The sequence below is a fragment of the Sus scrofa genome, chromosome 3, assembly GCF_000003025.6.
Source record: "Sus scrofa isolate TJ Tabasco breed Duroc chromosome 3, Sscrofa11.1, whole genome shotgun sequence".
NCBI lineage: Eukaryota > Metazoa > Chordata > Mammalia > Artiodactyla > Suidae > Sus > Sus scrofa.
The window spans coordinates 7,458,319-7,601,440 of record NC_010445.4 but is presented as its reverse complement, the minus strand read 5'-3'; the positions used below and the strand labels follow the sequence as shown (position 1 = coordinate 7,601,440).

At 45.3% G+C, this 143,122-nt stretch overlaps 4 protein-coding genes and 1 pseudogene across 6 annotated transcripts in view; 4 read left to right on the top strand and 1 right to left on the bottom strand.

Annotated features, from left to right (window-relative positions):
• LOC110259862 (transmembrane protein 238-like) overlaps positions 1 to 17,417 on the top strand; it is a 39,230-nt gene extending 21,813 nt beyond the window's left edge. The window contains exons 2-3 of one of the 2 annotated variants that reach the window (XM_021086181.1): positions 9,965 to 11,929; positions 16,854 to 17,417. In XM_021086181.1, coding sequence (XP_020941840.1) covers positions 10,414 to 11,901 — 1,488 coding nt within the window. In that variant the 5' untranslated portion in view covers positions 9,965 to 10,413 and the 3' untranslated portion in view covers positions 11,902 to 11,929; positions 16,854 to 17,417. The remainder of the gene's footprint in view (positions 1 to 9,964; positions 11,930 to 16,853) is intronic. The other variant, XM_021086182.1, reaches the window with a different exon arrangement.
• On the top strand, positions 6,632 to 7,200 carry LOC110259863 (annotated as a pseudogene).
• Positions 29,451 to 64,310, top strand: RRN3 (RRN3 homolog, RNA polymerase I transcription factor). Of its 2 annotated transcripts, none has more exons than XM_021086179.1 (18): positions 29,451 to 29,605; positions 31,327 to 31,432; positions 32,325 to 32,381; positions 38,729 to 38,818; positions 38,933 to 39,062; positions 39,751 to 39,810; positions 40,404 to 40,467; positions 41,213 to 41,282; positions 46,042 to 46,140; positions 47,486 to 47,578; positions 48,166 to 48,304; positions 51,317 to 51,447; positions 53,537 to 53,667; positions 54,619 to 54,803; positions 56,658 to 56,766; positions 59,400 to 59,552; positions 60,667 to 60,754; positions 62,450 to 64,310. In XM_021086179.1, exons 1-18 carry the CDS (start codon positions 29,517 to 29,519, stop codon positions 62,609 to 62,611), a joined length of 1,956 nt encoding a protein of 651 aa, XP_020941838.1. In that variant the 5' UTR covers positions 29,451 to 29,516; the 3' UTR covers positions 62,612 to 64,310. The 2 variants fall into 2 exon arrangements, with proteins under 2 accessions (XP_020941838.1, XP_020941839.1); XM_021086180.1 differs by having other exon boundaries at positions 29,452 to 29,605; positions 31,378 to 31,432.
• Positions 66,018 to 80,670, top strand: NTAN1 (N-terminal asparagine amidase; the record flags this gene model as incomplete). The annotated part of the gene is given in 10 exon segments (NM_214042.1): positions 66,018 to 66,102; positions 71,801 to 71,903; positions 71,980 to 72,045; positions 72,317 to 72,425; positions 74,037 to 74,110; positions 76,546 to 76,599; positions 77,122 to 77,175; positions 78,120 to 78,217; positions 79,861 to 79,974; positions 80,331 to 80,670. Coding segments are annotated over 10 exon segments (936 nt in total). The 3' UTR covers positions 80,514 to 80,670.
• Positions 80,760 to 136,167, bottom strand: PDXDC1 (pyridoxal dependent decarboxylase domain containing 1). The gene is made up of 23 exons (XM_021086178.1): positions 135,960 to 136,167; positions 120,498 to 120,571; positions 119,702 to 119,767; positions 117,594 to 117,674; positions 115,006 to 115,152; positions 113,646 to 113,835; positions 109,919 to 109,987; positions 107,594 to 107,672; positions 106,427 to 106,511; positions 105,492 to 105,540; positions 105,238 to 105,339; positions 104,242 to 104,367; positions 99,834 to 99,884; positions 92,814 to 92,877; positions 89,627 to 89,715; positions 88,673 to 88,778; positions 86,503 to 86,674; positions 85,833 to 85,951; positions 85,476 to 85,597; positions 84,214 to 84,306; positions 84,040 to 84,136; positions 83,198 to 83,302; positions 80,760 to 82,607 (listed from the first exon to the last, which is right to left on the bottom strand). Exons 1-23 carry the CDS (start codon positions 135,978 to 135,980, stop codon positions 82,357 to 82,359), a joined length of 2,358 nt encoding a protein of 785 aa, XP_020941837.1. The 5' UTR covers positions 135,981 to 136,167; the 3' UTR covers positions 80,760 to 82,356.

The following is a 143,122-nucleotide window of genomic DNA, read 5'->3' as shown; positions in this document are numbered from 1 at the left end:
AGCCACAGCTTCGACCTATGCCACAGCTGCAGCAACACTGAATCTTAATGTACGGTGCTGGGTCAGGAATCAAACCCACCCCATCACAGGGACAACACCAGATCCTTGACCCACTGCACCACAACAGGAATTCCTGCACCAGGGTAATATTAGCCTTAAAAAGGAATGAAATTGTGGCCTGAGCCACAGCATAAATAAACCTTGAACAACAGGGCTGCTAACTGAAAAAAGCCAGACACTAAAGGACAAATACTGTATGATTCCTCTAATGTGAAAGGTACCTAGAATAGTCAAATTCCTGGAGACAGAAAGTAGAGTAGTGATTACCAGCTGCTGAGGGGAGGGGATGATGAAGAATGACTAATTAATGCGGATTTTCGGGAGTTCCCTTCATGGCTCAGTGGTCAATGAACCTGACTAGGAACCATGAGGACGAGGGTTCAATCCCTGGCATCGCTCAGTGGGTTAAGGATCCAGTGTTGCCATGAGTTGTGATGTAGGTCGCAGACACAGCTCGGATCTGATGTGGCTGTGCTGTGGTGTAGGCCGGCAGCTGTAGCTCCGATTCGACCCCTAGCCTGGGAACCTCCATATGCCATGGGAGCGGCCCTAAAAAGCAAAAAAGAAAAAAGAAAAGAAAAAAACAAAAGGACAAATACTGTATGACTCCTCTAATATGAAAGGTACCTAGAATAGTCAAATTCATAGTGACAGAAAGTAGAATAGTGATTATACCGGGTGCCGAGGGGCAGGGATGATGAAGAGTGACTATTTAATAGATACAGATTTTTCAGGTTGGGAAGATAAAAGTTCTAGAGATGGACAGTGGTGGTGGTTGCACAGTGGCATGAGCATACTCAATGCCACTGAATTATACACATGGAACAGTTAAATAAACATAAATAAATAATAAAGTATAATATTTAGTTAAATATTTAAATAAAACAATAGTTTAAAAATAGTAAATGAAATTGTACACATGAAACAGTTAAATTGTACACATGAAATAGGTGAGGTCAGCATTATAAAGGCATAGACATCCCTTGTTTTTGTCCCTTCCCCTCCAAACAACAAAAATTCAGCATCCATCTATGAACAGAGGTGCTATTGAGGGCGCTATGGGACCCAGCACCATAGGCCAAGGAATGGAGAAGTCTTGCCCCTCTGTCCTCAAGCAATAGCAGACAGACCTGGGTCCCAGTTATAGACCCTGCAGTGGTCCATGACCTGCCACCAGCCTCTCTCTGCTGTGATCTGGGAGCCCCTGGAAAACACTGCCTTAAGACAGTCAAGCATGGAGGAGAGAGCCTTTATGGAAGTCCAGCTTTCTGGAGGAAAATTTCTAGGACATGAGTGAAAAAAAAAAAAATAGCGCTGTGAGCTCTCTCTAAAACGGTCAATCTGAGCAGTTCCTGTTGTGGCTCAGCAGTTATGAACCCAACTAGTATCTGTGAAGATGCAGATTCAATCCCTGGCTTGCTCAGTGGGTGAACGATCCGGCATTCCTGTGAGCTGTGGTGTAGGTCACAGATGCAGCTCAGATTTGGTGTTGCAACTGCTGTGGGGTAGGCCTGCAGCTGCAGCTCTGATTTGACCCCTAGCCTGGGAATTCTGACATGCTGCAGGTGTAGCCTTCAAAAAAAAAAAAAAAAACAAACCATTAAGGAAAGAAAGAAAGAGAGGGACAGAGAGAGAGAGAAAGAGAAAGAGAGAGGAAGAAAGGAAGGAAGAAAGAAAGAAGAAAAGGAAGGAAGGGAGGGAGGAAGGAAGGAAGGAAGGAAGGAAGGAAGAAAGAAAGAAAGAAAGAAAGAGAAAGAAAGAAAGGAAAGAAAGAAAGAAAGAAAGAAAGAAAGAAAGAAAGAAAGAAAGAAAGAAAGAAAGAAAGAAAGAAAGAAAGAAAGAAAACTGTCAGTCTGGTCTTATCATTCCCCAGCCTAGGGCCTTTCTGTGCTTCTCCCCTACACTCAAAAGTCTAGATGCTACATCATGTCATCATCCCTTGAGGCTCGAACCCCATGTAGCCTCATCTCTGCACCTGTCACCCCACTTTGCTAATACTCTCCTCAAATCCCCAAACACTCACATTGGCTATCCAAACCCCCTGGCAGTTTCCTTGATAAGTATTTTCATACTCTCTCCTCACACGACTGCCTTACGTAGCTGAGAGGCCAGTTCCCCAGGCCAGCCTCCTCTCCCTCAGTAGTTATGCTGAGAACTCAACAGCTCCATGCTCTGTGTCTGTGTTATTTGCTTACCACCTATTTGCTCGATTGTCCCTTGTATGTTCCTCTATTCCAGCACCTATTCGATGCCACATGTCTCTCTCCACTAGGCTGGGTGTTATTGCCAAGCCCTTGGCTCCAACACATCTAGAGCCCCAGTTTTCAGCTCGAAGTCCTGAACCCCTATCTCCTGAATCCCGGCTTCTGTTTTATGTACTGATTTGCCACCTAGTGGCTGTATGATCCTGAAAGAGCTGGTCTCTGGTTCTCAATTTCTTCAACCATAAAACATAGTAATAGAACTTATTTCCCGGGACTGTTGTGAGAATGAAATGGCAATGCAAATATAGAGGTTAGGGAGCACAGCGTCTGACACACAGAGAGCACTCCAGCGAGGCTGTTGGTGCTGTCATAAACCTTTTAGGTGCTGTCGTAAATCTTTTGGTAATGTAAGGAAACATATCTTAGTAAAGAGCGTATGCAAACTTCTAAGAACTATGAAGAAATGGACAGACAAATTTAGTGTAAAGGGGGAGCTGTGGTTCCTGGTGGCTCAATGGATCAAAGATCAGGCATTATCACTGCAGTAGCACAGGTTTGATCCCTGGCTCAGGGACTTCTGCATGCTGCAGCATGGCCAAAAATGGGAGAGGGGGTACAAACTTGGTACAGAGCCTTGTACTGGGAATGCCTCTCCTTTTATCATAATACAGATGGAAAACATGACTGTCCCGGGAGTTTGCGATGTGGCACAATGGGATCCACAGCATCTTGGGAGCACTGGGATGCAGGTTCAATCCCCAGCCTGGCACAATGGGTTAAGGATTCGGTGTTGCCACAGCTGTGGCTTAGATTGCAACTATAGCTTGGATCTGATCCCTAGCCTGGGAATTCCAAATGCAGTGGAGGGGCCAGAAAAAAAAAAAAAGAAAATATGACTGTCCAAACCTGAACTGAAAATGGACAAACAGAACAAGAAACACTCAGGAGTGTTTTTCTGCTGGACAACTAACTCTTTCTCGAAGAAGCTGAAATAAGTAAAAGAGAATGTGGTTATTCTATCCCATAAAGGATCGCCAGTGGAGAGTCTTTCATTCAGAGTTCTTCTGAGTTCAGAAGGTTGAGGAATTATAATTTTCTGGGTCTATACTAGAACCCCAGTGATTTTTAGACTCTAAAATTACAAAGGTTTGCTGCCGCTGTTAACTAGTGCTGTGGTGGTTTTATGTAAATAATAATGTTTTTGTCACAGAAAGGCAAATAATGCAAACTAATATACACTTTCTTTAAAATGTTTATTTTTTGCATTTTGGTGTTAAAAAACATATAGATATATAATTATCTATTCTATATTATAAGGTTTTTGATCTGTATGTCTGTGTCTTACAACGGCTCTTTAAAAGATTGGCCACCCTTGGAGTTCCCTGGTGACTCAGTGGGCTGAGCATTTGGTGTTGTCACTTCTGTGGCTCAGGTCACTGATGTGACACAGGTTTGATCCATGGCCCAGTAATTTCCACATACTGAGAGTGTGGAAGAAAGAAAGAGGGAGAGAGGGAGGGAAGGAAGAAGGAAGGAAGGGGAGTTCTTGCTGTGGCGCCACAGGATTGGCGGCATCTCTGGAGCGCTGGGACACAGACTTGATCTCACTGGGTTGAAGGATCTGCACTGGATTCTTTAAAGTGTTGCTACAGCTGTGGCATAGGTTGCAACTATGGCTCAGATCTAATCCCTGGCCTAGGAACTCCATATACCCTGGGGCAGGTAAGAGACAAAGTGAGAGAGAGAGAAAGAGAGTTTACAAAAATAAAATAAAAGATTAGTTTCATGCAAAAAAAAAAAAAAAACTTCTTAGAGGATCACAAGAAAGCATTGGAAGCTGAAACCCCCAAATCTTTCTCAATTTAGATGAATTTATAGCTTATAAGAATAGTCATGTAGGTAATGACGGAAAGGGATCTGTGCTTTATCTGTGTAACAGAATTTAAAAGGAACTGATAGGAGTTCCCATCGTGGTTCAGTGGTTAATGAATCCGACTAGGAACTATTAGTTGCAGGTTCCATCCCTGGCCTTGCTCAGTGGGTTAAGGATCCGGTATTGCCGTGAGCTGTGATGTAGGTCACACCCTCGGCTTGGATCCCTCCTTTCTGTGGCTCTAGCATAGGCCAGTGGCTACAGCTCCAATTCGACCCCTAGCCTGGGAACCTTCATATGCCTCGGGAGCAGCCCTAGAAAAGGCAAAAAGACAAAAAGACAAAAAAAAAAAAAAAAAAGGAACTGATAATGCTAGTAGGAAATTTCATGAAGCCTGAAATACCATTGAGAACATAAGAAGGAAAACACTCTTCCTTACTTTCCCATTTTAAAACGTATGCAGGAGTTCCCGTGGTGGCACAGTGGTTAACGAATTTGACTGGGAACCATGAGGTTGCAGGTTCGATCCCTGGCCTTGCTCAGTGGGTTAACGATCCGGCCTTGCCATGAGCTGTGGTGTAGGTCGCAGACACGGCTCGGATCTGGCGTTGCTGTGGCTGTGGTGTAAGCCAGTGGCTATAGCTGCGATTCGACCCCTAACCTGGGAACCTCCATATGCCGCAGGAGTGGCCCAAGAAATGGCAAAAATACAAAAAAAAAGCCAAAAAAAACCCCCAAAAACAAAACAAAAAAAACGTATGCAACCTAGTATTAACAAATGTGTCAGATTATAAATTATGTTCACATTGAGTACTGAACTGTCATGACAACAGAAAATGTATCAACTTTATTGAAAGAAAAATTTAATATGGCCAAACTTGGGAAATTATTATCTGGAAAAAGATATTGCAGATAAATGACAATGGAACAGCCACAGTAGGTGTATAAAGGAGTAGAAGCCATTATTTCCTCTCCCTAAATGATTATCCCACATTTGTCTTGTTTTGCTCAAATTTTATATGCAAAACTTCTGCTTCTATAAAATCAAATGTAATTCTTTTGAATATTTTATTAAAGACAAAAATTTGTTTTCCAAATTTGACGAGCATATGGGTTATATACATTATAGACATATAAAGGATATACAATGGATATCAGGATCAGATGCAATCAGCATTTCCCACGTGAATTAACATTCTAACATGTATAATATCAAATGAGGAAATACACTATTCTGAAATCAAAAGCATTTTGGTGCAAATAGATCATACATTTTAATGCAATTTATCAGTGTTGGATGATACTTTGAAACAAGTAAAAAAATATAAGAAAATCCTCCAATGAGAAACCCTGCCAATATATACAGCTTCATGCTTAAAGGCTTACCCCCTTGCTTACAACAAAAGAAAGTAACTTTGCAAGTATGCTTGAGGGATATAAAATGTCAGCAAGACACCTGACTATGTGACCTATAGAAAATAAATAGACAATAAAAAAACATAAACAAACTGGAACTGTATATCAATCACTGGGTTAAATTATCAGTTATTGGGAGTTCCCAGCGTGGCTCAGTGGAAATGAATCTGACTAGGATCCATGAGGACGCAGGTACCATCCCTGGCCTTGCTCAGTGGGTTAAGGACCCAGCATTGCCAGGAGCTGTGGTGTAGCTCGTATACACAGCCTGGGAACCTCCATATGTCACTGAGGCTGCTAAAATAAATAAATAAATAAAAGATCAATTACTGGAGTTCCCTTCGTGGCTCAGCGGTTAAGGAATCTGACTAGCATCCATGAGGACACAGGTTCCATCCCTGGCCTCATTCAGTGGGTTAAGTATCCAAGGGTGAAGATGTGGCTGTGGCATAGCAGGGCAGCTGTAGCTCCCATTTGATCCCCAGCCTGGGAACCTCCATATGCCGGCAGGTGTGGCGCTATAAAAACAAAATTAAATTAAATTAAAATAAAATAAAATATTAGGGTATTACAGAAATTATCATTTCATCTTTTAAATGAAGACATAAAAAATTAAATTGTCGGGAGTTCCCGTGGTGGCGCAGTGGTTAACGAATCCGACTAGGAACCATGAGGTTACGGGTTCGGTCCCTACCCTTGCTCAGTGGGTTAACGATCCGGCGTTGGTTGCCGTGAGCTGTGGTGTAGGTTGCAGACGCGGCTCGGATCCCGCGTTGCTGTGGCTCTGGCGTAGGCCGGTGGCTACAGCTCCGATTCAACTCCTAGCCTGGGAACCTCCATATGCCGCGGGAGCGGCCCAAGAAATAGCAACAACAACAAAAGACAAAAAGACCAAAAAAAAAAAAAATTAAATTGTCGCTCCAAGCTCCGCCCCGCAACTCGGGGTCCCCCATGCGCACAGGAAAGGAGCGGGGTCCCCCATGCGCACAGGAAAGGACGGGTGGGGAAGGATCACCCGCGAGATCCCGAGGCGAGCCTCACCCGCACCCCCTGCTCAGCGGGTGGACCTGGCTCAGCCATGATCAAGGCGATCCTCCTCTTAATAACCACACGAAACCGCGGCTCTCCAAGTTCTAGCAGCCCTACAGGGGAGATACACAACAACAAATCATCAGGGAGACATTCCATTCGGTATCTAAGAGAGATGAAAATGTAATTTCCTAAAAGGAGGATTATTAATTGGAGGATCTGAAAACTGATTTATAGACATTACACAATTACATTTTGTCTTCTGTGTGATTCTTTAGAAAGTGAACTTGGCATTTTAGATCTAATTCAAGTATTTGTGGAAACGTTAGACAAATGTTTTGAAAACGTCTGTGAGGTGGATTTAATTTTCCATGTAGATAAGGTTCACAGTATTCTTGCAGAAATGGTCATGGGAGGAATGGTATTAGAGACCAACATGAATGAGATTGCTACACAAACTGATGCACAAATAAACTGGGCAAATCTGAGGCTGGCTTAGCAGGAGCTCCAGCTCCGGCTGTAACAGCTGTAAAGAATATAAACCTCCCTGAGATCCCAAGAAATATTAACATGGGTGACATCAGTATAAAAGTGCCAAACCTGCCCTCTTTTAAATAAAAACTTCAAAAGGCCACTCCCAGGTAAAATCCAAGGGGAAAAGTCATCTAAGTTTGCCAAGCAGTTGTTTACCAAAAATAGAGGAGGAGAGTCTTAACTTTTGTTCTTAGATTTAAGTCAAGGTACTGTATAGAAGCTATGTAAAATCTATATGGAAGTTCACTGTTGCTTTTCTTGCTCAATGATTTTGAAGAAATTGAGTAGCTCCAAGTGTGATTTTTTTTTTCTTTCTTTCTTCCTTTCTTTTTTGCTATTTCTTGGGCTGCTCCCACGGCATATGGAGGTTCCCAGGCTAGGGGTCGATTCAGCCTGGGAATGAAGGCCTACGCCAGAGCCACAGCAACGCGGGATCCGAGCCCCATCTGCAACCTACACCACAGGTCACGGCAAGGCCGGATCCTTAACCCACTGAGCAAGGGCAGGGACCGAACCCGCAACCTCTTGGTTCCTAGTCGGATTCATTAACCACTGCGCCACGACCGGAACTCCTTTTTTCTTTCTTTTCTAAACTGAGTTCCTATGGCTACCTAAGGCATGCCACTATATATTGGCTACTACAGTATTTCGAAAACTGTTTGAGACATTTCTTTTCTTTCTTTTTTTTTTTTTGTCTTTTGAGGGCTGCCCCTGTGGCATATGGAGGTTCCCAGGGTAGAGGTCTAATCAGAGCTGTAGCTGCCAGCCTACCCCACAGCCACAGCAACACCAGATCCGAGCCGTGTCTGAGACTTACACCACAGCAACGCCGGATCCTTAACCCACTGAGTGAGGCCAGGGATAGAACCCACAACCTCATGGTTCCTAGTCAGATTCATTTCCACTGCACCACGACGGGAAGTCCAAGACATTTTTTTAAATTATGTACAACCCTAAATGTTGGATCACAAGTGCAGCATTCCTTAATTCTTTCTTGTATTTGTCACAATTGTTATTTAAAGACCCAAGTATGTATTGCATGAAAACATTATGACCATTTTCTCTTAGTTTAAATAAACTCCAAGGTAACTGGAAAAAAATTGTCTTCAGATTTTTATTTTTTATATGGTTTTAATTTTGTTCATTATACCTGATTTACAGTGTTCTGTCAATTTTCTACTGTATAGCATGGTGACCCAGTTACACACACATGTATACATTCTTTTTTCGAACATTATCATGCTCCATCATAAGTGACTAGACAGTTCCCAGTGCTACACAGCAGGATCCCATTGCTTATCCCTTCCAAAGGCAATAGTTTCCATCCATTAACCCCAGGTTCCCAGTCATCCCACTCCCTTCCCCTCCCTCTTGGCAACCACAAGTCTATTCTCCAAGTCCATGTGTTGCTTTTCTGTGGAAAGGTTCATTTGTGCCATATATTAGATCCCAGATATAAGTGATACCTTGTGGTATTTGTCATTCTCTTTCTGACTTACTTCACTCATTATGAGAGTCTCTAGTTCCATCCATGTTGCTGCAAATGGCATTATTTTGTTTTTTTAATGGCTGAATAGTATTCCATCATATATATATACCACATCTTCCTAATCCAATCATCTGTTGATGGACATTTAGGTAGTTTCCATGTCTTGGCTATTGTGAAGAGTGCTGCAATGAACGTGTCTTTTTCAAGGAAAGTTTTGTCCGGATATATGCCCGAGTGGGATTGCTAGATCATATGGTAGGTCTATGTACAGATTTCTGAGGAAACTCCATACTGTTTTCCATAGAGGTTGTACCAATTTACATTCTCACCAACAGTGCAGGAGAGTTCCCTTTTCTCCACACCTCTCCAGTATTTGTTATTTGTGGACTTATTAATGATGGCCATTTTGACTGGTGTGAGGTGGTACTTCATATATGGTAGCTTTGATTTGCATTTGTCTAATAATCAGGGATGTTGAGCATTTTTTCATGTGCTTGTTGGCCATCTGTATATCTTCTTTGGAGAAATGTCTATTCAGGTGTTTTGCCCATTTTTCAATTGGGTTGTTGGCTTTTTTGTTGTTGAGTGTCTTCAGATATTAATTGGGGAAAAATTATTTTCAATGAATATATATGATTTGTAACAAGCAGCCACTAACTTGACTCTCAAATATTGACAATTTAGTTCCTGCCAAAATTTCGTTTTCAATGATTTTAAGTAGCATGCACTATCAACCACTCATATGCTAAAAATCACCATTATGGTTTTGTCTTCTAAAATTGATTTATAAATTTTGCTTGGTGTAATCTTATCTAAATTTCAAAACTGAATTTATGTACCTTTTTTAAAAAGGTATTTATTTTTGTCTTTTTTCAGGGCTTCACCCGGAGCATATGGAGGTTCCCAGGTTAGGGGTCTAATCGGAGCTGTAGCTGCTGGCCTACACTACAGCCACAGCAACGCCAGATCCAAGCCACGTCTGCGACCTACATCACAGCTCAAGGTAACGCCGGATCCTTAACCCACTGAGTGAGGCCAGGGATCAAACTTGCAACCTAGTCGGATTCGTTAACCACTGAGCAACGACGGGAACTCCCCCCTTTTTTTTGAACATTACTAGTCACAATGACGGGGTCCTGTGAAAGATGCTTTGGTAAGTGTGAAGTAATTTAAAATTAAAGACAGTTACTGGCTCATGAAAAATTGTGAAACATGGCAATTCTCTCCATTGAAAATTACATACAGTAAGAAGTATTATTTTAAATTTTATTAGAATAGTTAATTTACAATGTTGTATTAGTTTCAGGTGTACAGCAACATGAATCACTCACACATACATATATATCCATTCTTTTTCAGATTCTTACTCCACGGTGAGAGGGGCAATTTACTAGACTAGGGCCCTTGACCTTTGCCCTCCTTCAGGATTTCGCCACCTTGCGGGAAGGCGGGGGAAGGAATATATTAACGTCCTTCCCTGACAACCGGGACACAGACCACCGCCTCGGAAGTAAACACTCCGCTCTCGGGGGTCTTCGGCTACACGAACGCCAGAAGGTAGCGCCCGGAGGAGACACTGCGCATGCGGAGAAGGCGACCGCGCGGTCGACGGTGCGCACTGCGCGTGCGCCCGGCTCTGGGGGCGGTGTCCTTTTTTCCCTCTAGGCTGGTGAGCGGCGGCTGCACTTTCCCGCCCTCTCGTCCCGCCTCCTGCTGGCCTCGCCCCCAAGGCGTTGCTATGGGGACCCAGCGGCCACTGCCCGCCTGTGGCGGCGCCTCCTGCCTGGCAGCTTCTTGGGACCAGGTTCATGGAGCTTCCGATTAACGACGTCGATCAGACCAAGAACCGGCGGGGCCTGGGCCGTTGCAGGCATTTCTTTTGGCTGGGCGTCGCCTTCGACACGGTGGGCGCCACCGTGCTCCTTACCGGGGTCTTCGCCAACCTGCTCTTCTACGACCTGTTGCTCTACTTGGGTTCCATCATCATCTTCCTCAGCCTCCTTTGGTGGGTTTTCTGGTACAGCGCTAACATCGAACTGCCTTCTGAAGAGCCCACACCCAGACCCTACCACCTGCCCTCCGCCACCACGCTGGAAATCCTGAGCCAGACCATCAGCAACCGCTTCTCTTTCTCCATCGGCAATGTTTCCAGCACCTTTATGCGGATGCGGCATCGGCGTCAGTGCCGCAGGAGGATCCTGCCAGAGAGTGCTTCAATGAAGATGACCGTCACAGGTCAGCTGGGCCAGCTAGACCAGGAGGACCAGGTCAAAGACCACATGGAAAGTGCCAAGGAGAGCGATGCGGCTCGCGATATCGAGGATCTCCCCCAACCTGAAGCTGTCAAAAGCGCAGAGGAAGTTTGCTCACTGGGCCCCAGTCCTGGTGCCCTAGGCCCTAAGACTAGTTTGCCATCGACCCATCAGGTACAGCCGCAGTTAACTCCGTCTTCTCTGGACCAGCCTCTAACTCCAGCCATCCTGGCTTCGAAGAGCCTACCCGTAGTCCCCTTGGCCTCTATGAGCCAGCCTGTACTTATTCTGACTTCTAAAAGCCAGCTGCCTGCAGCCACTCTTGCCTCTAGGAACCAGCCCGATGTCCCCTTGCCCTCTGCAAGCCAGTCTGTACCTGTTGTGACTTCAAAGAAGCAGCCTGTAGTTTTGTTGGCTGCTGCTAGCCAGGCCCCTGCAGTCACACTTGCCTCTAGGAGCCAGCCTGCTGTCCCCTTGTCTTCTACGAACCAACCTCTGACCATCCTTACCTCCCAGAGCCAGCCTCTGGTACCTGTGGCCTCTCAGAGGCATTCCGTAATGACTGTTACTTCACAGAGCCACCTCCTGGTGCCTGTGGCTGCCCAGACCCAGCTCCAAAATCTTTCTCAAGCCTGTCAAACTCAGCCACCGCCTGTTCAGGCTTCCCAAGCCCAGAATCTGGCCACCCCAGTCTCTCTGCTCCAACTTCTGCCCACACAGTCTTTTCAGACCCAAATGGTGGACCCTCAGGTGGCTCAGACCATCCAGGACTTTCAGGCCATGGATCACACCCAACAGGCCACCCAGAGCAGCTCTTCAGTACAAAGGGTTGAACCAGGCCAGTCCCTGTCTGCCCAGGAATTTCACGGAAAGTCATTGGCTTTCAAGACCCCGCCACCAGTGGGCCAGAAGCTAAGTCCAAACCCCCCTGATGTGGCATCAGTGCTCCCTGAGTCCCCAACTCCAGCTGCTCATGCCCAGGAGTCAGTGTCCCCCAGGAGGTGGCCCACCCCTGACCTGGCAAAGAAGAGTTGCTCACTCTAGCACAGAGCCAGACCCCAGCCTCTGAAAAGTAAGTGCCTCTGGAGGAATACCCGCAGCATTTAATTGTTGCTGGGTATGTACTCTGGTGGTTTCCTCAACCCCCTCTGTTCAGAAACATTAAGTTCCTGGAGGTAAAGTGGGCTTTCCCTCAGGAATTAGGTCATTTGAACTTTGGTAGGTTTGGGAAACTTAGTGCTCATAGTTGCTGTTAAGGTTTTATGGTTTTACCGATAGTTTCTAACTCTTAAGTGTGGTCTCCATGGGTATTCCTCCTGGAAAACACTTTCAGGAGTTTATTTACTTGTACGTAACTTGTTTTTTTCTATAAAGATTGTTACTGGACCCTTTCTAGATTCTTGGACAGCGATACCATAGAAGTGAATTTCACTTCCACGGGACTCAGGCAAGCAAAGCTTTTTGTTAAAAGAGAGAGCTTGTGGAGTTCCCTGGTGGCTCAGCAGGTTAAGGATCCTGGATCTTCACTTCTGTGGCTTGGGTCACTGCTGTAGTTCAGGTTCCATCACTGGCTTGGAACTTCCTCATGAGCTTGTGAGGGGGTCCGTGGGGGAGTGCCAGCTCCCAGAGCAGAAGAGGCAAGTTGCTTTTATAACAAAAGGCAGTGGTGTTGTCTTATGATCACGAATAATTTCCAGAAATCATCAAACCTCTTTGATCAGCAGCAGGTGGCTGTCAGGACTAGGGAGTGCTTCGGTGAGAAGGAAAGACAGGCATGAGAATTTTCTGCAAGAAAGCACAGGAAGACGGAGTTCCCGTCATGGCGCAGTGGAAGCGAATCTGACTAGGAACCATAATGTTGCTGGTTCTATCCCTGGCCTCTCTCAGTGGATTAAGGATCTGGCATTGCCGTGAGCTGTGGTGTAGGTCGCAGACATGGCTTGGATCCCGCTTTGCTGTGGCTGTAGTGTAGGCTGGCAACTGCAGTTCCAGCTCGACCCCTAGCCTGGGAATCTCTATATGCCACGGGTGTGGCCCTACAAAGACAAAAGACAAAAGACAAAAAAAAAAAAAAAGAAAGAAAGAAAGAAAGCACAGGAAGAGACAATTTTAAAATTTATGGTTGATGGAGTTCCTGTCGTGGCGCAGTGGTTAACGAATCCGACTAGGAACCATGAGGTTGCGGGTTCGGTCCCTGCCCTTGCTCAGTGGGTTAACGATCCGGCGTTGCCGTGAGCTGTGGTGTAAGTTGCAGACGCGGCTCGGATCCCGCGTTGCTGTGGCTCTGGCGTAGACCGGTGGCTACAGCTCCGATTCAACCCCTAGCCTGGGAACCTCCATATGCCGCGGGAGCGGCCCAAGAAATAGCAACAACAACAACAACAAAAAAAAAGACAAAAAAATTTATGGTTGCGCTTCTTGTCTTGGGACAACTAGGTATACTTAGTGAAACAGAGATAAAGTTAATGTTTTATTCCTATGGGCTTGGTTGGTTTTTTTTGTTTTATCTCTGGAACTCAGGCCCCCAGGGCCTTTGTTCTTTAGCTTGCAAGGCCTGTTTTGCTCGAGGCCATTCCCTGTCCTTTCCCAAAATGGCTGTACTCTTGTCTTCATGTCTCAAGAGGACATCAGGTAGAATGACACCTTTATGATACATTTCTTTCTCTCTCTCTTTTTTTTGGGGGGGGGGTCTTTTTGCCTTTTCTAGGGCCACTCCCACAGCATATGGAGGTTCCCAGGCCAGGGGTCTAATCAGAGCTATAGCCACCGGCCTACACCACAGCCATAGCAACGTGGGATCCGAGCCACGTCTGTGACCTACACCACAGCTCACGGCAATGCCAGATCCTTAACCCACCGAGGGAGGCCAAGGATGAAACCTGCAACCTCATGGATACTATGGATTTGTTAACCACTGAGCCACAACGGGAACTCCTACATTTCTCTTTATTGATGGCAAGATAAGTACTTATTGAAAATGGAGGTTGACAAATGTTTTCTGTAAAGGCCCAGATAGTAAATATTTTAGACTCTGTGGGCTAAAAGGCAAAAATCCAGCATAGAGTGGCTTTCCTATTAGCTCAAGAGGCAAGCATAAATAAAATCAATTAAAGTGGCTGTTAAAGTCCGAAATGCTCAAAGAATTGCCGCTTAAAAAAATAACTCCAGGACTTCCCGTCGTGGCGCAGTGGTTAACGAATCCAACTAGGAACCATGAGGTTGCAGGTTTGATCCCTGGCCTCGCTCAGTGGGTTAAGGATCCGGTGTGGCCGTGAGCTGTGGTGTAGGTTGCAGATGCGGCTCGGATCCTGAGTTGCTGTGGCTCTGGCATAGGCCGGCGGCTACAGCTCTGATTTGACCCCTAGCCTGGGAACCTCCATATGCTGCGAGAGCGGCCCAAGAAAATGGCAAAAAGCCAAAAAACAAACAAAAAACCTCCAATGGAAGACACAGTCTAAGGGGGAAAATTCTAATTACTTTGTTGTCATTTGCAGACTTCACCCCCACTTAAGGCAGATGCCGTGTTTTCATTAGGTGTACGGGAAGTAATATGCATTCATACAATTTTACCTGTGTGCCAGTTCTGTGGATTTTATAGACTGTAAAATAAAATATTGATAGTCTAATAATAAACCCTTGGCACTTGTTTTTAGGGAGCTTCCTCAGTATATCCAGCCACTAAATACTAGAATCTAAATGGAAGTCATTTATCCAAGTGTTCAACTGTGTCACAGGTCAATTATAACAAAACTTGTACCAATCTTTAATCTTCAAAGTCCATTTATCTTAAGTTTCTGAAGGGCGAACAGCTTCCCCAATATCATAGTATTTTCAACTGTATTTCTAGTGACTGTATGAAAAACCTAAACTTTCCATTTGTAAATCAAGGATCGTGTCACGCCTCCAACAAATTATTGTTACATTTGGAATAAAAATCCAAAATCCTTTAAAAACAAACACAAAAAAGGCAACATCCAAGATATTAAGTGGCTGCTTATATGAGAGTAACACTGCCCACCCATGCCCCCCCCCCCACCGCTGCTGACCCTGCTCCCATTTCCTGGGGGGGTAGACTGTGCAGTCGCCTTGACTCGGTTGCATCAGCTGGAGTCATCCACCTTAGGAGAGCACCTGGCCCAAGGGAGAGGGAGGCGGGCCTGGCTGGGGCCTGGTTTGCAACCAGAGTGGTGTTTTTCTCTCTGCTCTAGTGACTCGCAGGCCCTAGGGCATCTTTCTCTCTTCTCGGAGAATCCAGCCATCTTTTCTTTGTCTGCCAACGTGGCGAGGCGATTAGCCTGGTCTCTGACTCCCAGAGTGAGAGCCCACCATTTGGTGCCTACTATTTGCCAACAGCAGAGTCGAGAATGTGTAGGTGGTAACATTCAGGCCCTGAGCAGACCGCTGGCCACACAGGCAGGCACCGGGCTCTGTGGAGAGCAGGAGGGGAAAGTGATGACGGGTTTGATCTTTGAGGATCACAGTCACAGCCCACAGCAGAGAGGGATGCGGGTGCTGCAAGCCTCCAGGGGGTAGAGGCCAGACAGTGCCCAGGCCAGCCCCCTGCAACACTGAGTGTGAGGGTGAGAAACCCTGAACTAGAGTAAATCAAAAATCGCACTGTAGGAGTTCCCGTCGTGGCTCAGCCAAAACATATCTGACTAGTATCCATAAGGACACAGGTTTGATCCCTGGCCTTGCTCAGTGGGTCAAGGATCCTGTGTTGCCATGAACTGTGGGGTAGGTTGCAGACATGGCTCAGAGCCAGAGTTGCTGTGGCTGTGATATAGGCTGGCAGCTGTAGCTGTCATTCGTCCCCTAGCCTGGGAGTCTCCATATACTGCAGGTGAGGCCCTAAAAAAACCAAAACAAAAAAAGGCACTCTAGGAGTTCCCAATGTGGCACAGAGGGATTGGCCTTGTCTTGGGAGCTCTGGGTCTTGGGAGAACTGTGACGCAGGTTCGAACCATCACAGTTACAGTGGGTGGTTAAGGAACCTGTGTTGCCACACCTGTGCCTTAGGTCATGACTGCGGCTTGGATCTGATCCCTGGCCAGGGAACTCCATAGGCCTCGGGGCAGCCAAAAAAAAAAAAAAAAAAAAGGCTCTGTAGTTCATGAAGTACTTTAAAAAAAAAGCCTTTTTTTTCCTCAGATGACTCATTACCTCTTAAGTAGTAATGGTATCTTCTCTGCCAGACCACGAGAATCTCATTCACCTTTGTTTTATTCATCTGTGTATTCCCATTCCATGTAGTTTTGAATCAATCCGTATGCCCCAACATGTGGAGCATTTGTTAATAATAGTAACTAACATTTATTGAGTGTTTATAGTGCACTTTGCTAAGTAATTTACAGGTTTCATCTCATTGGTCACAATAATCAGGTAGGCACCATTATTAGCTCCGCTTGAAGGAAGGTAGATTTGATATTGGGAGGTTATGTAATTTTTTCAGTGTTACACCAGTGGAGGAGGTGGAATTGATTCGTAATTGATGTATGATTATAAGGTGTATGTTAGACATTAGACACTTCCCTTCCAAGTGAAAGTTATTAATGAATCTTTTTCTTAAGCCCGTTAGTTGTAATCTGAGCTGTAATACTCCCAGATCAATCTACGGATGGCTTCAATATTTAAAGCTTTACTTCCAGGAGTTCCCATGGTGACTCAGCAGTAATGGACCAACTAGTATCCAGGAGGGTGCCAGTTCGATCCTTTGCCTTGCTCGATGGGTTAAGGATCATGAGCTGCGGTGTAGGTTGCAGATGCGGCTCAAATGTGGTGTGGCTGTGTGGGCTGGCAGCTACAGCTCCAATTCCACCCCTAGCTGGGGAATTTCCATATGTCGCAGGTTCAGCCCAAAAAAAAAAAAAAAAAAAAAAAAAAAAAAGCAAAAACTTTACTTCCAGAAGGAGAATGAAAATCAACAACAACTCTGTAATTTTTTTGGTTCCACTGTGTTTATAAAATCTCAAGTAAAATTGCTTTTGTCTTTCCAGAACTCACCAATCGTCCTCCAGATTTAAGTGCCAAGTTTCTAAAAGCACAAATACTTGCCTTCACCTTGTTTTGGAAATCTCCGTCTAGAGTCCTGACCTGCCTGAGACCAGCACAATAACCAGCCTGCCTCTGCCAAGTATACATGTTTCAGTGTTGAGGAGAATTTTCTAGCTTGCAGGCAATAAAGTTATTTATTGCCAGAATTTTAAGCCATAATAAACTATGCTATTCCAAATGAACATTGTTTTAAAATAAGTTGGATTTTAAAACAGACCTTGCTTGTGAAAGCATTCCAGCCTTCTGAGTGGAAAATAATATCTCACATACTCTGGGTGAAGATAGAGGTGCAATTTCCACAGAAATGGACATTGAAAAATGCAGCTCCTTGTAGTTAAGGATACTTTGTGACCTCTCAGGTATCAGAAACATAAATACAATCAGTGTAACATGCTATAATTTATATGTTCATTTTCTTTAGGTAACTTGAGTTTCCCTTTTTCCCAAGGATTTAAAATCTGATTTGATTGCATATTTTAATGATAATCAAATAAAATTCATTTGGAACTGCTCTCCTCATGGTTTTTTGTTTTGTTTTGTTTTTGTCTGTTTGTCTTTTCTAGGGCTGCTCCTGCAGCATATGGAGGTTCCCAGGCTAGGGGTCGAATTGGAGCTGTAGCCACTGGCCAACACCAGAGCCACAGCAACCGGAATCCGAGCCACGTCTGCGACCTACACCACAGCTCACGGCAACGCAGGATCCTTAACCTGCTGAGCAAGGTCAGGGATCAAACCCGCAACCTCATGGTTCCTAGTTGGATTTGTTAACCACTGAGCCACAACAGGAACTCCTCTTCATGTTTTTTTGTGTGTCAATTCTTATGCAAGAATGCTCTAATTTAGAGATAGTTTCCTCTTAAAATTTCCAGTTATAGGTAAAAGTACATTTTTAGGTAATGCAGTACTTTGGTGCTGCATCCTGCGCGGCAGGGCAACAGGAACCTGAAAGAGGAGTGGTGCCATATAACAAAGACACATAAGATTCTTTACATTTAGAAAGTGGGGGGCCAAGAGGCACTCTGTTCTGCAGAACAAAGGCACCTAGGCTTTAGCCCACATGACTTTTATTAAATGACGTAAGTAGTGCAGTCAAGCAGGAACAGAAAACAGGCAGTGCTGAGGTCAGACCTCACAAGATCTGAAGAAACAATCAGCAATAAAACCGAGGTGCATGCTTTCAGGACAAAGTACAGTTGCTTACAAAATGCTAGGGTTAATGCATAACTTTCTATCTTATTTTCCCAAGGGGACCCTATACTTTAGAATCCTGTGTCGGCATACATGCCTGTCTGGCTTTGCCATGGATAATCATTCCTTGGCTTGTTGTGTTTTGCACATAACGCCAAGTATGCCTTCTGCAGAGTTCAGAAGTTTAAGGGTCTCCAACATCTCTCCCCTTTTTATGTAATTGTTGTACAAGAATGGTCATGGTAATTTTTGATTGCAGTGCTTTCATTTGGCTTCTATTGATCAATCAGATTCTGCAGACTGCACAAAAAAGTACAAATGTATCTATGATTAGAAGAGTAGGGGGAGTTCCCATCGTGGTGCAGTGGTTAACGAATCCGACTAGGAACCATGAGGTTGCGGGTTCGGTCCTTGCCCTTGCTCAGTGGGTTAACGATCCGGCGTTGCTGTGAGCTGTGGTGTAAGTTGCAGACACGGCTCGGATCCCGCGTTTCTGTGGCTCTGGCGTAAGCCGGTACTACAGCTCCGATTCGACCCCTAGCCTGGGAACCTCCATATGCCGTGAGAGTGGCCCAAGAAATAGCAAAAAAAAAAAAAAAGCAAGAGTAGGAGTTCCCGCTGTGGTGCTGACTCATGTACTGACTCATGTAGCTGTGTTTTGATGTTTGACTGCCGTGTAATGTTCTCATAATTTAAAAAAAATCGAAGAAGTTCTTTTCTTGGCACAGCAGAAATGAATCCGACTAGGAACCGTGAGGTTGCAGGTTCGATCCCTGGCCTCACTCAGTGGGTTAAGGATCCAGCGTTGCCGTGAGCTGTGGTGTAGGTCACAGATGTGGCTCAGATCTGGCATTGCTGTGGCTGTGGTGTAGGCCAGCGGCTACAGCTCCGATTCGACCGCTAGCCTGGGAACCTCCATATGCTACAGCTGTGGCGCTAAAAAACAAAAGCCAAAAAAAAAAAAATAGTAATGAAAGTAATATTAGGATTTTTAAACCTGGTATGAGGATTAAAAGCCTGAAATCCGGCAAAGATGCTGTCAATAAGTTGATCCCTATAAGTGTCTAGGTGCATAGAGCTACATTGTTGAATATCCTTTTGAAGGGCTATAATATCTAGTATAGCATCGTGGCATCCCCAGGCTCCCAAAACATGAGCCTTAGTTTTTTTTCCCAATTATACAGACTGCTATTATATTTAAAAGGAATTATAAGTAATAACATTATAATGACAAGGTAGCCTTAATTGTGTGTGAATACTACCTAATTCCTTGCCCATCCAAAAAAATTCATCTTTTAGCCTATTCAATTCATCTTGAAAGGCTAAATCCTTTTTTTTTTTTTTTTTTTTTTTTTTTTGTCTTTTTGCCTTTTATTGAGCCATATGGAGGATCCCAGGCTAGGGGTCTAATCGGAGCTGTAGCCACTGGCCTACACCAGAGTCACAGCAACACGGGATCTGAGCCAGGTCTGTGACCCACACCACAGCTCACGGCAACGGAAGATCCTTAACCCACTGAGCAAGGCCAGGGATCGAACCTGCAACCTCATGGTTCTTGTCGGATTCGTTAACCACTGCACCATGACGGGAACTCCAAGGCTAAATCATTTGAAATTTGATCATGCCACAATTGTGAGGAGTTTCAGACCAGATTGTTCACAGAGGTATGAGTTTGAATTTCCTGAGACAGGGCTACAGCAGATATAGCTACCGATGTAATAATACCAATGGTAGTAAATATGGCCCCATAATTAATCCAATCATACATTTTCCCCAAAAAAGAATCTTTTGAAATATATTATGTAATATAAGCAAGGTGGGGTATTGTTCCCAAGGTTCAGTAAGATACATAGGTATCCAGGTCATGGGGGGTTGATACATGGTCATAATGAATTGATTTTTATTAGTCCTATCAATGCAGTGATGTAAATAGCAATTCGTGCATAGGATATGATAGACCTGAGAACTACAGTTGAAGAAAACATGTAAATTATTCCCTACCATAAGTACATAAGGAGCAAAAACAGAAGTCTGAATCCAACTAGATTGATTAAAAGCGATGGAGGTCCCATCGTGGCTCAGCGATTAACGAATCTGACTAGGAACCATGAGGTTGTGGGTTCGATCCCTGGCCTCGCTCAGTGGGTTAAGGATCTTTCGTTGTTGTGAGCTGTGGTGTAGGTCGCAAACATAGCTCGGATCCCAGGTTGCTGTGGCTCTGGCATTGGCTGGCGGCTATAGCTCTGATTAGACCCCTAGCCTGGGAACATCCATATGCCATGGGTATGGCCCTAGAAAAGACAATAGAGATTAAAAAAAAAAAAGTACTAATCACTGTAAAAGTTTTTGCTTAGTTACTATATGTATAATTAAAATTCCATAAGGATACTCTTTGTAGGGCCGCTACTATTTTCCACTGAGTATCCTGCAAAGGCCTTTTTCCCATTCTTAGCTGGGGGCCATCTAATCTCCCAGGATGCCAATATATTGTGAAGAGGACATCACTTGGAATCCACCCTTATCTTGTTTGTGTACTTTGAGAGTTAGGTTATTATCAGATCTTAGTTCTTCATTTGGTCCCCAATTCATAATGGCATAATTTTTTATGATGATTTTTATTTTTTTCCATTATAGCTGATTTACAGAGTTCTGTCAATTTTCTACTGCACAGCGAGGTGACCCAGTCACACATACATGTATACATTGTTTTTTCTCACATTATTGTGCTGCATCACAAGTGATCAGACATAGTTCCCAGTGCTACACAACAGGATCTCATTGCCTGTCCATTCCAAAGGCAATAGTTTGCATCTATTAATCCCAAATTCCCAGTCCTGCCCAGTCCCTCCCCCTCCCCCTTGGCAACCACAAGTCTGTTGTCTCTCTCTCTCTTTCTCTCTTTTTTTTTTTTTTTTTGTCTTTTGTCTTTTTAGGGTCACACCCACGGCATATGGAAGTTCCCAGGCTAGGGGACTAATTGGAGCTGTAGCCACCAGCCTACACCAGAACCACAGCAACACCAGATCCAGATCCGAGCCGTGTCTGCAACCTACACCACAGCTCATGGCAATGCTGGATCCTTAACTTACTGAGCGAGGCCAGGGATCCAACCCAAAATCTCATGGTTCCCGGTCAGATTCGTTTCCACTGCGCCACAACGGGAACTCCACAAGTCTGTTCTCCATGATTTTCTTTTCTGTGGAAAGGTCCATTTGTGCCATAGATCCCAGATATGAGTGAAATCATATGGTATTTGTCTTTCTCTTTCTGACTGACTTCACTTAGTATGAGAGTCTTTAGTTCCATCGATGTTGCTGCAAATGGCATTATTTTCTTCTTTTTTATGGCTGAGTAGTATTCCATTGTGTATATACCACATCTTCTTAATCCATTCATCTGTTGATGGACATTTAGGTTGTTTCCATGTCTTGGCTATTGTGAAGAGTGCTGCAATGACCATGCGGGTGCATGTCTCTTTTTCAAGGAAAGTTTTGTCCAGATATATGCCTGAGTGGGATTGCTGGGTCATGTGGTAGTTCTATGTATAGTTTTCTAAGGTACCTGCATACAGTTTTCCATAGTGGTTGTACCAGTTTACATTCCCACCAACAGTGCAGGAGGGTTCCCTTTTCTTCACACCCTCTCCAGCATTTGTTATTTGTGGACTTGTTAATGATGGCCATTCTCGTGATAGCTTTGATTTGCATTTCTCTAATAATCAGTGATGTTGAGCATTTTTTCATGTGCTTGTTGGCCATCTGTATATCTTCTTTGGAGAAATGTCTGTTCAGGTCTTTAGTCCATTTTTCCATTAGGTTGTTGGCTTTTTTGCTGTTGAGTTGTATAAGTTGTTTGTATATTTTAGAGATTAAGCCCTTGTCATTTACATTGTTTGAAACTATTTTCTCCCTCTCCCATTCTATAGTTTGTCATTTTGGGGTTTTTTTAAATATATAGTTTCCTTTGCTGTGCAAAAGCTCATCAGTTTGATTAGGTCCCATTGGTTTATTTTTGCTTTTATTTCTATTGCTTTGGGAGACTGACCTGAGAAAACATTTGTAAGGTTGATATAAGAGAATGTTTTGCCTATGTTCTCTTCTAAGAGTTTGATGGTATCTTGTCTTACATTTAAGTCTTTGAGCCATTTCGAGTTTATTTTTGTGCATGGTGTGAGGGTGTGTTCCAGTTTCATTGATTTACATGTGGCTGTCCAGTTTTCCCAGCACCACTTGCTGAAGAGACTTTTTTTTTTTTTTTTTTTTTTGTCTTTTTGTCATTTTCTTGGGCCGCTTTCACAGCATATGGAGGTTCCCAGGCTAGGGGTCTAATCGGAGTTGTAACCACCAGCCTATGCCAGAGCCACAGCAACTCGGGATCCGTGCCGCGCCTGCAACCTACACCACAGCTCACGGCAACACCGGATCGTAACCCACTGAGCAAGGCCAGGGATCGAACCTGCAACCCCATGGTTCCTAGTCGGATTCGTTAACCACTGTGTCACGACGGGAACTCCTTTTTTTTTTTTTTTTTTGAAGAGACTGTCTTTTTCCCATTTGATATTCTTGCCTCCTTTGTTGAAGATTAATTGACCATAGGTGTCTGGGGTTGTTTTTGGGTTCTCTATTCTGTTCCATTGGTCTGTACGTTTGTTTTGGTACCAGTAGGACACTGTCTTGATGACTGTGGCTTTGTAATATTGCCTGAAGTCTGGAGAGTTATGCCTCCTGCTTGGTTTTTGTTCCTCAGCATTGCTTTGGCAATTCTACTGCTACTTTGCTGAATTTGTTGATCAGGTCAAGTAGTTTTGGGGTTGAGTCCTTAGGGTTTTCCATATATAGTATCATGTCACCTGCATACAGTGACAGTTTTACCTCTTCTCTACCTTTTATTTCTTTTGTTTGTCAGTGGTGAGAGTGGGCATCCTTGTCTTGTTCCAGATTTTAATGGGAAGGCTTTCAGCTTTTCTCCATTGAGTATTATATTTGCTCTGGGTTTGTCATAAATGCCTTTTGTTATGTTAAGGTATGTTCCCTCCATATCCACTTTGGTAGAGTTTTGATCATGAATGGATGTTGGACTTTGTCAAATGCTTTTTCTGCATCTATTGAGATGATCATGTGGTTTCTGATTTTTATTTTGTTAATGTGGTTTATGACATTGATCGATTTACATCAGTTGAACCATCTTTGAGAACCTGGGATGAATCCCACTTTGTTGTGATGTAAGCTCTTTTTATATGTTGTTGGATTCGGTTGGTTAAAATTTTGTTGAGAATTTTTGCATCTCTATTCCTCAGAGATATTGGCCTATAGTTTTCTTTTTTTTTTTTTGTGGTATCTTTGATTTTGGTATTAGGGTGATAGTGACATCATAGAATGTCTTTGGGAATGTTCCTTTTTCTTCAACCTTTTGGAAAAGTTTAAGGAGGATGGGTGTAATTTCCCCTCTGTATGTTTGGTAGAATTTTCCTGTGAAGTCATCTGGTCCTGGACTTTTATTTGTAGGGAGTGTTTTTTATGACATATTCAATTTCATTTCTAGTGATCAGTCTTTTCAGTTGATCTACTTCTTTTTGATTCAGTTTTGGCAGTCTATAAGTTTCTAGAAAGTTGTCCATTTCTTCCAGGTTGTCATATTTGTTGGCATGCAATTGTTCATAGTATTCTCTTATGGTTGGACCACGTAACTCTAGCCATATAGTGCCAGATGGCACATTCTCAAGCAGCTGATATTTTAATTAGACGATTGGCATGTGAAAATGCATATAAAGATTGTAGGAGGGCAATGGCCCCTGTAAAAAATTCAGGGAAGATCTCTGGCTTTATTAAGGCATGTCAAGTTACAGAGAGTACAGATCATACTCAAGCAATGCTTGCTACAGCATTAAAAGAAATGTAATTTAAATCCTGACTTCCTTGTAACTCACATGTTTTACACAGAAGTACCTTATCCATGGTGAAAACTTTGAAATGGGAAATATGAGGTCTCTGTGGTATAGGCCAGCAGCTGTAGCTCCAATTCAATCCCTAGACTGGGAACCTCCAGATGTTGCAGGTTCCACCCTAAAAAGCAGAAACAAACAAAGAAACAAAAAAAAACAACTAAACAAACAAAATAAAATAGTAAACTAGTCAGAGACTTTTGGTGCTTTAATACTGAATTACTACTAGAAGTAAAGGTTTCCTTTTTTGTTCTCTAGTTGTCTTGAATGTTTTGTGTCTTCAGTTGGAATAAAAGTTTACTATGGCCATGCTTTATACCAGTGGTTCTTAATTTTGGCAATATCATCCCCCAGGGCATCTGGCAATGTCTGGACACTTTTGCTTGTCACAATGGGGATAGTAAGGGAATGCTACTATCACCTAGTGGCTGGAGGCCAGAGATGCTGCTAAACATCCTGCAGCGCATGGGACAGCCTCCTCCCCTCCCTCTGAACCAAAATATCAACAGTGTCAAGGTTGAGAAGCTCTACTTTATACTATTCTGGGACAAGGAGGCTCTAAATTAATAGTCTTGGAATATATTTATATTATTGGTTAATAATATATTAAATGAATCAGTTATATTATATATATATTACATTACATATATATGTATTTTATTATTCATAATTATATATATTATATATATTGGTTAATAATACATTAAATGAATCAATATTATATATGTTACATTACATATATATGTATTTTATTATTCATAATTACATGCATTGTGTGTAAATATAACATACAACAGATTAATTAGTAAATATATACATTATTATAATATACATTAATGATAGATATTAAAGATATACAGTTGAGGATCTCCCTGATGGCTCAGCAGATTAAGGATCCAGCATTGTCACTTCTGTGGCCTGGGTTGCTGCTGTGGTGCAGGTTTGATCCCTGGGCCAGGAATTCACACATGCCACAGGCATGGCCAAAAAAAAAAAAAATACACACACACACACACACACACACACACACACACATACACATACATATACATATATATACACACACACAGTTAAGATCTTGCATTAATGAATGGATTTTTTATAACAATAATTGATTTACAAAGTAAATGTTGACTCTTTTTGGAAAGGGGAAAGGAGCAAATGGTGTATCTATTATTGGCTTTGCTTTTGGGAAATTTGTCATTTGGATCTTCCCTGCCATTCAGCCATTTGAAAAACATTTATGGAGCATTAATAGTTACTCTTTCAAATATAGTAAAGATTCATTGGAATCCATTTGGTAAAATATGTCCTCACCTCTATAGATTAGGTTAGAGGATGATGCCTGACTCAAATTTGGCCAGTGGGACATTCTTCTCTGGCGCTTTAAGATATCTTGTCTCCTTAGAACAAATTCTCCTTTTCTGCTTAAACTAGCTTGAGATAGTTTCTGTTACTTTCAAGCCAAGAGGATTTAACCAACTGAACTACTCTAGGGATGATTTTTAAATTATCTCCAGGGAAATATTGCTCTTTTGAAAAACAGTTTAATGGGTCTGCTGGGTATATGAAAGCAAAATTTCATTCTGGAATGAAGTTTACAATTATTATGAACTGTAATGCACAGTGATATAAAAGAATGACCACGTTGGGGGCAAGCCTGCCTTTTTGCAGGTGGCATGTTGATTTTTTTTCCTTTTTGGAGGAGGGGGATCTTTATTCATTCTTATTAGAGTTGGAGACTGAAAGATACCAGCGTCTGTGGAAGGCAAGACTGGATAAAGGAGGCTTTTATCCTGGCAAACCGAGTTGGTCCACAGAACAGAGTGACTGAGTAGAGGATCCCCAAAGAATATGAATGAACATGACCAAAGAACTCCAACAGCAGATTATGCTATTTCTTTTTTGGCTTGCATTGTTTGGTTTTGCTTTGCTTTTTAAGGTGGCACCCACAGCATGGGTGCCAGGCTAGGGATCAAATCTGAGCTGCAGGTGACAGTCTACACCACAGCCACAGCAACCTGGGATCCCAGTCATATCCCTGACCTACACCACATGGCAACGCCAGATCCTTACCCCACTGAGAGATGCCAGGGATTGAACCCACATCCTCATGGATACTAGTCGGGTTTGTAACCTCCTGAGCCACAACAGGAACTCCCAGTTTTAAGATTTGTCTTGTCTTGTGCCCAGGTGTCACTGAAAAAAATTGTAACATGGAAGCCTTGATTAACTGTGCTTTGTGAAAGTAAGGAAGGAGCTGTGCTCGAGCTTAAGAAGAAGGTGTTGCTGGGAGGGTATACTGGCACAACCACTTTGGAAAGCTCTTTGTATCTTGTATATCTTTCAAGCTGACAACTCCGCCCTAGAAAAATTCTTGCACTTATGAATAAGGAAACTATATAAGAATATTTATAGCAATGTACATAACCATGGGAGGGAGAGGAAAAGTAAACAATTTAAATGTTGGAGATAGGAAAACAGATTTATAAATCATAGGACACTGAAGTTTCCTGGTGGCTCAGCAGGTTAAAGATCTGGTGTTGTCACTGGCGTGGCTCGCGTTGCTGCTGTGGTGTGGGTTCTATTCTCGGCCCCAGAACTTCTGGAGGACGTGGTCAAGGCCCCTGACCCCAAATCATAGTATATTCACATAATGAAATGCTATATGGCAGGGAAAACACAGTGACATACAACAGGCTTGGATTCTAGAAGCATAATCCTGATTGAAAAGAAGTAGCAGGAGTTCCCATTTCGGCTCAGTGGTTAAGAATGCAACTAGTGTCCATGAGGATGTGGGTTTGATCCCTGGCCTTGCTTAGTGTGTTAATGATCCGGTGTTGCCACGTGCTGTGGTATAGGTCTCAGATGCGGCTCAGATCTGGCATTGCTGTGGCTGTGGTATAAGCTGGCAGCTGCAGCTCCAAGTCTATCCCTAGCCTGGGAACTTCCATATGCTGCAGGTGTGGCCATAAAAAGAAAAAATAAAACAAAGGGGAAAGTATTTCAAAAAAAAAAAAAAGGAAAGAAAAGAAGCAGCACTATAATACAGCATGGAAATATTGTTATCATTGAAAGAAAAGTAAAAGTAAATAGCATATTGGTTTTTGGGTTTTTTTGTCTTTTTCTTTTTAGAGCCGCACCCGCAGCATATAGAGGTTCCCAGGCTAGGGGTCAAATCAGAGCTACAGCTGCTGGTCTACACCACAGCCACAGCGATGCCGGATCCAAGCCCAACACTGGGTTATTAACCCACTGAGTAAGGCCAGGGATTGAACCTGTGTAATCATGGATACTAGTCTCCTTCATTAACCACTGAGCCATGACGGGAACTCCATAAATAGCATATTGTTTGGGGATATATATGGCTAACTGCATAAAGAAAAGTTGAAATGGGAGTGCCTGTTGTGGCGCAGTGGTTAAAGAATCTGAGTAGGAACCATGCAGTTGAGGGTTCAATCCCTGGCCTTGCTCAGTGGGTTAAGGATCTGGAATTGCCATGAGCTATGGTGTAGGTCGGCAACTACAGCTCTGATTGGACCCCTAGCCTGGGCACCTCCATATGCCGCGAGTTCAGCCCTAAAAAGACAAAAAAAAAAAAAGAAAGAAAGAAAAGAAAAGAAAAAAAAAGTTGAAATTATTAAGATCAGGTTAGTGATTACCTGGAGAAGAAGCAGGGACAAAATGGGATCTGTGAGGACCACACAAGAAGTGTCAGTAATACTGGTTGTCTCATAAATTGGGTGTACACTCGCAGGTGTTCACTTTACTCTGTTTTTGTTTTTGTTTTTCAGCCACATCTGCAGCATATGTAAGTTCCCTAGCCAAGGATGCAATCTAAGCCACAACTGTGACCTACACCACAGCTGCAGTAACTCTGCATCCTTAACCTACTGCACAACAGGGGGAACTCTCTACTGTGGTGGTTTTTTGTTTTTTGTTTTTGTTTGTTTGTTTTTTGTCTTTTTGCCTTTCCTAGGGTCGCTCCTGCTGCATATGGAGTTTCATGGGCTAGGGGGTCTCATCGGAGCTGTAGCCACCGGCTTACGTCAGAACCACAACAACTCGGGATCCGAGCCGCACCTGTGACCTACACCACAACTCATGGCAATGCCAGATCCTTAACCCACTGAGCAAGGGCAGGGATTGAACTTGCAACCTCATGGTTTCTAGTCGGATTAACATACATTCTTTTGTACATCTAAGACTTTTTTAAAAATAAAAGATTAAAGTAATTGTCAAATTGCTGGAGAGTACAGTTAAACTACTGACTGAGAGTGCAAAGAACTGTGAGGTTTTTCGTTTGTTTGTTTTCCCCTCTGCTTTGGGGGCGGAGGAGAGCGAGTCCCACTTAAACAGCTCTCTTGAACATCTCTGTGAGCAGGGTGCAATTTCCTCTGCTCTTGGGACGTTGATGACTTCTGCCCAGTGTTTCGCAGGAATTCTATAAAGTAGTGAGGGAAGAAATGGTTGGGGACAGCCAAAAGACAGTTACTGATTTTAGTTTATTCAATAATGTTTATTTTTTTCCACCATAGATATTTAGTCACTGATTTTACACCTTTGCAAAAACAGAACAGCGCTTTACATTTAACAAATTGCTGTAGCTGGTTTAATGTCCTTTTGATATAATTCTATACAGTTTCCAAAGGTTGCAACATTTTTCCTTCTTAGAAACTGAGAGGGGAGGACTAAGGGGAGGGGCAGTCCATCTTTCCTTCTGCCTCCTTCTCACCCACCCTTCTTTGGCACCTGCTGTTCCCTATGCCTGTAAGACCCTTTCCTGCTTTTATGGTCTGGCCAACTCCGTGCCTCCTTTAAAAATTTAAGTTCAAGGGCTAATGTCTTTTGGAAACTGTCTCCTCTCACTCTTTGATTTCTCATCCCAGCATCACGATAAGCTCTGAGGTATAGGGGTAAGCCGCTTCGTCAAGCCTGTCTCCGCGAGGATAAGATTAGTTTGGGCGTCTGTGAGGGTAGCCAGCAGGTAACGGGAAGCAGCTTCCTGTGGATCGAGCCGACTCGTTCCAACCCTGGACGGCACCATCTCTTTGCGGGTTTGAGTTAATCACGGGTCCTTGGGTTCTTCAGTTTGACTGACGGATGTTTTGACTCCAAAAGCTTAATACCTAGCCACGGCTTAGCACTTGCCGGTGTCCCCGCCCCTTCTCTGGGACCCTGGAGGCTGGATTGTGCCGCCCTACGAATCCCTCCCCTACTTGTACAGGAGGCGCCCTCAGCGCAACACCTCGCTAGGCAGAGAAAGTCCTCCAGGCAGAAGGAGGGGCCCGATGCAGGGCTTGGAGGAGACCGCATTGGTGGCGCTCTAGCTCGCCGAGCTCACTCAGCGCTCCCCAGTTGCGGTTCCTGATTGGCTGACGGCCGCAGCTCTCACGCGAGTCTTCCTGGACGGAGGCGGTCTTAGAAGAAACAAGACTTCCGGCGCAGGTTGCAATCGTCGCGCTTGTCCGGCCCGATGGCGGCCCCGCTGCTTCACACGCGGTTTCCCGGAGATGCTGCCACCTCGGCCTCCGCAGTCAAGACCTTGGGCGCGTCTAGAACAGGGTGAGAATCCGGGGCGCTTGCTCTTACGCGTCTGGGACCAAAGCCTAGGACCGGGATTAGGGGAGCAATCCGAAGGGTCCGAAAAGGAGTGGGGGGTGGGAACAGAGGGAACAGGGTCAGTTCAGTTTCTCAATAGGGAGCCCATGTCCCTTAGGTGGGTAATAAAGGTGGGAGAGGGGCTGGAAATATGAACTTATTTTCTGTTCCAGAGTTCCTTTTGCTCCTCCCTGGACTCCCTCTTACTGGGCTCGCTCAATAGCGTCCCAGGCCTGGGTACGGCATTCTACCCTTTTACTCGTTCCACCTGCTTCTTGGACTAGATTTTTTTTTTTTTTTTTTTTTTTTTGGTCCGCACTTGCGACTTGTAGAAGTTCCCAGGCCAGGGATCGAACCCGTGCCATACTGTGACCTGAGCCACAGCAGTGACAGCGCCGGATCCTTAACCCGCTGAGCCAAGAGGGAACTTCCTTGGTTAGATTTAGATTTAGTCCCTGGGTTATATGGATTATCAGCTGAATGCCATCACTAATGGCATACTGCCTTTTATTTTTTTTTTAGTTTTTTTGAAATTTTTAATTTAATTTTATTTTTTGTCTTTTTTAGGGCCGCACCCACAGCATATGGAGGTTCCCAGTCTAGAGGTCGAATTAGAGCTGCAGCCTCTGGCCTATGCCACAGCCACAGCCATGTCAGATCTGAGCCGCATCTGCGGTCTAGAACTCTCTGCAATGCTGGATCCTTAACCCACTGAGTTAAGGAGGCCAGGGATCAGCCTGCGTCATCATGCATACTAGTCAGATTCGTTTTGGTTGAGCAGCAATGGGAACCCCTGAAATTTGTTTTGACACACTTTTGTTTAACAGTGTTTATCCTAGTCAACTTTTAAAGTCCCTGATCCTGGTGAAACACTGTGGGGTTTAACTTTGAGAGTCACTAGCAAGATACTATGTTTTTCACTAATCTACTGTGTTTAAAAGAAACAAACTTACATTCGGCATAGCATCATTCATGATATTTCTTAAGTGCCTGCTTTCTGTATTAGACATGGGGGATCGTAGTCAATCAAAAGAGACAGTGTCCCTGCTCTCAGCAGAGCTTACAGTGTGAGGAAGGGAAGACAAAAAATAAATGAACAGGATGATTTCAGATACTGGAAACTTCTGTGAAGAAATAAAACAGGATGATGGTAGGGGAGAAAGAAAGGATGAGTACTTTAGAATTCTGATGGGGAAGCCCTCTCTGACATTTGAGCTTCAACTTGAGTGAAGACAGGGGTCCCACCAGGTTCATATCTGGAAAATGAGTGTCTCTGATAGAAGTAATGATAAGTAAAATGGTAATCTGCTTGGTGAGTTTGAAGAACAGAAAAGACTCTGGCTGCAGTAAGTGTTTGGAGATGAAGTTAGAGAGGTAGGCAGGGGCCAGATTAATGTTGGACCTCAAAGCCCCCAGTAAAGAGTGTAGACTTTTTATTCTGAGTGAAGTAGGAAACCTTTGGAGAATTTAAGCAGGAGAGTTGGATAGCTTGATCTGTCTTTTTGAAAGATCTTTAGATCACTGAATGAGGAATTGTTGGGGGACTCAAGGAGAGGCAGGGAGGCCAGTTAGGGGACTTCAGCAGTAGTCCCCCCGGATGATGATGGTCCAGTAAATGTTGGTTATTATATATTTTATTGTTCCCTGTCAAGCACTTTAATGGCTTGATAATCTTCATTCTATAGGCTTTCAGATATGCTTGCACTAGAGAATGATTTCTTCATTTCTCCCCCAAGAAAAACCGTTCGGTTTGGTGGAACTGTGACAGAAGTGTTGCTGAAATACAAAAAGGTAAGAGGGGATAATGTGAGGTTTGGTGAGTTTTTTCCTCACCTTTATTGAATTAAAATTGACATATTGAGGTTTTATTTTTGCTAGTCAGATTACAGCTATAGCTATAATCTGATAGACAGGACAGATAAGATGAATTTGATATCAATATTGAAATCAGATATTTCACAGCAGCTTGGTGCTGTCAGCTCAGAGAGTAGTAACCCCTTTGCTGTTACAGATCTTTAAATGCTTTCTTTGTATAGTATCTTTTTAAAACTTTGGCAAGAGGTAGAATTAAAAAATCATTAGATCAGGGCATTTTATTTCTTAAGGAGTTACCTAAGCATTGCTTTGGGCCACAAACCAGCTTTGTTGATGAGGGTTTTGGTTTTGGTTTGTTTTTGCATCAGTTTAGAAGTGATTCTACTGTATGTCAGCAATGGAGGGAAAATAATCAGGACTATGTATTTTTATATGCAACTTGCATATATATCTCTATGTAGCATATTCACTTTCATATTTAAATGTCAGTACACAAGTACACCTAAAGATAAATTGCATTTGAGTTGTCATTTTCTTTTTTTCTAGCCCACTAGCTTCACTAACATAAGTTTTAAAATTTTCGTAGTCAGGATTTGTAATTCCAGTTGATGTATGAATGTTACAATGTTCTTTTTATATGTGTGTTTATCTTGTTAGAATCTAGGATCTTTTTTTTCCCCAATACATTTTATTGGAGAATAGTTGACTTAGAAAGTTGTGTTAGTTTCAGGTGTATGGTAAAGTAAATCACTTATACAGATACATATATCACGATGCATTTTTTTGTAATAGTTGAAAGTTCTGCTGTTGGTCTTTAACTGGAAACCCAAGCAAGCAAAAATTCATTTTTCCCCCCCATTTTATTAAGGGCGAAACAAATGACTTTGAATTGTTGAAGAACCAGCTGTTAGATCCAGAGATAAAGGTAATTAAATTTGTGTTTGATCATTAGCAAAGTCGTTGCCACTTTGTAGAGACAGTAATTGGCACTGTGTTCCTCTTTCATCCTCTGGAATTTACTCTCTGATCCTTCTTTGGTTTTTGTTTATTTATTTATTGCTTTTTAGGGCTACAGTTGCGGAATATGGAAGTTCGCAGGCTAGGGGTCGAGTTGGAGTTAGAGCTGCTCGCCTACACCACAGCCACAGCCACTTGGAATCTGAGCCATGTCTGTAGTCTCCACCACAGCTCACAGCATCTCTGGATCTTTAACCCACTGAGTGAGGCAAGGGATTGAACCCGCATCCTCATGGATCCTAGTCACATTTACTACCATTGAACCACATGGGTTTGCTACCGCTGAGCCACAACAGGAAGTCTTCTGTGATCCTTCTTTAATGGTTCTCAACCAGGGGCGGTTTTTGGTTGTCACAGCTGGGGGAAGGGAAGGGTGCTACTGGCATCTAGTGAGTGGATGACAGGAACGCTGCAGAACATCCTACAGACAATACACGTGGTGGCCCTCGATGGCAAAGAATGATCTGTCACCAGATGCCACTAACCCTGACGTTGAGAAACTCTGCTTTAATTTTTCCTTTCTAGAACCTTTCTTCAGTGCCGTATGCAATTCTCATGGTTCCCCAGTAGTAAAACAAAACAGAACAAAATAAAAACCAAAAGGTGACTTGTCTTTCAAGCTACTACTCTTTCAGCATTTTTGGAAATTGGCTCAAGTTATGTACCTGTGGTATAGTAATAACTCAATCAATCTTATTTCCCTTTTCTTCCTTTACTGCCCTGTCTTGGAAAGAGTGGTCTGTTATTGTGAGCAGTGGCAATCAGATGACCTGAGATGAAATCCCAGCTCATTGTTTCCCAGCGTTCCATCTTAGGGCAAGTTGTTTAACATTTCTGCCTCTGTTTTCCTCCTTGTAAAACCAGAGACATAGAGGAATTCTTTAAACATATAGTAAGTTTTAAGAGGATGTAATGAGGTGATAGAGAAGAAGCACTTAGGACAGCCTCTGACCCGAGGGACTTTGTTGATTGTTACTCCTGCTGACAGTGTGCACTTTCTCATTCGTGTTTAAATCCACTGCTGTAATTACTGTGACAGAGATTATCAGTGATTTTTTTTTTTTTTTTTTTTTTGCCTCACCCACGTCATGTGAAATTCCTGGGCCAGGAATGGAACCTGGAACTCGAGCCACTGGAACAGCAATGCTGGATCCATAACCCACTGAGCCACCAGGGAACTCCTCTCTGATTTCTTACATGCTAATTTCAGTGGAGTTTTTTTTGTGTGTGTGTTTTTTTGTGTGTGTGTGTGTGTGTCTTTTTGCTATTTCTTGGGCCGCTCCCGCGGCATATGGAAATTCCCAGGCTAGGGTCTAATCGGAGCTATAGCCACCGGCCTATGCCAGAGCCACAGCAACGCGGGATCCGAGCTGCGTCTGCAACCTACACCACAGCTCACGGCAACGCTGGATCATTAACCCACTGAGCAAGGGCAGGGACCGAACCCGCAACCTCATGGTTCCTAGTCGGATTCGTTAACCACTGCGCCACAACGGGAACTCCTTTTTTTGTTTTTTTTTTTAATGCCCCATACTGATTCCTTTTAGTAGTTTATGCTGTTGGTTGCCAATTTCTTAATACCTTTCCTTTGGTTTCTATGATCTTCCTGTCTTCTACACCACAGCCACGGCGACATAGGATCTGAGCTGCATCTGTGGCCCACGCTGCAGCTTGCAGCAATGCCAGATCCTTAGTGAGGCCGGGGCTCAAACCCTTATCCTCATAGACAGTGTCGGGCTCTTAACCCACTGAGCCACAGTGGGAACTCCCTCTTCCTGTCTTCTTAAGCTTATCTCTAATCATTTTTTGTGACAGGTTCTTATATTTTATGCTTATTGGACTTCCAAACTTGACCCTCACTCTACAGATCCTTCCTGTGTGATCTTCTTATGCCCTTGTGGCTTTGAAATTGACCTGCGTCCTGATAAACTCCCAGATTTGTATCTGTATCTCAGATTGCTCTTGTGGGCTCCAGACTTGTTTATTAACTGCCAGCCCACAAGTGTAACAGGTGCCGCAAACTTAGCATTCTCTCTCTTCCAAACCCACTTCGCTAGCCTTCTTCATGTGTTCAAATGATTTATTGCTTACCTAGTTCTTAAGTTGGGAACCTTGGAATCCTTTTAGACTTTCTCACCCCTTGTATCCATTGATCCCTTTGGGAAAAAAAATCAAGTTTCTTGTTTTGTTGGCCTTCTCTTTTCTGGACTCTTCTAATAACCTCTTTAGTGGTGTCTAGATTCCAGTTCTTCTCTGTCTCACATATACCCTCCCCCAGATTTATCCTCAGCAGTGCAAACTGAGTCATCTAAAGTCATTGCTAAAAACTTCATCCCTACTGAGGAGTTCCCATCATGACTCAGCGGTAATGAACCCAATTAGTATCCATGAGGATGTGGGTTTGATCCCTGGTCTCACTCAGTGGGTCCAGTTTTGCCATGAACTGTGGTATAGGTCGAAGGCATGTCTCACATTCTTTCTTGCTGTGGCTGTGATGTAGGCTTTTGGCTACAGCTCCATTTTGATCCCATCCTGGGAACTTCCATATGCTGTGGGTACGGCCCTGAAAAGACAAAAAAAACAGAAAACTTCATGCTACTGAAGAGGAAATGACCAGCTTTTTAGCCTGGCCTGCAACAATTTTCAGTGTTCAGACTCACTGGTTATTTCATTCCCTGAACTTGCCACTTTTTTTTTGTCTTTATACCTTTGCCTTTTCTTTCTGTCCTCTATCCCTTTTATTTGTTGCCTGTTTGAACATGGGCCCTGGTTACATGGCCTCCCTCCCTAACAAGTTTTGAAACCAATGGCAAATTACTAAACCTTAAAGCCTCAGTGTCCCGCGCTGTAAAACAGGAACCAGTGTTAGTACCTGTCTCATGGAGTGGTTGTAATGATTAAAGGAGTTAATGTATGTTAATGTGTTAGAATAGTGCCTGGCACGTGGTTTTATATTAGTGTTTATTGTTATTACTGTAATTACAAAACTTCTCTTTGAGATCCAGCCAAAGTGTCATGTTCGCTAGTGAACTGTCCCAGGTTCTGTCTTAGTACAGGGTTTGTTCATTCAGTCCCTGCCCCACGCTGCCGGCAGATCTTTCTGATGATCAGTCTGGCTTACAGGGACTTCAGCGAGTTGTCCGGCTCCTCTTTGCTCCTTAGACTTCTCTCTCGGCTGGCTGGCTTGCTTACCGTATACACCAGCCTAACTGAGCTGCTTTTGGTTTTCTGAAGACTTGCTTTTACCTTCGTAAGGGATAGCACCCCAGAGAATGAAGACTCTTTTTAAAGACAGTGCAAGTGTTACTTCCTCTTTTTTTTTTTTGCTTTTTAGGGCCACACCCATGGCATGTGGAAGTTCCCAGGCTAGGGGTCGAATCAGAGGTACAGCTGCCATCCTGTAGCCACAGCCACCAGCCATGCAGGATCCGAGCCATGTCTGCAACCTACACCACAGTTCATGGCAATGCCGGATCCTTAACCCACTGAGTGAGGTCAGGGATCAAACCTCATAGATACTAGTTGGGTTTATTACTGCTGAGCCATGAAGGGAACTCCTGTCATTTCCTCTTTAGAACCTTCTCTGACCTGTGCCTTCTTCCACAGGAACAAGGACCGCATTCTTTGTGTTCTACTGTATTTTATGTCAGCATGTCTCCTCCTTGGGGTTTTAACAGACCAAGAATCATATCAGTTGTGTGTATGTTAGTTCAGAAGAGTGTTGCAAGTAATTTATTTCCAATAATAATTCAGTACTTAAGCACCAAAGTCTCTGACTGGTTTGCTTGAAACAGTGGAGCAGTTCTGGGAGTTCCCTTTGTGGCTCAGTGGTTAACGAAGCTGACTAGGATCCTTGAGGATGCAGGTATGATCCCTGGCCTCGCTCAGTGGGTTAAGGATCCAGCATTGCCATGAGCTGTGGGGTAGGTCACAGATGAGGCTTGGACCCTACGTTGCTATGGCTGTGGCGTAGGCTGGCAGCTGTAGCTCTGATTTGACTCCTGGCCTGGGAACTTCCATATGCCGAGGGTTCGGTCCTAAAAAGGGGGCCAGGAGTTCCATTGTGGCTCAGCGTGTTCCAAACCTGACTAGCATCCATTAGGATGAGGATTTGATCCTTGACCTCATTCACTGGTTAAGGATCTGGCATTGCTGTGAGCTGTGGCGTAGGCTGGCAGCTGAAGCTCCCACTTGACCCCTAGCCTGGGAACTTTCATATGCTGTAGGTGTGGCCCTAAAAAAGCAAAAGCAAAAAAAAAAAGGTGCAGTTTAAATGTTGTCCTTATAATTTACCTAAGCTTGTTTTAGTGGAAAAGAGATCGGATAGAGCTAACTTATTTTTATTTGCACATAACTTAGCTTGTCTTTTCTGCTTCAGGCCTTGTTTTCTTTAATGATTGTGGACATTGTGACATTACTGCAGTGCAAATGAGTCGTGACTCTTTTACTGCCAGGTTAGTTAGGATTTCATCAGCAGGCCATCCATGTCATTGAGGTTTGTCACAGAGTGCATAGGAAGCTCTCACTGGTTGAGTGAAGGTGGGGAGCGCCTTCCCCCGGGGCAGGGCATTGTGGGAGAGTGGCTGGAGCACTAGTCTAGGCAAATGGGTTTGAAGCTAGTTCTTTTTTTTTTTTTTTTGTCCTTTTGCCATTTCTTGGGCTGCTCCCTGGGCATATGGAGGTTCCCAGGCTAGGGGTCTAATTGGAGCTGTAGCTGCCAGCCTATGCCAGAACCACAGCAATGCGGGATCCGAGCCGCGTCTGCAACCTACACCACAGCTCACGGCAATGCCGGATCGTTAACCCACTGAGCAAGGGCAGGGATCAAACCTGCAACCTCATGGTTCTTAGTCGGATTCGTTAACCACTGCGCCACGACGGGAACTCCTTTTTTTTTTTTTAGTCTGAAGCTAGTTCTATACTGGCTTGGTTGGGCAAATTGCTTGTTAATCTTTCTTAGCCTGTTTCCTCATTCCTGTAAAATGGGAATGACAGTAATCCCTGTGCAGCATTGTCGGGATTAGGAAGAGGTCCATATGTGCAGTGTTGATGGCTGGCACTCGGCGTCTTCTCCCTGAATGATGCTCCTTATGAGTAGCCTGTCGCTGTAGGTGCAGCGCTGTTAAGAGCCTATAACTGCAGGATCAAGACTGTTCATGGTCTCTTGTTGAAGGTACAGCACGGTATTGCTTTTGTTTTTTTATGTCTCTTTCTCCTACTTTAACCTGCATTAACCATCTTCTTTCAAAAATTAGGGGTTTTAATTTTTTTCTTGTGAATTATATATGCATGAATACAAAACTATTTTTATTAGATATATATTTTTTTTATTTAGCAGGTTTTCCCCCGCACTTAATGTATTATGGATGGCAGTTTTATTGTCTGAAAAATATGTGAAGGTGTAGTGGAGCTGTCATTTATATAGAACACATCTTAATACATTTAAACTCATTTGCAGGTTGGGTTAAGAAAAAGTTGTATTTATTGATCAACTTAGACTGAGTGTGATCAGCATGTTTGCAAGGCAGCATGAGTATAGAGGAAGTAGAGGTACCTTGTGATCTTAGAATATTTGAATCTGTTATAATTCTTCAATTTAAAAAAAGTCCCAGGTGTCAACATTTGAGGTGTTTCCTAGGGCAAACAGAAGAGACCAAAATGATGTTTTTTGGGGGGCCAAACCCTTGGCATATGGAAGTTCCCAGGCTTAGGGGTTGAATTGGAGCCACAGCTGCTGGCCTACACCACAGCAACTTGGGATCCAAGCCGAGTGTCTGTGCCCTACACCACAGCTTAAGGCACTGATGGAGGCCAGGGATCAAACCCTTGTCCTCATGGATACTAGTGGGATTTCTTTTTGTCTTTTTAGGGCCACACTCTCTTTGGCATATATGGACATTTCCAGGTTAGGGGTCAACTCAGAGCTGTAGCTGCCGGTCTGCTCCACAGCCACAGCCACTCCAGATCTGAGTCTCGTCTGCAACCTATACTGCAGCTCATGGCAACACCAGGTCCTTAACCCACTGAGCGAGGCCAAGGATTGAACCCGCGTCCTCATGGATATTAGCTGGGTTTGTTACCGCTGAACCAGGACAGGAAGTCCACAGTAAGAAATTTTTATCCCAGTTTTCACTTCAGTCCAAATTTGTGACTTTTCCCCCCTAATTTAAATATTATTCCCCAGATAGGTACCATCTTCTGTGTTGTTTTAGAGGATCTGTGATTTTGAAAGTACTTTTTTTTGTTTAACTTAAGGATGACCAGATCATTAACTGGCTGCTAGAGTTCCGTTCCTCCATCATGTACTTGACAAAAGACTTTGAGCAGCTTATTAATATTCTGTTGGTAAGTTCACTGTTAATTTCATTGACTCTTATTTTTGTAACTCAGTACTTTAAAAATAGTATATATTGTATCAGTAAAATGTTTCCGTTCTTTTTTCCTCTCTCCCACCTCTAGAGATTGAAGTGGCTGAACAGAAGTCAGACAGTGGTAGAAGAGTATTTAGCTTTCCTTGGGAATCTTGTATCTGCACAGACTGTCTTCCTGAGACCATGTCTCAGCATGATCGCCTCTCATTTTGTACCTCGTGAGTGGTTGCTCTTGGCTTGCTTTGACATTTCTTTTCTTTCTTTCTTTCTTTTTTTTTTTTTTTTTTTTTTTGTCTTTTGTGTTTTTAGGGCCACACCCATGGCATATGGAGTTTCCCAGGCTAGGGGTCTAATCTGAACTGTAGCTGCCGGCCTACGCCACAGCCACAGCAGTGCCAGATCCGAGACGCCTCTTTGACCTACACCACAGCTCACGGCAATGCTGGATCCTTAACCCACTGATCGAGGTCAGGGATCGAACCCACAACCTCATGGTTCCTAGTTTGATTCATTTCCGCTGCACCATGGCAGGAACTCTGAGTTTTCATTTTTTAAATATCTCTGTTACAGTGCCACTTCCCCATACATTTTGGAGATTGTACCACCACAGAAGACTCCAGGTTACATATCAGCAGCAGTTCTGATACATGTCTGTTCCCTGTAATGACCTCTGTGGAGGCATCTAGATTCATTCGTTGCTGTTATTTTTGTGGGTTGTAATTTGCTATGGTGAGCTTCTGATGCAGTCTTAGAACTCAGGGATTTTTAGTTACTTAAAATCCCTCCCTCCCAACTGTAAATTTTATTCTTGTATTAAGTTTGGATGATGGAAAGATCGCTTTATTATGTGGCTGTTGTTTGTTTAGATCATCATTAGAAGAATAACATATTTTCTTTTTTCAAAAGCCCGAGTGATCGTTAAGGATGGCGACGTAGATGTTTCGGATTCTGACGATGAAGACGATAGTAAGTACAAAGAGGATTAAAGCAAAGGCTTGGCGAATGCATGCTGAGTGATAAAGTATCTTTGCCTCTCTAGGATTTGTTCTGATAGGTAGACTGTAGCAAAAGCAACCTTTGTCTTTTTCTTTTTTGGGGAGTGGTCACACCCATGGCATATGGAGGTTCCCAGGCTAGGGGTCTAATCGGAGCTGTAGCTGCCGGCCTACACCATGGCCACAGCAATGTGGGGTCCAAGCTGCATCTTCGACCTACACCACAGCTCACAGCAGTGTCGGATCCTTAACCCACTGAGTGAGGCCAGGGTCAAACCCCCAACCTCATGGTTCCTAGTCAGATTGTTTCCACTGTGCCATGATGGGAACACCAAGGCAACCTTTGATAGAATCTTTTTTGTTAATATTTAATGTTAATAGGCAGTCGATTGCCCTTAATGGCATTATTTCTAGTCTGCATTGATAGTTGGTCATGGAGAAAAATCTTGAAATTATTATTTTGGTGATGAATGATTCAGTTTTGGTTAGCAGTTGTTTTTAGCATCAAACAGATCAGTTTTCAGTCTTATCTTGATGCTCATACTCTCCTTTTTCACCTTGTAGATCTTCCTGCAAATTTTGACACATGTCACAGAGCCTTACAAATAATAGCAAGATATGTCCCATCGTGAGTATACTTTTGAATCATGGTGTTTAAGTCTCAAGAAAATTATGATCAGTTGGGAGGAAATTACAGGATGTTCATAGCATCCAAACTCCAGCTGTATGCTGCGTGTTTTTTGTATCCTGTTGATACAACATCATGTTCTACAAAAAAATGTCATTTCAGTTCCTATTCATTGTCTTTAATTATTTTTCAACACTTATATGCAAATTCTCCCCTCCAACTTTTTATGGTTGGAATTTTGCTTTTGTCTTCAACTGACAAGATAGCCAAAATTTTTTAGTGAGAAACCCCTCTGTGTTGGGGTCATGCCATAGGAATAAAAATAACAGTTCTAAGAAAAGGCTTTTAGGATGTGTAGGTTTCTTTTGGAGGGGTGACCTGCAAATTCTCCCAGTAGGTATAGCAACCTAACTTTAAAAAAGTCCAAGTTGATAATTTTTTCTCTTTTTAAAATAATATATGTGTGTAGTGGGAAATGTTTTGATTTTAAACTAAAGCTCTTTGCTAAACTTTTGTAGAAAAAAGGAACCCCCTTTAATTTACTATTGCTGTCAAAGTTAACAGAAGCTCATTTGCCCTAAATTTGTTAGAGATTTTTCTCTGAAGCTGTGCATTTATTCCAATTGCTTGAGATAGGAATTAGCATTTTTCTCCTGTATCCATATTTGCTCTTAGAATGGAAATGGTACCTTCTGAGAAAGTCTGGTTAACATGAATTGATTGAATTTTTTTCTTTTCGAAATAGGACGCCATGGTTTCTTATGCCAATACTGGTAGAAAAATTTCCATTCGTTCGAAAATCAGAGAGAACATTGGTAAGAAATCTTTTAATGGGGGAAAACAATGAAAACGATGTTTTGTGTGATTTAGTTTTTGGCGATTTCAGATTTCTCTCTTAATTTTTTTTTTTTTTTTTTTTTTTGGCTTTTTAGGGCCGAACTCGAGGTATATGGACATTCCCAGGCTAGGGGTTGAATTGGAGCAGCAGCTGCTGGCCTGTGCCACAGCCACAGTAACTCCAGATCGGAGCCGTGTCTGCAACCTAACCACAGCTCATGGCAATGCCAGATCTTTAACCCACTGAATGAGGCCATGGATTGAACCTGCGTCCTCATGGATACTAGTTGAGTTCATTACCTCTGAGCCATGATGGGAACGTCCAGGTCTTTTTCTTAAAAGTTGTTTTGTCTGCTGTGTTTTAAACTCAAGACTAAAAATTTGATTGAGATTCCTTTCCTGGCAAGTGACCGAGGGTTCTCTGTGTCTTTTTTCTTTTTTCTTTTTTTTTTTTTTTTTTTTTTGTCTTTTTGCTATTTCTTTGGGCCGCTCCCGCGGCATATGGAGGTTCCCAGGCTAGGGGTCTAATCGGAGCTGTAGCCACTGGCCTACCCCAGAGCCACAGCAACGCAGTATCCGAGCCGCGTCTGCAACCTACACCACAGCTCACGGCAACGCCGGATCGTTAACCCACTGAGCAAGGGCAGGGACCGAACCCGCAACCTCATGGTTCCTAGTTGGATTCGTTAACCACTGCGCCACGACGGGAACTCCATGTGTCTTTTTTCTTATTCCTCTGTGCACATCAAAGGCATAGTCCATTTCACAAATACTTGTATAGGCTAAATGCTTACATAGATAGGAATTACTGTAAGATAATAGTTCATTTATTTATTACCAGTAGTAAACATGCCTCATTTGGACATGAAGGCAGCGCCTTCTGTAAGTGATGTCTTAAGTTTTTTGTGTAATATTTAGATCATCTGTGTAGCTTTTAATAATTACTAGTGGTTCCCTTCTAAGCATAGATTATTTTTTCCTAAAGTATGATCAGTTTTAAACAAGGGGTTAATAATAACTTCTGCTGATATTTGTGATAGTCTTCTTCAGGTGGACTATTATAAATTCTGTATCTCTTTTGAACATAGATGCAAAAATTCTCAACAAAATACTCAAAAAACTGAATCTAGAAACATATAAAAAAAATTAGGCACCATGATCAAATGAAATTTATCCTTAGAATGCAAGGTTGATTTAATATCCCCGAATTAATTAGTATAATATACCTGTATCAGTATAATATACCTGTAGAATAAATGATAAATACCACATGGTCATGTCAATAGATGCAGGAAAAGTGACAAACACCAAAACCCCTTTATGACAAAAACAGAAGGAAACTTTCTTAGCCTGATAAAGGGCAGCTATAAAAAATTCATAGCTAGGAGTTCCCATTGTGGCGCAGCGGAAGCAAATCCGACTAGGAACCATGAGGTTTGATCCCTGGCCTCCCTCAGTGGGTTAAGGATCCAGCCTTACTGTGAGCTGTGGTGTAGGTCACAGACATGGCTCGAATCTGACATGGCTGTGGCTATTGTTTTTTTTTGTTTTTTTTTTTTTTTTGTCTTTTTGCTATTTCTTGGGCCGCTCCCGCAGCATGTGGAGGTTCCCAGGCTAGGGGTCGAATCGGAGCTGTAGCCACCGGCCTACACCAGAGCCACAGCAACTCGGGATCCGAGCCGCGTCTGCAACCTACACCACAGCTCACGGCAACGCCGGATCGTTAACCCACTGAGCAAGGGCAGGGACTGAACCCGCAACCTCATGGTTCCTAGTCGGATTCATTAACCACTGCCCCATGACGGGAACTCCGGCTGTGGCTATTGTGTAGGCTGGCGCTACAGCTCCGATTCAACCCCTGGCCTGGGAACCTCCATGTGTCATGGGTGTGGCCCTAAAAAGAAAAAAAAAATTCACAGCTATTCAGTCTCAGTAGTGAAGACTGAAGGCTCTCCCCTAAGATAAGGAACAAAACAAAGACGTCACTTTTGCCACTTCTGGTCAGTGTTACACTGGAGGTCCTAGCTAGGTCATTTAGGGAAGAAAACGAGAAAGGCACTCTGATTGGAAAGGAAGAAGTACACCTACATTTGTAGATGAGTAGATCTTAACATATAGAAAAATCCGAAGGAATTCTCACAAAGACTAGCAGTAGTTAATGAGTTGATTGTGGTTGTAGGATATATGATCAGTGTATTCACACCAGTTGTATCAGACAGTGGGGAAAAGAGCAAAATAAATAAATAAATAAATAAAAGGATCTGAGTTGGTGTTTCTCCAAAAGAGACATACAAATGGCTAATGAGCGCATGAGAAACTCGACATCATTAGCCATTAGAGAAACACAAGTCAGAACCAAAATGAGATACTGGTGTTTGTTTGTTTGTTTTTGTCTTTTTGCCATTTCTTGGGCTGCACCCGAGGCAGATGGAGGTTCCCAGGCTATGGGTTGAATCGGAGCTGTAGCCACTGGCCTACGCCAGAGCCACAGTAACTCAGGGTCCGAGCTACATCTGCAACCTATACCACAGCTCACGGCAACGCCGGATCCTTAACCCACTGAGCAAGGCCAGGGATCGAACCTGCAAGCTCATGGTTCCTAGTCGGATTCGTTAACCACTGAGCCACGATGGAAACTCCAAGATGGGTACTGTTATTACTCGCTAGGATGGCGGTACTCAAAAGACAGATAATAACACATGTAGTTGAGGCTGTGACGAGCCAGAACACTCCCTACTCTGCTGGGGGGAATGTAAAATGGTAGATGTTGCAGCTACTTTGGAAAATAGTCTGATATCTCTTCAAAAAGATTCAATGTAGGGGTTCTCTTGTGGTGCAGTGGGATCTGGCATTGTCACTTTAGTGGCTTGGGTTTGATCCCTGGCCTGGAAACTTCGACATGCTGCAGGTGAGGCCAGGAAAAAAAACAAAAAAGTAAATGTAGAATTGCTGTATGACCCAGCATTTCCATTATAGGTATATACCTAAGAGAAGTGAAAATATTTGTCTGCTTAAATAAAACTTTTGCATAAATGTTCCAAGCAGCATTATTCCTAACAGCCAAAATATGGAAACCAAATGTGTAGCAGCTTATAAATAAACAATGTGAAGTTCCCCTTCTGGTTCATTGGGTTAAGAACCCAACTAGTATCCATGAGGATGAGGGTTTGATCCCTGGCCTCACTCAGTGAGTTAAAAGATCTGTCATTGCCATGAGCTGTGGTATAGGTTGCATTGCAGCTTGGATCTGATGTTCCCATGTCTGAGGTGTAGGCTGGCAGCTGCAGCTCTGATTCGACCCCTAGCCTGGGAACCTCCTATATGCTGTGAGTGTGGCCCTAAAAAAAAGAAGAAAAAATAAACAGAATGTGATGTGTCTGTACAGTGGAATATCATTCAGGAGTAAAAAGGAATGGTTTACTTGCTACAATATGAATAAACTGTGAAAACATTGTGCTAAAACACTGCATATTATAATGTCTGTACTAGGCAAATTGGTAGAGAAAGAAAGTAGGCCAGTGTTTACCTAGGGCTGGTAGGAGGTACATTACTAGAAGATACAGGGTTTCTTTTTAGGGTGGTAAAAATGCTCTAAAATTGATTACAGTGGTGGTTATATGTCCTGTTGAACATAAAAAACATTGAATTGTACATTTTAAATGGTTGAATTGTGTGTGAATTATATCTCAACAAAACCTGTTTTTTTGTTTTTTGTTTGTTTGTTTGTTTTTGTCTTTTCCAGGGCCTCACCTGCAGCCTATGGAGATTCCCAGGCTAGGGGTCTAATTGGAGCTGCAGCTGCTGGCCTACACCACAGCCACAGCAACGCCAGATCCTTAACCCACAGACTGAGGCCAGGGATCGAACCCACAACCTCGTGGTTCTTAGTGGGATTCATTTCCGAGGCACCACAATGGGAACTCCAAAACCTGTTTTAAAAACACTGTAGGAGTTCCCGTCGTGGCACAGTGATTAATGAATCCGACTAGGAACCATGAGGTTGCGGGTTCGGTCCCTGCCCTTGCTCAGTGGGTTAATGATCCGGCATTGCCGTGAGCTGTGGTGTAGGTTGCAGATGGGGCTCAGATCCTGCGTTGCTGTGGCTCTGGCATAGGCTGGCAGCTACAGCTCCGATTCGACCCCTAGCCTGGGAACCTCCATATGCTGCGGGAGTGGCCCAAAGAAATAGCAAAAAAAAAGGAGTTCCCGTCGTGGCGCAGTGGTTAACGAATCTGACTAGGAACCATGAGGTTGCAGGTTCGGTCCCTGCCCTTGATCAGTGGGTTAACGATCCGGCGTTGCCGTGAGCTGTGGTGTAGGTTGCAGACGCGGCTCGGATCCGTTGCTGTGGCTCTGGCGTAGGCTGGTGGCTACAGCTCCGATTCAACCCCTAGCCTGGGAACCTCCATATGCCGCGGGAGCGGCCCAAGAAATAGCAACAACAACAACAACAAAAGACAAAGAAATAAAAATTAAAAAAAAATAGAAATAGCAAAAAAAGACAAAAAAATAAAATAAAATAAAATAAAATAAAAACACTGTAAAAGTGTGCAGATAACAAACTTTTCTTTAATGGAGGTGATTAGATTATACTGAGCATTGTGTACAGAAGCAGTGTAGTTTCTGTGTTGCTGGGTAGTGTCTTCTATTTAAATTATTGAAACTAAAGACTGTTGGTATTTTGCTTGCATAATTATAAAACATTCTCTGTTGCAATATCATCTTTTTATATTTTAGGAATGTTATGTTCATAACTTATTAAGGATTAGTGTGTATTTTCCGACCTTGAGGCATGAAATTCTGGAGCTTGTTATTGAGAAGCTACTCAAGTTGGATGTAAGTGCTGGGTCATTTGTTTTTCGCTTTGATTTTCACTTATTAATTCTGTCATAGTATTTGTTATAGCCTTAGTATTTGAAACAATTGTAGCAAGAGTGAAAAAGAATCTACAGTTTGACACATTTCTTGAACCCCATCGGTGACTATGGTTTGTAGAAGGTCCCACTTCTCATGGTGGGGAGCAGGGATTCATCAGCTAGACCCATACGTGGAAATTACGGGTATGGTTAATGCGAGGTGCACACGGGCATTGGGAGCTAGCAAACCCACTGTAGTCAGAAAGAGTCAGGACGTCATGCCTGAGGAAGTGAGTTAGGGATTCTTTTTACCTGTTTTTTTTGGCTTTTGGCTTTTTAGGGCCACACCTGCAGCATGTGGAGGTTCCCAGGCTAGGGGTCTAATTGGAACTGTTGCTGCCGGCCTGCACCACAGCTCACAGCAACGCCAGATCCTTAACCTACTGAGCGAGGCCAAGGATCGAACCCTCTACCTCATGGTTCCTAGTCGGATTCATTTCCGCTGTACCACGACGTGAACTCCTCTTTTGCCTTTTTTTAAGAGGCCTGCAGTAAGGTACAGTGGGAAAAGTGGATTCTGAAGGGCGAGGGGGAAAAAAAAGTGGGTTCTGAGGGAAAGTGGATTCTGGTGACACGTGGAAGGCCGGCACACTGGCCCTTGAGACTGCATTGGAACTGGAGACATGGGGGGTGAGGCCGCATTTGACTTTCATTTAATCATCTTCTGCTCAGTTGATTGATGATATGCTTCTTAGACAATGTGCATGTGTCTCGTGCTTACTAAGAGTTGCAATAGACATGGTTTGTTGAAGCTATGTGACTTAGGCCACCAAGCACAGTAGATAGTGATTTTATGTAAGTATGTAATACAAGAGGCTTCATTGTTAATCGTTAATGTATTGTTAATTCCTTCATGACCCAGACTGATGTAAAGGTTTGCACACCATCACTGTGTACTGAGTGACAGTGCTGACGAGGGTGCTAACCTGGCCACACCCGAGGCATGTGGAGGTTCCCAGGCTAGGGGTCCAAATCGGAGCTGAAGCCGCCAGCCTACACCACAGCCACAGCAATGCAGAAACCAAGCCGTGTCTTCGACCTACACCACAGCTCACGGCAATGCCAGATCCTTAACCCATGGAGCAAGACCAGGGATTGAACCTGCAACCTCATGGCTCATAGTTGGATTGGTTTCTGCCGTGCCACGACGGGACCTCCCTGGACAGTTTTAAAGCATGTATATCAGATGAGTGTCCCATGTGGGAATAATGTAGTTGTAGTTTAAATGTTTTTATTCTTTTTCTTTCTCCTCTGTTACACTGTAGGTGAATGCATCTCGGCAGGATATTGAAGATGCCGAGGAAACAGCACCTCAGTCTGGTAGTGGAACAGACGCCGCAGAAGGGCTGTTTCACATGGTTAGTGTTTATTAACAAAGTCAGACACACTTCACAGTCCCCGAGGGCTGGGGAGACAGCTGATGGCTTCTCAGTCTTTTCCGAGGCATAGCATTAAAACAGTACTGGAGCAAACTTGAAGATGATTTCTAGAATGAGGCGTTTTCTGCTCGGTCGCTTACTGACTGGTAGGCTTGGCTGGTTGCCAAGGCTTTGAATTTGGGTTTCACTTTTATTCTTAAGTTTGTCTTTTCTGATTGTTGTTGTAAACCACATATTGTTTGTGAGAGAGTGATGCCTAGAGAAGCATAGCAGCTTCGTTTCCGTGTGTTACCAGTCGTACGTAGTGCTTCTCTCTGGGGTGATGTTTTACGTGGGCTTTATCGGGAACAGCGGATTTGGGTGCCCTCGGGACAAAGGGTGTGAGCAACAGGAAGGGGCCAGGGAAGGAGCTAAGCCGGAGTTGCGTCTCAGTTGGAAAGCCACTGCTGGTCGGCTTCTTAACCTCCTGAGCCAGCACAGGAGTTTTTAAAGGAAACTGTTACCTCAGACTTTTCTCACTACTTTTACTGATTTTTTAAATTTCAACTTTTACTTTACCTTCAAAGGATGAAGATGAAGAAACTGAACACGAAACAAAGGCTGATCCCGAAAGGCCCACTCAGATGGTCCATCCCGTAGCTGAACGCCTGGACATCCTGCTGTCTTTGCTCTTGTCCTATGTCAAGGATGTCTGCTATGTAGATGGTAAGCCTCTGATAGTCACCATAGCTGCTGCTTTGTTGAAACCTCCAGTGCCCCAGGCCATGTACTGGGTAGTTTTCATACATTAGCACTGATAGAAGTCTTAGAACCGAAGCCACTATTTTGTGGTGCAGTGGAAATGAACCTGACAGTATCCATGTGAACGAGGGTTCGATCCTTTACCTTGCTCAGTGGGTTAAAGGGTCTGGCGTTGCTGTGAGCTGTGGTGTAGGTCTCAGACGAGGCTCAGATCCCATGTTGCTGTGGCTGTGGCATAGGCTGGCAGCTGTAGCTCCGATTCGACCCCTGGCCTGGGAACTTCCCGTATGCTGTGAGTGCAGCCCTAAAAAACAAACAAAAAAAGGACTTCTTGTCATGGCTCAGCGGTTAACGACCCCGACTAAGATCCATGAGGATGCAGGTTTGATCCCTGGCCTCACTCAGCTCACAGGATTGCCATGAGCTGTGGTGTAGGTTGCAGATGCGGCTTGAATCTGGCATTGTGGTGGCTGTGGTGTCAGCCGGCAGCTGCAGCTCTGATTCGACCCCTAGCCTGGAAACCTCCATATGCCATGGGTGCGGCCCTAAAAAGCAAAAAATAAAAAGCCAAGAAAAAAAAGATCACTATTTTGCATATGAGGAAAAGAAAGTTTAGAAACATTGTAACTTGCCAATGTGACACAGCTTGAAAATGGTGGGACTGGGATTCGGGCTCAGTTATACTTCTCTTCAAAGCCCTTGATCATCTTTCCACTGACTTCTGTATTGAAAGATTATGTATGAAGTTTGGTCGGTTTTAGGTGGAATTCAAATCATACTCAAGTTCAAGACATGTGAGAATGGTGTAATAGATTGGGCACATGGTGCATGGTGTTACATTTGATTTTAGAGAATCTTGGTAGCTGGTTGTGCCAGGGTGTTGGTACTGTAGTGAACAAATTGATATGCTTCTTGCCCTTGAGGGATTTTTCAGTCTAGAGGTTTTGCCATGAAAAAACAGAAATTTTCTGTTCACGTTGCTAACTAGGGTTCAAGAATGAAACTCAGCCATTCCGAGTACTAGGACTTGAATCTGAGTTAACTGTGTCACCATTTAAACTTTTTTACTGTTATAAAAATGATACATGTTGATTAGAGAAAATTTGGAGAATACAGGAAAGGATTTCAAAAGACACTTGAGTTCCTGTTGTGGCTCAATGGGTTAAGAATACAACAAGTATCCATGAGGATGCAGGTTTGGTCCCTGGCTTTGCTCAGTGGGTTAAAGGATGTGGCATTGCTGTGAGCCGTGGTGTAGGTTGCAGAAGCATCTATGGTGTAAGCTGGCAGCTGCAGTGCCCAATTTGACCCCTAGCCTAGGAACCTCCCTGTGGTGCAGGTACAGCCCTATAAAGGAAAAGAAAGGGGAAAAAAAAAAAAGACTATGACCACATTCCTACTATTCAGAGAACTATTATTAGCATTTTTTTTTTTTTTTTTTTTTTTTTTTTGGTCTTTTTGCCATTTCTTGGGCCGCTCCCGCGGCATATGGAGGTTCCCAGGCTAGGGGTCGAATCGGAGCTGTAGCCACCGGCCTATGCCAGAGCCACAGCAACGCGGGATCCGAGCCGCGTCTGTGACCTACACCATAGCTCACGGCAACGCCGGATCATTAACCCACTGAGCAAGGGCAGGGACCGAACCCGCAACCTCATGGTTCCTAGTCGGATTCGTTAACCACTGCGCCACAACGGGAACTCCCTATTATTAGCATTTTTATGTTTTACTTTCCTGTTTGCATGGCTATATGAGTGTTTTTCTCAGTGATCCGGCAGAATCACACTGTAAGTGGTTTATTATCTGCCCTTTTCACCTATTGTGAACATTTTTCTCATCCCATTCATTGTTATTCTAAAATAGTTATTGCTAATCATATAGATTTAACTGGTCTCTCCTTTTTTTTCCTCCCCCTGCTATTTATGTATTTATTTATTTTTGCTTTTTAGGGCTGCACCAGTGGCATATGGAGGTTCCCAGGCCAGGGGTTGAACTGGAGCTACAGCTGCTGGCCTACACCACAGCCACAGCAATGTGGGATCTGAGCCGCCTCTGCAACCTACACCACGGCTTATGGCAACACCGGATCCCTAACCCACTGAACGAGGCCAGGGATGGAACCTGCATCCTCATGGATCCTAGTCAGGTTCATTAACCACTAATCCACAAAGGGAATGCCCAATGATGTTTTAAAACCACCCCCATGCTTTTTTTTTTGGCCATTATAAATAACAGTGTAACGAACGTTCTTATGCATATATCTTCGATTATTTCTGTGTGGTGAATTCCCAGCAGTTGAGTCGCTGGATCAAAGGGCTTCTTCTAAGTTGCGCTTTGACAGTTTATGGCATCACAGGAGTGTGTGTGTGAGATGAGTGCCTCTTTCTTGCCACTGCTGGGTTGTTATACGTGAAAAGGAAAACCTGTGCAAGATGAAGATGGCTTTTTTTTCCCCTATAGGTCAATGGATGATGTGTTGTTGTTTTTTTTAAATAAAATTTTATTGGAGTATAGTTGACTTAGAAAGTTGTGTTAGTTTCAGGTATACAGCAGTGTAAATCAGTTATACAGGTATCCGTTGAGGATGTGTTTCTTTTTCTATTTTTTTGGTCTTTTTTTTTGTTTGTTTTTTTTTTAAGGGCCACACTTGCAGCATGTGGAGGTTCCCAGTCTAGGGGTCAGATCGCAGCTGTAGCTGTCAGCCTATCCCACGGCTACAGCAATGCTAGATCAGAGCCCATTTGTTTGCAACTTATATCACAGGTCTCAGTGAGGCCGGATCCTTAACCCACTGAGCAAGGTCAGGGACTGAACCTGTGTCCTCATGGATACTAGTCTAGTTCATTAACCACTGAGCCATGACAGACCTCCATGACGTGTTTCTTAGTAGTTTTATTTTCTTTTTAAAAATTGATAAGTGAAACTGGTAGCTTGAAAATTATATCTTTATAGAACTGAAATGCCAAATTTTCTTTGTAGGTAAGATTGATAACAACAAGACAAAGGATTTATATCGAGATCTCATAACCATCTTTGACAAACTCCTGTTGCCCACACATGCCTCCTGCCACGTGCAGTTTTTTATGTTTTACCTCTGTAGCTTTAAATTGGTGAGTATGTCGTTAACATAATTGTAGCTTATTTTAGTCTCACCCACAATTTTCCATTTAAAAATGAGGGATGAGGGGATGGTATGGAAAGGGAGACCGAGGTGAGTATTTCGTTGTCTTCAGCTCATTTTACTTAGTGCCTCTAATAATAGCCAGCCCTTTTGGGGAGTTCCCATTGCGGCTCAGTAGAACCCGGCTAGTATCCATGAGGATGTGGGTTTGATCCCTGGCCGCACTCAGTGGGTTAAGGATCTGCATTGCTGTGAGCTGTGGTGTAGGCCAGCAGCCATTGTAAGCCCCAATTCAACTCCTAGCCCCAGAACTTCCATATGCCATACTTCTGGCCATTAAAAAAAAAAAATAAATAAATAAATAAAAAATAGGAAGCCCTTTTCAATATAAGGAAGAAGCAGAGGGCTTCATCTGAGTGCAGTTCATCTGAGTGCTCGGAAAGTGTCATCCCGTGTTTGGTCCGCTAGGCGGTGCTCTTCCTTTCAATTCAAGCCTTAATTAAAATCTCATATTGGATATTTAACTGTTTTATTTTCTTTCAGTTGCTCTTAAGTAGCCCAAACTAAATTTTTTTTAATCTAGAATTTTAAAACTTTAGGCATTGGTTTTCTATTTTGAGAACAAAGCAAAACCAAAAAAATAGAGGCCTCTTTTTGCAACTCTTTCGTAGCTTCCTCGAATAGTCTGGAAGGGTGTTGGTCCTGGGCAGGAAGGTTCACCTCACTCTGCCTCAAAGCGTGTGTTAGCAGCTTCTGAAAAGAGCTATTTGGGAAAAGATGGAGGTTGCATCCTTTGTTTTAAAAAAAAACTTAATTGGTCTGTTTTTTCCCCTATGATTTGCATAATGAGTCAAAAACCAACTGTAATTTAATCCCTATTTCTGTTTCTGGTTAAGTTGAACGTGTGCAGTCTGAGAGGCACTGCAGAAGGGTTCCCATGGGTGCAGATTATCGCTGGTTTCGAGTGCCGGCTAAATCTCAGAATCACTTGTAGAGCTTTAGAAATAGCCCGGTCACAAATCCAAGGGTTCCAAAGCCCTGAATCTATAGGGTTAGTTTTCATGTTCAGCTAGTTTTTAGATCCATTGAATTATTTAATGCTGGGGAACACCTTTTGTTGTTAATGTATATTATCTCAAGACATTTTAAAAATAACCACAATAACCGTATTCATGGAGTTCCCATCGTGGCTCAGTGGTTAACGAATCCAACTAGGAACCATGAGGTTGCGGGTTTGATCCCTGGCCTTGCTCAGTGGGTTAAGGATCCAGAGTTGCTGTGAGCTGTGGTGTAGGCCTGTGGCTACAGCTCCGATTGGACCCCTGGCCTGGGAACCTCCATATGCCGAGGGTGCAGCCCTAGAAAAGGCAAAAAGACTGAAAAAAAAAAGTATTCATTATCTGTTTAGTAGTATAACTGAGATACCAGAACTTTCTCGTATAAGTGAGTTAAAAATCTTAGGATTCTGATAGCCAGAATATCTTAAGAATTTAAAAAAAGATGAGGAGTCCCCATCATGGCACAGCAGAAATGAATCTGACTAGGAACCGTGAGGTTGCGGGTTCGATCCCTGGCCTCGATCAGTTGGTTGGGGATCCCGAGTTGCCGTGAGCTGTGGTGTAGGTCACAGACTCGGCTTGGATCTGGCATTGCTGTGGCTGTGGCGTAAGCCTTCGGCTACAGCTCTGATTAGACCCCTAGCCTGGGAACCTCCTTATGCCGAGGGTGCAGCCCTAAAAAGACCAAAAAATAAACAAATAAAAAAATTAAAAAAGAAGATGAGACCTGGGAGTTCCCATTGTGGCTCAGCAGTTAACAAACCTGACTAGCATCCATGAGAACTCCAGTTTGACCCCTGACCTCTGCTCAGCGGGTTAAGGATATGGCGTTGCCATGAGCTGTGGTGTAGGTCACAGATGTGGCTTGGATCTGGTGTTGTGTGGCTGTGGCATGGGCTGGCAGCTGTAGCTCTGATTAGACCCCTAGCCTGGGAACCTCCATATGCCATGAGTATGGCCCTAAAAAGACAAAGACAAAAAAAAAAAAAAGGATGAGACCAACAGCTTTTCTTTTTATAGGGATTCGCAGAAGCATTTTTGGAACATCTCTGGAAAAAATTACAGGATCCAAATAATCCTGCTATCATCAGGCAAGCTGCTGCAAATTATATTGGAAGCTTTTTGGCAAGAGCTAAATTTATTCCTCTTATGTAAGTAACCTAAATTTCCAAGTGCTTTTTCATTATCACGCTTTCAAAAGATTATAGTATTGTCTCGAGTCAGAGAAATATATGCCTTATTTTTTTGGTCTGTCTTTAAAGTGAAAAAAATCTGTTCTCCCACTCTATGCAAGATGTTTATGTTTCCAAGAGGCAGTTTCAGAATAAAATATCTCCTTTTTAAAATGTAAAACCTCATATGCAAAGCTCTTGTCATCTGTTCTGCATGGTTGCACTTGAACATGAAGATCCGTTTCTCTCGTGGATGGCGTAGTGTTGTATACTGTTTTGATTCTTTTTATAGGTTTGTCATTTTTCATTTGCATTCCGAATCAGTTGTATCTGTTAAAGCTGAAGAAAAAAATCCTTTTAAAGGTAATAGTAAGATCTGTCCAGGAGGCCCACTCTAGGCCTGTTTCTCCCAGTGATCCATGAAGATCTCGTCTGGCCAGGATGCTGTTACAAAACCTTCCCCGAAAACTAAAAGCTCCCTGGCCGTTCTCTCTTACCTCGCTGACCAGATTTCGTCATCAGAATCCTGGAGGGAGTGATGAGGTCAACCAGACCATCTTTCTCTTACAAGATATGGGTCAGCGTGCCCTGTTCTTTGGCCACATCCCCGAAGAGGGCTGGGAGGCCATCGGAAAAGTCCTTCCGGGCTGAGGAGGAGAAAATGTTTTCCATTCCTGGGGACTTCAGGCATGCTTAGGGGGCTGCCTGTTGTTCTTGGAAGGTCCAGATGCCTGACCTTGTAACTGGAAGACCTTTTCACCTGCCCGTGATTTTCTTTCCTTTGGTGGTTTCTCCTCCGTGGCCTTGAGGAAGAGATAAGCCAACGGATAGACTTTCCTTAGTTTGTAGCGAGAGGCAATTGTGTGTTCGTATGTCGCTCTGGTTTTTTAAGAAGCCGGCGAAATTGACTTGGATTTCTCTTTTCTCTAGTACTGTAAAATCATGCCTAGATCTTTTGGTTAACTGGCTGCACGTATACCTTAATAACCAGGATTCGGGAGCCAAGGCATTCTGCGATGTCGCTCTCCACGGGCCGTTCTATTCAGCCTGCCAAGCTGTGTTCTACACTTTTGTTTTTAGACACAGGCAGCTTTTAAGTGGAAACCTGAAGGAAGGTCAGTGACCTGGGGCTGGTGGATGTGAACTAGACTTTGCTGTGTCCGGTTACCCTTCAGAATGACGAAAACTATGGAGTCAGAAAACCGCACGTGCATGCAAACTTTTACAGATAATTTCAAGCAGCGATAAGCCTATAAGGCTCCTAAAAATCCCTTAGGCCTTCTCTTTAAGAGTTGGTGGGGGGAGTTCCTGTCATGGCTCAGTGGAAATGAAACTGACTAGCATCCACGAGGACGCAGGATCGATCCCTGGCTTGCTCAGTGGGTTAAGGATCCGGTGTCGTTGTGAGCTGCTCGGATCCTGTGTTGCTGTAGCTGTGGTGTAGGCCGGCAGCTGTAACTGCGATTTGACCCCTAGCCTGGGAACCTCCATATGCCATGGGTGCAGCCCTCAAAGGACAAAAAAAGGTGGGGGCGGGGTTGGTGGATTTGATACTGGGGACCTCTGCTTTGGAGGGTGGCATCTAGGGTCACTGTAAAATGTGAAGTGAGGCTGAGCTCTTGTACCCCACTGGTGCCAGGCCTCATGTCCTGAATGCTTATAAAGAGATCCAGGGCTTAAAAATCATCATATGAACTCTAGTAGGACAAGGTTTTATTACAGAGTAAGTAAATCTTTGCTTTTCTTTGTGTAAATGAATGGTAAGAGTCTTAAAGAGGATCTGACCTACTCCATATGAGCCATTACATTATCACGTTTTTAGTCATTTTTATCAAAATACACATCAGAGAGTCTTCTAAAGGAGTTCTCTTGTGGTGCAGGGGTTAAGGATCCAGTGTTGTCACTGTGGCTAATTGGATCACTGCTGTGGCCCGGGTTCTGTCCCTGGCCCAGGAACTGCCACATGCCATAGGCATGGCCGAAAAATTTAAAAAAAAAAAAGCAAAATAAGGAGCCTCCTAAGAAAATACACTTAGGCATAGGTTGGTTTGCTTCTCTTAGAATAAGTGTGATGTCTTTCTTTTTAACACAGGAGAGAATTATATTTGCTAGTTCCAAGGCATTCTCTGTCTCATTTTTCCTTCTACCTCCACAGTTCTGTTAAAAAACAAAATGAAACAAAAAACCTGAAATACGGACAACGAATGCACATTTGAAAAGCATGCTCAACTTCACTAGTAACTTAAAACATGCAAGTCTTGGTGTTTGTTTTGTTGTCAGATGAGTGCGTGTATAAATATATATAGTCACCTTTTTTTTTTTTTTTTTTTGGCCGTGCCTGCAGCATGTGGAAGTTCCTGGGCCAGGGATTGAACCTGCACCACTGCAGTAACAGCCACAGCAGTGACGATGCTGGATCCTTAACCCACTGAGCCACAAGGGAACTCTTCCCTTAACTTCTTAAAAACTTCCCTGCTGGTTGATTTCAATCAGAGCGGTCTTTTTTTTTTTTTCTTTGTACACTCAGCATCTGCTGAGCTTGTAATATATGTCTGAATTCCAAATTGTCACATAAGCTTGTAGCACATTAGGAATGTGTGTTTACTTCCTGGATCTTTAAAAGAATAAACTGTTTTCTTTACAAAAGTTGGCTTGGTCATAAATTCACATGGTTAAGCGTAGTGATATTCTTTGGGGTCTGCATTGTGTGACTTTCTACATGGACCTTTAAAGCATTTGTTTTCTTTTTCTTTTTTTGGCCACACCTGTGGTGCGTGGAAGTTCCGGTGCCAGAAGTTCGACCCAAGCCAGTGCGGTGAAGATGCCTGATCCTTAATCTGCTGTGCCACAGGAAAACTCCTAGAGCATTTGTTTTAAAATTGTTTTTTTAATATATGAAATAATCTGTGCTGCTTGTCTGTTATGTTTGTACTTTAAAAAAAGAAAAACTTTTTGTTTTTTACTCCTAGGTTTGAGGTACCTTCAAAGTCTAAATTTTGAACGGATAGTGATGAGTCAGCTAAATCCTCTGAAGATTTGCCTGCCCTCAGTCGTTAACTTTTTTGCTGCAATCACAAGGTATTTATGTTTTATTGGTGGAGGTTATTTAAAAGTAAATTTATGTTGATAACAATGAAACATTTAAAACCCATTGCAACTGTTGTTTTTATACTTTGGTTTCATTGAAAACTGCCACTACTTTTCTTCTGAAGAGGGATAATTCAGCAGAAGCTTAGGCACTTTGAAATAAGTAAGGCAGCTAGCAAGCTGAGCGGTACAAACTAGAGGTGTTTATTAGAGTGACTCCCCTAAGAGTAATAAAAATAGATTGGACCTGAGATAACCATCCAGTAATAGGAAGTTGGTTTAGTGAGGCCTGTGGCTACAGCTAACACATGCCTTTGACTCTGTTCCTGGCCCAGTTCTGATAAGCACTTGACATAGAACCCACTCAATCCTCACACAGTCCAATGACTGCATTATTAACCCCTGTTTATAAAAGGCGAGATGGGGCCAAGAGAAATTAAACGACCTGTGTGAGGTCGTGGCTGAACTGTGGCAGAGCTAGGGTCTGTGTGCCGGCAGTCCAGCTCCTTCGTAAGGAGTCACTGAATTATTCTGCTTCACGTACAAAGCGAATTGGAGACGGTGGGCATCTAATCAGGATATCGAGGGCAGGATCATGGCTTAATTTTTTTTTTTTTTTTTTTTTTTTTTTGGTCTTTTTGCCTTTTTTAGGGCTGCTCCCGGGGCATATAGGGGTTCCCAAGCTAGGGGTCACATCGGAGCTGTAGCTGCCGGCCTATGCCAGAGCCACAGCAACGCGGGATCTGAGCCGAGTCTGCAGCCTATACCACGGCTCACAGCAACGCCGGATCCTTAACCCACTGAGCAAGGGCAGGGATTGAACCGGCAACCTCATGGTTCTTAGTCGAGGTCATTAACCACTGAGCCATGATGGGAACTCCTGGATCATAGCTTAAAATCTTCAACAGATTGTGTTGTTAGAAGACAAGAATAATTTCTTCGTCCCTCAGTCCTCTTTGGACATCTTGATGCTACCATTTAGTGGCCTTATTTTTCTTCACTGGCCATCTAGTTCAAGGTTGTCTCTCTCCTGAGATCTCAAAAATGATCGTAAAGAATTAGGAAACCACAAGCAGTGAGTGGAAGCTTCCAGCACATTGTGGGAAGATGGGAAGCAGCTGGAAGGGTGGGTGGAGCGGCGAAGAGGCAGCTGCCCAGTAGGACGACCTTGGGGTGGGAGGAGGGGCTGCAGCTGAGGAGCAGACTCAACAGAGAGCCTCTGGATGGGGGTTGGTGCTGGTGACAGACGGGGAGTGAGATGCGATGCTGAGAGCAGGAGGCCAAGAGACAGGCGTGTTGCTCTGTGGCTACTGCTTTCCTTACTTCAAGGTCGTGAGAGCCCTACTGACTCATGTAGCTGTGTTTTGATGTTTGACTGCTGTGTAATGTCGTAATTAAAAAAAAAAAAATCGAGGAAGTTCCCGTCATGGCGCAGTGGAAACAAATCTGACTAGGAACCGCGGGGTTGTGGGTTTGATCCCTGGCCTCACTCAGTGGGTTAAGGATCTGGCGTTGCGGATGTGTGGTGTAGGTTACAGATGTGGCTTGGACCCCGTGTTGCCGTGGCTCTGGTGTAGGCCAGTGGCTATAGCTCCGATGAGACCCCTAGCCTGGGAACCTCCATATGCCGGGGGTGCGGCCCTAAAAAAGACAAAAAGGCAAAATAAATAAATAAATAAAAGAATTAAAAAAATCGATTGTTTGCTGGGATTTCAGTGGTGTTGGAAACGTGGTATGTGTGTCCTGGTGGGCAGGCACACACTCCCTGTCACCAGAAGTGCGGTGGCTAGGGTGTAGGAGGCGCCTCTCTTTGGTGTTACCAGATGCTGCCGGTTTACCCTCCACCAAGAGTCAAATGTGCCCCTTGCTAATAGAACAGGAATCAGTGTTGCCTAAAATTGTGGCAGTGACCTGGGAACCTGTAAGTCCCATGGGTGGAGGGGAGGGGACAGTTGGCAGAAGTGAGCTAACTCCTCATCTCAGAGAAGAGGCCCAGTGAGTGATTTTGAAATTGCTGAGTCATGTGGAGGTTCCCACCTGAGGGGTTGACAGCCTATGGTCTTGCTGGTTTTTGTTGCACGTTCTTCTCTTTAACTCTTTTCACTCACTGTGCCTTTTCCTTTCTTGCCCTCTTTCTTGAGCTCCTGACTCAGGAAGGCCCATGTCCCCCGTCCCAGTACTCACCTAAATTCCTTCAACAGCCAAGTCTCATCAGCCGCCCATATCTTCTCCGTGAATCCTGAATCCCCTTTTACCAGCCCGCTCATTCTTTTACGGAGTCCAGATAAAGAAGTAGAGATAGCTCCTTAATTTTGTAAACTAAAAGTATTGCCTTGATTGCAATTAGTGAGTTGTGCCTATTAATAATTTGAGCGCCTCTCACATTCTTAAAGTGATAGCTTTTCTTTCTCCTTAGCCAGCTCTTAAATCCTAGGCCCAGAGAACTGCACCCCTAAAAGCATTACTTTTTTTCTACTTTGTTATTTTTTCTTGCACTCGTTCCGTTCACACACGAAGATCTGTAGAGTCCGTGTAGCTGGCACACTCTGGCGGGCGAGCCCGTGTCCATGCAGAGGAATCCCAGCACCTCAGTGCCTCTGTCTCTGTTGGCTTTTGTTCCACAGCAAATACCAGCTCGTCTTCTGCTACACCCTCATTGAGAGGAACAACCGCCAGATGCTGCCTGTTATCAGAAACACTGCTGGGGGGGACTCGGTGCAAACCTGCACAAACCCCCTGGACACCTTCTTCCCCTTCGATCCTTGTGTGCTGAAGAGGTAGGTGCGTGTAGACAGTTGGCCTTGTCGGTGGTGAATTTAAATGTGATGTGTATGTGCTTGTCCCAGGGTTGGGATTTTGGATGTCTTTGTCACGCGTGGCCCTTCCTGACCATTGATTAGGGCCTTGTGGTCCCCTTGCGTGTATTCCAGGCCCAGCGTGGAGAAGCCTCTTAGAGGCTGCGGAGGGTCGTAGCACCCTAGGCCTTGCAGGTCTCTACCCTAGTAGGAGCCCAGATTGACACCGGGGTGGGGGGGTTGTTTTTTCTTTAAACCTGTTGGCTTAAAAATACAAGGGGTGGAGGGTACAGGTGCCTGGGGGAGGGTGCTGCCTTTTCCAGGCTCATGTATTTCTGCCACATGACTCATTCCGTCCTCTAGAGATCACATCCCACCCTGTTACACGGGATGAGCAAAAGCCAAGTGATTTATCTGGATGAGTAATTCTGGAAAACCCCTCAAGCCAGTCTTAGCTGGGCATGTATATAAGGAAGCAGGATTTGTGCTTATTGCTCTTTGTAACTAGCGACACAGTGATTTGGGATTGTCTGGTCCCCTAAGTCTTGGTTGACTGAAACCAGATTGGTCTTTTTTCCCCAAACTTATTTTTAGTAAATGATCATAGGAATCTAAAAATAGAAAATTCCAGAATCATCATTTCGCCTTCATTTGGATGTATTATCACTTACTGTTGATCTTTGCCAAATTGAGCAAGTGGTGCGGGCTCCCCTCCCATCTCACACCTGCCGCCAGTCCCCCTCCCCCGTCGCAGGCATCTGTGATCGAGACGGGCGCTCCTCCCATTGTGCTCTTGGGTTCCAGGGCTCAGGGCGTTTCGGCTTCGAATTGAACCAGAGCAAGTATGTGCTTCTCCTGTCACTTGAAAATGAAAAGAGGAGAAGCAGTAGGTGTAACACTCCATCTGTGAGTCGATGAACTCTTATAAAGCAGGAGCCAGTGGCAGGACCTCATGGGGTATTTTGGGGTACTCATTATCTGAGCGATAGTTTTTTCTTCGTCATTTTGAGGAGTGTGACTTTTGAGATACGACCTAAGTATGTTGTGATCTTCGATATAGTATTTAATTTGCTTTTGGAATGTGATCTTTTGACAGGTCAAAGAAGTTCATCGATCCTGTTTATCAGGTGTGGGAAGACCTGAGTGCAGAAGAGCTTCAGGAGTTGAAGAAACCCATTAAAAAGGTAACTTTGTGATTCAGCACCCTTTTGGGCGTCTCCCCTGTGGTTACAGATGGTAGTCACACAGTAAATAACAAGTTACCCTTGAGAAAGACTACATTTTTTATTCTGCCATTACAGAATTCCAAGCTTAGGTCGTGGTCTTAGAAGAGGTTGGTTGGTTTGTTTTTGGCCAGTGCGTGCCGGAGTTCCGGGGCCTGGGATTGCACCCCAGCCACAGCAGTGACAATGCCAGATCCTTAACTGCTAGGCCACCGGGGAATGCCAGTTATTTTTTAACGAATCATTTAAACCAGACACTTCACATGCTGACTTTGGAAAAGAATAATGAAAAATCAGCTGAGCAAATTTGTCTTTTTTTTTTTTTTTTTTTTTGTCTTTTTGCTATTTCTTGGGCCGCTCCCACGGCATATGGAGGTTCCCAGGCTAGGGGTTGAATCGGAGCTGTAGCCACCGGCCTACGCCAGAGCCACAGCAATGCGGGATCCGAGCCGCGTCTGCAACCTACACCACAGCTCACGGCAATGCCGGATCGTCAACCCACTGAGCAAGGGCAGGGACCGAACCCGCCACCTCATGGTTCCTAGTCGGATTCGTTAACCACTGCGCCACGACGGGAACTCTGCAAATTTCAGTCTTTACCACTTGATCATTAGCACCAATTTAACACTCGTATTTACTTAGGGTTGACATTTTCCCAGAAGTTAGCGTTGATTTCGTAGGTCTTCGTGAAGAGGTGGTGAAGATGCGGGTCTGTAGCACACCCTGCGGTGCACGCAACACGGAGCTGAGGCAGCCATTGCCAATGAAGAAAATTAATAAAACCTGTCACCATCCATTTCCTCCAAGCACATTCATTTCCACCTAAAGAGTCAGCTTTTGTGTGCCTGTCTTCTTTTTCAAATAATCACTGGAACGCTCTCTTTATTTATTTATTTTTTCCTTTATGTTTTGCATTTGACGGGCTGCAATCATTCATTTATTTACATTATGTCAGATTGAGCAAGAATGACATGTTACCTGCCCTCCGTGAACTTAAAAGCTGTTAAGAAAATCAGACTTTAAGCAGATACTTACAACATGTGATGAGCAGTTGTGTGGGTGATTCGCAATAGAGAAGTGCGCTCCAGAAATGAACCCGACTAGCATCCATGAGGACGCGGGTTTGATCCCTGGCCTAGCTTAGTGGGGGTGAGGATATGGCGCTGCCGTGAGCTGAGCTGTAGCTCGCAGATGCTGCTTGGATCTGCATGGCTGTGGTTGTGGCGTAGGCTGGCAGCTGCAGCTCCAGTTCACCTCCTAGCCTGGGAACCTCCCTGTGCCATGGGTGTGGCCCTAAAAAGACACACACAAAAAGAAGTGTGTATCAGAGGAAGCTTTTGAAATTCAGATTCTTGGAGTTCCCACTGTGGCACAGTGGGTTAATGATCTGGATTATTCCTGAGGTGTTGCCAGTTCAATCCACAGCCCAGCGCGGTGGGTTAAGGATGTAGCTTGGATTTGATCCCTGGCTGGGGAATTGCCGTATGCCACGCGTGCGGCCAAAAAATGAGGAGAAAAAAAAGCGTCTTGAAATTAAGATGCTTTTTTTCCCTGTACCTTTGTCTTTCCAGACAGTGCATTCCTGAGGAATGGAATTGTTGAAAACTTTTCAAATTGCCATTGGTGATGTGTTGATAACCTCTGTTTTTGGTGCAGGAGGAGGCGGAAGACGAAGAAGATGACTTTCTGAAAGGTGAAGCTGGGGTGACGCCGAGCTCCTTTGACGCGCATTTCCGAAGTCCTTCGAGTAGCGTGGGCTCCCCACCTGTCTTGTACCTGCCTGACCAGTCGCCCCTGATGGCAAAGATGTGTGATTGACACACACTGCTCCCATCATGCTCGGCGGCACCAGGCTTCGTATTTTTCACCATCGCTTTGAACTAGAGCAAGTGTGTGCCTCAGGCATCTTCCTTTCAAGTCCGACTAACTCCAGTGTCTGAACAGGTTTTTTTGTTTTTCTTTTCTGTTTTGCACCTCGATAGACAAAAGGAAGAGGCAGACCATCATGTGCACCGTTTTACAGTGGAGTTGGTGATAAATGTGGAAAGCGTGGCTTGTTTGTTGAAAGTATACATTTTTTGGTTACAGCTTTTTGACATCATTATCATGAAATTTCCAAAGTCGGCAACTGCCCATTTTTAACAGATTGCCTTTTTAACAAGGTTTTTGTCACAACCATAGTCCCAAGGCTTGGTTGATAAGATATCTTTTCATAGAAAAAAATCCTCTGGGACACTATTTCAAGCCTTCAGAATGAGTATAACTGGTTGGGTTACATTGCCCACCCTCTGCTGTAACTGTACTTGTGTGTTGGGGTCCAGCGGACACAGAGAAGAGAAGAGGAGAAGGTGGGGAGGTGGCCAGAGCTGGTCCTGATGCTGCAGGTTGCAGCTGGCACTGAAGGAGAGCTCCAGGGGCTGAGAAACCAATAAAGGCCTGGAGGGAAGAGAGAGAGAACTTAGGGAACCAGAACCAGAGAAAGCAGTGGTTTCAGAATGGATTTAAAAGAAGAAAGGAGTTCTGGGTAAATGTGATGCCCACCGACCAAAAGTGGAGCTGGACTTTTAGGAACACAGCTCCTAGAATTTTACCCCGAGGCTCCCAAGAGTCCTCTTAGAACTGGAACTACTTGTTTGGGGTGGAGCATTGTATTGGTCATTTGGAGAATCTATCCAAGTGGGGGGGAGAGAGAGAGAGAGAGAGAGAGAAAAATCTTAGGTCCTTTGGTGGAAGGGTTTTGCTAGCGACCACAGGGCAACATGACAGCTTCAGGCCCTGTCTACTGGCTGTTGGTACCCTGGATGCCAGCTCAGTGAAATCCTGTGGTGAGGCTCTGTTTGTATTTTTATAACTAAACATTGAGAGAGGAGTCTGAACAACCCTGCTTTGCAACAAATTTGTGCAAGCGCTGCTATAGTCATTTTGAAGCTCATGCATATTTTAGCTCCATCCCTTATTTGTATACTTTTTTGTTATTTGTGAAAATGGACATTTTTGAACATATTTATTTTTCTGCCACTTTTTCCTATTCTTTATTTAAAGACAAGCGATACTTTCTTGATCATAAATATTTTGTAATGAAATACTTTCTTTTTCCTAGCGCTTTGTAGGCTCTTGTATAGTTATATCGATGGCAATGTAGTTTGAATTTCAGTCTGTAAATAAGTTTTTGGCAAACAAATTTTTATTGTTTTAAAGAGTTTTGGATATTGGTAATTTTTGGGGGGTGACTTGGTGGAGAGCCTTAAGGTTCTCTGTTTTTTTTAACTGCTGACAAAAAGTGGGATTTTTGTATAGTGGATAAAATGAATTATTGAAAACGTGCCCATAGAAATTAATGGTAAGTGGGGTCTTTGTAGATTCAGAAGTAGTTTTAACGTAGAAGGATGTAAATACAAATAATTCTAATTTCAAAGGCATTTGAGGAAAAAAAATCCATTGTGACAATAAAACAATGATATGGTTAATCTAGAACTTTATAAAGGGAGTACCCCAATAAAGAGGCTTCTCACCCAAATAGTCTTTGGATTTCTGATTTTTTTTCTTTTTGGTTTTTCTTTTTTTTTTTCTGAGCTATATTAAATCACCATTTTGCAACAGAAAACTGCAACTGAGATTCTACTGCCCTGAGACTTTAAGAGGCAAAAATATTGCCAGTGCAAAAATAATTACATGTCAGTGATGAGAATGGTGTCCAGGTGCATCTGAAGCACCAATTACTTTCCTTGATCACACCAAACTGGTCCAAGAAAAACAAACATTTCCAAAAAGTTAAGTATTTTTTGGGGGGTGGGGGCGGGGTGTCTTGGTGTGCAGCAGCTTCATGTGGAAATGAGTGTTGGTTGCCAGACCAGGGATTGAACCTGGGCTGCAGCGGTGAAAGCACTGAGTCCTAACTACAAGACCACCAGGGAACTCCACCCCCCCCAAAGTTACATTCTTTTAAGGAACATCTATACAAAAGTTGGGAATTACATGAAAACAAGGGATTTTTCTATCCCATTTACTCAGAAGCAGGCTTTCAAGTAGGGTAGGAGTTCCAGGGTCTGTCATCCTGTCTGCCTGCTATGGGTGGCTCTTTAGTGAGAACTGGCCAATTTATACAAATGTGAAATGACAGATTGGTGTCAGATCGGCTTACTCTTTCTAGCTAGCTGTGTGATCTTGAGCCAGTTACCTAGCCTCTCTCTGACCTCTTTTATTGAAAATAAAATTGCAAACAACTATTAGCTGTTTAGGGTAGTGAGGATTTGATGGAAATGCATATGAAGTGAGTTGTTGGGCTAACTTGTGAGAAAGTCTAATGAAGCAGGAAGCACTTTCATGGAAAGGTTTTTTGAAGGCAAACTTAACTTCCATTTCACCCATGTTACCTCCTTGGTGCCAGCTTAAGCAATCTCACCTGGAGGGGAAGGGCCGGCGTATTCCCCTTGCCAGGCCGTGCTTATTAAGGTGATTCTTAACTCTTGCTGTGCCCTGTAGATGTTCCAATAGTTTTTGCTCTGTGTGAAGTGGGCCATCTTTTTAATCTCACCACGTACGGCCTTTTGTAAAATTAATTTTGTTAATGTAGGTGGAGTTGGATCCATTTGAATACTATTTCCAAGTTTTAGAGTAGCTCCAAAGTGAGAAGCCAGGGTGTTTGTCGGTAGGGTTTGTGGGCATCTTGATGATCTTTACTCCCACCGTTCCTTGCCCATCTATGAGTGCCTACTGAATGTCAAGCACCAGGTGTCACTAATGGTTTCTAAATGTTGGGACCAGCAAAGTTGAGGCTCCATTTTCCGTTTAAGATGATTTATGTTTTATGTTAAATCCAATCCTATGGAGCAGGTAAAAACGTGGGAAAACTTGATCAAGGTCACTCTGAGAAGTGGTGGAGCCGTGATCTGAACCTAAATTGGAGCCCGCACTCAGCCCAGATAGGCTGAACGTGAACCTGGCACTGCCTTTACTGCACTTCCCACGCTTTCAAAACTACGTTTCCCAGCGCCCCTTGCGGAGGAGGGTCACGCCTTCGCTTTTGCACTACATTTCCCATGGGGCCTGGCGCCCTCCCGCCCCTGGTCGGTTTCCTCAGCCTCTTGGGGCTGCTCCGCCTCCGGACTCCACTTCCCGGTGGCACCCGCGGCGGGGCGGGGCGGACCGGCCCGAGGGCGGGGGCGGCGGGCGACTCCGGGCCGGGGAGGCCGCCGCCTCCCTGGGCCTGCGGGGCTGCCGCCTCCGCGATGCCGCTGCTCGTGGAGGGGCGGCGAGTGCGGCTGCCGCAGTCCGCCGGGGACCTCGTCCGAGCCCACCCGCCTCTGGAGGTGAGCAGGGCCTGGGCGGGGGGTTTCGAGGTGGGCCCCGAGCTCTTCACTCCGCCGCCACCACCCGCTCTCCCCGGAATCAGACTCCAAACTTGGCGCAGCCGAGGTGCTGTCGGCACATCCGGAGCCCGGGCCCCGGCAGCCGACTTTCTGCTGTCGCTTGAGGCATCTGGAGCTTATACCTTCTTTGGACCTTAGAGGGCATCTGCTGAGGCCCGCTTTTCTAGAGGGAACAAGGGGCCCAGAGAGGTTAGGTGACTCGCCCAAGGTCGCCCAGCACCGCGGCTTGAGGACACCCCAGGACTCCCTCGTCCCAGACGGGGCGGCCCCAACCCCCATTCCGGACTTGGCCCTTTTAGGCACATCTGGGCAGCGCCCTTGCTCACTTCCTCGCCGGGGATCCCCACCCTTGTTGAGCGCGGCATCGTCCTTGGGTTCTCAGGACGCAGGAAGTTGTTCCGGGCGGGAGCAGGGGCATCCTGGTGGGTCCCCTAGTCTTCTAGCTGCCGGGGGCCGGGGGCTCTTTATTTTTAGGCGAAAGGACTCTGTTTTTCCCCAGCCGGGCGGTGTTGAGAACCACGCCCTATGTAAGGGTTTTGTTTTGTTTCCTGCTTTTGTCCTTAGATAGACCTCTGAACCCTTAGTCTGTGCTTATGCAAAGACTGTTTGGAAAAGGGTTCTTACTGTGAAAAAAAAAAAAAAATCGGGACCCAGTCTCTCACTTGCCGCAAACCCAGTTAAGGATTGGGTACCGTGTTTGCCTCTAGCCCTACAGTTGGGACTTTCACAGGCTTGGGATGGTTTTTAATCACAGAGTGGCACAAACACCATAACTGATAATTAAGTGTCGTAAAGGGGAAAAAAAAGCCTCTTTTCACTCTGCAGAGTGAAGCAGGGGAACCCAATCAACTCTTAGGCTTAGAGAAGCTATTCTTGAGGTTTCTTCTGTAACAGTTGGCAGTGTGTAACGATTTTTTTCTGCATATTTGTTTTATTTTTCCTTGATCTCCCCCCCAGACTGTAAACTTCCTGAAGGCAGGCAGAGTTGTGTGCTTTCACTTTGTAACCTCAGCGCCTAGGGCTGGCCTTGGTAGTGAATCTGTGCTCTGTAAATATTTGTTAATGATTGAGCAGACTGGCCCCTGAAACTGACCCAAAAGAGGAGGAGGAGTTACTGCCAGGGAAAAGGGGACAATTGTGTGTGATTCTCAACTTGCATTTCAAGAAAACAATAGTAATATTGGCCAAGACATACTGGCTGCCTAGCAGACACTGGGCATTGTTAATTAGGCACTTCTTGAAGTGGTGACGTTGGGAGTAGGACTCACCAAGGGGAAGAAAGTTGCAACTGCCTGAAGAATTTAGGTGATGCTTGACTTTTATGTCTGTTTGAAAATTTCTTTGCTATCAAGTTAGAAAGATCAGTGTCCAAGACCCCACCCTGAGTGTGGAGAGAGGGGGAATGAGGCCAGCCTTCTAGAAGGGAGGTTTGGCCTCTTTCGAGAGACATGGCCTGGGAGGGCTGTGTAGCGGGGACCAGTTTGCATTATAGGAACGTGGAGTAGGGGGTCACATCCATCTATAGAAATCTCTTGGAAGAGGGGGAGGGCGTTCTAGCTGGGCAAGCTGGACTCTGCTCCACGGCCCCTGGGCAGAAGGGGAAGGGCTCTGAGTGCTGGTGGCCTGGCTGATTTCCCTGGCAGAGGGGGTGGGGACGGGGAGAGTGGAGAATAAGCTGGGAGAGGTAGGTCATACCTAAGTTGTAGGTTTTTTTTTTTTTTTTTTTTGCTTTTTAGGGTAACATCTGTGGCATATGGAAGTTCCCAGGCTAGGGTCCAACTGGAGCTTCAGCCAATGGCCTACACCCCAGCCATAGCCATGTGGGGTCTGAGCAGCATCTGCAACCTACACCACAGCTCACGGCAGTGCTGGATCCCAGACCCACTGAGTAAGGCCGGGGATTGAACCTGCATCCTCATGGATGCTAATCGGGTTCGTTACCACTGAGCCAGGACTCCAGTTGCAGGGATTTAGGTGGATCTTTCAGCCAGTGTACAGTGTGGAGACATGAAAGTGTTTTTTTGTTTGTTTGTTTTAAACAAGTAGTGTGTCCCCTTGGTAAGGAAATAGAAAATATAGATCTCAAAAAGAAGAAAAAAGAATCTGACCACAACCATGCTTCACATTTTGGTAAATATACAAAGAAAAATCTCTGTAAGGATATGATACACCTTTTAAATGATAACACACTGTATATTCTTTTCCATGATGTAAGCATGCACTACCTGCAGTTATAAGCCTGTCCATAGCTGTGCTTAGTCTAGGATAATTACAACAGTAACAGCAGTGCAGCAGAACTTGCCGAGCATCCCAGCCCTAGGAAGCAAGTACTACTGCTGTTCCCATTTTACAGGTGGGGACTATGAGGCACAGAGGGGGAGTGAGTCGCCCATGGTCCCATATCCCATGAGCAGTGAAGCCTGCCTTGCAACCTGGCAACCCTATACTGCTCCCCATAGGGTAGCTGTTGGCCTAGGATAGCTGTTGGGGCCCTGTGGCGATTTACATTTAAATTAAAATTGAATAAAGGGAGTTCCTTGATCACTCAGCTGGTTAAGGACCTGGCATTGTCACTGCTGTGGCACAGGTTCCATCCCTGGTCTGGGAACTTTTGCATGCTGCGGGCACAGCGAAAACCAACAAACAATAAAATAAAATTGAATAAAATTTAAAAATCAGCTCCTTGGTCACACTAGCCACATTTCAGGTGCTCAGGTCGTGGCCATCAGTGCAGAAAGCACCTGTGGGCAGTGCCGTCTAGAGCCTCCACTCTTCACCGCACGCTCGGAACCAGTCCTGTGATCCGTGGAATTCCATGAACCTTGGTTGTACTCCTTCGCCCTGTGAACAGGCCCAGAGCTAAATCTTGATGAACGCCAGGCCTCATTCCTCAGCAAACAGTTGTTTGAGCAGAAAAGTGATGTAACAAGATCAGAGTTTCCAAGCAGTGATGCCGCAGCCCTCAGGGAGGAGGGCGTGGGCAAGGGAGACCCTGGGGTCGGGACGGGGAAGCAGAGGTGGGGGGTGGTGCCGGCTCCCCCCCCCCACCTCCCCGACCGCCCGCCGCTCAGTTCGTCGTCACACGTCTCCCAGAGCAGGAGACGAAGCACAGCGGCACAGGGTCACCCGATCCCGGGCTGGAGCAGGGATCTAGATGTCAGAGAACAGCGGGCAGAGACGCGCCGGGCCCTCCCCGGGCCGGGGGGGCAGGGGGGCAGTTCGGCGCCGCGTGGTCCTTCACGCCCACGCCGCACCACGCTCTCATGCTGACTCCCCCGTCGGAAGGTGGAAGGGACAGTGGCAGCAGGAGGGAGGGACACACGGCTGTCCTCCGTACGGCTCAGTGACTGCTTACCAGCAGGGTTAACTCGTGGCAGCCACGGGCCAGAGCCTGTCCGTGGGTGGCCTACCAGCCACAAATGGGTTTTCATTTGTAAACGGTAGGGAGGGGGAAATGAAAGAATGCCACTTTGTGACACGTGAAATTCAAATTTCACTGTCACCCATAAATACAGTTTTCTGGGGACATAGCCACAGCCACTTGTCACATGTTCTCTGCTGCTGTCACACTCCAGCTGGGATGCTGAGACCCCCCAGTCTGCAAAGCCCACAATACTCATTATTTGTGAATTGTGAACTGTTTCTCTCCCCCCCCCCCAAGAGAACAGTGCCATTGAGTTCCCTCATGGCTCAGTGGGTTAAGGCTCCTGCGTTGTCACTGCTGTGGCTCTGGTTCAATCCCTGGCCCAGGAACTTCTTCCATAGGCTGTGAGTGCAGCCAAAAAAAAAAAAAAAGGAGTGCCATTGAATGGAGATTGGGAGGGGGTGGATGGTGGTGGCGAGAGCCTGGGGGAAAAGACATTTTTTTGGTGAATCTTTGCATCCAGAGGAAGGAAAGGGTTGAGAAGACAGGGGCTGCTTTTATGTCAGGAAGGCTGCGCGGTTGTGGAGTAGGACTGTTTTCCGGGGAGAACTCTGGCTAAGCTTTCTTCACCGAGTGACACCCCAGGGCGGAGGCCGCTTTGCTGTGGGGCTGTCCTCCCCCCTGAAGATGCGCGCTCTCTGGGTCTGGGGAGCAGTGGGAACTAAGTCCATGGTGGACGTGACTTTGGGTCTCGGGTACCCTGATCATGCATTTCTCAGAAATAGCTTTGCTTGGGGGCGGAGACCCGCTTGTGAAAATGAACAGTAACTATTTGCCTTGACTGCTTACCCCCCTCCCCAAAGAGCAGCACGGAGAGGTGAGTATTAAGGCGGTAATGCGGGGGCGTCCCGCACTCTCCTTCCTCTTGCTTTGAATTAAGGTGAGAAGTGGTAGGAAGATGAAAAGCGCTCGCTCACGGCTGGGGAGGTGGTGTGCGGTTTTGGACAAATGGCCGCATCTCTTTTTTTCTTGACTCCATCTCACTCCGCACCTCCCTTGGCGCCTTTCTTAAAGGGAGGGGCTGCTCTGATTCCAGCTGCTGCTTCCAGCTGATGGAGGTTCATTGGAGATCATCAAGCGGACCAGTATGTGCGTTTACATGTCTTGGAAAGGGGTAAAGGGCTTGCTAAGCCCTAAAACCTAGCTTAGCACCAGCCGTGAGGAAAGGCCAGCAGCCAGTGTAAGACTGTAAAAATGTTCCTTGGTCTAGACGGCACATACAGGCTCCGCATTTACACACTTGGATAGGAGATTGTGTATTGAGGAGTTTTATTTGTTGTCAGTGAGGAGGAAATTTCAGCGATGTATCAATTTGACATTTTTAGAAAAAAAATTAGTTCTTGTTAAAGAATTAACTCCCCCCCCCAGGGCTTACAGCATAAGAATATATACAAATATTTAATTAGTCAAAATGTTAACCCCTACTGTTAACCTATCCTTTTTATACTTTGCTCATTTATGAGGGATCCTTTTTGTTTTTTTCTGTAATAACATCATTGCAGCACAGAGCACTTAGGAGAGAAAGCAGTGACAGCATGTCTCAATCAGAGTTATGCTGGTGAATTTCCTTCCAGGATTTTTTCCTGCATGTAGCAGCATTTTTGGCACTGTGGTATTAACAGCATATTTACCAGAAAAATTAGCATCTTTACGGCTTCAAAAGTCTTTTTTATACTCTTCTATCTTGCTCTTCAGTTTGCATTTCAGAGAAGCTCTTTCCCCCTTGTCTTCACCTTTCCTGGCTGTGCCGTTAGCGGCTGCGAGCTGGTTCTGGAGAACTTACCTTTTCTGCATCTCTTGGGTCGTTTCCCTAGTGCCACTTTCCAGAAGTGGGATCGCTAGCTTAGGGGATCGGAAAAGCCTGAAGCCGTCTTTCTCTTTGAAGAAAGTGAAGCAGGGCGGTGACATCAAAGCCACCGGATCCACGGTCCCCGGGTCTGATTCTTTACACTTGTAGAGCTGCTCACACTCTTTCGTAAAGAAGTGTGGGAAAGCGTCTTCGCACCTTATTTCCTAGGTACCAGGGTCTTGTCTCATGGCACGTCCTTCGCCCTGGTGCACCCCACAGTTCCTGGCGCCTTTTGGTTGAGCCTTTGTCGGACACACGCCCTCCTCAGCTCAAGCTTCCGAGGGGCCTTGGCGCTCTGCACCCCTCCAGCAGCTCGAGCCTCACTAATGTCCGTCACTATTTTATTTTTTTTTTTAATTGAACAGGAAAGAGCCAGACTTCTCAGAGGTCAGTCTGTTCAACAAGTGGGACCCCAGGGCCTTCTGTATGTTCAGCAAAGAGAGCTTGCAGTGACCTCCCCAAAGGATGGTAGGTTAGGAAGCAGTGAATTGGGCGTTCTCCCCAAAGGCTGTTGGATACTTTATTTTATTTCTTTTTTAAACAGGCTCCGTCTGCATTCTGGGTTCTGATGATGCCACCACTTGTCACATTGTGGTCCTGAGGCACACAGGTACGGTGAGGGAGACGAAGGAGGCCGTTGCTTGGACCGACCCAAGCCGTGGGGCCGCCGGGGTCTCCACCTGCGTCTCGTGGCTGCGCCTGGCGCTCTGGGCTGCAGGGTCCCCAGGCCCCGGTCCGATGGGGTGGCGGGCGGTGCGCGGCTCGCTTTTCCTTCCCGCAGGCTCTTGAGAGGCGAGGCGTCTGAGTGCCCAGGAGGAGGCCTGGCTGCTCCCTGCCTTCTCCCCTGGCGTAACCCGCGTCGTTTCACCCTTGTTCTTCAGGTAATGGGGCGACCTGCTTGACCCACTGCGACGGAACTGACACCAAAGCTGAGGTCTCCCTGATCATGAGCTCCATTAAATCCTTTTCCGACCACACTCAACGTGGAAGGTGAGCTCCACGCTACTCTGTCTCGTGATGCCGGGGACCTGGCAGTGTCTCGTAGAGGAAAGAGCCGTGGCGGCTGTGCCAGCAACGAGTGTCACCAGCACGGTGGCTGTCCAGTTCCCCTAGAGCAGAACGTGGCCCAGCGTCGGCCCCTGGTCTGAGGCGGCCGAGTGAACGATTGGGGGCGGGGGCGGGGCTGGCTGCGGCTGGAAGCTTTGACTTTGAACCTGTAGCTGCCTTCCCGGCACGTCCCCTTAGGTGTCCGTGTGGTGGACGTCACTTGTGACACCCCCGCGGTGGCACCTGTCCTTCCTTCTGCGGCTGTGTCGAATGATTTCTGTGATCTGGAACTTGTCACAGGTGCCAGGGAACAGAGTAGACAAAAGCCTGTCCCCACGGCGCTCGCGTCCCCAGGCAAGGGGACAGTGAGCAGGCGCAGCAGGACGTAGACGCATTGGGGTGGGTGGTGCTGTGGAGGAGAGCAAGCCCGGGGGACAGGCGGGCACTGGGCGGCAAGGATTCTGTGCCAGGGCTGACGTCTGGCCACAAGCGCGGCCCTCCCAAGGGGACAGAAAGCGTGACCACTGGTGTCCCCCACGCTCTGAGATTCAGCTCTTGTCTGGCGGCCAACGCTGTGCTCCCGCCTGTCCCCTTCGCTCTGGGTGGCCAGGCAGGCACTGCGCTCATCACCCTCAAGCCCGAGGCAGCCGTGCACGACCTGGTCCTGGGTCCGCAGGTTCCTGGACTCCCAGGGATGCAAAATCCAGCTTGTGCCAGGATTCAGGCTCTAACCCGGAGCGGTTTTAAACCGAACTCTACTCCCACGGGGCCTCAGTCAGGCTGGCTTAGCCGCAGGCCTTGGACCTGTGCAGTCGCTGGGCTGTGAGGCTGCCCTGGCCACAGAACCGACTCCCAGAGTCTCAGAACGCGGTTGGGAGATGCGTGATATGAGGCCCCTGGTGCCCTGCCCTGTGCCGCTCGTGCAGAAGATTCTGGTTCCTTCCTCCGGAGGATTTTGTCTGTCAGTAGGAGGCTGTGTGAAATCCGGCCACACTGGCCCGAACTTGGGTCCCCAGGTTGTCACAGGCCGGGCCGGGGGTTTGGAGGTGCACGCGCGCGCGGGGGCAACTTGGGGTAAGCGCGGGCCACGTGGGGGCCTCTTGGCGCGCTGCCCAGGCCGACCTCACCCCGGGAACACTGTTTTCTGTCTCATGCGGCCTGTGTTCCAGGGCACACACTCTGGGAAAAGCTGGGGTCGCAGGTAATAAGCGTGTGCCTCAGAGCCGGTTTCCTTCCCCTAAAGCGGAGCTGAGGATGCTGGATGGCAGAAGGCGCTCTTTCTGGCCCGCCGCCCGGCCCCTGGGACCGAGACCTGCCCCGGGCACTGCCAGCCTCCGCGTGGGGCGGGTGGACAGCATGACACGCCCTGTTTCTCTAGAGCAGCGTCCCTCACCCTGGCATCCAGGCAGCGTCATGTTTGTGCTGACAGTGCTCCCCTGGGCCCCGGGGCGCCCTGGGCAGGGTCCCAGAAGCTTGCCAGCCCCAGCCCCTGAGGAGTGAGGGGCCACGGGAGCCGAGGGCTAAAGCCTCTGACCACCTCTTTCTCTTTGACAGGCTGGAAGTGCATCTCGTGGGAGGCTTCAGTGACGACAGGCAGTTGTCACAAAAACTCACTCATCAGCTTCTTAGTAAGTACACTCTGCTTCCTCAAATTTGATAAAAACGTGGACTTGTTTTTGCTTGGATAAAAAACCCAATTAGGACAAAACCACCGAGGGGGTGCCCCTGCTTAGAGCCACATGGACACTTGGACTGAACGGCAAGAGCTGAGTGTTTCGAGCTGGGACGGGGATGGAGTTTTCTGCCGGAGCAGCTGTTTTTTTTTTTTTTGTCTTTTTGCTATTTCTTTGGGCTGCTCCCCACGGCATATGGAGGTTCCCAGGCTAGGGGTTGAATCGGAGCTGTAGCCATCAGCCTACGCCAGAGCCACAGCAACGCGGGATCCGAGCCGCGTCTGCAACCTACACCGCAGCTCACGGCAACGCCGGATCGTTAACCCACTGAGCAAGGGCAGGGACCGAACCCGCAACCTCATGGTTCCCAGTCGGATTCGTTAACCACTGCGCCACGCTGGGAACTCCCGGAGCAGCTGTTGATGCATTCCCAGCGCGTCAACCCTGAACTCTGTGAAAACCACCACCCTCCAGACAGAAATGTCCATTTTAATCTGCAGAAAATCAAAACACTGGTAAACCATTTCCCCTCTGTTAAATTAGCAAGTATTTTTTTAAAAAAGATGGTTGTATGATTAACCAGGAGGCAGCAAGGGAGGTGTATCCTGCGGCCGTGGCACATGCTCTGCTCAGCCTGATGGGAAGGCCATTTGGCGTCATGGTCCCTGCTTATCCTTTAACCCAGTAATTCCTGGGCTGGGAATCTGTTCTAGGAAAATAATCTGAAATGTGCCCAGAGATTTCCGCCCAAAGGTGGGCGGTAGAAGATTATTTACAATAGGGAATAACCTAATGTCCATGAGGGGAGCAACAGTGATATAGTCATTAAAAAGCAAAACTTACGAAGAAGAATTACAAGGGGAAGCACATATGCACACAAAATCTGGATAGAAAATTCTCTACATGGATTCTGAACTCAGCTGTGCACAGAAAAATATGGCAGGAAATACACCGAATGTTAACTTTAGGATTATGGGCATTAAAGCCCATACACTTATACCATGAAAAACCTACGTATTCCTTACATGTGTCTATGTTTTCCAAATTTTTCTTTAGTCATTTTTTTTAATTTGGTATTTTTCTTTTGTTTAATCTTTTTAGGCTGCACTGCGACATAACGGAGGTTCCCGGGCTAGGGGTTGAATTAAAGCTGCAGCTGCCAACCTATGCCATAGCCATAGCCACAGCCACATAAGATCCGCAACTTGTGAAGACGCTGGATCCTTTTTTTTTTTTTAATTACTCAAATGAATTTATCACATCTGTAGCTGTATAATGATCATAACAATTCAATTTCACAGGATTTCCATCCCACAACCCAAGCACATCCCCCCACCCCCCAAACTGTCTCCTCCGGAGACCGTAAGTTTTTCAGTGTCTCTGAATCAGCATCTGTTCTGCAAAGAGACGCTGGATCCTTAACCCACTGAGGGAGGTCAGTCATCGAACCCGAGGCCTCATGCATACTATCGGGTTCGTTACCCACTAAGCACACGAATTTTAAAAAGTTTTATTGAAGTATAGTTGATTTATACAGTGTTGTGTTAATTTCTGCTCTGCAGCAAATGACAATCAATTTTTTGTTGTTGTTGTCTTTTTAGGGCTGCACCCTCGGCATGTGGAGGTTCCCAGGCTAGGGGTCTAATCGGAGCTATAGCTGCCGGCCTACACCACAGCCACAACGCAGGATCCAAGCCGTGTCTGAGACCTACACCACAGCTCACGGTAACCCCGGATCCTTAACCCACTGAGCAAGGCCGGGGATCGAAGCTGCATCCTCGTCAGATTCTTTAATCACTGAGTCACGACGGGAACTCCGACAATCAAATTTTTTATAATTTATAATTGGGGAAAAATTATTTAGGAAAGGAGTAAAAATCTCCTGAATGAGAATGAGAAGAATGGCAAGCCTTGATGGAGTTTCCTTTGGGCTCAAGGCTAGGAGTGCGTCTGTCTCTTGGCAGACGGGGTTCTGTGGCATCAGTGCACACAGACCTGGCCTCGGATAGACCGGCCATGCTGTGGCTTAAAGGGAAGTGATCTGACCTTCTGCGCCTTCTTGACCTGTTCAGCACATGCTCTGCTAATTAAAGGAAGGTTTTTGTTTTTGCTTTTTAGGGCCATACCCAAGGCATATGGAGGTTCCCAGGCCAGGGGTCCAATTGGAACTACAGCTACTGGCCTACACCACAGCCACAGCAATGCAGGATCTGAGCCACGTCTGCGACTTACACCACAGCTCATGGCAACACGGGTTCTTTAACCCACTGAGCGAGGCCAGGGATGGAACCTGAGTCCTCACAGATCCTAGTCGGGTTCATTACTGCTGATCCAGAATGGGAACTCGTAAAGGAAGGTCTTGGACATCAGTCTTTAAATTCTCATTGTAGGTGAATTTGACAGACAAGAAGACGACATTCACTTGGTGACATTATGTGTGACAGGTGAGTTCTGCCATCTTTCCCAGAGCAAGGCTATAGATTTCAGGGACATTTTGCTCTCACCCTGAAAGCCGGACCCGGCCCCTGTGCCTCCATCATCACTCTGCTGCTTTGTCCCGGCTTTTCCCATCTGGCACGGCCTTCCCCACCCTCCCCGCATCCAAATCCTGCTCATCCTGGTTGAGAGCCTGGCCCCCCTCGAGTCCTTCCGTGAGATTCTGAGCAGCCTCTGTAAGAAGGGGCCAGGGCCCCGAGAGGAGCTGCTGCCTTGCATGTTGGTGGCGGGGAGGGGCACCCTGATGAGGCAGTTTCGTTCACTGCACCCAGCTGCTTTGGGACCCGGCAGGGAAAGAGGAACATAGTCCTGTGCATTTTCTGCTCTCCTCCGCCTTACTGCCACTGCCCCTCCCCCCCTGCCCGCCTGCCCGCTTCTGCCGTGGGGGCTCCTCCTTGGCCTCTATTTACAGAAAAGTAAAGAGTTGTTTAATGTTTCTTAAAGTTAGCTCTTAAATTTTTGTTTGTTAGAATTAAATGACCGGGAAGAAAATGAAAACCACTTTCCAATCATTTACGGCATAGGTAAGTAGGGGTCTCTCGACCAGGCAGGCTCTCCTCCAAGGCCGAGCCGGCCAGCTAGGGAGCCTGCTGCTGTCAGTGTGTTCCAGGCTCAGGGTCAAATCCTGACCCTGCTGTGTGTGTGCCGGGTCACCGTGGGCAGGTGGCTTGTCACCTCCTCCAGCCTTGAGCTACAAGATAGAATGTCCACATCCTTAGACTGTGAAGGGGCAACAGGGAGGGTAGCAAGCAGACGGCGTAGGTGCCACCTCCTGCTCGGGGCAGTTGCACGTCAGGGCTCTCTGCTCCCACGGGAGGCCCGCCTGCTGCTCTCCAGCCAGTGCTCTGGGGGCGGGAGTGGGGCGTGGGAATCTTCTTACAGGCAGGGAAGCAAGTAAGGTTTTGATGGACAACAAAGGTCCTGCCAAGGAGAGTGTGAAACCCTCAGGCTCAAGAAAACCTAGAACTCGGCCCTGTCCTGTGACAGCCCTAGGACTCCCGGGGCTGTCTTCACAGAGGCTCCCGCCACAACCCGGAACAGCTGCTTTTTTCAGCTGGTGGCAGGTGCACACATGGTCACTGCTTTATCCTCTGTACTCTGTGTGTCTGGAACAGTAGCGACGAACCCCAACCACCAGACGCTGGCCCCGATCCCAGGCCATGGTCGCAGCTGCGTCTGGTCACAGGACTGACCAGGGAGGCTTTGCCACGCGCTGCCCATGTGGGGGCCCTTGGTTTGGAACCAGGTCCTACCTGGTCCAGCGCAGGCCTCAGCTCTTTCCAGTGAGACGCGTGGCTAAAGGGCTGCGCTCCCTTTCCGGGGCCGCAAGTGCAGACACACAGCAGCTCTGTGCAGCTCCCGCTCTTCGCGAGGGCAATGCCCCTGCCCCTCCGTGTGGTGGTGTGAGTGTGCGACTATGCCAGCCCCGGGCCTTGTCAATTCCGTGTCGCCCCGTTGTCCCTCACAGCTGTCAACGTGAAGACTGCGGAGATCTACAGAGCCTCCTTCCCAGACCGAGGCCCGGAGGAGGAGCTGCGTGCCGCGCGAGTCTTAACCGGAGGACCAGTGAGTCTGACGTCCTCTGTGCTGCCCAGGGCTAAGGCCGAGGGGGGGCTTCGGCCAGCACGAGCGTCTCGTCTTACAGACCTTAGAAGAGGCTGTCAGCTGCCTCAAAGCTGCACGTGGTCAGGACCCCCCGAGCGCACGCTCACACACTCCCATGTGCAGTAAGAGTGATGAACTGTTGGGTGATAAGCCCCAGACCCAGTTCTCCACCTTGAAGGTGTTAGGGGAGGTGTGGTGAGCCCCCCACATCCAGATCTGAAGAGAACGAACCCCTTGGCCTTTGTAGGAACTCTGCCAGGGAGGTGGCTGCCAAGCAAGGGGGTGGGGAGAGTAGTTCCTGTCGTGGCTCAGCGGGTTAAGAACCCGACTAGCATCCATGAGGATGCAGAATCGATGATCCCTGGCCTCGCTCAGTGGGTTCAGGATCTGGCATTGCCGCAAACTGTAGCATGGGTCCCAGGTGCCGCTCAGATGTGGCGTGGCTGTGGCCAGCAGCTGCGGCTCTGATTTGACCAGACCCCAGAATTTCCATATGCCATGGGTGGCCGAAAAAGAAAAAAAAAATTAGAAAAATAAAAACCTAAAACTTGCATGCTGTTCGAAAAATGGGTGAAAGAATCCTTTAAAAATGCTTTGAGAAAAAAAAATATACAGAAGCATTCAGAGTGCCCAGAAGAAATCTCCTCACTTATGAAATGCTGACATTTTCATTGGAAATGTTTGGACTTGGAATGATCTGTTTTGCCAACCCTTTGGCATTTTTGGGATTCCTTCTGCAGCCTCTCAAGTAGCATAATAGCTTTGATTTACCTCAGATTCAGAGCATATTTCGGTCTCAGTAACCAAAATTGAACATTGCTGGTTAAGCTAAAAACTACCACTGGCAAATGTGAAAATTCAGGGAATTGATCATTTGGCCTATTAAACATTTTTACTAATTGGTTTTTCCTTTCTTGTGATTGTGCAACAGACGTGTACTTTTATTTTTATTTTAGGGCCGCACCCACAGCATATGCAAGTTCCCAGGCCAGGGGTTGAATTGGAGCTGTAGCCACCAGGCTATGCCACCTCCACAGCAACGCAGGATCTGAACCACGTCTGCAACCTATGCCACAGCTCACAGCAACACCAGAGCCTTAACCCACTGAGCGAGGCCAGGGATCAAACCTACATCCTCATGGAGACAAGGTCTGGTCCTTAACCTGCTGAGCCACAACGGGAACTCTATACATGTGGACTTTTTAAGGTCAAGGTTACTTGGGGTGTGAGTAGCAGGCCGTGTTTTCTGTGGCCTCGAGGAACACAGACTTCAGTCAGACACACCTGGGTCTGTGGCCGGGCTCGGACTCTTCCTGGAAATGTGACTCTGAGCCTCGGGTTTCTAATCAAAATGGGAAAAATGCCATCTCCCTGCAGTCACTGTCAAAACTAAACAAAATGATGTATGTTTCCACAAAGCGCACTGGCAAAACATAGACGTATTCAATAAGCAGCAGCTTGTGTTCTCATTGAGACAAAATTCAGAAGACGCTCATCATCCAGATAAACACCTCAACGCCAAGGCTACACTGGAGTCTGCGGGAAAGGGAGCGTTTACACTGATATCATTCCTTAAATTCTCTTCCTGAAACGTTCTTTTTTAGATGATTAGTATTTACGATGCCAAGACAGAACAGCTTCGTATAGGACCGTATTCCTGGATGCCGTTTCCCCATGTGGATTTCTGGTTACAGCAGGATGATAAGCAAATATTAGAGGTGAGAATTTACAGGTTGGGTAAATCTTACATCTCTGGACCCTGCTTTCCTCTCTGTAAGGAAAAGAAAGGGTTTAGACTAGCTACGAGCGGCTTTGCCTTCGGCAGCGGCACCTACTTCCAGGATGCCACTGGCCGGTCCTGTCGGCGAGGGCGGGGGACTCTCGGAGGGGCAGCTCGCTCGGTGTGCGTCCCCGTCAACGCCACGCACGCCTCGCTTCTCCTGATGGTTTGACAGCTGACGTCTGTATCTAGATCTTGATCTAAGAAGAGCCTGACGGGGGCTGCAGGAGCACAGCCTCATCAAGCGAGGGAACAGCGCAGACTTCGCTCATGCCCCGTATCTTGTTTTTCCAGAACCTTTCCACATCACCGCTGGCCGAGCCCCCCCACTTTGTGGAACATATTAGATCCACCTTGATGTTTTTAAAAAAATACCCTTCGCCAACGAACACGCTGTTTCCTGGAAATAAAGCTCTGCTGTACAAGAAGAATGAAGATGGCTTATGGAAGGAGATCTCTTCCGGAGGCGAAACCTAGGAATTACCAAAGCAAGCAACTTCTGGCCTGGCAAAGACTGCCAGCGGGGGCAGGAGAGACCATGCGTTTGGACTCTACATCCATGAGTTTTAGGTTCTTTTCCTTCCTCAGTGTCTTTCAGATGACTTTAAAATAAAATCTTATTTTGGCAAAGGCATTTGTTTAGGCTGACTTTCTGGTTAGTGATACGAGGCAGAGGAGAAGCGGCTTTCTCACTGTTGGCAATTCATGACGTGAACTCGCTGGTAACAATTTCAAGAACCTTTATTGAAACCAACATTCAAATAGTGTCTCAAGGGTGAAATTCTTTTTCAGCAAAACCAATTTAACTATTCCAAGTATATAAAAACATTTAAAAATTAATCTTGTTAAAGGTGATAATTTCCCCTCCCCCATTTTATCTGCTAAACTTCATTGCACCAATAAACAGGGAAGACCTTGTTCAATCATCTGCACCAAAAAAAAAAAAAAAAAGAAAAATTGCATTTTGACAAGTGCCGTATGTCAGCAATCACATGGAATCAGAGTGTAATTATAGGCTTAATGAGGCACAACTAAGGCTTTCAGTCTGACGTCCACAAACCCCTGGTGAATCCCCACCATCCCAAGATCCCCCGTGGCTTGACTTCGCTGGACTAAAAGGCACAGGGGCCGTTTACCTGTGATCAACGAAATGACGCGGTACTTTTGGAAAAGTAGAAACGGGCAGTAAAATTAAGGGTTTACTCCCAATCATTTCAGTAGTAGTCTGGCTTGATCAGCCTGAGAAAGAAAGATTACATTTCTGGTTCTTGTTTCCGAGTTGGGCCCCAAGGGCTCCTCAGTGGAACAGAAGCTATGGAAGCCCCTATGAGAACAGGTCAAAGGTGAGCTTATTGTAGAATTTCCACAGGGTGCTACACAGCATAGTTCACAGGAGGAGCTGAAGAGTAGTGTTTATCGAGTTTTCAGATAGTAAACGTAGAAATGAGTATAGTCTGTACTTGTGTGCCAATTTAAAAGCTTTACCAGTTATTTAAAAATATACATAAATATATATATATAAATATATATATATATATATATATATAATATGGTCAGGGAGACTTTTTACAGTTCCTCTTAATAGATGAGTCCTTCAATTTGTTTACAAATCATATATAAAGGGAGCAATGGATGTGTGGCAGAGGTAAGTCAGACACAAGCACTGCCTGGTCCAACCTGCCCTCTGACCCTGCCACAGCTGGAGTGGACCCAGTCCTGACTGCGTCTCCGGGGAGGCAGCAGTTGGGATGGCAGGAGGGGGCTTCCGACGCTCCTATTTACAGCCCTTCTGAAACCCGTTCTCCTTCAAGCCAAACACAATCCAGTTGTGTATCAAGACCGGATCAAACTAAACACCAAGGAAACAGATGGCCAGGAACGCTGTCTGTCTCTCCTCTGCAGCAGGACAACAGAGAACCCAGAAAGTTCTAGAGAAAGCTGTCTTACCAAAAGAGTCGTTATGTGCAAGCTAGTAACTTCATACACGTATGTTGAGAACGATAAGGGCAAGTGTTTCAAGCGGCAGGCACTCGAACTTGAGAGTGTGCCTCGTGATAACAAGTGTTGACGGCGGCTGGGGGGAAACGGCAGTACTACGGCCGGGTCAACACAAACAGTAGCTGGGGGTTGTCCTATACCCATCAAGTCAGACAAGTCAACTGCCCTCCCAGGAGCCTGGCTTTCAGGCACACACTTGTGCAAAAATCCCAGTTAAGCACAAATAACATTTCTCTCATGAGCATGTGGCACAGTTCACATTTGCAGAGTAACGTCATCTTCCCTGACACAATATTCATAGTCTCCAAACAAACACTGACTTTTATCTTAAGTTCTCGGGGTCCTCTACCTGTGGGCGGCCATCGTCCGGGCGCTGGGCCCCGTCCTGGAGGGCCCTGGGCTGCTCGGCCTCTGCAGCGGGGGGCCCGGGGTGCTGCTCTGGGCTGTCAGCCTCCGGGGCGTCCTGCCCGCCTGACAGGTGCTCCATCTTCTCCAAGTCGTCAACGTGACTGACCGAGCTGGTCTCACTCACAGCATCCGAACCTCTCAGGGACCTTTTAAAAGGCTTTTGGCCTATAGGAAGATCAATGAACAGCAATGAGTGCTCGGAAAGGGGCACTTCTGCAATAACCCATCACTTATCATTATTACTTTTTCTTGGCCGAAGCACTGAAAGCACCCAATCCTAACCACTAGGCCACCAGGGAACTCCCAAGCCATCACTTAATTACACCTGCTTCAGCAGAAATCACTGGGATTACCGGCTCTGAAGCATTTAAGTGATGAGGCAAGAACTGAAGCTGATATGACACTAACGTGTCCCCAGCACGGGGGACGTCTGAGGGAACATCTGAGGGAATCGTAGTCAGGAAAAGCTCGGGAATAAAGGCCTGGTTAAAGACGGCGCCAGCTCTCCTGCCCCTGCTGGCCCCGCGGAGCGCTGAGCCCGGGGTTTCTAGGGGCTCTGAAATGGCTAAAGGGCCATTGACAGCAGTTCTTAAATGAAGAGAAATAGGACTAGGGTTGAAGAACCAAGAAAACAAAACAACGCCAGTAATAGCAAACGGGAAAACCATTACAGGATGCAAAGGTCCTACTTTCCCAAAAGAAAAACAACCAACTGCCTGCAGTGTGAGCCAACTCAACACGGAGACTGGACATACCTGGGAGTCTCTGTCTGGTGCGTGCGGCTGACGGGGTCTGAGGCGGTGTCACTCCAGAGCCTTGTACTTTGTAGACGTAAGTGTGTTCCGTGGACTCCAGGGAGCCTGTGGGCAGGGGGCGTGCAGGGCGCTGGGCAGGCGGCCCTAGAGGCCCCACTCGGCCTGCTCCCTGGTGAGCTTCCCACGGGACACAGGCAGGAGCTGAGGGGGCCAGCTGGTGGCTGTGCCCCCCAGTCCTGGCGCTGCTGGGGTGTTTCAGCCTCGCCCCCCACCCCATGTATCCCATGAGCGTGTGACAACAAGCAGCCTGCAGCGTGGCTCCCGCATGCCTGGGGAGCCAGACTCCAGTGGGAACTGCCCTTCAGCGACAAGGGCCGGGGCCTCTGTGCCAAAGGCTGAGGCTCGGTGGGCTAGAAGTCTGGCTACCCGTCGCTGCCATGTGACAACGCAGTCATCGTTTCCTGGGAGGGGCCTGGGGGGTGCTGGGAGTTATCCCACCGCCTGCCCGCTGGGACAGGAATCCATGTGACAGCCTCTTCCCCAGACCCCAGTGATTGCCAACACTTGCGGGTTGCCTGGTGGGACTAAAATGGCTCCACGCTGCCGGCGACCACCTCCCACTGCCCCTGCGGGAGCAGCCCCCGGCCAGGGCCAGGGCTGGCAGGACAGCAAGGAGCCAGACCCCCGGACACACCGCCTGAGGGATCTGCCGGACCCGGGGAGGGAGCTACGGGGGCGGCGGGCCTGCTTCCGTGCCCACTTGGCTGTCGGGCACGAGGGGAGGGCACCGGAGCCCGGGGCAGACTCTCCAGGTGAAGGAGCCAGGGAGGGGGCGGTCCTACCTGCCGTCAGGTTAAAGGTCCTTCCCTTTTGTGAAGCTTGTACCGGAGAAAACCAGTTCAGCACGGACCCGACCACAGGGATCTGCCGCAACACCCCCTGCAAGGCACGACCACTGCTCCAGCCCAGCCTACGGGCCGCCTGGCCGGGCCACCGGGAGCCCCCTGGGGCCTCACCTCTTCCAGAAGCCGCTCCTCATTTGCCTTCTGCAGTTGAACCTGAGCTTCCTGAATTCCCTTCCGAACCACTTCAGTCATGTTTTCCAGAAGCTGTGTTAAGACCAAGAAAGGCATCGCTTGTTTAAGCTTCTTGCTGGGGGCCTAGGACTAGGAGTTGGGGGCATTTTTCAAGAGTGTGCTCGTAAGCAGCCCTTCGAAGTCCCGCCGGAAAACCGGACAGTCAGATAGAAGAGGTCAAAATGCTAAAGGAAGCCTGAGACATACTTGGGTGAGCAGCTCATTTACCCTGGAACAAAAATAACTGTCCCTACGACCTGAACGTTGTATCAACAGGAAATAGACACACCACACAACATTCGTGGAAATGGAGTCAGAAGTGACACAGGCAGGTCTGGAAGAAGCTTCAAGAAGTCCATCCTGGAACGGCTATAGCTGTTCAAAGTCCCTTTTCTTTGGCCACCAAAAGTGAACTGCGTGACATAGGCTTCTGTGTCCCTCCTTCTGAGTGAGCTCTAGTGACTGGAATACCTGGCATGGGGAGCATCTTTCTTTTTTTTTTTTTTTTTAAGAGGATTTTTTTCTGTCTTTTTCTAGGGCCAAACCGGCAGCACATGGAGGTTCCCAGGCTAGGGGTTGAAACGGAGCTGCAGCTGCCAGCCTACACCACAGCCAGAGCAATGCCAAATCCAAGCCACGTCTGTGCCCTACACCACAGCTCAGGGCAACACTGGATCCTTAACCCACTGAGCAAGGCCAGGGATCGAACACACAACCTCATGGTTCCTAGTCAGATTCGTTTCTAATGTGCCACCACAGGAACTCGGGAATGTCTTTTAAGCCTGGGAGCCTGGTCCTCCCAGCCCATGGGCCACGAGAAGCAGATCTAACTACTGGTGGGAAGTTCTATCATCAGAAGCACTGTCACATTCAGCCTCAGGACCAGCTCCTGTCAGGAACTCTGCCCGGCCCCGGGGGCAGAGGCGATGGCCTTGCCCTGAATGCTCAGCCCCTGCCTTCTGGCCACGTCACCCACTGCCTCGCTGGCTTCCGTACGTGGGTTCCCCAGGGGGCAGGGACTGCGTCCAATCCGCCAGCATGCCTGCCTCTGGCACGCAGCCCAGCTCACTGGAAGCCCGGATGTACGCGCAGGCAAGGAAGGAATGAACAGACGTGGCCGGGGGTAGCATCGTCCTCCGAGACCCCAGCCGGCGGCCCAGGGGAAACCCAGAGATGAAGGAGACACCCATCAGTCTACGGACCCTCGAGTTTTCCTCGATTTCTCGGGCTGTGGCGGCGATGGTCTCCACTAGCTCAGAAACGTCCACGTCGTCGCTGGCCATGCCGATGTAAATGCAGCTCTTCATGCTCTTATACTCGGGGCCTGTGGGAAGACAAGGCCCCCTCGCTTCCGAGTCCTGCGTCAGGAGGCAGGCCGGGCAGCGGGGCCCCACGCCGGGGGTTCTGATGAGGAGCCGGGAAGCGGGGGCGCCTGCAGAGGGGCAGGGGCCACCTCCCCCTGGGAGGGGCAAAACCACGCAAGGGAGCCCAGGTCCTGCTAAGCCGGTGTGAAAACAGCCTTCCGAGGCTCCCAACTGACTCGCAGAAGCAGTACTCACCCATTTTAAATGTAAGGTCAGATTCCAGTTCATTGAGCTTTTTCAGGAGTCCAGCATGGATTTTCTCCCCTTCTGGATCTAATTTCAAACTGTTCTTATCATCATTCGCGTGTTCATACCTATAAACGACAGCAAACAACAGGACTTCCAGAATCCCGAAGAGCTGCTGTCTCCTCAGACCCCAGGTTACAGGTGGAGCAGAAGCTACTGGACGTTGCCCCAAGTGTGGGATGGGAGAAAGGGGCCTAGGAGCCGCTCGGAGGGTCTGGAGGGGAGACACCCTCCAGCCCGCAGCCGACAGCCAGGGCCCCGGGGCAGGAGTGCGGGAGAGGCCGGGGCGGGGGGTCCCGCCGGCAAGCACCGGGCAGTGGCCCTCGTCCTGGTGGGCGTGGGGCCGGAGGGCGGGCGCTGCCCAGCCCCGGGACCTGGGTTCCGGGGGGGACGCAGTGCGCTGGGCCCTGAGCGGGGCACCGCCCCTGCAGACCCTTCCCCAGGAAGGACACGCAGCGACGCCTTCGTCAGCGAGCTCCCGCTGGGCGCCGTGCCCGCTGCCCTGAGCGCACGCGCAGGAATGCCCCCAACCCCAGACAGAGGGCCTGAGACCACGGTCTTCATCGCGGACTTCTAAGCTGGGTCATCAAATGACCGGCCTGCGCTCCTCGGCGCGTACCTGACTACCCCTATTCCCGGCCAGTTGGGGTCATCAACGTATAAGAGGCCCGCCGTGCCCGCCACCTCCTGCTTGAACTCCTCTCGCAGCTGCAGCGTACAGGTCAGGAGCGGCAGCTTGCCGTGGATGCAGGCCACCAGCTGGTCCATGTCCTCTGCCCGGGTGCCTAAAGCTGGGGGTGAGCAGAGAACGTGAGGGACAGGCTTAGGGAACGGCTGAAGATGACCGGGACGTGCCACTTCCACTGTCACAACATCAGCGGCTCCAGGTACATCTGATCAGCTGGAGCTGAGGGACTGAAGGGAAAAAAAAAAAAAAAAGCCAACAAACCCAGAGACCAAAGAATGTGGTGGTAAAAATTCAGAGCTGGCTGGTCCAGGTGTAGACACAATTTTTTCTTACACAAAAGACAGCATTAGTTCCGCCAATGTAATAAGTAATGCAACCCTAGTGGAGAAATCACCCTTCTCAGAACGGCTGTGCTTCCGTCAGGCTATCGACGTCCCATCGCAGCTTAGAAACAGGCGACCACACAGTCTCGCTCCTTATTAACATCATGGAGTGAGAGAGAGAGGTTTTTTGGAGGGAGTGGCAGGAAAGGGTGGGTGACGATGACAACAGTACCAGCCACTTCGGAAGGTCAGAGCCTAAGAGGCCTCAGGGTTCAGGGATCCAAGAGACCTGGCAACATCGCTGTGCCCACTTCCACCGGTTCAAACTCTGTACGTGATCTAAGCCTCTATATGCGCGGCCCGGGGTGTCCATAGTCGGCTTCCTCGGTTTGAGAGGCTCAGCCTCTGGGGCTGGGTCCCCTGCAGAGCAGGAGCAGAGACTCCTACGGGGGCCGGAAGCCACCGGCCATCCTCACGATGGCCTGTCCTTACAGGACAGTTTGCACTTCCCTATTTCAACATCCTTGAGAAAATATCTTTCAGGAAATGTTGAGAACACCTCATGAAAAGCCATTAAATATTTTCTAAAAAGGTTCAAATCATCTCATAAAAAAAGCCAAAAAAAAAAATTTTTTTTTTTTTTGTCTTTTCTGGGCTGCACCTACAGCCTATGGAGGTTGCCAGGCTAGGGGGTCAAACTGGTGCCATAGCCGCTGTCCTACACCACAGCCACAGCCACGTGGGATCCAAGCCACAGCAACAGAAGATCTGAGCTGCATGTGCGATCTACACCACAGCTCAGGGCACTGCCAGATCCTTAACCCACGGAGCGAGGCCAGGGATCCAACGTGCATCCTCACGGATACTAGTCAGATTCTTAACCCACTGAACCACAGCGGGAACTCCCACAGATCTTTAATGTCTCTCTTCTCAGCTCACTCTGAAGCACCTACTATTTGCCAAGCACTACCCAAGCCGTTTCACACACCTGATCTCATGGTTTAATCTTCACGTCACCATGAGGCGCTGGGGAGCAGCCAGAGAGAGGAAACTTGCTCTAGGCCACATGGGCAGGAAACGGCCGGGGGACTTTCTGTCATCAAGGTCCCGTGCTTTCAGCTGTACTGCTTTCTAAACTGTCTACAGCAGTGCTTCTCAACCTTCACCAGCCTGTGCCGCCCAGGCTCCCTTCCAAAAAAACCCAGTAACCAGTATCCTCGCAGCTGGGCCGGGCACTGGGAGTTTTCAGAGCTCCACAGTGATTCTGATGTGCGCTCTAGACTGAGACCCACTGAACAGTACAGAGAGGATCACAGCACATCGAAATGTGGGCATTCAAGTGACTTCAAAAGTCCCTTTTCTGGAGTTCCCGCCATGGCTCAGCAGTAACAAGCCCGACTAGTATCCGTGAGGTTGCGTGTTTGATCCCTGGCCTCGCTCAGTGAGTTAAGGACCCGGCGTTGCCGTGAGCTGTGGTGTAGGTCACAGACATGGTTCAGATCTGGGGTTGCTGTGGCTGACAGCTGCAGCTCCAATTTGACCCCAAGCCTGGGAACCTCCATATGCCATGGGTACGGCCCTTAAAAAAAAAAAAAAAAAAAAAAAGAAAAGTCTCTCTTTCTGAGAAGTCACCCTGGAAGGCTCATTTACCTAAACTCAGCCCAAAGGGAAAGGAGATGCCTCTCCAGCCAGAAAAGGGAATATCACAAGGGAAGGCCAGCCAGCCCCACAGCCTGGACCCAGAACCAAATCGCAGGCCACCCACGGAGACCGGTTACCTGCCGCTGTCATCAGAGGGCTGAACCGCACGCATGTGCCCTCGACCTCCAGGTCCATGACTGTGAGGCCGCTCGCAGGCACCAGCTGCTTCAACTGCTCTCCCAGCTGCAGAGAAAGGGGCAGAATGAACAACTCCTGCAAGGGGGGGACACGCTTCTCTGGACCCACCCTCAAGCATTCAGCCCAGACCCAAGAGGCTCCTGGAGGCCAGTTTCTTTTAATTTTCAATTTTCTTTGAATATTATTGCAACTCCTTTAAAAAAACAGTAAATCTTTTCATTTTCCTTACTAAAAAATACAAGTCCATTGTAGGAAAAAATCTAGGCAAGACAGGTGAACAAAAAAATTACCCACAATGCACCTGTGAGAAACACCCACTGCTGACATGTGGTCCCTGCCCCCACCCCTTCCCTGGCCCGGCCCTGGGTCTTCTGTGTATTTTCTCTTGTCATGAAACCGATATTCTACATGCCGTGCAGCAGTAACCTGCATTTTTTCACAGAATTGATGGTGACTGTCCCCCCTCCGCCACCACCACGTGACTACACGGTTAACTGCGTGGTGTACCGAAACAGTTCACCAAACCCCCCGGGTTGGGCGTGTCCACTGTTTCGCTAGGATTGGTCCTGCCGGTGAGTTTTTACGTTGTTTAGAATGTTCTTTATACTCATGTCCTGGTGCCAGGCTGCCAGAGGTATGCAGGCTCCGGCTTATGTGCCTTCTGGGGTCACCACACAGGTGCTCCCCCAGGGGCTGCACTGCCTGCCTGCTTGTGAGGCCTCAGCCAGCAGCGAGGAAACATCCCCGAAGGGAGAGTGGGGAGGCGCCGCCACAGGCCTTGTAGCGTTTGAGGCAGCGGGGCTTCTTAGGACGCACAGGCCGAAGCCGTGCGCCTTCTCAGGAGGCTCCCCTGTGGGTCTCTGCTTCCCCGGACCCGTGCCAGCCACCCTTACCCAGCGGTTCAGAGCGTCACAGGAGTGCCTCTCCCGGCCGACTGCCGAAGGGGCCACGCTGGGCGCAGGGACGACGTTAGGACCTGGATCTGACACAAGCACAGAAAGGGGACTCAACTCCCAGAATCGGAGCTAACGAGCCATCCCCAACCCGCCTCACTTAGCTCCCAAAAGATACCTGAGAAAAGTCTCAGGTATCATGGGAATGAAAGGTGCATCTTACAGTGAGAGCACAAAACATGGGGCATGCACATGACAGAGCACACAGCCACCAGTGAGGAAAGCTGTCACACTGGCAACACGGACACACCCTGAAGACACCATGCTGAAATAAGCCAGTCACCAAAAGACAAATACCGTCTAATTCCACTAACATGAAGTAGTCAGTCTAATTCACAGAGACAGGAAGCAGAACGGTGGCTGCAGGGGCGGGGGTGGGGCTATGAGAGTTAGTGTTTAATGAAGTTTCAGTTTTGCAAGAAGCAAAAGTTCTGGAGAGCTGCTGTACACGATGTGAATATATTTAACAGCACTGCCCTTTACAATTAAAATGGTTAAGATGGTAAATTTATGGTTTGTTTGTTTTTCTCTTTATGGCCACACCTGCGGCATATGGAAATTTCCAGGCCAGGAGTCGAATCAGAACTGCAGCTGCCAGCCTACACCACAGGCACAGCAATAACAGATCCAAGCTACATCTGCAACCTATGCGGCAGCTTGAAGCAACATCAGATCCTTAACCCACTGAGCGAGGCCAGGGATCAAACGTGCATCCTCATGGATACTAACTGGGTTCTTAACCTACTGAGCCACAGGGGGAACGCCTAAATTTTTTATTTTTATTTATTTGTCTTTTTGCCTTTTTTAGAGCCACTCCCATGGAATATGGAGGTTCCCAGGTGAGGGGTCTAATCAGAGCTGTAGCCGCCAGTCTACGCCAGAGCCACAGCAACTCGGGATCTGAGCCGCATCTTCGACCTACACCACAGCTCACGGCAATGCCAGATCCTTAACCCACTGAGCAAGGCCAGGGATTGAACCCGCAACCTCATGGTTCCTAGTGGGATTTGACAACCACTGAGCCACAACGGGAACGCCTAAAAAAATTTTTTTAATGTGTTTCTTACAAAGGGTTTAAAGCTTTCACATTTTTTTATTATGAAAAATACAACACTTGAATATATTCAAATAGGACTCTTAATTTCATTTAAAAAGTTTTCCTTGCAGGAGTTCCTATCATGGCTCCGCTGTAATGAACCCAGCTAGCATCCATGAGGACGTGGGTTCGATCCCTGGTCTCACTCAGTGGGTTAAGGATCCGGTGTTGCCATGAGCTTTGCGCAGGTCGAAGACTGTGCAGGTCACAGACGTGGCCCAGATCCCGCATTGCTGTGGCTGTGGCATAGTCCAGCGGCTACAGCTCCGATGCAACACCTAGCCTGGGAAACTCCATATGCCATGGGTGTGGCCCTAAAAAAAAAGCTTTCCTTTCAAGGAGTTTTGAGGGGAAATCAAAGCGTCGTTATGTTAGCAGCTGGTCTACAAGCACTGAGCCCCGAGCAGGGAGTTGGAGCCCCGCAGCCTGCTGGGCCTCACTGCACAACTGCGCTCCTTCCCTCACACAGCCTAGGGGCCTGCTCGTGCAGGGCGCTGTGCCAGCACAGGGCTGAGCTATGAGGCAGACAAGGTTTTTCTCAGGTTACTGTTGACATTCTTTTGAAGAAACAGCACAAAGAAACAAAATGAAATCACCTTATATTGCTGTTAGGGCTGTGAAAAAAGGAAAGGGCTCTGACACAATGCCCGGGAGTCACCTGGGACAGGCCAGACAAGGAAAGCCTCCAGGAGGAGGCGGACCCTGCCGAGACCTGGATGGTGAGAGGAGCCAGGAGAGCAGGGGAGCAGCAGTCAGAGGTCTTGCTGCAGGAGAATGCTATGTTCTAGAGACTCAGAGAAGACCCGTCTGACGGAAGAAGAGTGAGAAAGAAGGAAAGCGGCCTGAGAGGAAGTCAGAGAGGAAGGCAAAGGCTGGGACCCAGACACCCCATCCATCTGGAACGGGAAGATACCACAGGCTTCAGGGCAGGGGAGTGACGGGATGGCGAGATGGGGTGTGTGGAACGTAAGAAAGTGAGAGGTCACTGGACAGGTGAAAAACGACAGTGCCTGGAGTTAATTTCAGTTTCTAGGGAAACTACATAGGGGGCACTTGGGACAGTCTTTAAAAATTGAGATTCCGGAGTTCCCGTCGTGGCTCAGTGGTTAACGAATCTGACTAGGAACCATGAGGTTGCAGGTGTGAGCCCCGGCCTCGCTCAGTGAGTTGGGGATCCGGCGTAGCCATGAGCTGTGGTGTAGGTTGCAGACGCAGCTCAGATCCCGCATTGCTGTGGCTCTGGCTTAGGCGGGCGGCTACAGCTCTGAAATTGAGATTCCTGGACCCAATTTACTGAATCAAAAAACTTAGGAAGTAGGAGTGTTCCTGTTGTGGCTCAGCGGTAGTGAACCTGACCAGTATCCACAAGGATGCAGGCTGGATCCCTGGCCTCGCTTGGTGCGTTAAGGATCCGGCATCACCATGAGCTGTGGTGTAGGTCGAAGAAGCGGCTCAGACCTGGCATTGCTGTGGCTATGGTGTAAGCCAGAAGCTGCAGCTCCAATCTGACCACTAGCCTGGGAACCTCCATATGCTGCAAGTGAGGCCTTAAAAAACAAAACAAAAAAACACACACATACACAAAAAAAAAAAACAACTTAGGCAGTAGGGCTCCCAACTGTATTTTCAAGGAACTCTTTCATTCATTCAGGCACTAGTCCAGAGACTGGCATTTGGCAACCACAGGTTTAAATCACAGGAAACTGTCAGTAAAATGCTAAGGTAAACAGGTCTGGAGTTCTTGTGAACATTATTAAATTTCTTTTGGAAATGATGACAAGATTTTAGCAATCAAAACATTCTGGATTACAGTACTTTTCTTGTGGTTCAGTGGGTTAAGGATCCAGTGTTGCCATTTCTGTGGCTCAGGTCACTGCTTGTGGCATGGGTTCGATCCCTGGCCCAGGAATTTCCACATGCCACAGGTGTGACCAAAAAAAAATCTGGACTATCTATTTGACTTACAATGGTTTCAAATTTGAAACCCTTAAACACAGACAGAAAGATAACCCTCTTTTTAAAATCACCTACCTGAGCCTGGTAATTCCTGGAAAAATCTGAATACCACCACTGGAGAACTAAGCTCATCTTCCACCTGAAAAATGGACTCTGATTATTACCAAGAAACAGTAAATTCGCAACACCTACATAATCAAACAGTGAGCTTGAAAAACAGGCTACAGATGTTGTACTTAATAAACACATAAAAAAGTTCAAAGGTTAATTTCAGTTTCTAGAGAAACAAAAATCAAGGGTTTAGTAAAATTCTTAGAAACAATTATAAGCCAGTCCCAAGCTGAATTATAATATCTGACACTGGGGTGTATGTGTGGGGGGGGTCCTTGGTAGCCTAGCAGCTAAGGATCTGGAGTGTCACTGCTATGGCTCAGGTCAGAGCTATGGCGTGGGTTTGACCCCTGATCCAGGAACTTCCATGAGTGTAGCCAAAAAAAAAAAAAAAAAAGAAAAGAAAAGAAAAAAAGAAAAACAGAATGGATACTGGTACAATGAAAATGAAAGGAGGAAATTTTAGTAATGATGACAAACATGAGTCTCATGAAAGATCAAAAAGACAAGGAAAAAGTGAAACTAGAATCCATGTTGAGAGTCAAAGCTTTCAGGAATCCAGAAACGATGCCACCTCACGAAGGACTGACTGGAACTTTCCCACTCATACAAAAAGGTACAAGTACTTTCCCCTCACCATGTAAAACTCTCCAGGCAGGATGCAAGTGGAGACCTGGATCTAGCTATTTCCTAGATCACTGAAGCGGTGGTTATACTTGGGGCAGGCATCCCACAGTTCAACTAACGGATCTCACAGCGGATGAAGACCGCTGCTGCATTAGAAATGCAGAGCCCAGGCTCATGCTCTCCCCTGACTGAATGTGCAGTCAGGCATCGGCGGGGCAGCGGGGCAGGACACTAAGGGAGCAGTGGTGCCCTTGACAGACTGTGGGATGTGAGGTACAGGGAGCGGGGGAGAAGAGAAGGTCTCTAAGCATTTAGCAATTCCAGCACTACAATTCTAGTCTCAAAACCTATCTCCCAAGGCTCTGCCTGGGACGACACACTTGTCGGACCTTCGTGGGATATGCCAACCGGAAAGCCAGGAGGCGGATGACCCAAGCTCTTGTCTACTTTTCAAAGGAACAGTGGATTTGATTCAGAGCAAGCAAGACGTACATTCAAATCTGCCTTTTGGGAGTTCTCGTCATGGCTCAGTGGTTAACGAATCCGACTAGAACCATGAGGTTGCAGGTTCGATCCCTGGCCTTGCTCAGTGGGTTGAGGATCTGTCGTTGCCGTGAGCTGTGGTGTAGGTGGCAGACGTGGCTCGGACCCTGCGTTGCTGTGGCTCTGGTGGAGGCTGGAGGCTACAGCTCTGATTGGACCCCTAGCCTGGGAACCTCCATATGCCGTGGGATCAGCCCTAGAAAAGACAAAAAAAAAAAAAAAAATCTGCCTTTTACTGAGCCAACTCCTGTGCTTTCCTATCTACTATCTCCTTTAACTCCCAAATAAATAAATAAATCTATCAATACCTTTAAAGATAGAGGGGTTTAACATGAATATAGAATGGAATAAGCCCCCTGAGAAAAGAGGAACAAAGTGACAAAATTCTACACCCACTCCCCGATTCTCAGTTAGGATAAGGCAGAATGACTTGAGTGCCAAGATTTCTATAAGTCTTTTTTTCTTATTTCTTTGAGCTCAGTGGTCTCGAATGTCAGGGTGCCTAAGAAATACAGGACAGGGTTATATACAAGGAATTCTGGTTCTGACAACATGGTAGATCAAGCTAATGCTGAAGCCATCAATTCCAAATACCTGAAATGCTTGATTAAATGTAACCAACATTCTACAATATTTTCTTAGCCTCTTTCCTGAAAACTCCATCTTGTCCTTCTTTATTTTATCCCATCTTCCTGCTTGAAAAACAGTCACAGTTCTGGTGAATGACTTAAGCTTAAGAACAAAGACTGTTATGTGCCTAAAGATTGGAGTAAAAGCTTAACCTTTTACCAGCTAAGTGGCTTTTAAAATAGTAAAAGAACTTATAAAATAGTAAAGGAACCCTATATCCTCCACCCATAGCCCCTCCTCACTTGATCTCATCTAAAGAGCACAATAAAAGCAGTGTGGTTTCTTGAGGCAGTGCTCTTGGTCCCTGAGACCTTGAGTCCCCCCACCCCGGTTCCCACATTTACTGTCAAAAAAAAAAAAAAAAAGTAACCAACAATCAAAAGAAGTTCTAATCATGGTTAGGCTCACTAAAAAGGTGAATCCAGAAAGAATACTCTAAGCGGAGCTGCAGGGGCTGGGGGGAGGGGAACATGGATGGTGCCCGCAACTTGGCTTTAACCCTCTAGAGTGGGATTTTTAAGCCCACGTGAGGGGTAGTGCTGAGCGTACATAAAACCAGGACCCTTGAGGAAACCCTCTTTTTGAAAAGAAAGACAGAGAAAAACTCCACCCGCTGATCAGTGAGAAAGCTTAACTCTGCCTGAGGCTCTGAGGTTCTGTGTAGAGAGAAAAAGTTCTCTCAGAAGCAATGAAGGTGTGCGTGGCAACTGGGCGTGAGGTCCTCTGTGGTGCAGGACACCTGGAGCTGTGGGGCGAATACAGACAAATGGACCAAGGCCAATCACCCAAGGGGGCAAAAAACAAAAAACAAAAAAAAAAAAAAAAACAAAAAAACCAAAAAAAAAAAAAAAAACACCTAGCTTATAAGAGAAATTACAACACACACAGGGAGCAAGAGTCAGCAAACACAACTGAAGGGACGATTTGTGGCCCTGAGAACCAAGACACTAAAACCACCATCAGAAATAAACAATGATCACTGTGTTTAAACAGAGAAATGAAGGACCAGGAAGTTTTTAAAAAGATGATTAAAGGAGTTCCCATCATGGCTCAGCAAAAAAGAATCTGACTGGCATCCATGAGGATGCAGGTTCGATCCCTGGCCTCACTCAGTGGGTTAAGGTCTGGCATTGCCATGAGCTGTGGTGTAGGTCACAGATGTGGCTTGGATCCTGCATTGCTGTGGCTGTGGTGTAGGCCTGCGGTTACAGCTCCAATTTGATCCCAACCTGGGAACCTCCATATGCGTGGGTTCGGCCCTAAAAAAATAAATAAATAAATAAATAAATATAAAAAATGATTTAAAAATAGAATAACTTAAAACAGAACTAAAGAGAATATCCTGAAATTAAAAAGCAGTCACTGAGAGTAAACGCAGTGAATGATCAAACAGCAGATTAGATGCAGCTCAGGAGCAAAACTCCAAGAAGGATCGGAAGGGGCACAAGACAGCAGCAAAGGAGAAATGGAAGCACCAGGAGGAGCAGCAGGCAGCTCACTGCAGGCCCAGAAGGTACAGCCAGAGGGGGCGGTCAGACTTGAAAAATGAATTCCACAGCATTAAAAAAGAATGCTCAGGTTAAATAGGCACACGTCCCAAGCAGGACTTTTATTTTTTTTAGGTTTTTTTTTTTTTGGTCTTTTGTCTTTATGGGGTTGTACCCGCAGCATATGGAGGTTCCCAGGCTAGGGATCTAACTAGAGCTTCAGCTGCTGGCCTACACCACAGCCATAGCAACAGAGGATCCGAGCTCCGTCTGCAACCTACACCATAGCTCATGGCAACACCTTAACCAAGATCCTTAATCCACTGAGTGAGGCCGGGGATGGCACCTCAAGGTTCCTAGTCGGATTCGTTTCCGCTGTGCCAGGACCGGATCTCCTTTTTTTTTCAGTTTTTTTTTTTAGGGCCTCACCTGCAGCATATGGAAGTTCCCAGGTTAGGAGTTGAATCCCAGCTGCAGCTGCCAGCCTACACCACAGCCACAGCAACCTGGGATCCAAGCCACCTCTGTGACCTACACCACAGCTCATGGCAATGCCAGATCCTTAACCCACTGAGCAAGATCAGGGATTGAACCCTCGTCCTCAGGTATACCAGTCAGAGTCACTACTGCTGAGCCATGACAGGAACAGGAGGATTTTTTAAAAGTTCTCAATTAGTTACCTTTGTGGCTCAGTGGAAACAAACCTAACTTGTATCTAGGAGGATGAGGGTTTGATCCCTGGCCTCGCTCAGTGGGTTAAGGATCCGGCATTGCCGTGAGCTGTGGTGTAGGTCACAGACACAGCTCGGATCTGGCACTGCTGTGGCTGCAGTGTAAGCCAGCAGCTGCATGTTCGTTTCGACCCCCAGCCTGGGAACCTCCATATGCCGCACATGGCAGACCTAAAAATAGCAAAGAAAAAAAAAGTCCTCATTTAGACACATTATGGTGAAAGTAACAGAATACTGAGGACCAAAAAAACCTTAAAAGCCAGCAGAGGAATTCCTGTCTTGCCACAGTGGAAACAAATCCAACTAGGAACCATGACGTTGTGGATTCCATCCCTGGCCTCGCTCAGTGGGTTAAGGATCCAGCAATGCTGTGAGCTGTGGTGTAGGCCAGCGGCTACAGCTCTGATTAGACCCCTAGCCTGGGAACCTCCATATGCCGTAGGTGCAGCCCTAAAAAGGACCCCCCCAAAAAAGCAAGCCAGCAGAGAGACAAACACAAAACCATGGTAACTGCCCCCTGGAGGTATTTGCAAGGTGTGAGGGTGACAATATTAGAGTTTCTCTTACATGTTAACTCAGAACCTACTCTATGTGCTGGATGAGAGCATTATTAGAATGCAGATTGGGAATTCCTGTTGTGGCTCAGTGGTAATGAACCCAACTAGAATCCATGGGGACACGAGTTTGATCCCTGGCCTCACTCAGTGGGTTAAGGATCCGGCATTGCCATGAGCTATGATGTAGGTCACAGACGCAGCTCAGATCCCAAGTTACTGTGGCTGTGGTGTAGACCAGCAGCTGCAGTTCTGATTGGACCCCCAGCCTGGGAACTTCCATATGCCACAGGTGCAGCCCTAAAAAGACAAAAAGACCAAAAAAAAAAAAAAAAAAAAAACCCAAAAAACCCCCGCAGATGGAGAAATCTGACTGGTGCACTGAGAAAGTGGGTCATGCACCACCCAGGCCCTGGAAGAGGCCTCAGTGGTGCTGGTGGAAATGGTGAGTGGGGGCAGTGGGCCTGTGCTTCTGGGATGGGAGCGGCTCCTGAAGGCCAGTCCGATGAGCAGGAAGAAGGCCATGGGCACTGGGAGAAGGGAGTAACTGTTCGGCAGAGACGCTAACCCGGGATGACCCGGGTCACGTCCTTGCTTTGCCACATGCTAGTTACAGGACTCTGGACCCACTCAACTAATCTGAGCCAAGAAATGGAGGTGACAACACTCTAACCCAGAGATTTCCTGTGAGGACTCATGAGTCAGCATCTATGAAAGCACTAGATGAACACTGTGGCGAGGAGCAAAAAGACATTTGAGAGCTACTGGTATTTTATGCTGCCTGACGACCTTCACGTTGCTTTGCTGCGTGTCATAAGATACGCCCTTCACAGCAAGACGCAGAGGCAGGATGGACCCAGTCTCTTGTATCTGACCTGAGACTGACGGTCCACTGGGTAAGGACACCGGCGCTGAGTGCACCCCAGTCCCACCGCTGCCTCGCTGTGCAGCCCGGGCCCTCACCTGACCTCTCTGTGCCTCAGTCTCCTCATTCGAAAATAGGGAGTAATCACCGCATCCAACTCCCAGACTCTATGCATTTATCCACACTTGAACACTTATGCTGCACTTGGCACAGGACATAAAACCATGAAAAAACAAAGTCCCTGCTTTTACAGCCTTCTACAGGGAAAAACAAACTGAACACATAGAGACCATGACTTCAGGTGGTACTACGTGTGGCCACTGGAAGGAAGCATGGAGGGTTACGCCCGGGCCTTCTGTGGCCTTACCAACCGGTGACTGGTTAGTGCCATCGGGTCCTCCAGGCCTGGAGGAGAACGAGGAAGGAGAGGATGGAAGAGGAGCCCAAAGGGGCCCAGCAAGGGAGGGGAGGAAGTACACGAGCCAGGCACTGCCTTGACCCTACAGCGTGTCATTCTAGCCCACACTTTAGGGGTCTTTGTCTGCAATCAAAGGAAACCAACCCACATCCCTTCACCGACAGCTCGCCCCCCAGGCTTAGGAGGTTAGGGGGAGAATGAGTCAGTGTCCCAGGGTCCCTGTGGTACTGCTGAAACTGGAACCCAAGTCTCCTGACTTGCTTCTCCAGCAGGGCCACTCTCCTCTTCTCAGCTAGGACTTGAGTAGCTCTAAGCTCCTGCTCGGAACGCAATGCAGAGCAGCCCCATTCGGGCACTTAAGCCAAACTATGTACTACAATGGAAGTAACATGCACTCACTTGAACCCCACACATTAGTTTTAAAACGAACTGTATTACACAGAATTGTCAAAGAACCTCCAGTGACCCTGTTTAAATTAGAATCTGACCTACAAAAAAACAGAAAGAATCTGACCTATACAGTTTCTGAAATTCTAAAATACAATGAAGCAAAACATGAAAACATTCAAACCTGAACTGATACTGGTTATCAGCCCCCCTAAACCCTCGTCTCCTTTTCTAGTTACTGGCCTTTGGGCACAAACTCTGACAAGTGCTGCTATCTTTCAGGAAGACACCAGCACAAGAGGAGCAGAGAGCCATCTGCTTTTTTCTGCCTTATTCCCCTGCATGCAAATGCCAATTCTGGGGTCAGAGGGTTTCAGAAAGAGTAGCCCAAAGCACTCTGAGAGACAAAATAATTTTTTATTTCAGGAAGACGGGTGTACTAAAAATTCTTGGGCAGGTGAAGTCAACGGTGCTATTACATCTTTGTGCAATTCTAAATTTTAACAGACTAAAAACTGCAAATGGATTATATGAAAAACACTGCAGAGTTCAAACAGTATATGGGGCAAATTTCTAGGCTTTCTGCTAACTGTAGAAGTAGGTCATCAATACATGCATGACTCGCTCCCAAAGAACATGGTTTTCCTAGAGCCGCCACAATTCCAGGGACACCCATCATATTCTAAGCTGTTGAGGTTAAAAATCATTTATTTCAAAAAACAGATCAAACTGTATACCATACCAAAATTTTGATGTGATCCACTTTCTTCAAACTTTCTTGCAATCGTTGACTCTGCAAATGGCAAAAAACAAAAACAAAAACACCCAGCTTATGTAATTTCATATTAAGACAATCCTATTCTTTGTAGGTCTGCAACAAGGATCACGGGCTGATAAAGCCATCTGTGATTTGCTGATTTCTAAGTTCCAGCTGCCAAGTTTTACATTTCAACATCTGCAAATATTCCCCATCTTTCAGTTATAAGTTACATTTAGTGCTTCCAGAAAATTTTTTTTTTTCTTCTTTTTTAGGGCTGTACCCAAGGCATATGGAGGTTCCCAAGCTAGGGGTTGAATTAGAACTACAGCTGCAGGCCTACGCCACAGCCAGAGCAACACAGGATCCAAGCCATGTCTGCAACCTACACCGCAGTTCACGGCAATGCCAGATACTTAACCCAATGAGTGAGGGCAGGGATCGAACCCACAACCTCATGGTTCCTAGTTGGATTCAATTCCGCTGCACCACAATGGGAACTCCCAGAAAATGTTTTCTCTAATGAGACTTATGTGCATTTTCCTATTAGCAATACAGGCCATTCATTCATTCATTCAAAAACTGAGTGCAAGACAACAAAAGCAAAATTAAACAGACTACATCAGACTAAAAAGCTTCTGTAGATGTTTTCTTGTGGTGCAATAGGTTAAGGATCCCGCACTGTCACTGCAGCGTCTTGGCTCACTACTGTGACACAGGTTTGATCTTGGCCTGGGAACTTCAACATACTGTGAGGGCAGCCAAAAAATAAAAAGCTTCTGCGCAGCAAAGGAAATCATCAATAAAATGAAAAAGCAACCTATGGAATGAGGGAAAATATTTACAAATCATTTATTTGATAAGGAGTTAATATCAAAATATATAAAGAACTCACTAGCAAAAATCCCAAACAATCCAATTTAAAATGGCAGAAGATCTGAAGAGACATTTTTCCAAAGACATTCAGAGGGACAATAGGCACATGTAAAGATGCTCAACATCACTAATCATTGGGGAAATGCGAACCAAACCACAGTATCACCTCGCACCTGTTAGAACGGCTGCCCTCGAAAGGACGAGAAATGACATGTGTTCACAAGATTGTGGAGAAAAGGAACCCTTGTGCACTGTTGGTGGGGATGTAAACTGGTGCAGCTACTGTGGAAAACACACAGAGCTTCCTCACAAAATTAAAAATAGAACAACCATATGATCCAGAAATGTCACATGGGTTATAAGAACTGAAGAATATGAAAATACTAATTTGAAAAGCTATGTTCATTGCAGCATATGTACAAGAGCCAAGATATGGAAAGTACCATAAGTATCATTGGTAGATGAACGGATAAAGAAGACATGATTACACACACACACATATATACATACACACAATGGAAAATAATTCGCCACAGAAAGAATGAAGTCTTGTCATTTGTAACACGGGGTATTTTGCTAAGTGAAATAATTCAAACAGAGAAAGACAAATACCATATGATGATGTCACTTATATGTGAAATCTAAAACAAAACAAAACAGGGGTTCCTGTTGTGCCTTAGCGGGTTAAGAACCTGACTAATATCCATGAGGATGTGGGTTTGATCCCTAGTCTTGCTCAGTGGGTTAAGGGTCCAGCGTTGCCACAAGCTAGTGTTGCTGTGGCTCGGGCGTTGCTGTGGCTGTGGCTATGGCTGGCAGCTACAGCTCCAATTCAACCCCTAGCCTGGGAACTTCCATATGCTGCGGGTGTGGCCCTAAAAAACAAAAATAAAAATAAATAACATTAATAAATAAATAAATATAACAAAACAAAGCTCATAGCTACAGAGAAGACTGGTGGTTGGGGTTGGGGGTGGGTGGATGAAAGGGGATCAAAAAATACCAACTTACAGTTATAAAAATAAGCCATAGGGAATATAGTCAATACACAGCATTAGGAATACAGTCAATAGTACTGTCGTAACTTTTAACACACTGCATACTGAAAGTTGCTAAAAAAAATCTTAAGGGTCTTCACCATAAGAAATTTTTTGTAACTATATATGGTGAGAGGTGTTAACTGGACTTATTTTGGTGATCATTTCACAATGTATACACATACCGAATCATTATGATGTACACCTGAAATGAGTATGTTATATAACAATAATACCTCAAAAAAAAAAAAAAAAGACCAAAAACCACTGAGTGCAATGTTTACAAGGCACAGGACCTGACAGTGGAAGGAAGATCGAGGGTAAATGAGAGTGCACAGCACTGTTCAGAGCTGGTCAGGAGCAGAGGGTCTCCAGTAACCACATCAGGGTTGATGACCCCACTCTGCCACTTGCCACCCGTGGGTAAGGTACTTAATCAGCCATGAACTAGCTATGACGCAGGACAAGCTTTCCACCCTCCTCGGGCTTCCATTCCCTCAACTCTAAAGTGGGGGTCTTAGTATCTGATGCTATCTTGCCCGAGCTGATAGATGCTAGAACACGGCGGTGTCAGGGAGGGATGACCAGCGTCCTCCTCAATCCCACGTGTCTCAACATGAAGGTGGCGATGAAATGACATACACTTCATTAACTCAACAGGTATTTACTGAGGGCTGGACACCGGAAGACACCTGCTTAACATGTTATCACTGGACTTCACATTCTGGACCAGTGGCAGAGGTCCAGTGAGACTCCACAGCGCTTGCACTGAGTAAACACTCAAGAACTGCTTCCCATGAAGACGAAGATGAGGAGGAGGAAGAAGATGTGAGGGAGGAAGTTCCCGTCTTGGCACAGCGGAAACGAATCCAACTAGGAACCATGAGGTTGCGGGTTCGATCCCTGGCCTTGCTCAGTAGGTTAAGGATCCGGTGTTGCCATGAGCTGTGGGGTAGGTCACAGACGCGGCTTGGATCTGGCGTTGCTGTGGCTGTGGTGTAGGCCAGCAGCTGTAGCTCCGATTCGACCCCTCGCCTGGGAACCTCCATATGCCGTGGCTGCGGCCCTAAAAAGACAAAAAAAAAAAAAAAAAGTAAATAAATAAATTAGTAAAAAAAAAAAAAAGAAAAAAGAAATTTTTTGCAAAAGTGAGGGAGGACGCTGATCTCCGCTCTCGGGGAACAGAGGGCCTGCTGTGGATGACGAGGCAGGAATGTATGCAGGCGCCCACGGCTGCTCAACCCCCACACGGTTCCAGTGGGGTCCCCAGGGGTGTTTGAGATCCGCTACAGTATTTGCTGGCAGGGAGATGCCAGAGCAGCGGGGACCTCAAGGGCTTGGTGGTTAATGTCATCATTATTTTCCTGCACTCCACAGCCAAAGGGAATTGAAAAACCCTCCCTGGAGGGCCCAAACCTTCCCCAAATTGACTAAGTTACCACGGCAATGAAGGCTTCTCTCTCTCTGAAGAACCAAACCTCAAAATGGGAGCCAATGTTTTTAAAAATGCGGTGCTTCCATAAACATAATGAACATAAATCTTAATATTGTGTGATGCAGAAATGAAACAAGTTCATTTAGAATGTTTCTATTTCATTAGAAACGAACGTTAGAATGGAGTTCCCTGGTGACCTAGCAGCGAAGGATTCGATGTTGTCACTGCTGTGGCTTGGGTTCAGTCCCTGGCCCAGGGACTTCTGCATGCCATGGGCACAGCCAGAAAAGAAAAAGAAACCAATATTGGAATGAACTATCCTAACATTATGAATGAACCAAAGATTCCTGCTGCAGTAAAACAAAAATACTAATTTTTCTTAAATATTTAGATGACACAAGAAAGTACTAACTCCAAGAAAATACTTAAAGAGTTATTCTTAAACCTCTCTGCATACCTTCCTGTGTAACTGGGCGCTATGATGAGCTTTCCAGGTACTGACTGATTCAGTCCTCACAACAATCTTCCATTACGTCATCACCCTTAATAGGTGAGAAATCAGAGGTACGGAGAGGTGACATCACGCTTTAGACTTAAGTGGAACGCAGCTCTCAAACTGCACAAACACATTTTTTTGCTTTCTAAACTACAGCATAGTTATATTATTTTTTACAAATTTGGAGTACAAATTAGAACACCTTAAATATAGAATTAGAACTGTCTCTACAGCCTTTACCCTCAAGTCAGTGAGTCAAATGGAATGTCTACCCCCTCTTGCGCATCCTTTTCCACTCCCCGGCTGCCACCCTGTGACGTCTGATCTCATGCTGACACTGGCATTCTTTTTTAATCTGATTTCATCTCATCTAAAATGCTGGGACAGTCCCAGAAACCTACACATGCACAGCAGGAGGTCTGCTTGCTTACAAGACGGGAAATCCAGACAACAGTATTGGGTGGAGGGCAAATCAGGGAAGTATTTTTCTGTCTCTTATTTCCTCCTTGGAGTGTTTGTGACTCATTTAAACTTTGGGTTTCTACTTACCAGCTGACAGGCATGCTTAATTCTCTCCACAATCCCATCAAGTCCCAAGTACTGTAAAGACAACCAGAGTGGCAGGGCCCGGAGTTTGTCTGCTGGTTTATTTGATGTAAGACCGGCAACTAAAGTCTGAAAAAGCCAATATAGGTTTATTAATCAAAGCCAATGAAATCACACAGCAGAACTAATTAGTTACCTGTACTATGCATTTAGTCTGTGTCAGATGCTATGCCAGGCCCTTGGCTTGCAATATTCATTTGATCATCCAATAGCTCCAAGAGGTAAGTATTCCAGGCAACTTAGCTCAGAGCCCCTGCTTTGTCACGGCTAAGATGTGGTAAAGGCCAGGATGATGATCCAGATGGGTGCATCCCAGAGCTGGGGCTCTTAGCCACTTGTGAGGCAGCCCTTCCAAGGCTGTTCTGGGCATCCTCAAGTACCTGGCCATTATCACCTGAGCAAGGCATTAACTGTTGAAGCAGAGTCACTGGAAGCTTATTTTGCATGTGACTGTCGCTCACTGATCCTCTATCAAAACCACCACTATGCTTTTAAAACTGGCATCACGTTACAACCTTTTAGACAACGTGGATCCAGAGACTGAGAATACTCTGAATCATTCATTCCACTTCTGGGAACCCAGTCTAAGGAAATAATGTCAAACAATGAATGAGGCTTATTATTTGAGTAACAAAAATGTGAAAAGAGCTGGAAAGTTCAGACATGGAGATGACTAAATTGTGGTACTGAAGTGATGGAATATTATACAGTGATAAAAAGTTCTTCATTCACATGGGCAAGTTTGGGGAGAATAAATAGAAAAAACCATATATGGCATAGTTTCACTTCTGTTAAAAAGAACATTACTTTCGGGGGAAAAAAATAAAAGTCATAGAAATAGCACGAAGAAGATTTTTGCCTTTTCCTTTCTCTGTACTTTGCTCCCAGACCCGATGATGACTAGCCATGCTCCCTGCCTCCCAGTGAGGGCAAGCTTACCAGGGCAGGATCGTCATGCTTATAAAGGGTAACGGCAGGAACAGCTGGCAAACCCAGCCACGGGCCTGGGGTCAATGTCATGCTATCGCATTTGGTTGCAGCCTACCAAAGAGAGAACAACTCCCCATCAGACCATCAGGATACACGAAACCCAATATCCGTTCCCATTCGTAAAAATCATGAAAAGCCATCAGGGATGAAGTGATTTAAAATTCCTTCTTAAAAACATAACATTAAATAAAGCAACAGCATACCAGCACTGACGAGGAGACATAACCTAGAGCCAACGTTGCCAGATTCACACTGGAAGGGAAAACACAGACCTAAGAACGAATTATTTACTGCTGCATATTTACTAAGTATGTACTTTCAAAAAAAAAAAAAAAAAAAAAGGCTGTGCTGTTCCAAGCTGACATTTACATGTCTTTCAGCTGTGCTGATACTTTTTACAAGAGCAACGCAAAGTATGGGATATACAAATTTCTGGAAAACTTGAAAATACATTTTAATCAAAATATGTTTCAGGGGATATCTTCTACTTATTTAGCATAATGGGTGTCTCCTTTTAAATCTCTGATAGGTATTATTTCCCAGTCACCATTCTTTCCCAGGGGAATAAAATTAAGTCATTCACCATGTATGATGGGCTAGCAGTGGGAAATTGTAACCCACCCAGGCTTCCCTGCATCCTCTCCCCTCTTCTCTTAGCAACACGCCCACGGCCTGCTGGGCAGCCACCCCAATTTCCTCTATAAGACTAGAGCTTTGTTCTGGAGGTGGGCGAATGACCTAAACCAGCGGAGTGACCAGTCACAAGGCCTTGGTGACCCTCTGGACACAAACCTGGAGCGGCTGGAGTTGCTGCAGCTACTTTGCACCAGAACAGGCTTTCTACAGATGGAGCCAGCAGGGAGGAAGTTCAGCCAAGTGACAGGGGAAGGAGGGAGAGGAGCACCGAGTCCCAGTCCTGGCTGACACAGTGCCTAAGGCCAATCCTAACACCGGTCTTAAGTCATGTGAGCCAATCATAATCTCTTCTTGCTTAAGCCAATTGGGGCAATTTTGTTATCTCTCTGCAACCCAAAGAGCCCTGAGTGATAAACATGACCACAAAGGGAGTGCCCGGATGGCCGCTCTGTGTGGGCACTCAGTGCAGGCCCACCATCGGGCTAAACTCCCCTCCACTCACCCCTCCACGTGGAGCCATATGCCGTACTGCTCACAGAGCTCTTTCAAACGCCCGATCTTATCTGTGTGCCCGACTGCTGCAGTTCCTGGATAAACACACGCAAAAGATACCAACAGCAACAAGTACGTTCTGAGTCTTACAGCATGATAATGTTACCTTCTATAGCTTCCATACACATTATTTCCCTATGAGAGAAATAACATTCTGCTTCATTGAGCTGTTCTTTGTGGACTGGCTCAAAATCAACTTCTATGGCATTCCCTGATGGCCTAGCAGGTTAAGGATTTGGCGTTGTCACTGCTGTGGCAAAGGTTGCTGCTGTGATCCCATAGGTTTGATCCCTGGCCCGGGAACTTCCACAGGTCTTACAATAAGCAAAAAAAAAAAAAAAAAAAAAAAATTCAGTGTAGAGATCCTGCATTATTTTGTTAAATTTATCCTTAAAGTGTTTCGTTTTTTTTTTTGTTTGTTTGATGCTACTGTGAATGGTATTTAATTTTTTTTTTTTTTTTTTTTTTTTTTTTGTCTTTTTAGGGCTGTACCTGCAACACATGGAAGTTCCCAAACTAGGGGTCAAATCAGAGCTGTAGCTGCCAGCCTACACCACAGCCACAGCAACTCAGGATCCAAGCTGTGTCTGCAACCTACACCACAGCTCACAGCAATGCCGGATCCTTAACCCACTGAGAAACGCCAGGAACTGAACCTGCATCCTCATGGATACTAATCAGGTTCGTTACCGCTGAGCCACAATGGGAACTCCTAAAATTCATTTTCAATTGTTCATTGAAACCGTGAAAGATTTGCTTATTAGTTCCAACGGCTATTCTTTGTGGTTTCCTTAGGATTTTCTATCTACACAGTCATGCCATCTGTAAATAAAGGTAGGTTCTTCTTCCTTTCCATGTGTAGGTCATATTATTTTTCTTGTTTTACTGCAGTGTCTAGAACTTCAAATACAATGCTGGTATTGGTAAGCGGAGAAGAAAATGGTAGTTGACCTGCTGTCTCAAAGGTGGACATTACTATAATATCTCACCACAGAGCTAACACAGACTGTCTTCAACATGCAGCACACGAACGTTACTTAAGACTTGGCATTTTTTAGGCTAAGTATTTAGCGTCTCTCTATGTCTAAAATGGAAGATTCATGTTCATGATACCTACCAGCATTTGCAACAAGCAACAGGGGTAGTCTTCCTCGTTCTATATCATCTTTAATCAGTTTCTCCAGGAAGGCAACATCCTGGGATTAAAAGACAAACCGTAAAAACATGAGACAACCAGCATAAAAGCTATAAAATAAAAAAAATTATAACTTCCTGGGAGTTCCTGTTGTGGCTCAGCAGTAACCAACCCGACTAGTATCCAGGACGATGGGGATTTGATCCCTGGGCTTGCTCAGTGGGTCAAGGATCCGGCGTTGCTGTGAGCTGTGGTTGTAGGTCGAAGACATGGCTCCAATCCTGTGTTGCTATGCTGTGGTGTAGGCCCGCAGCTGAAACTCCGATTAGACTGCTGGCCTGGGAACTTCCATATGCTGAGGGTGCAGCCCTAAAAAGACAAAAAAAAAAAAAAAAAAAAAAAAATTACCTAACTTCCAAGAGAAGCAGATGACTCAAATTTTATCAGATCAGTTCTTTTCCTGACAATTTTCCTTTTTTCCCTAATCATGGATGTGAAAATCAAACTGTTTTCCCTGAAGACTAACTAGAAAAAATCAGTTAAATGAAGTTAAAATTAAAAACTACAACATATAGAACCAACATTTCTCTAGTTTTAAACATTAATGTTTAAAAAAAGTATTCTCTCTTAGAGTTCCTTGGCGGCCCAGCAGTTAAGGATTTGGCGTTGTCACTGCTGTAGCTTCGGTTCAATCCTTGGCACAGGAATCTCTGCATGCTGTGGGTGCAGCCAAAATAAGTAAATAAATAAAAATGTTCTCTCAACCCCCCAAAAAAACAGCCAAAAATTTATCTCTAATACTACTACTCACTGATGTATCTGAACCTGAAAATCTAACTACCCTGAAAAGGAAATGCAGAACCCAGGAGTACCCGTTGTGGTGCAGAAGAAATGAATCCGACCAGTAACCATGAGCTTGCGGATTTGATCCCTGGCCTTGCTCAGCAGGTTAAGGATCTGGCATTGCCATGAACTGTGGTGTAGGTTGCAGATGCGCACGATCCTGGGTTGCTGTGGCTGTGGTGCGGGCCAGCAGCTGTAGCTCCAGTTAGACCTGTAGTCTGGGAACCTCCATATGCCGTGGATGTGGCCCTAAAAAAATCAAACAAACAAACAAAAAAAGGAAATACAGAACCCTAAAACCTATCCCATTTGCTCTGGTTCAATTTGGAAAGATTTATCACATGTGTATCTAAAAAGAAGTTGACGGAGTTCCCGTGGTGGCGCAGTGGTTAACGAATCCAACTAGGAACCATGAGGTTGCCGGTTCGATCCCTGCCCTTGCTCAGTGGTTAAGGATCTGGCATTGCCGTGAGCTGTGGTGTAGGTTGCAGACACGGCTCAGATCCCGCGCTGTTGTGGCTCTGGCGTAGGCCGGTGGCTACAGCTCCGATTGACCCCTTGCCTGGGAACCTCCATATGCCGCGGGAGCAGCCCAAGAAATGGCAAAAAGAAAAAAAATAAAAATAAAAATAAATAAATAAAAAGAAGTTGAATCCAATCCCAAGAATTACAATAAAGACCTCATTGTCATTCCGTGCCATGGTTAAGAATCCGACTAGGAACATAGTGGGTCGGCTGCCTTGAGTGGAACGACGGTGCGTGAGCTGTGTGGTGCAGACCTCGATACTGCTTGCTCTGGTAGCATGCTACAGTATCAACAGCTGGAACTCCATATGCGCTGACAAAAAAAAAAAAAAAAAAAAAAAAAAAAAAAAAGACCTCATTGTCAAAATCTGCCCATTCATAAATCCAGGCAACAGTGATAACCATTTGAAAGGATGAACTTGAGTAAGAATTTCTGGTGCTTAACTGAACTCCTTGATTCTACTTAAAACAGGTGATACAGTGATTACAAGACTCCCTAAAGGAGTTCCGTCGTGACTCAGCAGAAATGAATCTGACTAGCAACCATGAGGATGCAAGTTCAATCCCTGGCCTTGCTCAGTGGGTTAAGGATCCAGCGTTGCCGTGAGCTGTGGTGTAGGTCACAGATGCGGCTCGGATCCCGAGTTGCTGTGGCTGTGGTGTAGGCCAGCAGCTGCAGCTCTGATTCGACCCCTGGCCTGGGAACCTCCGTGTGCTACGTGTTCGGCCCTAACTCCTTAAGAGCCAGACACTCCTGATCTCTATGCCAACCAACCTTCATGGAGACTCAAACCTAGACGCGTGTGTCACACGATGTAAAGATATAAGCAATATGTGAATAAGCTAATAACTATCTGGAGTCCAGTAAATAGAACTTCATTTGAAAGAAAGACATGGTTTCAAAACACGATTATTTTATAAACCAAAAGGAGAACTCACCATCTGATGCTGGGATCCAAACATAGTGTTACAGGGCACTCGACACAAGCAGGGGAAAGGCAAGCCAAGCTGCAAGAAGAAACAGAATTTTACAAGGAAGATCTCTGCCACCATTCTCTTATGTCCCTAAAATACTGTGGCTCTAAGTCACAATTATTCTTTTTATTTACTTATTTATTTTTTGGCTACGGCAAGCAGCAGCTTGATGTGAGATCTCAGTTCCCAGACCAGGGATTGAACTCACAGTGGTAAAAGCACCAAGTCCTTAACCACTAGACCACCAGGGAACTCTCAACAAATATCCTTTTTAAACAATCTCTCCTTAAGAACACTTTTTTTTTTTTGGTCTTTTTAGGGCCGCACCCACAGCATATGGAGATTCCCAGGCTAGAGGTCAAATTGGAGCTATAGCTTCTGGCCTACACCACAGCCACAGCAACACCAGATCTGAGTTGCGTCTGTGACCTCCACCATAGCTCACGGCAATGCTGGATCCTTAACCCACTGAGCAAGGCCAGGGATTGAACCCCAAACTTCATGGTTGCTAGTTGGATTCGTTAACCACTGAGCCACAATGGGAACTCCCAAGAACTCTTAATATTATAAACAGATGTTAAAGTGTATCTAGAAAAAAATAAAATAAAGTATATCTAAAAAGTCAAGCCAAAAAAAATTAGGTGATTTTCCAGGAGTTGTCTTTTCAGAGGATACAGACAATGCAAAATTTTCTAAATAAGTCAACTAAATGAGTAACTATCAACTCAATTTTCTAAATGATTAATGTTTTTATTGTATTCTAGAATATACCAAAAAAACAAAAACAAAAGCTTTTCCAAACAGAGAAACAAACCAAGCCCTGAGGACTGGGGGATAATTTAGGATCCTTCCTCCAAGCATTAGAGGTAAATAACGTCAGCTAAAGGCATTCAGAGTACAATGTCTTTTTTATGGGTCCACCCACATTTAAAGCAATAAATGCAGACTAGCAGATATACCTTTCTTGAAAAAAATGAAGTCAGTGTTATGGAGAGAGTAACTGGAATTAATTTTACATTCATTTTTTAGCTTCTAAATCCTTGAGGAGTTTATGTTTTGGGAATTTTTTCTTTTTCTTAACGTTTGCAGCATATTGCTCAGTATTATGCTGAGCAGTTAAGTTACTGAGTCTTGGAAGCATTTAAAGACCAAAAATGTAATGAGCACTTTATTCACACTTTGTCCCTTTCAAGAATTTTTCTTTTAAATTATGAATGTGAAATCCAAGTAAAACACACAATTAAAAATACAGATGCAACAAGACTGTAAATCAACTATATACTATATTAATAAAAAACAATATAGAACTTGCAAGTGAAAATGGCCATAAGCCACCAGTCTACCACTGTTAACAGGTTATTAGCTTAGAAAGGTCCAGACATTTTTGAGGTAGAAATGTATTACATAACTACTTTCTTCTAGGTATAAAAGACATAAGCAGGTAAGTATGTACACTTTTAAAACCATGACCATGACTATGCCACCACCTGCCTTTCCCATTTAACAGAACAACCTCACGCATCTGCTGAAGACTAGATTGCTGTCCCAAGACAGTCTTGGTTCCTTAAAGCTTGGCTTACAATAGGCGCTCAATAACTAATCTGTTTCATGTTTCTACAGGGATATTATAAAACTCCTCATTTTATACCCCTTCAAAAAGAAGGCATAATTTCTTGCCACCAATGACCATGGCTCAGAATTAACTTAAGCTCTAAGTTTTCCCTATATATCTTCCTGGGACTTCTCCATCTTAATAAAGACAAACTCTCCAATCGTATGGGTTTTACTTTAAAACATTCTTGGCCAAGAGGCTTAACAATTTCTTGTCTCAAGGTGGTCCCCTAAGCAGTCCCCTAATCACTTTACAAAGTGGCTCAGCAGGTTATGAACCTATATATAGTGTCTGTGAAGATGGGAGTTTGGTCCCTGGCCTCACTCAGTGGGTTAAGGATCCAGCATTGCCACAAGCCATGGAGGAGATACAGATGCAATTCACATCCAGTGTTGCTGTGGCTGTGGTGTAGGCCAACTGCTGCAACTTCAATTTGACCCCTGGTCCGGGAACTTCCATATGCTGCAGGTGTGGCTATAAAAAGAAAAAAAAAAAAAATGGTAACACTCTTTGATCTAATAATTCTAGACTGGCTCTGAAAATCTATCTCGGGAATATAACCCTAAATATAGAAAAAGCCTTATGCAGGAATATGCACTGTACAAAGAACATTTCCTGAAAATGGTCATAAAAAAGCAAAGGAATGCAAACATTCCAGTTGCTCAAAAGGGCAACAGTTAAAATACTATGCATTCACTTGAAGGAATATTGCAAAGACATTAAAAATAAATTACTTTGGGAGTTCCCGTCGTGGCGCAGTGGTTAACGAATCCGACTAGGAACCATGAGGTGGCGGGTTCAGTCCCTGCCCTTGCTCAGTGGGTTAAGGATCTGGCATTGCCGTGAGCTGTGGTGTAGGTTGCAGACGCGGCTCGGATCCCGCGTTGCTGTGGCTCTGGCGTAGGCCAGTGGCTACAGCTCCGATTCAACCCCTAGCCTAGGAACCTCCATATGCCGTGGGAGCGGCCCAAGAGATAGCAACAATAACAACAACAACAACAAAAAGACAAAAGACAAAAAAATAAATAAATAAATAAATAAAAATAAATAAATTACTTTGAAGAAGTGGTCAAACATGATATGCACCTATTGTAATAATACTTGAAAGAAGCCAGATATAACCATGTAAAAACGCACACACTCTGATTAAAATCTGGAAAGAAATAAAGTAAAATGTTGACTGTGGTTGCCTTTGGGCAACTAAAATGTATACATATATATTCATTAATACATATTTATATGCATGTATGTGTACACACACACAGTCTTTTGTCTTTTTTAGGGCTGCACTCACGGCATATGGAGGTTCCCAGGCTAGAGGTCTAATTGGAGCTACAGCCTACAGTCTACACCACATCCACAGCCATGCCAAATCTGAGCCATGTCCACAACCTACACCACAGCTCATGGTAACACTGGATCCTTAACCCACTGGGTGAGGCCAGGGATCGAACCCGCAACCTCATGGATTATAGTTGGATTCGTTTCTGCTGTGCCACAACAGGAGCTCCACACATTTATATTTTAATGACAAAATAATCATACAAGAAAATCACCTTTCTTTTTTTCTTTTTTGGTCACAGCCACAGAATATCCAAGTTCCCAGGCGAGGTATCGAATCCAAAGCATAACTGCTACCTATGCTGCAGATGGGACAATACCAGATCCTTAACTCACTACATGGGGCCAGGGACTGGGCCAGGGAGTGAGCCAGCACTGCCAGAGACAATGCTGGATCATTAACCCACTCTGCCACAGCAGGAACTTCAGAAAATATCTTTCTTTTCAGTTGAAAAAAAAAAAAAAGCAGCTAAAGAAATGGGTCTACACACTTGAAAAAGTTCCAGGACAGAATAAAACATTTTCTTTAAAATAGCCACCTTGTGGAGTTCCCAGGTGGCTCCTCAGGTTAAGGATCCAGCACTGTCACTATTGTGGCTTGGGTCACTGCTGTGGACTGGGTTGATCCCTTGGCCCAGGAACTTCGCATGCTGCAGGTACAGCCAACAACAACAACAGTAATAATATTAATAAATTTTTAAATAAAAAAAATACCATATATACCTTGAACCACATTACCTGATTACAAAGGTACTGGCCCAGGCCAGGCCTAGCAGCAGCACTAAGGTATATAACAGGTTTCTTGTTATATAACACATTGAACCCATCCACTACGAAGTCTTCATAGCGAGAATGAATGGCAAGCCTGCAGATCCTTGCAAGTCCTTCTCTTTCTTCTTCGTGGAAATACGCACAGCCATTTTCATACCTGTTAAGAGACAACCACATGTCAGTATGTTCTTATCTCTGGTTAACACTGATTTTATATCCCAATCTTACAACCATGGAAGTAATTCCATTCTCAACCTAGAAACTATCACCTGGCTCCATCACAGGAGAGAGGAATCACCCTCGGCTCAGATGGCCCACAACTCCTCGCATCTGGAAATTATAGAGAACACAGACAATGACCCTTCCTCCACACCCAACTCCAAAAAGAGCAGAAACTATGAACACCTGTAGAGAATGGGAATCCCTTAGGTATGAAAAGGCTGAAGATCATGGATTAGCTTCTTTTATAAGAAAGCCAGCACTGGATGATGCAGGCATGGTTCTTAGTAGAGTTTCAGCCCCCAAACATCCAAAATTAGTAAAATTGTCAAAAATACCACTCAGGCTAACTTCTGCTTTCACTATTACCTGCTCGGGACCTTTTATTCCTCTCAATCTCCAAGAGAAGGAGCGAATTCCAATTACAGGTGCTGGGTTTTTACTAGAACAGAAGGAAATTCCCCCTTTGCCATACAGTTAGGCAAACTCATACTCTTGCCAAGCCAAGCTTTCCCAACATCTGAAAACAGGTCTCCCAAGTTAAATGTTCCAGTGTTAGGCAAACATTCCCTTCCCATAGAAGCAATAGCATCAACTCAAAATACCAATGGTCCCGTGTCTACTACTGACTCCTTAATCGGCTAGAATTCCTTAATAATGCCAGTATTACTACATATAAAGCAAACTTCAATTTCATAACACATACTTATCTTCCTGATGATAGCATTTCTACTAAAGCATAGCTAATACTTCGATTAAAAATATCTGAATCCATTTCACTGCTATATCTTCTATCAACATGTGCCCATTAGGAAGCCTAAAAATAAGTAACTGTAGACATGATCCAACACGTACGTACATGCTATGTTCTCAGCTCTTAACATGTACTAATTTATTAATTCATTGACTCTTCAAAATTCTATCATCAAATACATATTCCTGCCACCCACTTTTGTAGATAACTGAGGCATGGAGAGATCAAGCAATGCTTCCAAGAGGAAAGGGAAGAGGCACATCTGAACCCAGGCAGCATAGCTCCAGAAAAGAGCTCTCTCACAGGCTACACTCAAGTCCGAAATGACGTTATCGGAAACTAAAACCTTATTACCTGAAAATTCTGCATAGCCACAAAGTAGTGTCGGAGAGTATCCTAGTTGTAAGTTTTCTCAGCTTCTCTTTGTCCAGAGTTGAAATGTAAGCTCCCAGACTGTGCCCCAACAAAGCTATATGACCTTGCTCTCCAATATCCTGGACTCTGTCAATCAAAATTCATTACATTAAAAAAAAGAATTGGTCAATGCATAAAATAAATAAAACACAGATTTGCAGTATTCCACAGATATTTATGTCAGAGCTGAAATGCACTTAATGCCCTAGAAGGCAGAAGAGGAGATAAATTTAGAAAATTCAATGCAAGGAACGTATTAAAAGTTCGGGGAAAAAAAACAACTTTTTAATTTGAGTCTTGGAGATAAATATCCTTTTTACTGAATACCTATTAAACATACTGTTTTTGAATAATTTCTTCCAAAAAATTAAACTCCAATTTTCAGAACCATGGAGAGTAAAATATACAGAAAATAATTTAAGGACCAATAAAGGAAGATTAATTCCCTTCACTGAATAGCTGTTTAAAACAAAACAGCAAATTCAAGGGGAACTAGGTATAGTTTTATATATAAATAAAAATGGATGGACCAATATACCTTATAAAGAATAAATGCAATAAAGGAAAAGAAAAAATTGACAGGATACTGGGCAAAGGATATAGTTGAAAGAAAGGGAAATATAAATGGGTCACAAAACATAGAAAAACATACAAAAACATACAAAAAGATACTTAATCTGCTACACAAGAAAAATGCAAATTATAACTCTGCTGAAGTGCCATTTCCCACCTAACACACTGGCAATGGTCCTTAGGTCTGGGCCCTAACACCCCCTGCAGGTAAAGGCGTGGGCAAGGAGGTGCTCTCATACACCGTGCTGGGAATGTAAACTGACTCTGGGAAGGGAACTTTGGCACCGTCTATCAAATTTACACATGCACAAACTCATCTAACCCAGCAATCCCACTTCTAGGACTTTCAACTCCAGAAACACTTTTTCTATAAGAAATGACACAAGTACAAAGTTACTGGCCGCAGCCTAAAACATGAATAGGAGACTAGTTAAGTTAAACATGACTCATCCATTCAAAGTAAAACTAAATAGCTCTTAAAGGAGAAAGCTCCTTGTATCCTGATAGGCCAGGAACTCCATGACTTCCAGAGAAAAAGCAAGGCCCAGAACAATGTGCACAGTATTTAGGAGGGGGGCAGAGATATTCTGCTTGAGTATATAGATACGCGTTTCATATTTCTTTTTTTTTTTTTTTTTTTTTTTTGTCTTTTGTCTTTTTGTTGTTGTTGTTGCTATTTCTTGGGCCACTCCTGCGGCATATGGAGGTTCCCAGGCTAGGGGTCCAATCGGAGCTGTAGCCACCGGCCTACGCAAGAGCCACAGCAACGCGGGATCCGAGCCGCGTCTGCAACCTACACCACAGCTCATGGCAACGCCGGATCGTTAACCCACTGAGCAAGGGCAGGGACCGAACCCACAACCTCATGGTTCCTAGTCGGATTCGTTAACCACTGCGCCACGACGGGAACTCCGCGTTTCATATTTCTAAAGAATTCACAAGAAACTGGCCACATTTTATTTCTAGGAAGAAGTACAAGGTAGGGAAGCAGAGGTAATAAGGAAAACTGCCTTTGTATATAACCATGTATCTTTGGAAATTTGAACCAGGAAAAGGCATTACTTCAAAAAATTAAATTTAAAACAATTAAAGAGAAAAATGAAGCTACATAAACCACCTGACATGAATAAATAAACAGATGAATCACAGACAACGTGGCCTGACACCAGTGAATTCAGCCGCAGCACTTCTCCCCAATCAGAGGCAGAAGCACATGCTCAGAAGCAGGAGGTCAGAAAGAAGCACACCAAACTATTCTGTCCCTGAGCCAGCCCCTCTCTAAGACACAACCATAAAAACGACAAGATTTTAGTCAATGACTTCCTTGTACAAAACATACTATCTAAAATATGTAAAAGTCTCCCTGTAGAGAAAAAAGTGAACATTGTTTTAAAAGCATAGGGCGTTCCCGTCGTGGTACATCAGAAACGAATCTGACTAGGATCCATGAGGACGCAGGTTCAATTCCTGGCCTCGCTCAGTGGGTTAAGGATCTTGCATTGTCGTGAGCTGTGGTGTAGGTCGCAGACTTGGCTCAGATCTGGCATGGCTGCGGCTGTGATGTAGGCTGGCAGCTGTAGCTCCGATTAGACCCCAAGCCTGGAAACATCCATATGTCCCGGGTGTGGTCCTAAAAAGGCAAAAAAAAAAAAAAAAAAAAAAGGCATATGTAGCTAGGCATGGAACACTGCTGCAGCAAGATGTGAGAATGCAACCATCATCGAGATCAACAACACATGTACTTTTTTCTTTTTGGTAAGACATCTTGCCTTTATTATTATTATTTTTTTTTGTATATAATGATTTTTTCCCCATTATAGCTGGTTTACAGTGTTCTGTCAATTTTCTACTGTACAGCATGGTGACCCAGTTACACACACATGTAGACATTCTTTTTCCTCACATTATAAGAACACATGTACTTTCAAAGAGACGCTGCCAACCGTCCTCATTACCGGGTACTGGGGGGCTCCTCCTCTTCATCACCGTGCATCAGATTCTGAACCAGCTGGAGGATGCTCACCATGTCCTGTCCACTGCGGAACAGAAAGCCGGTCAACAGGTGGAAGCGGCACACATCCCTCACCACGCTAGTCCCCTCATCTAAACTAGCCTTGGGAGGTTTCTTTTTTTATCTTTTTAGGGCCACAACCGCGGCATATGTAAGTTCCCAGGCTAGGGGTCAAATTGGAGCTACAGCTGTCGGCCTACACCACAGCCACAGCCACGCTGGACCCGAGCCACAGCTTTGACCTATGCTACAGCTTGTAGCACTGCCAGACTCTTAACCCACTAAGAAAGGCTAGGGATCGAATCCACATCCTCATCACTACACTGGGTTCTTAGCCCGCTGAACCACAATGGGGGCTCCTATCTCTCTCTTTTTTTTTTTTTTTTAAAGATTATCTCTTTTTTTAAAAAGAGACCTCAGATTATTAACTGAATTCTGAATATAATCTTACTTGTGATTAACTAAATCTTCCACCTAAGTATAAATTTGATTTTTAAAAATTTTACCAGAGTTAGCAATATTTCTCTACCTGTTCATTTGCATCCTGGAGACTATTTAATAAGGACCCAAATAGTCCTTCTAAGATGCTGGAAGGTCACAGAAGCAGGCAAGAATACTCCAATGCCACTGGTATAATCTAGTTTCCCTCCATGTAGGTGTCTTGTATGTCTGTCTGTCCTAACAGACTTAACCATGAAATGCAATCATCATTTAGTACCAACTCCTCCCCAAGCTGGGAAACTGGAGATGTGCTAAGAGTGTCAACAGACTGACTTCTATCCAAGATATGTTCTGAAATGCTTATGACAGGAGGAGGTAAACACTTATGGGGAGAATGTGAATGGTGCTATAAGCAATGGCAAGGCAGCCTGTAAAACACGTGACGTCAAAATACCTCCATGCTATTAATGAGAACGTGACTAATAAAGTTCTCTCTTTCAGAAAAGCACTGTCAAAGCCATGTCCCCAAATTCATCCTCCTCAAGTCCTGACCTTTTCACGCCAGGGACTCTGGTCCTTGGACATTTCGTAGAGATTAGGCCACATGACCTTGAGCTAAACCCACTAACCCTACACCATTAGGACTGGGAGGCTGCAATCCGTCCACGGAAAGCACTCAACGCTGCCAGTGAGCATTCTGCATGTTGAGTACTCCTTTAACGCCCTCTCATCCTCGAAGTTACAGAGGTTCCTGTAGTATCTCCTCTAGGGAAGCGTCTGTGGGATCAGCAGAATGCTTTAATTCCCTTCAGTAGGCTGGGATGAGGACAGTCATAGGATTTGGTTCTTTTCTCAGTTGTCAAATGAACGTCAAGCCAGCCCCGCCATCTACAAGCAGGAGTGCCCCTTATAAGATATTAGTACATGGGTGTGCTGGATGTGACACTGATTGGCACCCTGGGATCCTGCCTCCATACTTTTCTTTTGCAAGCTTGTGCATATTTATATTCAGGTCAAAGGACAACCTAAGGGAGTTGTACTATTTACCTATGTACAGTTTCCTGATTATAAAACAAACCGAAAAAATAAGCCTGAGGCAAAATGGGTTGGAACCTTAACTCCAGACTGAGTGTTAAGATCCTGTGAAAATTTTAGTTGGACAGCTACTGTTTTTCCCTGATATTTGCCCTGCTAGCGCAAACCACAGACACTTGACAGATTTGCTTTAGATGGCAACATATAAATCACTCTGCTAATAAATGACCTGAGTTAATATCTTCCTTTCATTTACTATATAATAAAATAACTCTTATCAAGTTAATACAGAAATTACTTGGATGAACCAAGGATGACAGTTGAGTTCTAATTAAGAGTTTGCGTATCGCTTTTTGAGTTAAGAGGATGTGTTAAGCTCTGAGAAAAGGGAAAAGAAGCGGGTTCCGTATCATCACCAACCAGCTAACAGCCTTTCGGTTTTCTGATGCCACCCTTCACACGGCTCTTTTTGCTTTGTGCTCATCCAAACTAAAAGTGTAAATCAATGACAGTAAAATCCTGGTTTAAAGAAAACGTGCACCCTAAGTAAAGCTGCTTCTCTTCATTGCCACCTACCTGCCTTGCAGTGGCCCCGGAATATCCCCTGATATGAGCTTCTTTCCATTCTCCTCCTCTGATCTCCTAATTTAAAGGAAATTAAACAGTTAAATCTCTAACGTTTGCGCATGAACATGTGATAATGTTCATAACCCAGAGTAACTGATGTAGGACAACACATTTATCACATTTCCCCTCCTCGCCCCAGGCTGGAAAAGAGGATTTAAGAAAATAAATTAGTAAAAGAATATTTAATAAAAAAATAACACTCCAGGGAGTTCCCCTTGTGGCTCAGCAGTAACGCATCCGACTGGCATCCATGAGGATGTGGGTTCCATCAATCCCTGGCATTGCTGTGAGCGGTGGTGTAGGTCGCAGACATGGCTCAGATCTGGCGTGGCTGTGGCTGTGGCCGTGGCCGGCAGCTGTACCTCTGATTTGACCACTAGCCTGGGAACTTCCATGTGCCGCAGGTGTGGCCTTAAAAAGTAAATAATAATAACTCCAACCTATTTCTTGGTTAATTGATGCCCTACATGACATGAACATACAGTAAGCAGTATTTATAAATTCAAGTCAATATATTAAGTAAATGAAACTCTTAATAGGGAGAAATGAAAGTCTTGCCCCTGGATTTCAAAATCCTTTAATTACAAAGAACCTTCTTCCAAGACAAACACCAATTTTAAAGTGAGCTGAAGCTCAGCATGACATTCTGAAACCAAGAGGTGTCTTTAACAGTAGAAAACCAGTGCCACCAGTTTCACAGCAGGTTGATCACATTTCATGGGGTCACTTCTGTTCCACAGCTCACCTCTGACCGTCCTCTAGCATCTTCATGGCCTCCTTCAAGTTTTTTCCCATTTCAGCTAGTGTAGGGTCTGCTATCTGGGAAACAAATTTTCCAAAGGTCAAATTTTAACAACCCTCTATTCCTTCTACACATAATTTATCCAAAAAATGAAAGGCAATTCTCTTTTCTTCATTATTTATTATAAAATACATGGGTTACAAAGCACACATTTGAAATTGAAATTATTTCAAATTGCAATAGCACAAAGGAATAACATGAAGTCCCATTCCCCAGGAGAAGCCAGTTTTAAGTTTGACATATGTATCTCCAAATGTTTACCTTACTCATAGGCACCTCTGCAAATTGCTTTCTTCTACTTTATAGTGACTATGGTTCTGCATCCATTCTGGGGAGGGGGGCTGCACCCACGGCGTGTGGAAGTTCCTGGGCCAGGGATCTAACCTATGCCACAGCAGTGACATCGCTGGATCCTTAACCTGCTATGCCATCAGGGAACTCCTCCATTTCACTCTTGTGGTTACACCTTATTGCATCTGATGTACTACAGCTTATTTAACCAGTCCCAAAATAATGGATCCTAAGGTTTTCCCAAATTTTCACTTTTAGAAGCAAAGCCCAGAAAAGTATGTATACTATTTGTTTTACTGTTGTAGTAGGCTGAAAAACAGTCCCCAAAGGATATTCACATCCTAATCCCTGGAACTTGTGGCTGTTACCTCATATGGTAAAGTCTCTGCTAAGGTGAGTAAATTAAGGATTTGACTGGCACAATTACCCTGAATCACCCGGGTGGGCCCTAAATGCAACTGCATGAATCCACATGAGAGAACTGGAGAGAGACCACACATACACAGAAGGCCACACGAAGACAGAACAAAAGGAGATTTGAAGATGTCAGCCTTGAACGGTGGTATTTGAAGATGCCAGCCTTCCAATCAAGGAAGGACGGCTGGCAAGAAACAACAAATGGAAGGAGCAAGGAAGGAACGCTTCCCCGGGGCCTCCAGAAGGAGCGCAGCCCTGCCCACCCAGTCATGGTGATTTCAAACTTCTGGCCTCCAGAACTGTGAGAGAATACATTTCTGTTGTTCCAAGCCACCTGGTTTGTGCTAATTTGTTTCAGCAGCCACCTGAAATTAACACACTTATAAACCTGCAAGTGCTTCTAAAAACTCTGGAAGCTCACACAAGCTGCTAAAGGGACTGCCTCCAAAGAATGGGTCCCCGGGTCAGAGGGAGTCTTTGTCGTTCACATCCTTTTGTTCCTTTTGGATTTTAGTACCAACATCCCATCTCCCATTCAAAAATAAATAAATAATAAAAATTTTAAAAAGTCTTCCAGAATTAAAACATTCATTTTCCTTTCTTAATCTCTGAAACAATTTTTAGGGAGATACTTTTATTGCCTTGAACATTTACACAGTATGAGCTGGGTTATGAACAATTATAGAAGTTCTCTTTTGTGTGTGTGTCCCCCACCCACCTTTTTTTTGGCTGCACCTGCAGCATATGGAAGTTCCCAACTAAGGGTTAAATTGGAGCTGCAGCTGCCAGCCACAGCCACAGCCACACCAGATCCAAGCTGCGTCTGTGTCCTACACCACAGCTTGCAGCAACACACGATCATTAACCCAATGAGCAAGGCCAGGGATTGAACCCACATCCTCATGGATACCAGCTGAGTTTTAACCCACTGAGTACAACGGCAACTCCTGTCCCCTCTCACTCAAATGCATTTATCTGCTTTTCTCTTCATATTGTCTACTGTACCTAGCAACAGTTTATACAGCATACCTGTGCAACGTGTGTGATATGTTTAGTACTGCATTACCTCCTCAAAAAAATTGAATCCATGGATTTCCCACCTGTGTTCTTCTGAGCCTAAAGACCTGCAGGGAGAACTCTGGGAAGAAGGGGTTGGGTAACCAATTGGAGCTTCTAGCTCTCTGTCCCCCTTAGTCAGTTCTGTTTTTGATAAGAGGGTTTTGAGTAAAGTTCCATTTGTAAAAAGTTTCATTAAAAAGGAAAAAAAAAGCATAGCATGAAAACCTCTGATTCTGATCTCACATTTTAGAGGTAAGGAAGACAGGTTAAGTGACTTGCCTGAGCTCACGGAGCTAAAATGCCAGAGAGGTGCCAAGACCCTGGGTTCCTAATTCCTGTTTCTGCCTGTATTACATCACACTGATTCTACAAGGGATTAGAAAATAATCATGCAGCCAAACCAATCTGATTTTTACAGTAGAAAAAATCATTATGCTTTTTACAGACGATAGAAAAATCACGTGTTTCTAATAAAAATCACAATTTAAAATGCAGCCACAAGATGGGGTAGAGAACAATCTGAAAAGGTCTCCACGCTCTCCACTCACAATTCTGAGTAGGAGAAGGAACAGATAAAGGCCAAGAGAAGTGATCCTGCTTCTCAGTCTGCTAGGCATGGTCCTTAGCACCCTCAGCTCCTGTGACACTCCAACCTCTGATCATCCGGCCTAATGAAAAGATAAACAATTTGCTTGGTCGATCACATCTCCTTGTTTCATGCTTCTAACATTTGCAATGTTGGAAGTGTCTAAAATGTCTTGTGCCTATTATCTTTCTCTAACTATCTATTAAACCACAATTCAGTACTTCCAAGAAACCTTTGTGGATAAAACCACTCTCACTTTTTCACATTCCCCTCTAGTGATGTCAATACCATTTTTTTCTGAATAAAAAAATCTGGACTCGTTACCTGACAAAAATGATTTTATGGGGATAAAAGGACGGAAGGCTTGAAACTGGGGCTATTCTAATATGCATCTGCCATTTATCCTCATAATTCCTTATAACCTCGACTGTGAATTGGTTTTAGATGACCTTTCCAGTAGAGATATTCTCCCTAATTAGACCATAAGCCTCTTGAAGGCAGCCATTCAGATTCCTACTAATTCTGACTTATAGATTCAAGAGTCTCAAGTCAGCTTGCTTCTTGGATCGTCATATTACCTCTGAAACCCCTTAGGAAGGCATATGGCATACTGGCTATCAACATCCTGGCTCTAAGTGCAACACTGCTAACTTTTCCTATAATATTGGAATCAAATTTTCAGTTAATTAAGAACAGACAAAGTAATTGACAATTTAGAAGACACTTCATATGACAATACTTATTTTTAATCACCGGATCACATGTGACAAGACGCGTACACTGGAGGGAGGCAGGAGGGAAGTGCAGCTTCAAATTCTCCCATCTGAGCCTCCCTCTACAGAGCACATACTCACTGAGTGGAAAGGCTGACATTTAAATTGTTCTGGCTCCTACTCTCTTCTAGGGAATGAAGAGGGGCAATGGGGGCAGGGTGTAGCAGGCGAGTAGGAAAAATAGCATGTTTAGTTAAATATGAATAAATTACAGAGTTCCCGCTGGGGCGAAATGGGATTGGGAGGATCTCTATAGCACTGGGACACAGGCTCAATCCTGGCCTGGCTTAGTCGGGCATTGCCGCAGCTGCAGTGTAAGCAACTGCAGGATCTGATCCCTGGCCTGGGAATCCTATTATGCCACAGGGTGGCCAAAAAAGAAAAAAATTTAGGGCCACACCCGTGGCACAGGGAGGCTCTGAGGCTAGGGGTTGAATAGGAGCTGTAGCCACTGGCCTACAACACAGCTCACAGCAACGCCAGATCCTTAAACCACTGATCGAGGTCAGGGGTCGAACTAGAGTCCTCATGGATACTAGTCAGATTAATTTCCACTGAGCCAGGATAGAAACTCCAAAAAAAAATTTTTTTTAATATAAATATAAGCTTCCAAGGCTGCAGACCCTCTCATGCTTGTGTTAATGGGATAACCCAACACACAAAATGTTATCCAGGCGCAGGATATTAAGCCATAAATCAAGGAAGGCTCTTAAGAAAAAATTATTTGCTAATTGGTTCCTTAAAACTAAAAACTATTGGAGTTCCCATCATGGTGCAGCAGAAACAAATCTGACTAGGAACCATGGGGTTGCGGGTTCGATCCCTGGCCTCACTCAGTGGGTTAAGGATCCGGCGTTGCTGTGAGCTGTGGTGTAGGTCTCGGATGAGGCTCAGATCTGGCATTGCTGTGGCTGTGAGTAGGCCGGCAGCTGTACATCTGATTAGACCCCTAGCCTGGGAACCTCCATATGCCTCGGGTGTGGCCCTAGAAAGACAAAAACAAAAGAAAACAAACAAACTAAAAACCATGACTCCATAAGCTCCTACTGCGGGCAGCCACTACTCTCTTGTTCACATTTCATATCCTCAGTACCTGTCACAGGGCCAAAGTAACTTGGTGATGAGTATTAATAATAAATGTTAATAAACGACAGCAGGGCAACAGCCACACGCAAACCAAAACGAAGAATTAAGTTGAATAAAGATGTCCATTACTCAGTGTTTACAAGGAGACTGTCTTACAATATTGAGGAAGAAAAAAAGCAGTACTCTATGCCAGGTTCCCAGGCAGAATGTCATATTTTTTCAGTCCCAACCAGGATCTGCCAGAGTAAAAGGGTTCACTAAGATTCGTGACCCTTAGTAATTACTAACACTTACTGAGTTGCTTACTTTATTCCAGGCTTCTATTCCAGGCTTTGAAGGCATTACTTCCTAACTAACCCAATGGCACGGAGTTAGTATGCTTTAGAGGCAGAATTTTAAAGTCTGTACAACTCTAGAAGCAGTGCTCTTAACCACTAGGCAATACTGCTCAATTTGATCAAATGAGTAAATAAAGCAACTCACGTTTTGAAAAAAGGCTTGTCTCAAAAGTCATAATTAGAGCTAAGGTCTTCTGTTAAAGATAACACTTGTCAGATTGATGTTTTCACCTAGATAAGAAGCTAGGGTATCAGAAGATTCTCCCTATGAGTAAAATTTCTATTTTATAACAGCCTCAACTAGAGGACCACAAACTTATCACCCAAACCAGCCCTTTTTAAGAGTGCAAGGCAGCACTATTAATAATTAAGCCAGGACAATAGGGATTCACTGGGACAGTCCTGAGCAAACCAGGATGTACAGTTACCCCAGCCCTCATGACAATATTTACCTCGTATCTTAAACCATTATTCCACCTAGCGAAGGCCATGCAAATGTTTGCAGTGGTGGCTGATTAGGAGTTATAAGGTAAAATAAAAGACATATAACTTGAAAGGAGCACACCGAGGTGCAGGTGCTGCACCCGTCTCCCGGCTCAAGTGCAGTGTTGCTAAAAGAGCCTTCTTTTCCTACCTATAAACATATACGAACACACCTTCCCTCATTTAAATCTTGAGTACAGTGATCTGACTAAAAATCTGGGGCCAACCAGAAACAATTCCTAAAGAAGGTCCTTTTACTAACAAAAAAAGTCAACTGATCCCAACCATCTCTACTGAAGCCAGCTGGTATTTAGTCTGTTTCCCTTCCATCGCCTTTCCTATTGTTCTTGAGCAGCCAACTCAGGTGGAACACGAATGTGGTGGGTTTTCTTGTTTTGTCTTTCTAGGGCCGAACCCGCTGCACATGGAGGTTCCAGGCTAGGGGTCCATTTGGAGCTGTAGCTGCCGGCCTACACCACAGCCACTGCAACACCAGATCCAAGCCGCATCTGTAACCTACACCACAGCTCACAGCAATGCCGGATCCTTAACCCACTAAGCAAGGGCAGGGATCAAACCCGAAACTTCTTGGTTCCTAGTCAGATTCGTTTCCGCTGTGCCATGACAGGAATGCCCTGAATGGTTAAGAGGCTTTTTTAGGAAAGGGAGCTTTAGTCAATTCAGACTGCTGAGCTGGACTCCTAGGGCCTCCTTTCACCCTGGACCCCTCAGCCCCCGGAGGGTGTGGTAGAGCTCCCTTGTGACCAGAGGGTTAAGGAGCTGGTGTTGTCACTGCAGTAGCACAGGTTTGATCCCTGGCCCAGGAACTTCCACATGCTCTGGGTGTACTCCCCCTCCAAAAAAAAAAAAAAAAAAAAAAAGAGGTTTGTAGTAATCACACTGTTTAAAAACAGACCCTAAAAGCAACAAAGCATTTATGGAGTGTGTCTACCCACAGGTTCAGTTTTCTAACTACAAAACACTACATACTTAGGACTAAAAATTCAGAAACCATTATCAGACTGTTGATAGACTACAAAATTACTTATTGTCTTTTGTCCTTTTAGTGCAGCACCCAGGGCACATGGAGGTTCCCAGGCTAGGGGTCAAATTGGAGCTAAGCTGTCCGCCTACACCAGAGCCACAGCAATGTGGGATCCAAGCTGTGTCTATGATCTACACCACAGCTCACAGCAACGCCAGATCCTCAACCCACTGAGCAAAGCCAGGGATCGAACCAGTGTCCTCATGGATACCAGTCGGGTTTGCTAACCACTGAGCCACGACAGGAACGTCTAGACTGTTAATTTATAATTTATATTTCAGCTATCATTGATTCTGCTGTGTAATGAAGTGGCTTCAGTATTTTTGCCTGAATTATGTCTAACATAGATGCATGATATGGCTCAATGCAATTTCAAAGCTCCTAAGGAGAACCATTTAATTGTTTATAAGTGTCACAGAACTAGACAGCTCACTTTGTAAAACAGGAACTCCCATTCATCTTTTTAGAAGCATTTTTTCAACAGTCGTTTTCATACTAGTTGATGCCTATTGCTTTCAGTCGGTGTGGGATACTCAAATATCCTGCCACTATCAGAAGAAATAGTAAATGGGTAATGTTAAAATATCATAAAAACTCTCAAAATTTAAATTTTGGAGGAAAAAGGTTGAAAGTCAAATGCAAGATAAAATAGTAAAAGAGGTCAGGAAGTAATTCTCAATTCTTCAAAAAAGCTAGTACGAAATTATAAATTTACTTGGAATAAGGCTACAGGGATTAACAAAAACCATACTTACTTTTGCTTTTGGCTAGAATTGTATCAACTTAGTTATGAGACAGCACTGGTACTCTTACCCTTAAAACTTGAAATATATTTATCATTTTATTCTATTTCCTTTTTTATTCTTTCTCTTTTTTTAACGTCTGCACCTGCACCATATGAAAGTTCAGGCGCTGGGGGTTGAATTGGGAGCTACAGCTGGGGCCTATGCCACAGCCATGGCAATGCCAGATTGAAGCTGCATCTGCAACCTACGCCCCTGCTTGCAGCAATGCCTGATCCTTGACCCACGGAGTGAGACCAGGGATTGAACCCACATCCTCACAGACACTAAGTCCTTAGGAGCTTTGAAATTGCATTGAGCCATACCGTGCATCTATGTTAGACATAATTCAGGCAAAAATACTGGAGCCACTTCATTCAGTTCTTAACCCACTGAACCACAACAGGAACTCCTCTATTTCATTTTTTAAAAACTGCTGGTCATCAACCTGCAAAAACTGACTTGACATCTCATACACAGGATGCAACCTGCAGTTTGGGTGGGAGGGGGAAACTTGATTTTATTGGATGTTACTTAAAATTAACATCCAGTTATTAGTAATGATACATAATCATTTGTCAATAAAGTTTATTAAATAAGAAATTGTACACAATAACCTTTAAAAAGTGGTAACTATAGGAGTTCTCGTCGTGGCGCAGTGGTTAAGGAATCCAACTAAGAACCATGAGGTTGTGGGTTCGATCCCCGCCCTTGCTCAGTGGGTTAACGATCCGGCGTGGCCGTGAGCTGTGGTGTAGGTCATAGACGCGGCTCGGATCCTGTGTTGCTGTGGCTCTGGCGTAGGCCGGTGGCTACAGCTCCAATTGGACCCTTAGCCTGGGAATCTCCATATGCCGCGGGAGCGGCCCAAGAAATGGCAAAAAGACAAAAAAAGTGGAAACTACAGAAGAATAAAAATCTTAGGGCCTAAGCTGTGGGAACTAGAGCTGTACAATCACTTAAAATTTTCTCAGCTTTTGGAGTTCCCATTGTGGCGCAGCGGAAATGAATCCGACCAGGAACCATGAAGTTGTGGGTTCGATCCCTGGCCTTGCTCAGTGGGTTAGGGATCCGGTGTTGCCATGAGCTGTGGTGTAGGTGGCAGACTAGGCTTGGATCCCACGTTGCTGTGGCTCTGGTGTGGGCGGCAGCTACAGCTCCAATTAGACCCTATCCTGGGAACCTCCATATGCCACAAGTGCGACCCTAAAAAGACAAAAACAAACAAACTTTTTTTTCCTCAGCTTTCAAGATGCCCATTTTCTTCAGTCAAACCAGTCTACCAAAGTGTGACAAAAATATTATTTACTTTCACGTGAATAATGGGAAAAAAAATAGCTCAAACCCTGGATTCAGAAACATCACTGTTTAGCATAAATCTAAGTTTAAAAAAATGGGGGGGTGGGGGTGGCTAGACTGTCACCGTGACAGAAAGCGGATGTGCGATCCAATGCAAAGGAGCACAAGGGAACTTCTCAGGAAGATGGAAATGAGCCATATCTTGATTATGCTGGTGGTTATATGACTCTACACAACTGTCAAAACTCCAACTACATAATTAAAGTGGCTATTTTGCCCTATGTACGTTGTTCCTCACTTTTAAAAAGGAGGGTGAACTGATTTAAAGTCATTTAAAAGAAATATTAAGCAAATAAGAGTATGAGTGGTACCCTGATGTGACAAAATCCCCAAAGATGTTACATGCGTCACTGCTACCTGAGAAAGGAAGAGCGAAACCTTTAAAAAAAGCAATGTCCAGAAAAGGGGGCGTGTACAAGGTAATTTTAAAACATATAAATCACAACATTCATCAATAACAGAAATACACAGTACTGTAGTTTCAGTAAACCTTTTTCAGGAGAGGAATGTTCCCGGGCTGGGGCTGGGATGGTTCAAGGACTATTGACGGAAGAAAAGCTGAAGCATGTGAGAACACCAACTGATCACACCAGCCAGCTCTTGGTGCTATCAAATGCCAGTTTCCAGTGTTTGCATGAGATGGATTTAAAAATCACCACCTTTCTTCAACTGATCAAAGTGATCAGATAAAGCTCTAAATTGATGTTTCTAACATTCCACAGACTCTTCTGCCTGCCCCCGGCTTTCTAAGCGGGGTTAATCCTGGATCATGATAATCCCTCAGTCTCCAAAAACCATATATTTTCCTTCCAGGTGAAAACATAAAGAATGCCTGCTGTCCAGCACTAAACAAGTACCCCCAATACTACACATCTCCGCAAAGCAACCAGAACAGCAGCAGCTGCTTTGGGAACACAGCTGTTCCTCCTGGGTCAACAATGAGAGAAAATGATAAGGATTCTCCAAAGTGATACACCCTCTTGCGAACCTGACTCACTCACTGGAGTCTCCATTTCTACATTTGTAAATACCGTTGTCTAGTTCCAACGGAAAAGTATTTAATTAAGAATCCGGCACTTCCATCCCCCCTTGTCTTCTAAGAATTAGATACTCTTGGAAAATCTTATTTTTCACAGCCATGGGCTCTACGGGGTGTGTGAGAACATGAAGACATTCTGTACTTATTGGCTCATTAAGCATAACATTTTAATCGAAGGGATATGCAAATAATGCATACGGTGTTAGTATTTAACCTTACAAATCCCTCAAGAAAAAAGGCAGAAAAGAACATATAGGGAAAAGAAGGGGGTAAAATACACAAAAGAGCGGTAAAAACCTAGTAGCAATTACGAGGCAGTAAAGTTCGTAACACCAGCTCAAACCTGGCGAGAACAGAAGTATGCAGAAGGAAAAAAGGGGGCATTCAATTCACTTGCCTTAAGATACCTGCTGGGAATGCCGGGAATCCAAGACTAAATTTCAAAAACTGTGCTCCCAGAGACCACTGTTTGTGGAGAATCAATTCTCTTAGACATTTTATCATGAGTAAGTGCTTCCAAGAATGGAAAAATACCACAACAGGCTAGCTCTTTTTCTAAAAAGCTTACTAGTTTGTCTGGAATCACATACTTATCCTGGAACAAAAAGAAAACTGCTTAAAGCAAAGCATGCTATAGGCACTAGAAAAAGCAAGTTTTTCACTGAGATATGCTCCTTAAAGGAGGTATTTCCTAGGACTTGTTGGAGAGCAAATCAGAAAGATAAAGATATCCAGTACCCTTATCAATATCATCTCCAAAACTGAACTGGAATCATGTAGGATGAATGTTGCCAACCCTATCTTCAAAATAATAAGAATTCTGAGGAAAGGAACCCATCCATTCCTGAAGCCTCTATGCATCTTCAAACCTTTACTGTGCATAACTTTAAACTGTGTGAAACTGCCAATATCCAGTTATTCCCAGTAGACAAAAACAGAAATTTCAAACGGCTGCACCCAATAAAATGTCCAGTCTAATAAGCAATTCGGTCTCACTAGGTTCCTGAAATCCTTACTGCAGCACAATGTTCAATGTCACTGAGGTGTATCTTCAAATCAAAGGCTTTAGTTTGCTGTTTCTGCTTTTCCACATACAGGAAAAAGATCTCAGAAAAGCTTACTTCACCCTCGGTCATTTGAAACCCAGCATGCCTTTTCCACAGAAGTAAAAAGTAGACAGGGCCCCAGGCTGCACTGCAAGGCCTAGCTAACCTTAAGGCAGCTAAACACTTAACATTTGCCACAAAGGGGAAAAAAAAAAAAAAAAAAAATCCAACCAACAACTACTGCAAATAGTAACAGAAATTAAGCAAAAAAGTTAAACTCAAAATAATTTTATGCCCCTTGAATACTGCTTGGAGAGAATGGATTTAATTTATACTAGATAAATTTCTGAAAGGAATTGTTGGACATTTTCAAGGTGATTGGATGCATATTTCTTATATTTGATTTAATTTCAAAAGATAAAAATGGCTTCCTTTCTCTTAAGTATGTCCTACCAGCAATAACATTACATACATGTTATAAAGTAAAAAGCTACATTATATATTTAAAACAAACTCTAGAAAAGCCATGATTCTGAATGAAATATTCAACCTCCTCGAATATTATAAAGAATCTCCTCCACATAATCTTTCCTGGTCACTCACTAGATGCCCTTTGTTTCTTGATTCCTGTGTTCTTTTTACTCGTCTTTGCTATACAAGGATCTGTCTAAACTTGTATGCCCCTCACTAGAATGCAACTTCCCCCCAAGCCAGGGATCATGTCTTACTCTCAGCACTGGGCTTTGACCATAGCTGGCTGGCAATAAAACTTGTAAGTCAAAACAGGTCTCTTCTTTGGGTGAAAACAGATGACATTAAGCTCAAGCAACTGTTGTCTATAATTATAACTCATAATCCTATATATGGCGGCACACACACAGGACTGGGGGCCACCAATGACTGCTGCTAAGAATAGCTTCAATCTTGCATAAATTGAGAAACACCGACATCATACATTTTTAGGATGAGGAACTTATGCCACGTTTTCCCAGACACCCAGCATTTGATGATCATTTATTGCCCCAGCCACCATGCATCTGCGTGCAAAACCCTCAATCATGATGATACAGGGATCAGCTTTAAATGAACAGTAAAATTACAGGCTATCATCTCCTCCTGAACACTTTCTAGTCTATGGAAACTGGTCATTTCAAGCTTGGCTAATGGGGGTTCTTTGCAAAAGCTTTTAAAGTAAAGAGCAGGAAAAGAAACTCTAGTGGTCCTTATGAGGAATGACCAGCAGTATTCCATCCATGCAGCTCCTAACAAACAGTAAGGTCATAACAGAGTTTTCCAAAACCAGGTCCAAGGGGTAGGGGCACCTACCTCAGGATGAGTACAAGAACCAAAGATAGGATGATTAGGTCAGAAATGGAGTCACAGTTGCCTCTTTTAGAGACAAGAATTATATATACAATAAATTAATTGGCCTGACTCTAAAGCACAGTCCATTAGAACTTTCTGTGGGGATAGAAATGTTCTATTATCTGAGCTGCCCAGTACTGTAGCCACAAACCACACTGTGACCGTTGAACACTTGAAATGTAGCTAGTTCACTGAGGAACTGAATTTTAAGTTTACTTAATTTTCTTTTTTTAAAATTTTGTTTGTTTTTGCTTTTTATGGCCGCTCCTGCAGCATATGGAATTTTCCAGGCTAGGAGTCAAATTGGAGTTGCAGCTGCCAACCTACACCACAGCCACAGCCACATAGGATCCAAGCAGCATCTGCGACCTACACCATACCTCATGGCAAGGCTGGATCCTTAACCCACTGAGCAAGGCCAGGGATTGAACCCGTGTTTTCATGGATACTAGCCAGATTTACTATCACTGAGCGACCACAGGCACTTCAAGTTTACTTAATTTTAATTAGTTACATTTAATTTAAATAGCCAAATGTGGCAGGTGGACAGTGCGGCTCTAGATTCTCTAAGTCAGTGGTTTTCAACCTGAGGGGATCCCCTCACCCCCAGGGGACAATTGCTTCAACTGTAGACATTCTAGGTGGTCACACAGGTGTGTGTGTGAGAGTGTGCGTGTGTATGCACACACACTATAGTGGGTGGAGGCCAGGAATGCCGCTAAACATCCTATACTGCACAGGGCAGCCTCCTACAATAGAGAATTATCCAGCCCAGTGTCAGCAGTGCCAAGATTGAGACATTTGCTCTAAGTTTACTCAAGGTTGGAGTTAAAGTAAATGCAAAATAAACTGCAATACACCTTGTCTAAACATAACACCCAGGAAGAATGAGATTTTCCAAGCAGCAAGAAAAGGTCTGGGCTGTTCTACAAGTTTAAAGCAGCAGGTTTTTACAAGTGTATGTAGGTGTGTTGAATAGCTTATTAAGATTTTCAGCATCAGAGTTATTACTTCCTGTGGCACTTTTTAAAACTTGGAATATTAACATAAGTAAACACCATGAGACTTGTTCCTTGTGAGCTGGACATACAGTATGGGGGTGGGGTGCGCTGACGCTCTTACTCTTCCAGTTTGAATTTCTTGCCCCTTTAATTAACCTATCTCTAGTTCCTGAGGACATCGCTAATTTCAAATGCCAAAAGAAAACTGATACATCGTGAATGAAAAAAATCAAGACAAGAAAATGGCTCTGTCATCACAGGCCAGCACATCTACACATTATCTAAAGAAAAAGCAAGGGTACAAAATGATACGTGGACCAAAGGAAATGTACAGAGTGATTCTATTAAATGACAATAGTATACTACATTTTAGAGTGAGAGATTACTTGAAATTTTAGAGGTTGGGTATCAAATAACATTGTGGTTTCTGTAACCAGCATAAATTATGCAAGGATCAGTTTAAATGGGATCATTCAGAACTGCTCACATTTATACAAGCAAAGTAGAATTTAACCCAGAATAGTCTATTCCTGAAAAAAAAAAAAAAAGGATAATGAACACAATTCAATGTTTTACTTTGATTCAAACTATTTTTCAGAACACAAAATACTCAGCATTCATATTACACCAATGCTTTTTCTGTTCACCAAGAAAAATTGTTCTTTACATGTAAAGTCCTCTATTTGCTTCAGGGAATATAAAAATAAAGACAGTACTAGGTCTGGAAAACTTACATTCAGAATTTCTACACTGGCCTTAAGGCAGAAACTTCCAGCCCACACACTCTGAATTCCTAAAAGATCGTTGCAATTTTTGTGAATGCTCAGAGCTTATTAAGCACGCTGGAGTTTCAGGACCTCGTAAGATCTTCAGGAGAAGAGTTTAAGATCTTTTATTATCAATTAACATTTAGGGAGCAACCACTGCAATCTACTAATCAAATACCAGAAAAGTAATATTTAAAGTAGGATGCCAACACACTCTGTTTTGCAGATTTGCCTATAATGAACTATTCTTGGAAGAAAGAGCACTCCAGTTTTGGGGGTTTCTGGCTTGACACAAAGCCCCTCCCATCTCCTCTATGAAACTCTTAAGGAAACAACACTGAGGGGACATTTCTAGCATCATTTTGTATCAAATGGCATTTGTATTCAACTACTGGTCCACACAGGATGTAGACCAAGGGTTCTCAGCCTCAGCACTACTGCTAATTCTCTGGTAGGGGGGCTCTCCTGTGCAATGTCAGATGTGAGTGGCATCACTGGCCTCTACCCACTGGGTGCCAGCAAATGTGTGACAACCCCCAGCTCTGACAACCAAATGTATCCAAAAGTTGGCCTAAGGTTCGCTGGGGAACAAAACTGGCCAGTGCTTGACAGTCACTGATTTAGACTGAAACTCAAAGTACCAGAAGGTAGACACTGTGCTAATCAAAAGCCTGGAAAGCTTTTACTTCTAGCCAGAAAAACAGGTAATGTTCACCGCAGAGGCGGTGGAAGACAAGCATATTATCTTTGTCCTTTCTTGATTCCTTCCACCCGATTTATGAGAAACCATGGAGGTGGCGGCTACACACTGTGTGCACAGGAAGACATCTGGCTCAGCTCGTACAATTACGCCCTTCAACTCTCCAGTGACAAGTGAACAAATCTACAGCAGCTGCTGCATGGGAAAAAAAATGACAAAATATGTTATTTCTGCCAGTTCAAACTTAAAGTACTCTTAAAACACTAGCGCTGCTTCTGAATTCTAACACATGAAAACCTGGGTCTGGACAAGCGGATTCCCAAGCTTAAACAGAAAAGGAGGAGTCTGAGGGAGGGCAGAAAGTCAGGCTCTGAAGGTAGGCTGTCTATGAAGAAATCCAAGCTTACTAGCCCTAAATCCAGGGCAGCTAGAATTTATTTCACATGCCAGAGAAGTCAGCCAGGTACATCACGCTGCTGTTCCCCCAAGGGGAAACCAGAGGGAAGAAACGCTGCCACCAGTGAGTTTCCGACCGACAAAAGGGTCTCCCCTCGCCAAGGAAAGGGGGAGCCAGAAAGTTGTGGAGCAGCAGCAGGCTCAAAACGAAATGCACAATTTACAGAAAGGAGCCCCGCCCCTTTCTGGACCTCAGGGGGTCTTAATCAGTCTTCGCAAACTACTGCATCAGAATCACGTGGGAAACTTGCAAAACCCAAAGATCCCGGTCCCGTCCCCTTGAGGTCTGGACCCCAGGGCTGAAAATCTGTTATTTTTTCCCAAGGGCCTCAGGTGATTCCTCGGCACGCTGAAGATGAAAAACCACTGCTTTTACATCTCCCTTCCTAACGTGGAGACCACAGACAACCTACAGGTTTGCGGCTGGCTCCCAAACAACTGGGGCTTCATTCTAAGCGCTTCTGGGGTCCCAAGCTGTTAGCTCCGTCATCCGAGAAGGCGAGTCGAGCTCAGGCAGGCCCGAAGGTCGGCCCCGCGGCCCCCGACTAGGCTCCGGGTCGCTCGCGGCCCCGCGCAGAACCAGGCCCAGCTTCGCCTGGTCCACAAGGACCCCAGAGACCCCTCGACCCCGTGACGTGACCAGGCCCCGGCCGCGAGCGCTGGGCCGGACGCCCTCGCGACCAGGCCTCCTCAGACGGGCCCGTTAGCTCCCGACCCCCTCCCCAGTCACAAAGGCAGCTCGCGACCGGGAAACAGTCGCCCCAGAGGCGGGGACCTCGGGACGCCTCGCCGCGTCCACCCCCGGTACGGACCTTCTCCAGGGGCGCGTCCATGGCTGAGGCGGCCGGCGGAGCCCGATGGAGGCCCGGCGGTCCCGGGCGCTACTTCCGCCTCCCGCGCCCCGCCGCTGTTTCCACGCTGGCAGCGCTGACGTCCCCCCGCGCCCGAAGCCGGCGGGGCGGAGATGAGGAGGAGCTGCTTTGCTGCGCGGCGGGGAGGGGAATGCGGGTCTTGGGGAGGCGGGGCGAGGCGGGGCGGGGTGGGCGGGGCCCTCCAGGCTTCCGTACCTGGCCGTCACACCGCCCAGCCCAAATCTTCCCAGGTGAGAGGGGGAGGGTAAACGGTGGAGCCGTTCCAAACGCTTTTGGGAAGCTTGTCGCGGGCGTCAGGGTGAAGTTAATATTTACAAGTAGTCACTCATGTACTAAAATGCTGGAGATACTGTAACGCACCTGTATTTCCAGGCCCAGACTTCCAAGTTCTCCCATGATAGCCACCCTTCAGGAATGGAACAGGCCATTACCACACGGGGCGGGGCGAGCGAGCGGCCCCACGCACGCGCAGCACCCATGATTTCGTAGGCGCTCGGGAGTTAGCGGGGTTTCAGGTGTTCGACTCCCTCTAGAGTGACCGCTGCACTAAAAAGGCGCTGATCAGCGCTAAGGTATTTGTCTCAGACCTTACCGCAGAATTTTAGACGGAAAAGACTTTGAGGGAACTGGCTCAGCCTCCTTCTTCATGTCAGGTCACAATTACGACTTGTTAGGTAATACTAATGATGATAATAGATCAGCTACTGCTCTTCCATTTTATGGTACAGCAGCCTTCTGATGTAGAGATGATTATTAGCTCCGTTTCGCAGTGCCAGTAGGATCCAGGCACCCTGACTGCAGCGCTGGTACACTGCACATGCTGCCTCTGTAACCGCTGCCACCCCTGCTGTCTAATCATAATGTGTTTCCAGGTAATGAGAGAGTACATAAAGTTGCTTATTAGTCCCTCTATTTGAGGGAAACTGAAATAAACTAGTCAATCAAGGCTGCAGTCCATAAAACACTTTACCGTAGAAAACCAATGATTGCAAACCCAAGACCATTCCTTTTTTCTCGTCTCGTGAGCATCTCTGGACCGAAATCTGTGTAAATCACTGGGTGGCATTTTCAGTGCAGTAGTTATATATTTGAGCTTTCTAACTTGTATTAGATAAATTGCCCAGTTATGTTAATGAGCATATTTTCTACTAAAAGAAGCCTTGTGTGCAGGTTTAGAATGTACAGTGGGAAATAATCAGATTCTCCAAAGAACTCTGCAAAAAGAAAGATGTTAGATTTATGTCTTCCAAGATCTAAAAATGGAATGTACCTCTGCTTCAGCTAAACACATCACGTTTATCAACGTGTTATCAAACATTTAGAAAAGTTGTTATACCATGAAAACCTATATGCGACTGCCTAGATTCTACAGCATTTACCTGAATTTGCTTTATTATGTAAATATGCATCTATTTATCCATAATACACCTTATATTTTGGTACATTCCAAAGTTCTAGACATCAGTACGTTTTACCTCTTAACACCTCAGCCTGGGTATTTTTAAAAACACCCTTTTTTTCATGCTTTTTTGCTTTTTAGGGCCACACCTGTGGCATATGGACGTTCCTAGGGTAGAGGTCGAATCGGAGCTACAGCTGCCGATCTACACCACAGCCACAGCAACATAGGATCCGAGCCATGTCTGCAGCCTATACTGCAACTCATGGCAACACTGGATCCTTAACCCACTGAGCAAGGTGAAGGATCCAACACAAATCCCCGTTTATACTACTTGGGTTCATTACTGCTGAGCTACAACAGGAGCCTCACATTTTCTATTTTAAAAGTAGACTTTAAAACCTAATGTCAGGAGTTCCCGTCATGGCTCACTGGTTAACGAATCCGACTAGGGACCATGAGATTGAGGGTTTGATCCCTGGCCTTGCTCAGTGGGTTAAGGATCCGGCGTTGCTGCAGCTCCGATTTGACCCCTAGCCTGGGAACCTCCATATGCCGTGGGAGCAGCCCTAGAAAAGGCAAAAAAAGACAAAAAAATTAAAAATAAAAAAACCTAACGTCAAAAAGTGGGCATAATTGGTTCATTCAATATTATACCCAAATATTTATGCACTGCCATCTTAGAAAGCTAGGGGCTAGAAATGCAAGAATAAGACAAATCCTGCCCTTAAGAAAACACTGTTTAGGAGTTCCCGTCATGGTGCAGTGGAAATGAATATGCCTAGGAACCATGAGGTTGCGGGTTCGATCCCTGGCCTCACTCAGTGAGTTAAGGATCTGGCGTTGCTGTGAGCTGTGGTGTAGGCTGGCAGCTACAGCTCCAATTTAGCTCCTAGCCTGGGGACCTCCCTATGCCGAGGGTGTGGCCCTGAAAAGGACAAAAAAACAAAAAGAAAGAAAGAAAACACTGTTTATGGTAGAGGTTTTTACTTTGGGACTCAGAAAGAGGTCTGTAAAACTCCTGAAACTCTGCTAAATTTGCATGGGTGCGTTTTTCTGGGGGAGAATGTGCATTGCTTTCATTTTATTTTATTTTCATTTTTATTTTTTATTTTTTTCTTTTTTGTCTTTTGGTCTGTTGTTGTTGTTGTTGCTATTTCTTGGGCCGCTCCCGAGGCATATGGAGGTTCCCAGGCTAGGGGTTGAATCGGAGCTGTAGCCACCGGCCTACCCAGAGCCACAGCAACGCGGATCCGAGCCGCGTCTGCAACCTACACCACAGCTCACGGCAACGCCGGATCTTTAACCCACTGAGCAAGGGCAGGGACTGAACACGCAACCTCATGGTTCCTAGTCGGATTCGTTAACCACTGTGCCACGACGGGAACTCCTGCTTTCATTTTATATTCAAGTTGGAGACACAGACACACACACTTGGTAAGACAAATTAAAACAATTTGGCTTGTAAATAGATGTGTAAGCTGATAAATCACAGTGATCACAGTGAAGGAGTTCCTGTTATGGCTCAGCAGGTCCTGACATAGTGTCCTTGAAGATGTGGGTTCAGTCCCTGTCCTTGCTCAGTGGATTAAGCATCTGGCATAACATGCGGCTCAGATTCGGTGTTTCCAGAACATGAAACCACTCATTGTGGGGACCATTTTTTGCTTTTTAGGGCCACACCTGAAGCATATGGAGTTTCCAAGGTGAGGGGTTGAATCGGAGCTCTAGTCGCCAGCCTACACCACAGCCACAGCAACTCGGGATCAAGCTGAATCTGCGATCTACACCACAGCTCACGGCAACGCCGGATCCTTAACCCACTGAGTGAGGCCAGGGATCAAACCTGCATCCTCATGGATGCTAGTCAGGTTTGTTAACCACTAAGCCTTGATGGGAACTCCAATATTCTTTAATCTAAATTAATTCTGACCTGAATGGGAAAAGTTGTGGATTTTCTTACACCATTTATGTTGTTAAATCCAAGGATGCTTTTTTCTTTTTTCTTTTTTTCTTTCGCCTTTTCTAGGGCTGCTTCCCACGGCACATGGAGGTTCCCAGGCTAGGGGTCGAATTGGAGCTGTAGCCACCGGCCTACACCAGAGCCACAGCAACACCAGATCCGAGCCACGTCCGTGACCTACACCACAGCTCACAGCAATGCTGGATCCTTAACCTACTGAGCCAGGCCAGGGATCAAACCCGCAACCACTGTGCCACTACGGGAACTCCACAAGGACACTTTATTCGAGAGTCTAAGTCCAAGATATGATTTCACATCACCCTACTTTCATTTTTGTTTTTGTTTTGACATAATTTCAGAGCGGTAGGAAAGTTACAAGAATACAGAGACGTTCTTAAAACTCTTTACCCAGATTCCCTAAATGATAACATTTTACTTGTTCTCTCTCTCAAATATAAACACACAACTTTTTTTCTGAATCATTTCATAGTAGTTGCAGATGATGCCCTTTGGTTTCTAGGCAACTTAATGTATATTTCTCCCCAAAGGACATCCTCCTTCACAACCACGGCACAAGCAATAAAATCAGGAAATGAACACTGATACTATTTTCTTATCAATAGACTCTATTCAGTTCCCGTCGTGGTGCAGTGGTTAACGAACCCGACTAGATACCATGAGGTTGCAGGTTTGGTCCCTGGCCTTGCCCAGTGGGTTAAGGATCCAGCGTTGCCGTGAGCTGTGGTGTAGGTTGCAGACGCGGCTCGGATCCAGATCCAGCATTGCTGTGGCTCTGGCGTAGGCTGGTGGCTACAGCTCTGATTCGACCCCTAGCCTGGGAACCTCCATATGCCTCGGGAGCGGCCCAAGAAATAGCAAAAAGACAAAATAAATAAATAAATAAAAATAGACTCTATTCAGATGCTGACAAGTGTCCCAGGAAAGAAGTCCTGGAGAGCAAAAGTCTGGAATAGTGCGTTCTGGAATCACTGGTCTACACCACAGCCACAGCAATGCAGTGTCTGACAAACGTAGCTCATGACGATGCCCGATCCTTTAACCCACTGAGTGAGGACAGGGATCAAACCCACATCCTCATGGATACTAGTCGGGTTTGGAACCTGCTGAGCAGCAACAAGAACTCCCAGTTTCTCCATCTATTTTGTGTCACAAGATACGGTCATCAATGTGGGTTTTCCTTCTACTTTAGAAGATCCTTTTTTGTTTTGTCTTTCTGTCTTTTCTAGGGCCGCACCCGCAGCATATGAAGGTTCCCAGGCTAGGGGTCTAAGCGGAGCTATAGGCACCAGCCTTCGCCACAGCCAGAGCAACACCAGATCCAAGCAGAGTCTGCAAGCTACACCACAGCTCACAGCAACGCCGGATCTTAACCCACTGAGTGAGGCCAGGGATTGAACCACAGCCTTATGGTTCCTAGTCGGATTCATTAACCACTGAACCACAATGGGAACTCCAGAAGATCCTTATGTTGATATTTCAAATGCTTAGAGTGATTTTCCTTCATACAAATATTTTATAGACCAGAGCCTTAGCTATATAAAAAGAAATGAATTTCTTATTATTCACAAATCTCAGGTAATGAATATCATATTTTCTTCCCAAGAAGCTTGTAAAAGATTATGAAAGTATTGTTTCAACTGTGGACTTTTAAATCAAAGTTATAAATATTGAATTGTGCATGGGCCAGCTTTTCCCTGGTTGGTAGTACATTGTAAGAGCTCAGATTCTGGAGTTCCCATCATAGCTCAGTGGTTAACAAATCTGACTGGGAGCCATGAGGTTGTGATCCCTGGCCTTGCTCAGTGGGTTAAGGATCTGGCATTGCCGTGAGCTGTGGTGTAGTTTGCAGATGCGGCTTGGATCGGTCGTGGCTGTGGCTGTGGTGTACGGCTTCAATTAGACCCCTAGCCTGGGAACCTCTATATGCCGCGGGTGTGGCCCTAAAAAGACAAAAAAAAAAAAAAAAGAGCTCAGATTTTTTTTTTTTCTTTTTGGCTGCACCCATGGCATGTGGAAGTTTTGGGGCTGGGGATCCAACTCACGCCACCACAGCAATCTGAGTCATAGCAATCTGAGTCATAGCAGTGACACTGCCAGGTCCTTAACTCACTGTGCCACCAGGGAACTCCCAAGAGCTCAGATTCTGGATCCAAGTGATTTTGAGCTCTTAAAGCTGTGTAAGTGAAAGTTACTTGGGCAAGTTGCTTAAGCTCATGCTATTTTAGTTTACTGATCTATAAAATTCAGGTTATATTTACATTGCAGTGTGCTTTTGTTTTTGGCCTTTTTTTTTTTTTTTTTTAGGGCCACATTCAAGGCATATGGAGGTTCCCAAGCTACGGGCTGAGTCAGAGTTGTAGCCGCTGGCCTATACTACAACCACAGCAGTGCCAGATCTGAGCCGCATATGGGACCCACACCATTGCTCACAGCAACACCAGATCCTTAACCCACTGAGGGAGGCCAGGTGTCAAACCTGAGTCCTTATGGATGCTAGTCAGATTTGTTTCTGCTGAGCCACGATAGGAACTTTAGTGTGCTTTAAACATTCGTATATATATTTTTCCTTTTTAGACATACCCATGGCATAGGGAAGTTCCCAAGCCAGGGGTCAAATCCAAGCTGGAGCTGTGACCTACACCAATGTGGCAGCAATGCTAGAGCCTTTTCGAACCACTTAGTCTCTTGTTGCAACTGCTTAACTGCACGAACATAGCCATAGGTAATACATAAAAAAATGAGTCAAGACTGTGTCGAAATAAAACCTTATAAACACTGGATTTTGAATTGAATATAATTTTCACATCATGCAATATTCCGATTTTTAAAAAGCATTTGAAAATATATAAAGTAATTCTTAGCTCTTGGGTCTTTAAATAAACAGGCAGTGGGCCAGATAAGGCCCACAGGCTGTAGTTTGCTTATCTGACAGATGAATCTCAAAAACATTATGCTGAGTGAAAGAAGCCAGATATAAATTAATATATATACTGTGTGATTCCATTTATATGAGATTCTAGACAATGCAAACTCATCTATAATGACAGAAAGCCTGGGGCCAGGGGTCAAAGGGGAATTTGCATGGAGGTGCCGGGGAAGTGTTGGAGGTGATAGAAATATTCTGTATTTTAATTGCGGCCAAGGTTCAGAGATGTATGTGTCAAAACCCACTGAACTGAATAAGTAATATGGTTGTATTTTTTGTACATAAAACATACTTCAATAAAGTGTTTTTGGTTTTCTTTTGTTTTTTTTGGAATTCCCTTTGTGGCTCAGCAGGTTAAGAATCCAGCTATTATCCTTGAGGATGCAGGCTCAAACCCTGGCCTTGTTCAATGGGTTAAGGACCTGGTGTAGCCACAAGCTGTGGTGTAGGTCACAGATGTGGCTCAGATCCAGCATTGCTGTGGCTGTGGTGTAGGCTGGCAGCTGCAGCTCTGATTCAACCCCTAGCCTGCGAACAGCCATTAAAAAAATAAATAAATAAAGAAACAAAGAAACAAAGAAAAAAGAAAGTTTTGGAGTTCCCGTCGTGGCGCAGTGGTTAACGAATCCGACTAGGAACCATGAGGTTGCGGGTTCGGTCCCTGCCCTCGCTCAGTGGGTTAATGATCCGGCGTTGCCGTGAGCTGTGGTGTAGGTCAAAGACGCGGCTCGGATCCCGAGTTGCTGTGGCTCTGGCATAGGCCGATGGCTACAGCTCCGATTGGACCCCTAGCC

What these genes read in the sequence shown, in the direction of transcription:
- RRN3 (XM_021086179.1), top strand. Translation starts at nt 29,517, where the DNA reads ATGGCGGCCCCGCTGCTTCACACGCGGTTTCCCGGAGATGCTGCCACC. An exon ending in TGTTGCTGAAATACAAAAAG is followed by an intron (nt 31,433 to 32,324) that starts GTAAGAGGGGAT and finishes CATTTTATTAAG; the next exon opens with GGCGAAACAAATGACTTTGA. An exon ending in GAAAATCAGAGAGAACATTG is followed by an intron (nt 41,283 to 46,041) that starts GTAAGAAATCTT and finishes TTTATATTTTAG; the next exon opens with GAATGTTATGTTCATAACTT.
- PDXDC1 (XM_021086178.1), bottom strand. Translation starts at nt 135,980, where the DNA reads ATGGACGCGCCCCTGGAGAAG. An exon ending in GAGGAGCCCCCCAGTACCCG is followed by an intron (nt 115,153 to 117,593) that starts GTAATGAGGACG and finishes TTTGATTGACAG; the next exon opens with AGTCCAGGATATTGGAGAGC. An exon ending in TGGCTATGCAGAATTTTCAG is followed by an intron (nt 113,836 to 115,005) that starts GTAATAAGGTTT and finishes GTCTCTTAACAG; the next exon opens with GTATGAAAATGGCTGTGCGT.